The sequence below is a fragment of the Capricornis sumatraensis genome, chromosome 14 (genome assembly GCF_032405125.1).
Source record: "Capricornis sumatraensis isolate serow.1 chromosome 14, serow.2, whole genome shotgun sequence".
NCBI lineage: Eukaryota > Metazoa > Chordata > Mammalia > Artiodactyla > Bovidae > Capricornis > Capricornis sumatraensis.
In genome coordinates, this window is record NC_091082.1 from 62,250,626 (window position 1) to 62,378,134 (window position 127,509).

The 127,509-nt window shown below is 38.4% G+C and overlaps 3 protein-coding genes and 1 pseudogene across 3 annotated transcripts; 3 read left to right on the plus strand and 1 right to left on the minus strand.

Annotated features, from left to right (window-relative positions):
• Positions 1-2,495: 2,495 nt before the first annotated feature.
• ANKRD45 (ankyrin repeat domain 45) lies at positions 2,496-43,041 on the minus strand. Its single transcript, XM_068986629.1, has 5 exons — positions 42,681-43,041; positions 32,194-32,361; positions 18,304-18,398; positions 15,693-15,831; positions 2,496-2,607 (listed from the first exon to the last, which is right to left on the minus strand). The coding sequence occupies exons 1-5, from the start codon at positions 43,030-43,032 to the stop codon at positions 2,579-2,581; spliced, it is 783 nt and encodes a 260-aa protein (XP_068842730.1). The 5' UTR covers positions 43,033-43,041; the 3' UTR covers positions 2,496-2,578.
• LOC138090811 (putative large ribosomal subunit protein eL32') lies at positions 8,542-8,967 on the plus strand (annotated as a pseudogene).
• TEX50 (testis expressed 50) lies at positions 24,401-26,083 on the plus strand. Its single transcript, XM_068985617.1, has 2 exons — positions 24,401-24,724; positions 25,868-26,083. Exons 1-2 carry the CDS (start codon positions 24,401-24,403, stop codon positions 26,081-26,083), a joined length of 540 nt encoding a protein of 179 aa, XP_068841718.1.
• A 20,562-nt stretch (positions 43,042-63,603) lies between the features above and the next one.
• On the plus strand, positions 63,604-113,903 carry KLHL20 (kelch like family member 20). Its single transcript, XM_068986310.1, has 12 exons — positions 63,604-63,623; positions 64,192-64,255; positions 78,766-79,339; positions 94,699-94,857; positions 95,812-95,906; positions 98,427-98,542; positions 103,985-104,168; positions 104,991-105,134; positions 107,011-107,144; positions 107,756-107,964; positions 110,218-110,324; positions 112,482-113,903. Exons 2-12 carry the CDS (start codon positions 64,233-64,235, stop codon positions 112,564-112,566), a joined length of 1,830 nt encoding a protein of 609 aa, XP_068842411.1. The 5' UTR covers positions 63,604-63,623; positions 64,192-64,232; the 3' UTR covers positions 112,567-113,903.
• The last annotated feature ends 13,606 nt before the right edge of the window (positions 113,904-127,509 follow it).

Consider the following 127,509-nt stretch of genomic DNA (forward strand, 5'->3'; position numbering starts at 1 on the left):
CAGGCCTCAGAGCAACTAAGCTTGAGTGCCATAACTATTGAGTCTAAGCACAACTAGAGAGTCCATGTACCACAACAAAAGATTCCGCATGCTGCAACTAAAACCTGATACAGCCAAATAAACAATTAAATATGCTTTAAAAAAAAAGCTTATAGTTCATATGTGAACAATTACATAGAATATAGTACAGAGCTATTAATGTTATGGGTGCCCAAAGGGATTAGTTCTTACTAACATTAAGGATAGAGATCACGGAGTAGAGAATTACAGATTGCTTTCCCAAGGGTTGGGATTGACTTTTTTCAGCTCTATTGAGGTACAATTGACAAGTAAAATTGAAACATAGCATTGTCTTTCGAAAAGTTCCCCTATCTTGAAGCAGGATGAAGAAGAGGAGCTGGTGTCTCAGCCCATTCAGGCTGCTGTAACAAACCCATCATACGGTTTGTTGTAACTTATAAACAACAAACATTTACTTCTCATATTTCTGGAGGCTGGGAAGGCCAAGTTCATGACACCAGCAGACTCTCTTGAGTCTGCCTTCTAGATGGATATCTTCCTGCTGTAACCTCACATGGTGCAAGGAGCAAGGGAGCCATCTAGGGACTCTTATATAAAGGGCCTGATCAGCAGCCTCACTGACCTTATCACCTGCCAAGGCTTCACCTCCTAATACTCTCACAGAGGGCATCAAGTTTCAAAATAGTAATCTGGAGGGGAGACACAAACATATTCATAGCAGCTGCTGAAAAGAGAAAAGTAGTCTATAAGAAAGTAAAGGAACCATAATGACATAAAGGTGCCAATGTGAATTTCAAGAACAAGATATAAAGATAAAGGAGAGAGTTTATTTTCTACTCGGTCTTATCTAGGAATTTTTGAAGTGAGATTCAGAAATCCTTTCCTTGTCACTAGAACTACATGCCTAGAAAGTGGTGTCATATTCACGATCAAGGCTCAGAAAATGTAGAATCAGAGCAGAAAGGACAAAAATGGCATCTGACCTTTGCCCAAATTATCGCTGTGCTTAAAGGGAATAGACTTCTCACAATCTGATATTAAGAGAATGGAACAAACACTGGTCTCCTTTTTTGCACTACTCCATAAATACCCACTAGATCTATCAATCAGGGGGCTGAGAGGCAATGCTCTTCTGCTCAAGGCAACTAAACCTGAATAGCTCATACATTAAAAAAAAATCTCAAAACTTTTACATTTGTGATACAGCGTTATCTCAAAATTGTGCCTGAGAAAATGTTAATTGACAAGGAATTACTGAACTGCTCATTTCTTTTCCTTCCCTTCAACAATGAAAAAATAGCTTTTAGGATGAGACAAAGAAGAGAATAATTTTCTTCCTATAGAACTTTTCCAGAAAGACACAGAGTAGCAGAAGGTTCAGGGGCTCTTAGACAAACTAGAAAAATGACATTTCAAATCACTAATATGAAACCAACAATTATATTTAAAACCTAAGTAATATAAAACAGAAGGAAAATGACATGTAATACAGTTAGGGGACAACAGAGGATGAGATGGTTGGACGGCATCACCGACTCAATGGACATGAGTCTGAGCAAGCTCTGGGAGTTGGTGATGCACAGGGAAGCCTGGCATGCTGCAGTCCATGGGGTCACAAAGGGTCGGGCACGACTGAGCAACTGAACTGAACTGAACTGAACTGATTGCCAAACCTACAGATTAGGCGAAATCTAAATATAAAACTAAACAGATCTCTGTTTATCAATTTAAAGACAGAGGAGGTTAAAGAAACAAGAAGATTTACTAAGAGACCACGTGTATGCATGCGTGCTTAGTCACTTCAGTTGTGTCTGACTCTATGGGACCCTGTGAACTGTTGCCTGTCCATGGGATTCCCCAGGCAAGAGTGGGTAGCTATGTCCTCCTCCAGGAGATCTTCCTGACCCAGGGGTCGAACCCACACCTCTTACCATCTCCTGCATTGGCAAGCGGGTTCTTTACCGCTAGTACCACCTGGGAAGCCCACAAGGAGACCACATCCCACCTTAAAGGTGAATTTTATAATGGAGGTAAGAAAGTAATATTTGTATAAGCAGAGGACTCTCATCTGAACCATCCTTAATACATCCTGGCTCCAGAATGTCATCCCATAGCTTTCCTTTTGAGGAAGGGAGAACACATATTTCCTCTGGAAAGGGTCAATGTGTCTTTAAAAAAAAAATCCCTCAATTAAAGAGAAACTCCCTGCCTCAATTACACAGAAAACTGTCAGATTCTCTAAGCAGCTTTTATAATTCCCATCTGGTCTTTGTGAGTGACTCATACTCAAGTGTTCTCTGGAACTCACATTAGACTGACTTGCAAGGGCAGAGGCAAGGCCAGAAAGTCTGGACATAAGCATGCTGAATGGGATAAAACAAAACAAGCATGATTTATTTTCATATTTAAACATTTTTTAAAATCCCACATCTATTTTCTTAACTTCAGTGAGCACAGGTAGGTTTGCCTTTATAGACATAGAAGATGATGTGGCCTGTTATTAAAACACATACTCAACAGAAGGTATGATCTTGACTTCTTTTCTGACCGTGGCTTACTATACAGATTTGGCACTTTTCACTTGACCTGAAAGGAAGAAGATTTTAAAATTACATTTAATTAGCATGCTACAGAAAACAAAAATGAAGCCAGCTTTTAAAACACTAGGCATGAAATAAATCAGTATATCCAAGCCTGACGCAGTCATTAATGAAACCCTGATGTTGGTAGGTCAATTCTCCCCCAACCTTTTCCTTTTCCCCCAATATTTAAAGCTGTGAGGTCACACTTCTCATATAAACAGTATTACTGTTCCTAATTGAGCCATTTGAGTAAACTGCTTAACCTCACATGTCTGCACTTTCTTCATTGTAAAACAAAGGGGTCATTTCAGAGGTTCCATCAAGATCTAATATGAAGGTGTAAGATACTGAGGTGCTCGGAGGGGATACAGAGGACTTGGGTAAAGAGGCAATATTTAAAATTCAAATATAGTATATTTACAATGTTGTGTTAATTCTGCTATAGAGCAAAGCGGTTCAGTGTGTGTGTGTGTATAAACAACTTTTTCATATTCTTTCCCATTATGGTTTCTTACGGACTATAGTTCCCTCTGCTATATAATAGGACCTTGTTGTTTATCCATACTACGTATAATAGTTGACATCTAATTCCAAACTCTCAATTCATCCCTTCCCAAACCCCCTCCCCTGCCTTGACAAACACAAGTCTGTTCTCTATGTCTGTGAGTCTGTTTCTGTTCTGTAGATAAGTCCATCTGTGTCATATTTTAGATCCCACATATAAGTGGTATCATCATGGTGTTTCTCTTTCTCTTTCTTACTTCACTTAGTACGATAATCTCTTGGTCCATCCATGCTGCTATAAATGGCATTATTTCATTTCTTCTCATGGCTGAGTAGCATCCCATTGTGTGTGTGTATATATACACCACATCTTTATCCATTCATCTGTCAATAAACATTTAGGTTGTTTTCATATCTTGGCTATTGTAAATACACTGCTATGAAAATAGAGGTGCAAGTATCTTCTTGAATTATAATTTTTTCTGTATGTATGCCCAAAAGTGAAACTGCTGGATCATATGACAACTCTATTTTTAGTTTTTTGAGGAACCTACATGCTGTTTTCCATAGTGGCTGCACCAATTTACATTCCTACAACAGTACAGGAGGATTTCCTTTTCTCTGCTCCCTCTCTGGCATTTCTTTCTTTGTAGACCTCTTATGATGGCCACTCTAACCATTGTGAGGCGGTACCTCATAGTTTTGATTTGCATTTCTCTAATAATCAGTGATGATACACATCTTTTCATGTATCTATTAGCCATCCAAATGTCTTCATTGGAGAAATGTTTATTTAGGTCTTCTGCCTATATGTTGATTGGGTTGTTTGCTTTTCCTGGTGTATGATCTTTTTTATGTGTTGCTGGATTCAGTTTGCTAGTATTCAGTTGAGAATATTTGCATCTAATTAGTCAAAAACATTGGCCTATAATTTTCTTTTTTGGTGCTATCTTTGTCCGCTTTTGGTATCTGGGTAAGAGCAGCTTCATAAAATGTCTTTGGGAGTGTTCCTTTCTCTTCACTCTTTTGGAAGAGTTTGAGAAGGATTCATGTAAGTTCTTATTTGTATGTTTCATAGAATTTTCCTGTGAAGCCATCCAGTCCTAACTTTTGTTTGTAGAGAGCTTTTTATTACAAATTGTATTTCACTTTAGAGATTGGTCTGTTAAAATTACCTTTATCTTCTTGATTCAGTTTTGGTAGGCTATATGTTTCTAGAAATGTCTTTTTTTCTAAGTTGTCCCATTTGTTGGCATATAATTGTTTATAGTATTCTTTCATGGGTTTTTGTGTTTCTGCAGTATCAGTTGTGATTTCTCCTCTTTCATTTCTGATTTTGTTTTGTTTTTTTTTTTTTAAGATCATCTCTCTTTTCTTCTTGAGCACTGTCAATTTTGTTTACTTTTTCAAAGAATCACTCTTGACTTTATTGATTTTCTATTGCTTTGTAAATTTCTATCTTATTTCCTCTCTGATCTTTTTTATTTCCTTCCTTCTGCTGACTTTAGGTTTTGCTTGTTCTTCTTTTTCTAACTGTTTTAAGTGGTAGGTTAGTTTATTTATTTCAGATTTTTTTTGTTTCTTGAAGAAGGCCTGTATCACTATGAACTTCCCTCTAAGAACTGCTCATGCTGCATCCCACAGATTTTGTATGGTGGTGTTCTCACAGTCATTTGTCTCAAGGTAGTTTTTTTAATTTTCTATTTGATTTCATTGTTGACCCATTCATTGTTTAGTAGCATGTTACTTAGTCTCCATATAACTGATTTTTTTCTTTTCTTTTTCTATGGTTGATTTCTAGTTAATGAAATTGTGGTCAGAAAAGATGCTTGAAATAACTTGTATACTCTTAAATGTATTCAGGCTTGTCTTGTGCCCTAGTATGTGGTCAATCCTAGAGTATACTCCATGTGCACTTGAAAAGAATGTGCATTCTGGTTTTTTGTTTGTTTGTTTTTGGATATAATATCCTGAACAAAATCAATTGTCTGTTAGATTTTGGCCTCCCCAGTGGCTCAGCAGTAAAGATTCTACCTGAAATGCAGGAGACACCAGTTTGATCCCCGGATCAGGAAGATACTCTAGAAGGACAACCCACTCCAGTATTCTTGCCTGGAGAATCCCATGGACAGAGGAGCCTGGCGAGCTACAGTCCATAGAGTTGCAAAGAGTCAGACACGACTGAATTGACAGCACACATGCATGCACAGCATGTTGAACTGTATCATTTAGAATCTCGGTTGCCTTACTGATTTTCTTCCTGAAACATCTATTCATTGGTGTGAGTGAGGTGTTAAAGTCTCCTACTATTGATGTATTGCTATCAATCTCACCCTTTACAACTATTAGTATTTATTTTATGTACTTGGGTGTTTCTATATCAGGTAGATATAGCCTCTTCTTGTATTGTTCCTTTTATCATTATATAGTATCTTGATTTTTATCTTTCTTTATGATCTTTAAAGTCTATTTTGTCAGATATGAGCATTGCTACAACCACTTCCTTGTCATTTCCATTTGCATGAAATATCTTTTTCCATACCTTCACTCTCAATCTATGTGTGTCCTCTGCCCTACACTGGGTCTCTCATATGCAACATAGTCATTTCAGTTTAGTTTAGCCACTCAGTCGTGTCTGACTCTTTGCGACCCCAAGAAACACTGCACACCAGGCCTCCCTGTCCATCACCAACTCCCAGAGTACACCCAAATTCACATCCATTGAGTTGCTGGTGCCATCCAACCATCTCATCCTCTATCATCCCCTTCTCCTTCTGCCCTCAATCTTTCCCAGCATCAGGGTCTTTACAAATGAGTCAGCTCCTTGCATCAGGTGACCAAAGTATTCGGTTTTAGCTTCAACATTAGTCCTTCCAATGAACATCCATGACTGATCTCCTTTAGGATGGACTGGTTGGATCTCCTTGCAGTCCAAGGGACTCTCAAGAGCCTTCTCCAACACCACAGTTCAAAAGCATCAATTCTTCGGTGCTCAGCTTTCTTCACAGTCCAACTCTCACATCCATACACGACTACTAGAAAAACCATAGCCTTGACTAGACAGACCTTTGTTGACAAAGTAATGGCTCTGCTTTTGAATATGCTATTTAGGTTGGTCATAACTTTCCTTCCAAGGAGTAAGCGTCTTTTAATTTCATGGCTGCAGAAACCATCTGCAGGGATTTTGGAGCCCAAAAAAATAAAGTCTGACACTGTTTCCACTGTTTCCCCATCTATTTGCCATGAAGTGATGGGACCGGATGCCATGATCTTCATTTTCTGAATGTTGAGCTTTAAGCCAACTTTTTCACTCTCCTCTTTCACTTTCATCAAGAGGCTCTTTAGTTCTTCACTTTCTGCCATAAGGGCAGTGTCATCTGCATATCTGAGGTTATTGATATTTCTCCCGGCAATCTTGATTCCAGCTTGTATTTCTTCCAGTTCAGCGTTTCTCATGATGTACTCTGCATATAAGGTAAATAAGCAGGGTGACAATATACAGCCTTGACGTTCTCCTTTTCTTATTTGGAACCAGTCTGTTGTTCCATGTCCAGTTCTAACTCTTGCTTCCTGACCTGCATACAGGTTTCTCAAGAGGCAGGTCACGTGGTCTGGTATTCCCATCTCTTGAAGAATTTTCCATAGTTTATTGTGATCCACACAGTCAAAGGCTTTGGCATAGTCAATAAAGCAGAAGTAGTTGTTTTTCTGGAACTCTCTTGCTTTTTCCATGATCCAGCAGATGTTGGCAATTTGATCTCTGGTTCCTCCGTCTTTTCTAAAACCAGCTTGAACATCTGGAAGTTCATGGTTCACATATTGCTGAAGCCTGGCTTGGAGAATTTTGACCATTATTTTGCTAGCGTGTGAGAGGAGTGCAATTGTGTGGTACTTTCAGCATTCTTTGACATTGCCTTTCTTTGGGTTTGGAAAGAAAACTGACCTTTTCCAGTCCTGTGGCCACTGCTGAGTTTTCCAAATTTGCTGGCATATTGAGTGCAGCACTTTCACAGCATCATCTTTTAGGATTTGAAAGAGCTCAACTGGAATTCCATCACCTCCACTAGTTTTGTTCATAGTGATGCTTCCTAGGGCCCACTTGACGTCACATTCCTGGATGACTGGCTCTAGGTGACTGATCACACCATCGTGATTATCTGGGTCATGAAGCTCTTTTTTGTATAGTTCTTCTGTGTATTCTTGCCACCTCTTCTTAATATATTCTGCTTCTGTTAGGTCCATACCATTTCTGTCCTTTATCAAGCCCATCTTTGCATGAAATGTTCCCTTGGTATCTCTATTTTTCTTGAAGAGATCTCTAGTCTTTCCCATTCTATTGTTTTCCTCTATTTCTTTGCATTGATTGCTGAGGAAGGCTTTCTTTGGAACTCTGCATTCAGATGCTTACATCTTTCCCTTTCTCCTTTGCTTTTTGCTTCTCTTCTTTTCACAGCTATTTGTAAGGCCTCCTCAGACAGCCATTTTGCCTTTTTGCATTTCTTTTTCTTGGGGACGGTCTTGATTCCTGTCTCCTGTACAATGTCATGAACCTCCATCCATAGTTCATCAGGCACTCTGTCTATCAGATCTAGTCCCTTAGATCTATTTCTCACTTCCACTGTATAATCACAAGGGATTTGATTTAGGTCATACCTGAATGGCCTAGTGGTTTTCCCCACTTCCTCAATGCAACATATTGTAGGCTCTTATTTTTTTATTCAATCTACCACTGATGTGTTCGGATTGGAGAATTAGTCCATTGACATTTGAGGTAATTATTGATATATATATGTTTACTGCCACTTTAAACTTTGTTTTCTGGTGACTTTGTATTTGTTCTTTCTCTTTTAACTTTTCCTTTTGTGTCTTGATTTCTTCTGTATTATTCTTGTGCTCTCTTCTTTTTGGTTTTTGTGAATCTATTGTATGTTTTTGATTTGTGGTTACCCTGGTTTTCAGTATGTTAACCCCTTCCTATATCTACTTGCTTTAGTGAAAGTGACATCACTCAGTCGTGTTCGACTCTTTGTGACCCCATTGACTGTAGCCTACCAGGCTCCTCCATCCGTGGGATTTTCCAGGCAAGAGTACTTGTGTGGATTGCCAGGGGATCTTCCCGTCCCAGGGATCGAACCCAGGTCTTCTGCATTGCAGACAGATGCTTCACCCGCTGAGCCACCAGGGAAGTCCACTTGCTTTAGACTGGCAGTCAAACAGGTTCAAATACATTCTAAAAAAAGTATCATTTTCTTACTTTCCTCCCCCACATTTTATGATTTTGATGTTCTATTTTACATCTTCATGTTTATCCTTTTGCTGTTTATTGTGGTTATTACTTTCATAGAAAAAAAATTATTTCATTTTTAAAAATCTGTGTACTGCTCTCTTCCTCAGCTCTGCATACAGAAGTGGCAGCCATCTCCTACTTGGCATCATGGCTAACCCCAGACCCCTTGTGAAGTCCAAGATCTTAAAAAAGAGGCCAAGAAGTTCATCTGACACCAGCCATCTGACACCAGCCAAATAAATATGTAAAAATTAACTGGAACTGGCAGAAACCCAGAAACACTGACAACAGGGTGTATGGGAGATACAAGGGCCACATCTTGATGCCTAATACTGGTTACAGGAGCAACAAGAAACCAGAGCACATGATGCCTAGGGGACTCTGGAAGCTCCTAGTCACAACATCGAAGAGTTTGAAGTGCTGCTGATGTGCAACAAATCTTACTATGCTGAGATTGCTCACATCTCCTCCAAGAACTGAAAAGCCTGAAAAGCCATTGTGGAAAGAGCAGTCCAGCTGGTTATTAGAGTCAGCAATCCCGACATCAGGCTATGCAGCAAATAAAATGAATAGACAGCTCATGTACACATTGTGTTTGTGTTAATAAAACCATGAAACTCATGGGAAAAAAAAAATCTGTTACTGACTCATTTAATTTACTTCCACCTGTGATTTGCTCTTTCCTATAGATTCTTGCTTCTTTTCTGTTTAGAGACAATCTTTCAATATTTCCTTCAGAACAGGTTTGGTATTGCGCTATTGTTTTACCTTTTACTTGTCTGAGAAACTCTTGATCTCTCCTTCTATTTTAAATGATAATCTTGCTGGGTAGAGTATCCTAGATTGCAAATTTTTCCTTTCAGGACTTTCAGTATATCCTGCCACTCCCTTCTGGCCTGCAGCATTTCTGTAGAGAAATCAGCTAATAGCTTTATGGAGGTTCCCTTGTAATTAACTCAAGAGTTGGACATGACTTAGTGACTAAACCACCACTTTTCTCTTACTGCCTTTAGAACCCTCTCTTTATTTTTAACTTTTGCCATTTTAATTATGTTTTGGTGTAGGTCTGTTTGAATTCATCTTCTTTGGTACCCTCTGTGCTTCCTGTACCTGGATATCTGTTTCTTTCTTTAGATTTGCGAAGTTTTCAGCCATAACTTTTAAAAATACATTTTCATTCCCTTTTTTTTCTGCTTCTGGGACCCCTATTATGTGTAGGTTGGCACACTTTATCACTGACTCAATGGACAGGAATCTGAGCAAACTCTGGGAGATAGTAAAGGACAGGGAAGCCTGGCGTGCTGCAGTCTACAGGGTAACAAAGAGTCGGACACAACTTAGTGACTGAACAACAACAAAATAATATAAAGGTCTTTTTATATTGCTTTCTTTTTTTTTTTTAATTTTTCTTTCTGTCTGCTCTTCTGACTGGGTGAAAGTATTTAAGTCGCTCAGTCATGTGTGACTCTTTGTGACCCCATGGACTATACAGTTCATGGAATTCTAGGTCTCCTTTCCCTTCTCCAGGGAATCTTCCCAACTCATGAATCGAACCTAGGTCTCCTGCATTGCAGGTGGATTCCTTACGAGCTGAGCCACAAGGGAAGCCCAAGAATACTGGAGTGGGTAGCATATCCCTTCTCCAGCGGATATTCCCAACCCAGGAATCAAACTGGGAGATTTCTGACTGGGAGATTTCCATTATTTTAACTTGCAGATCACTTATTCATTCTTCTCCATTATCAATCTGCTACCTATTGCCTTACATTCAGTTTTTATCTCAGCAAATGAATTTTCTAATTTTTGTTGGTTCCTCTTTATAGTTTCCAGTTCTTTTTTTACAGTAATCTGCATTTCTAATGAAAGCCCTGTTTAATTCATTCAGCATTCTCATTATTTCCTTTTCTAACTTGGTGTCTATCAAGCTGAAGAGGTCTGTTTCATTGTTCTTTCAGGGGAATTCTCTTGATCTTTCAATCAAAGATTAAAAGTGGGAATGGTTCCTCTGAGTCTTCATTTTACTTGTATTTCTCTTACTCTATGAGTTTAGGAGAAACAATTATCTACTGTGGTCTTGAAGGGCTATTTTTATGTAAAAGTGTCCCTACATGGCTTGTGTCTGTTTAATATTTTTGGTACAAGGGCTGTTTTTTAGTATGGATGCCTGCAGCATCTTTCCTCAGTGTGTGCTGGCCATTATCCCATTGATAGAAGGTATGACTGATGATGTGGTGATCACAGCCTGCACTGGATGCTGAATGGGGCCTCTTCTTTGCTCTGTAGTTGTCACAGCGCTGTTAGAGTCAGGGTTTGCTCCCTAGTTGTTAGAAAAGAAGCCCCCAGATCCATTTCTAAGCTTCACTGTGTAGCAGGCAGGATTGAAGTGCTCCTACTGCAAGAGGAGCAACTGAGCATTCTTCCATTAGAGCTGTTCACCAGGGAGCACACTCTATGGTATCGCCTGTCACCCATTGTGGGGGCTCACAAAGTACACTATTGTGTACACTACCCTGGGCCCCACCTCCACTGTGGGAATACAGACAATCAGCCCTGTGTCCCTCACACACTATGTTCACAAAGCCACTAATGCAGATACACAGGCACCAATCCACTGAAGTCAAGTACCAGGACCACAGTAGTTGCACAACTGGGAGATATGGAAGCAGCCCAGACCCCAGCCCCACCTTCATGTGCATGCACACACAAAGCCCACAGCTGCTAAGGCCAGACCTATCCCAGCCACAGGAGCACCCACTATCCACTTGCATGTCCCAGAGGCACTGAGTTACAAAGCTAGCAACAGTGTTGTGGATCATATAGCCATTGGGGAGAGGGCTCTGCTTTCAACTCTGCCTCTGAGTGTGGGCATCCTTGCATACCCCCAGAGTTCACACAGGCAGCTCTGAGAAAGAAGCACCTATGGCAGACCCCACCACCTCCTTCACTCTTGCATTAACAATGGGATTTCAAGGGTGGTGCAGGCCAGCCATGAGACTGTCAAAAGTGAGGTTGATATGATGGGATCTGTCCTTCCTTTTGTGCACCTCTTAACAATGGCATTTCACTTCCATGGCAGGCTGGGCTTCTCCCACACACACCTCTGGTTTGGGTCCATACAACACTCTAGCCCCTTCAGGTTGTCTTTGCAAGGCTAACACCAGTTCTTTCCCCAAGTCTGTCCTCTGAAGCATGAGTTTCAGCACACAGCTTATGCACACACCAGCAGATGTGTATCTCTGGCTGGGGACTGCAGCAAGGTGGTACAGGCCCTCTGTGTTGGTTTCTGTTTGTTCTGCCTGCTACAAACTGACCGCTGTGTTCTTCTCCAAGCCTCTGAAGCTCCCTTTCCGTCCTGGGTGATCTCACCACCAGTGTGACGACTTCCTAGGGCATGGGAACCTTTCCTCTTTTGCAGCTCTCTTCCAGGGGCAGAGATCCTGTCCTGCTTCCTTCCTTCTTTTCCTTTTATCCTACCCAGTTACATGGAGATCTTCCCTGCACTTCTAGGTATCTGAGATTTTCTGTTCAATAGTGTTCAATAGTTATTCTGTGATAACTGTTCCACATGTAGGTGTATTTCTTATGTATCTGTGGGAAAAGGTGAGCTCCATGTCCTGATTGAAGCATCTGCAATTCTTTCCCAGAGGTGATAAGAGAAAGAGAAATGATTGTTGGGCCAGACTAACAATAGTGATAGCTCAGGGAAAGGTGGGAATTGACTATATAAGCATCTTGACCATCTCCTTCCTGGACTACACTGGTCTCACTCCCTCTGGTCTCTTCTCCCTCCAAACCATTTTGCAAGGAAAGCCAGATTATTTTCCACTACTTAATCCCTCATTTTTCCTACTCCAAACAAAGCCCTTAATGGCAACCCATGGCCCTGAAAGTAAAGCCCAAACATCTAAGCTTATAATCCAGTACTTTTAATGAAAGCTAATTTTCAACCTTATTTTCTATTCTTCCCCAATTCAGACTCAACTACAATCAGCCAGATGGATACTGACCACTTCCCTATTTCCATATTTCAATTTTTCATCATCATATTGTACTTTCATTTCATAATTTCCTATATACTCCACCCTGGCTACCTATCTTTCCAGGAAATTCCTCTTTCTTCATGATGCTTTCTCTTTATGTTTAGGCCTCCCTGAGTTACACAGCATTTAGCTTATCCGTTCAAGAATACTTGTTTACTCACAAACTGGGTGATGGACTCCTGAAAGACAAGAACAATGCAAAGGTATCTATTTCCCTTCAGGGACCTAAGATAGTGCAGTGGGTATGCTCATTCAATATCAGATACAGGTGGCAAGGGACAGTCTATCATACTACTGAGGATACATTCAGTACCTTCACCTTTGAAAAACCACAGTTCCTTTTGATAAACATAAATATCTTAAGTATTGGGTATTCACATTCAAAAGAATGAAGTTGGATTCCTACCTGACACCATAAACAAATAGTAACTTAAAATGAATCATAGACATATTTAGACATAAGGGTCAAAAAACTGTGAAAGTCTTCCAAAAAAAAAAAACATAAAAATAAATCTTGGAGACCTTAGACAAGGCAATGTTTCTCCGATACGACACTGAAAGCACAATCAACAAAAGGAAAGATAGATAAATTAGATTTCATCAAACTTAAAGCCTTTTGTGCTTCAAAGAACACAATTATGGAAATGAAAAGATAATTCACATAATGGGAGAAAACATTTGCAAGTTATATATCTGATAAGAGCCTTATACCCAACATATACAAAGAAGTTTTACAATTCAAAAATAAGAAGAAAAATACAAACATGCGGAGACTAAACAACATGCTGCTAAAAAAACCAATGAGCCAATGAGTCAGTTAAAGAGAAAAACAGAGAATACCTCAAAACAAATGAAAATGTAAACACAAAAGATTTTCCAAAATCTACAGGATGTAGAAAAGGAAGTTCTAAGAGGAAAGTTTATAGCAATACAGGAATACGTCAAGAAACAAAAAATATCTCAAATAAACAACCTAACTTACCTAACCTTCCTTTAATTTCATATAAAGGAATTAGAAAAAGAAAAACAAATAAGGTCCAAAGTCAGCAGAAGGAAGGAAAAAAAATCAGAGAAGAAATAAATACAATAGAGACCAAAAAACTGTAGAAAAGATCAATGAAATTAGTAGTTTTTTAAATAAATAAAATTGATAAACCTTTAGCCAGACAAATCAAGAAAAAAAGAGAACCCAAATAAACAAAATAAGAAATGAAAGAGGAGAAATAACTGATACCACAGAGATATAAAAAAGTCATAAGAGAATATTATGAACAGTTACATGCCAACAAACTAAACAGCCTAGAATAAATGGTCAAATTTCTAGAAACATAAATTTTCAAACACTAAATCAAAAAGAAACAATTTGAACAGATCAATCAGCAGTCATGCAATTGAATTTGTAATTTTCAAAACGTCTAGAAAGCAAAAGACAGGACTGAATGACTTCATTAAAATTTTACCCAACATACAAAAAAGAGTTAATTCCTTTCCTTCTCAAACTATTCCAAAAATTGAAGATGAGGGAATACTCCCAAATTCATTCTATGAGGCTATCATTATCCTGATACCAAAACCAGCCAAAAATAACTTCAAAAAAAAAGAAAATTAAAAGTCAATATCTCTGATAGACTATATCTCAGAAAGTCTTGTCAAATACTATATACAATTACTTACATGTGGAATCTAAAAATTTTTTGCAAAAAACAATGAATGTAATAAAACTAATAGACTCACAGATATACAGAAAAAACTAGTGGTTACCAGTAGGAGGGGAAAGACAGGAGGGGTAAAAGAGGAGTAGAATAGTAAGAGATATAAACTACTACACATAAAATAAACAAGCAACAGGGATATACTGAACAACAGAGGGAAGTACAGTCATTACTTTGCAGTAACTTTAAATTCTACTAACATACTGAATTACTATGTTATACACCTAAAACTAATATATTATAAATCAAGTATATAGTTCAATTAAAAAACAAGGAGACAACTCAACTTAAAAGGCAAAAGATTCAAAAAGACATTTCTCCAAAGAAAATATGCAAATGGCCAGTAAGCACATGAAAGAATGTTTAACATTATCAGTAATTAAGGAAATGCAAATGGGAACTACATTAAGATACTTCATACCCACTAGAAGAGCTAAAAAATATTTTTTAAGGTAATAACAAATGTTGATAACAATGTGGAGAAAATTGGAATCCTTATATATATTGCTTATGAAAACAGAAATTTGGAAACAGTTTGGTAATTCCTCCAAAGGTCAGAAATAGAGGTACCATGTGACCCAGCAATTCCCCCTCTAAATACAGACCCAGAGAAATGAAAACATGCAGCCACATAAAAATTTGTACACAAAGTTCACAGCAGCATTATTTATAACAGTCAAATGAACAGAAACTCAAATGTCTATTAATGAATAAATTTGAATCCACACAATGGACTATGATTTAACAATAAAAGGGAATACTGACATATATTACAACATGATGAACCTTAAAAACATTATGCAAAGTGAAAGAAGCCAGACACAAAAGGTGATAGACTGTATGATTCTATGAAATGTTCAGAACAGGCAATCCATAGAGATAAAAAGTAAATTAGTGGTTGCCAGGGACTTGTGGAAACAAGGAATGGGTATTGACTACTAACGGGTATGGTGTTTCTTTTGGGATAGTAAAATGGAGAAATTATGCAGTAAAATTAGACAGTGGTGATGCTTATATAACCAAAAATATACCAAAAACCACTGAATTGGACATTTTTAAATGGTGAATTTCATGGTATGAGAATTCTATCTCAGTAAAGCTGATAGCTTTAAAATCTTAGGTACACGTGCCACCAAGATTCTGATAGTGTACCTTCTCCAATGACAGGACAGTATTCCCACAACAGGCTTTTCAAACTATAGACTTTCATCACTGAAAAAAAAATTTTTTTTCAAATTCTGCTGCTCTGTCTCCTTGAAAGACATGCTTTCTGGTTGAAAATCATTAGTCAAAACCATAGCAAATTACATAAAATTAAATGATTAGTGATGGTAATAAGATTAGTACTAGACATTATAGAAATAATTCAGTCATTATTTTTAGCTATTATTAATACTGGAACTGAATGAAACTGAGTTATGGATTAGAGCTTATAATAAGGTTAATGGCTACTTCATGAAGATTGTTGAAATCTGATTATCTCAGAAATAACAACACTGAATCTAATTTTTACGCAACTTTCAAATCATTTTTATCCAAAACTTACGTGGTGTAGCCATTTTCGTGAAGATAGGAGTCACAATATCTTCCAATTGCTGTTTCTGCTCAAAGAGCTCATTAATGGAAGCTTCCAAATGGGTTTCCAACCATTCATTTTTTACACGGCATGCATTGAGGAGGATATTCTAGAGACAGAAACAAGGAATTTACTTTCCACTTGTTTATTTAAAAATGAAACTCTATGGTATCTCTAAATCAGCACTGTGCAACAGAACTTTCTGTGATGATGGAAATGGTCACAGAAATATCTGCACGGTCTAATACAGTCACCATTAGATGCATATAGCCAGTGAGCATTAGAAAAGTGGCTGGTGTGACTGAGCAGTTGAATTTTTAATTTTAATTAATTCTAATTTATAGTCACATGAAGCTAGGGGATACTATATCTGATAGTGCAGTACTAACACTAATGAAATGTGTGTATAATGAAACTCATTAATCTAGAGACATGATGCCTTGGGCCAGTCTACATCCTCTCCCTATTTCTTTATTTTCAGTGAGCTCTGCATGGCAATTAGATGGGGAAACAATGGAAACAGTGACAGACTTTATTTTCTTGGGCTCCAAAATCACTGCATATTGTGACTGCAGCCAAGAAATTAAAAGACACTTGCTCCTTGGAAGAAAAGTTATGACCAACCTAGACAGCATATTCAAAAGCAGAGATATTACTTTGCCAACAAAGGTCCGTCTAGTCAAGGCTATGGTTTTTCCAGTAGTCATGTATGGATGTGAGAGTTGGACTAAAAAGAAAGCTTGAGCAGGGAAGAATTGATGCTTTTGAACTGTGGTGTTGGAGAAGACTCTTGAGAGTCCCTTGGACTGCAAGGAGATCCAACCAGTCCATCCTAAACAAGATCAGTCCTGGGTGTTCATTGGAAGGGCTGATGTTGAAGCTGAAGCTCCAATACTTTGGCCACCTGATGCGAAGAACTGACTCATTTGAAAAGACCCTGATGCTGGGAAAGATTGAAGGCGGGAGGAAAAGGGGACAACAGAGGATGAGATGGTTGTATGGCATCACCAACTCAATGGACATGAGTTTGAGTAAACTCCGGGAGTTGGTGATAGACAGGGAAGCCTGGCGTGCTGCAGTCCTTGGGGTCGCAAAGAGTTGGACATGACTGAACAGGGTCGGACACAACTGAACAAAGAGTCAGACACGACTGAACTGAACTGAACTGTGATAAATGTTTGCAAAAGTTGGAAAAAGTAGGTGGATGGTGTGCACTTCATGCAACTCAACAGACAATGCCAATATTTATTCCTTCTTAGGTGATTCACAGGAGGAGGAAGTGTAAGAAATGAGCAAAACCTCACTGAAAACCTCTCAATTTGCATTTCAAAACCATCTCTTTGCACATGAGCAGCAAACTGCTGGTATCTGATTTAAGATGTTCATTATTCTATGATTTGTAATAATGAGGAGACATGAATAAATTTATTACATGTCCTGTCCATATTAATAAATAAGCAACATTATAGCAGAAGTATAAAGAATGAAGTGGATTTGTAATGTCCATAACATATTCTTTAAAGGAAAAGAGAAAATTAAAGAATAACTTGTATAGTATGATCCTATTTTTATAAAAGCAAAATCTCTTATATTAATAAAACTATATGTATGCATACATATATTTACATAAGTGAGGAAAAGTATACTGAGATTAGCACAAAATTGCTATTAGAATCACAGGGTAATAAGACTCAATAGGGTAAAAAGAAAATTATTAAGTCTGCTTTAGATGTTTTGCTTTTATTCTAACCATTAGTATAGGTACATAATATTTTCTAGCTCAAATAATCAAATATTTAAAAACTGAAATTAAAAAGGCTTTTATAGTAACTAGTTTGACAAAGCACTGTTTGTGCCAGGAAGATTGTTTTGCAAATCTAATAGATACACTAGCTCTTCTAATAGAATTCTATCTATACTTTGTTTCATAAGAGATTTTGTAAAATGTTTTACAAACAAGTGAAACGTGTGTCTTATCATGTTCTCAGACTTGCTGATGTCTTGCACTTTTAGCAGTAGCTAATTTTTTTCATCAGAATTAAAAGTCACAGAAAATTCATACAATGTCCTTCCCAGAAATGCAAGAAATAATTTAAAACCCAAACACATTTCTAATCTTTAGCATACCTTTTTTTTTAGTATACATCAAAAGAAATCAACTAGTTCACATGTAGTACATAATATATGACAAATGTGGCAAGCTGGCTTTACAATTAGCTATCTTTACACCTGTGTATTTTTCTATTATGCAAATTTTGATACATGAAAAAATAGGCAGTATATATAAGTATATACGTGAACATATAGACCAAAATATATGATGTATATGTAAGTTTTGAAGCAAACTAATGAAATGAGTATCAGTGGACCCCACTAATCAACAGAAGAACAAGAATGCTGCCAGTACTATTAATGCTGCTTCTATCAGCAGTTTAATAAGAAAGGAAAAAAAAGGAAGGAAGGGAAGGAGAACAGAGCAGTGAGGATCACCACCTACCTCTAGTGCTTTAGTGTAGCAGTTAGATACAAGGGGGAAAAATCTCAAAAGACTTCAGAACAAAATGTAAGCACAATGTTGTACCTTGTCTTCCTTATAAAGCTTCCCTGGTCCCTTTTCTGAATCTGTAACAGTTGCAGAGACCTTTGCAATATATTTTTTCAGTGCCAGCCTTGCTTCTGAAAGAACAGGACAGTAAAAATGCTTAAAAATTAGGCAAAGACCAAAAAAATTCGCTCAACAGTTTATAATGTAATTTTATAAATCCAGAGCTTTATAAAGACTGTGTAGGAGATTTCTTATAGTTTTCCTTGGAGAAATTCAAGAAAGATAACACTTAACTAACACAGTGATTTGGGGTACTCACTATATTCGTGTGTGTGCGTGCGTGCATGCTCAGTCACTCCGTCATGTCTGATTCTTTGCAATCCCATAGACTATTGCCATCAGACTTCTCTGTCCATGGAATTTTCCAGGCAAGAATACTGGAATGGGTTGCCATTTCCTACTCCAGTAGAACTTCAATTCCGCTAAAATTTTTAAAGAGCAAATAAATACAAAATATGACACCAAAGGAACTACAGTCTCTCAAAATATCTACTCTGGAAAGTGAAAGTCGCTCAGTCGTGTCTGACTCTGTGAACCCATGAACTATACAGTCCGTGGAATTCTCCAGGCCAGAATACTGGAGTGGGTAGCCTTTCCATTCTCCAGGAGATCTTCCCAACCCAGGGATCAAACCCATGTCTCCCGCACTGCAGGTGGATTCTTTACCAGCTGAGATAATCTGGAAAAAGGAACAAAAAGTATTTCCAATAGAAAAATTATTGGGACTTCCCTGGTGGTCCAGTGGCTAGAACCCCATGCTCCTGATGCCGGGGGCCCAGGTTCCATGCCTGGTCAGAAAACCAGATCCCACATGCCACAACTAAGAGTTTGCATGTCTGCATGCTGCAGTGAAAACTCAGTGTAGCCAAATAAGTAAATGTCATTTGTTTTACCCTTCAAAATAAATTTAAAATAGCTTCCCTCTTAAAAAAGTGTTTACAATAATTCCATTCTCTATAAACACCCATCACAAAATTTGCAAGGCTTGTTTAAACAAAATCACAACACTGAAAGAAATACAGAGACAGACAGATTGAATATAATAAACAGTAGGTTTGTTGTTGTTGTTTAATTGCTCAGTTGTGTCTGATTCTTTACAGTCTCATGGACTGTAGCCCGCCATGCTCTTCTATCCATAGAAACTCCCAGGCAAGAATACTAGAGTGGGTTACCATTTCCTTCTCCGGGGGATCTTCCCAGATCAGGGATCGAACCTGCATCTCCTGCATTGGCAGGACGGGTCTTTACAGCTGAGCCACATGGGGCTTCTACATGGCTCCAGCCCATGTAGAGTTGGAGAGGACTTAGCAACTGAACAACAAAACAGGATTAGCAAAGCATTAATAATACTTCAAATTAATTTAACAATTGATCACGTCCTGTGACTGCTATAACAAATTGCCACAAATCTGGTGGCTTAAAACAATGCAAGCTTATCCTGTAGTAAATTCTAGTAAATCCACATAAGTCTGGAATCAGTTTGCTGCTGCTAAGTCACTTCAGTCATGTCCAACTCTGTGCGACCCCATAGACAGCAGCCCACCAGGCTCCCCCATCCCTGGGATTCTCCAGGCAAGAACACTGGAGTGGGTTGCCATTTCCTTCTTCAATGCATGAAAGTGAAAAGTGAAAGTGAAGTCGCTCAGTCATGCCCAACTCTTAGCGACCCCATGGACTGCAGCCTACCAGGTTCCTCCATCCATGGGATTTTCCAGGCAAGAGTACTGGAGTGGGTTGCCATTGGAATCAGTTTAGCTGAGTGAAAATCAAGGTGTTGGTGGGGAAGATTCTTTTTATGCGAAGCAGAGTCTATTTCTTGCTGTTTTCCACCTCTAGCTGCAGCCTATACTCCTTGGCTGGTGGCTCCTTCTTCAACCAAAATACACCATTCCAATGTCTAGTTCCATCATCAAATCACCTCCTCTTCTGTGTCAAATCTCCTGCCTCTCACTTATAATAAAGACACTTGTGACTACATTTAGGTCTCAGCTGGATAATCCACGATGATCTCTCCATCTAAAGATCTTCAGTTTAAGGATCCACAAGATCCCATATGAGGTAACATGCTCAGGTTCTGAGGGTTAGAACCTAGATATCTTTGGTAGACATTTTTCAGCCTACCATAGCCTGCCCTCTGACCTCCCCAAACTCATATCTATCCCACATGCAAATACATTTACCCCATGCCAGCATCTAAGTTTCAATCCATTAACATCAACTCATGTTCAAATGTTCATCTAAAATATCATCAGCTCAAAAGTCTCATCTCCTCATACAAACAAGGTATGTGTGAGACATTGGTATGATCCATCTATCCTGGGGTAAAATTCCTCTCTATCTGCAGACCTGTGATACTAGAAAACAAGTTTTCTATCCCAAAATACACTGGTGGGACAGGCACAAAGCAACAGTTATAGATACTGCCATTCAAAACGTGAGAAATTAGAAGGAAAAAAGGAGTCACCTCAGTCTCAAGCAATTCTGAAATCCCACAGGGCAAATTCTATGAGGTATCATAGCCTCTTGGCCTGCAGCTCCAGCCTGAGTCATCCTTCCTTTTCATGAAAGATGAAAAGTTTTTGCAGCTGAACCATCTTGTCAATTACAGCTTCAAATCTATCATTCATGTTGCAAGCAGAATCAATTCTCTAAACTGGAATTTAAGGTTTAGGTTTTGGCTCCACTAGTTGATGACCTGGAGCCAGTGGTGGTTCCAGAATTTCAGTACAGGAGGAAGTTTAGTAGAGGAATTAGTTTGAAGAGGCGATTAAGGGACTTGTCATTAAACTGTATTTGTATAATAAGCATGCTGATTTTACTGAGTGCATATGTTTATTTTGGGTGGCCTGGTAGAGAAAGCAGCTTACTGCAAGCATCTTCTAATGCCACCAGACCTATCAGAGCATTCAGGCAGCAATATACCACAGACTGGGAAGTTTATGAACAACAGAAACTTGTTTTTCATAGTTCTGGAGGCTGGCAAGTCCAAGATCAAGCTGCAACATGGTTGCAGTCTAGTAAGACCCCTCTTCTTTCACTGCCAGCACCTTCTCAAGGTGCCTTCACATGGTAGAAGGGGCCAGGGAACTCTGTGGGGACACATTTTTAAAGACCACTAATCCTATTTGTGAGGGCCCCACCTTCATGTCCTAAGCATCTCCCAAAGGCCCCATGTCCTAACACCATCACATCAGGCATTAGAAATTCAACATATGCATTTGTGGGGGAACACAAAGATTCAGACCATAACAGTATCTTAACCCTTCTAACATCAGTTTCTCCATCTATAAAGTGGAAGTATTATAATATCACCCACATACGGTTGTTCTAAGAATTAAAACATAGTATAATACATGCAAATTTCTTGACATAGTGCCTGGCACACAGGAAAGTACTAAGTTTATTATTAGGTCACTCCTCTCCTCCAGACTTTGTAAGTAACTCCATACTGGCTACTGAATAAAATGCAGGGCCCTCCAAGACCTATCTAGCCACAAACAATTTTTCCAGCTTCATCCCTTGCTACATTCATTCAGAGACCCTATCATTCATTTACTTCCTGTTCCCTCTGCCTGCTGATATCAATAGGGCTCACTCCTTTAGTTCTTCAGGTCTGTCTTCAAACATCACCTTACCAGAGAGGCCTCTCCTGATGGCCCTCTGTAAGTGTAAGCACACACTCACTCATTCACTTGCTGGCAACGTCATAGGCCCCTTACCACTCTATTTTTCTTCATAGCACTTCACAGATAAATAGATTTAGATCATTTTATTTTCTGTATCTCCCTACTAGAAAGTAAACTCCATAAACATAGTTTTATGCCTAGGTGTGTAAGTATCCTCAGCTCCTAGAACAGTATTTAGCACATAGAAGGTGCTCAATAAATATTTATAAATGGAATGTTGCTGCTGCTGCTAAGTCGCTTCAGTTGTGTCCGACTCTGTGTGACCCCATAGACGGCAGCCCAACAGGCTCCCCCGTCCCTGGGATTCTCCAGGCAAGAACACTGGAGTGGGTTGCCATTTCCTTCTCCAATGCATGAAAGTGAAAAGTGAAAGTGAAGTCGCTCAGTCGTGTCCAACCCTCAGCGACCCCATGGACTGCAACCTTCCAGTCTCCTCTGTCCATGGGATTTTCCAGGCAAGAGTACTGGAGTGGGGTGCCATTGCCTTCTCCGAAATGGAATGTTACTCAGCCATAAAAAGGAATGCATTTGAGTCGATTCTAATGAGGTGGATGAACCTAGAGTCTATTATACAGAGTGAAGTAAGTCAGAAAGAGAAAGATAAATATTATATATTAATGCATATATATGGAATCTAGGAAAATTGTACTAATAAATTTATTTGCAAGGCAGCAATGGAGAAGCAGACATAGAGAACAGACTTATGGACATGGGGTAGAGGGGAGGAGAGAGTGAGATGAAAAACTGACTCATTAGAGGGTCAGCAAAAAACTGACTCTTCAGAAAAGACCCTGATGCTGGGAAAGATTGAAGGCAGGAAGAGAAAGGGATGACAGAGAATGAGATGGTTGGATGGCATCACTGACTTGACAGACATGAGTTTGAGCAAGCTCTGGGAGTTGGTGATGGACAGGGAAGTCTGGTGTGCTTCAGTCCATGGGGTCACAAAGAGCAGGACATGACTGAGTTCCACTGAGTGACTGAACTGAACTAAACTGAATGGTTTACACAGAATTTCTTTGCTTATTATGTTTCCTCAACCTAAAATGCCCTCTCTGCCATCCACCAAAATTCTACTCATTCTTCAAAGCTTACTCAAAATGCACTCCTGTGAAACCCCTAATTCCCCCTGGTAAAACTGAGTGCTCTATCATCCATTACATGATTATAATTTGATTTAGCCCTGAGTATAATCTGTGCAAAGACCCTGATGCTAGGAGGGATTGGGGGCAGGAGGAGTAGGGGGACGACAGAGCATGAGATGGTTGGATGGCATCACCGACTCGATGGACATGAGTTTGAGTAAACTCCGGGAGTTGGCAATGGACAGGGAGGCCTGGTGTGCTGCGATTTATGGGGTCGCAAAGAGTGACTGAACTGAACTGAACTGATAATCTGTCCTGTAATTTTTTATTTTCCTGTTTTCTGCTTCTACTCCTAGACTGTAAGTTCCTTAAAAGCAGTCTGTCTCACCTTATCATATACCACACTAATCCACCATCTCTTTTTCATACAATCATGCCAACCCCCAATCAACACACCCCTCACCCACTACCTGGTAGTTACTACATTGCCATCAAAAAGATATGTCAAAAGGGGGAGTCACTCAGTATTTCCTTGACTAAATGAAGAGAAGGACATTCCTCAATATAAAAACAGAAGCAGAAGCTAGGTTGTATGATATTACCATGATAATGATATTACCATGATATATGACTCTAGCTACTTGGTGTAGTGGTGAAGAATCTGCCTGCCAATGAGTGGGGAAGGAGACTCTAGAGCCACAGGTTAGATCCCTGGATTGGGAAGATCCCCTGAAGTAGGAAATGGCAATCCACTCCAGTATTCTTGCCTGGAAAATTCTATGGACAGAGGAGTCTGGCAGGCTACAGTCCACAGCATTGCAAAGAGTCGGACACAACTGAGTGCACACACATACACACACGCTTTTAAGTAGATGTTCTAAAGTACCATACTTCAAAAGGGTTGGAAAGGATACAGGTAAGTTGTTCCCATGAAATTCTGTTAATATAATGATGATCTAAATTTATTGGCTATCAAAATATTAGCAAAGTCTTCATTTTTCTTCAGAAAACTGAAGAGGCTCAAACCATTCTGGCAAAAAAAAAAAAAAAAAAGGCAAGAAAAAAGTATCCCTAAGAAACCCAAGGTGATTGGTTAGCCAACATCTTTTAGTCCCAGTGTGTTTCTTTATGACATCACTGAATGTATCCCTGAGTCACCATGGCTGATGATGTTATAATGATCATCAGTGTGTATTTTGCTGCCTAGTTATCCTAAGTGCCTTGACTGGAGTACCAAGGCATTTCTGCTCGGTCTCTAAAAAAATTTTTGGCTGTAATTTTTTTTCCATTTGAGAAAGAAAGATGTCTACTCAAGGACTATCCCTGATTTTTACTCTGTTGTTTATCTGCTTTTTCAGGGAGAGCTTCTGCATTTGTGATGGTACTACCTGGACAAAGGTTGGATGGGAGATTTTTCCAGAAGAAATGCATTATTTGAAAGTTAAGACAGCTCCATCTCACTGTCTACCTTACCCTCTGGACAAACTATGCTGCAATTTTGCTAATATGGATATATTTCATGGTTGTTTAAACCTTGTTTATATTTTAGTACAAGCTCTCTTTTTAATCCTGTCTGTTTTGTCTGCACATTACCTGTGGACGAAGTGGAAGAAACACACAAAAAAGGTGATGCTAATAGTTATAGAATATCAAAGCATTTAAAAGATAAGATTATCATCTTCTCTGGAGAGAGAACTGTGTCTTCTTCTTCATAACCTTCCCCACTCCCACCATTCACCTCAGCGTCTATCACACTTTCTTGCACATATCAGGTTTTCAACAAAGGTGTACTGAATTAGGAGGTCTTTAAAATAACGTATTATTTTAGATAGTTTAAAGTTACAAAATACATCAAGAAAGTAATGAGCTACAATGAGTAGAATGTATAGGAAATGCAGTTATCTGTCTGGGCTCTTAGGTAAATCACTGTATCTTTCTCTGCTGTCTGATCAATAAAATGAAGGATGTGGAACAAGAGATCTTGTTAGGTCCCTTCCTGATCTATCTAAGAAAGCTAAGTATACTAAAGTTGGTGTGTATATTTTTTAATGTACTATAAACTAATTTCTAATTTTAGGATAACTTTCTGGAAAATAACACTCAAACTGATTCCCCACTTTGCCAGTGTTACTATATTTAGAGGCAATCTTAAAAGCTCATTGACCTTCACAACAACTATATATTTATAAAATGTCTATGATTTTATGACATTACATCTTAAGGCAATTTAGTAAAGGAAAATAATATACTAATATTCAAATAATTTCTCCCAGCAGAATGCTCTAATAATCATAGAGAGCTTATTAAATGTTTACTGAATGGTGATCATGATCTCTACAACCTTACACAAGGACATATAAAAACGAGCATTTTTTCTGCATTTTTACCTCTCTTCTATAACAATTTTTTCTTTGTATAAATAAGTAAAGTGTGATATTTGGAGCTTAAGCATATATATCCAGAAAACAAATTTAATTTGAACTACAGTAAGGAAAAAATACCTCATGCGAAGAGTTGACTCATTGGAAAAGACCCTGATGCTGGGAAGGATTGGGGGCAGGAGGAGAAGGGGACAACAGAGGATGAGATGGCTGGATGGCATCACTGACTCGATGGACGTGAGTCTGAGTGAACTCCGGGAGTTGGTGATGGACAGGGAGGCCTGGCGTGCTGTGATTCATGGGGTTGCAAAGAGTCAGACACGACTGAACGACTGAACTGAACTGAACTGAAGGAAAACTGTAATATCATTTGTTTTTCTTCTTTTAGCTAAAGAAACAAGTCTCCTTGGATATACCTGGCAACGATCTAGAAACCCAGTCTGTCTATGACATTGACCAAATACTCTGCAGACTGGTGGCCACAACATCAATGATGACCAAGTACGTGAATCAGATGTCCCATTACCCTCAGGCTAAGAAAGCCAAGCACCGAAAACTAAAAATAAAGAAGACTGAAGGAGTAGAAGGAGGCAGAGTATATTAGACACATCCATATGCAAATATAACTCAGTCCACTATGGAGACTATGCAAGAAATCTATTGAGGGAAATCATAAAAGGACAAAAGTGATTCTTTGAGATGCTTTGTAATTTGGGGGCTAAATTCTTTACTGAAACTTTCCAACAAAGTCTGTACTGAAAAGTTATTTCTATTCAGCTAAAATAGCATCCATGCTTACTAAAAAGTACTAGGGGAAAGACCATATACAACCACCACTCCATGTTTAAGTGTTCTGTTCTTTTTAATGTGTTAGATTGCTAATCATTAAGCAAACTGTAGAAGAGAATCTTGATTTAGTGTTTCAATAAATCTCTGATTTAAGCAATTTTTGTGATTTCTCTTAGTTTCCTGAGCAAATTTTATGGCCACGTGGACATATTTAATTTCCCATCTCAAACTGTTAAAATAGTATGGAAATAATAAGGAACAGATTAATTTCTAAGTATAATTTGCTCCCCTTTTCAGTATAATAAATGAATTAAGTATCAATACTTTTTTAAAATTTCAAACTTCTATTGATAAGATGCATCAGTTTTTAAAATATTTCACTTTTATTGATCAGTCACCTCATTTCTTCAAGTATGGTTTCTACATTTTTCAAAAAAAAAAACTGAGAGACTGAGACGGACAGATTTTCTTAACAACATATAAAAGAATCCCAGAAAAACATGACAGATTTATAATATACCTCCCATCAATAAAAGGAAAAAAAAAACTAAAAAAAATCCTTTGTAAGTAGTAGATAATGCTATAGTCTTAACAAATAACAGAAGGGAATAAGTTTTGCCTTGCATTACTGTGGATTATTAAAAGTTTACTTATGGTTCCACTTTCCAGAATCTGCTCCTTACTTTCACTCTTCCTTGACAACATTACTCCCACATTTCCATGAATATTTGTTCCATACCTTCAGGGTTCTGAACAATCAACTAATTCTATATATATGTGTGTGTGTACATATATATACATGTATTTCTTTTAATATAGGACCCTTGAACAATTAAAAAGTCTATAAACCTTGAAAACCCAAAGAAATGGATCTCTAGTAGTCAAATTTTCAGTAGCATGGAGGAGTCTCTGGGGTAGGGAGTCCTCAATCCAGTAAACCTCTCCAGGTGACTCCTACTCTGATCATTAGAGCAAGAAATGGAAGTGGTTTATATTCTTGTTAAGTCTTAATTAAACAAATGTTTAACTTTATGTTGAGTAGTTAGCATTTCTGACACTCTACAGCTACATTACCATGAATCCTTACAATTCCACTGATCTGGAAACAGAACACTAGTTTATAGCATTATAGTCTTTTATCTTCATTACTAGGAAATGGTAGGCCTAATTCCTCCAAGACTGTAAGTTCAGTTCAGTTCAGTCACTCAGTCGTGTCCAACTCTTTATGACCCCATGAAGCGCAGCATGCCAGGCCTCCCTGTCCATCACCAACTCCTGGAGTCCACCCAAACCCATGTCCATTGTGTCGGTGATGCCATCCAACCATCTTATCCTCTGTCATCCCCTTCTCCTCCTGCCCTCAATCTTTCCCAGCATCAAGTAAGGACCCAAACTAAACAGATGGACATCAGGGAGAAGGAAATTGAAATTGAGTGGGGAGGGCACACAGTGGTCCTCAGGGCACAGTGTGCTATATGAGGCAGACTGCAGCCTCCTCCTTGGGGCCCTCCAGGCCCTCCAGGCCCTGCAACCTCAGGATCAGCTGGTGAGCTGGGGGGTCCAGGGACAGGCTGAGGGCTGCATCCTGCAGAGCTCCAGAGCCCTCCCCACAGCGCTCACTGGCCAGGCTCAGGCCTTGAAGCAGCTGCTGACCCATCCCTATTTCTCCAACCTAAGGGTGGTGGTCTCCACAGGTTGTAGTCCGTGGGACCTGGCCCCCATTTGGACAGACTGAGGGCCAGTTGGTCCTAGACACCTAGCTCCCACAGTGATGACAGCTGGGCGGGATCTGGGGACCTGGCCCTGAGGGTGCCACCAGCTGAGATCTGACTCCTCAGCTGGACCTGAGGACTGGCAGGAGGACCCAGACTGGGTGCTGGATGAATGCTCCTGGGTAGGGTTACTGGCCCATGCAGGGACCCCTCCTCTTAGCCAGGGCCTGGACCTTGGAGGTCAAAAGTTGAGGATCAGGACTTTGGCCTTTCTTGTAGAATAGAGAACAACATTTGCTTTGGTAGAGTTTCACCTAGCCGTGACCTGACCTCAAGAACAAAGGCTCTGACACCAAGAAGTCTGCAACAACTAACCACGGCCCCCTCCTTTGCCTTTCCTATAAAAAGGGCTTTGCTGAGAGCTTTCAGGGAGCTCCTGGGTTTTTTAAGGCATGAGCCACCCATCTACTTACACGGCCCTGCAATAAACCTTTCTCTGCTCCAGACTCACGGTTTGGTATTGTTTGGTCTCACTGCATGTTGGGCCCGTGGACTTCCACTCAGTGACAAAAACCAATGAAACTCTACGCTCAAAAGCCCCAACTTTCAGAAAAGTTACAGCAAAGTTTGTTCCTGGATTTATTTTTTTAAGTACCATGGGTCATTCTTCAAAACTGGATTTTAAATTATATAATGTGAATTTTGGTAGATCGTCAGTCCAGGCTTGATGCATGAGACAGGGTGCTTAGGGCTGGAGCACTGGGATGACTCTGAGGGATGGGATGGGGAGGGAAGTGGGAGGTAGGGTTCAGGATGGGGAACATATATATACACCCATGGCTGATTCATGTCAATGTATGGCAAAAACCACTACAATATTATAAAGTAATTAGCCTCCAAATAAAATAATTTTTTAATAAATAAATAAAAATTATATAATGTGAATTTGGGGCTTCCCAGGTGGTGCTAATGATAAAGAACCCACCCGCCAATTCAGAAGACATAAGAGACATGGGTTCAATCCCTGGGTCAGGAAGATCCCCTGGAGGAGGTCATGGCAACCCACTCCAGTATTCTTGCCTGGAGAATCACAATGACAGAGGAGCCTGACAGTTACAGTCCACAGGGTGGCAAAGAGTTGGAGATAAGTGAAGCAACTTAGCATGCATGAATGTGAATTTCACCTAGAACTAATTATTCATGAGGAGATCAATTAAATTTTTTGCTATTTTCTTTTTGCTTATGCATCTGATCATAAAATTGAAGGTAACTGACAGAAATATGGCCCCTCGATAATATTTAGTGTAAGTGGACAATTATATACCAAATAATCTACAAAGTATAACTCATCTTTTTCTCCCCAAATATGTTCAGTTCAGTTCAGTTGCTCAGTCGTGTCCGACTCTTTGCAACCCCATGAATCGTAGCACGCCAGGCCTCCCTGTCCATCACCAACTCCTGGAGTTCATTCAGACTCATGTCCATCGAGTCAGTGACGCCATCCAGCAATCTCATCCTCTGTCGTCCCCTTCTTCTCCTGCCCCCAATCCCTCCCAGCATCAGAGCCTTTTCCAATGAGTCAACACTTCACATGAGGTGGCCAAAGTACTGGAGTTTCAGCTTTAGCATCATTCCTTCCAAAGAAATCCCAGGGTTGATCTCCTTCAGAATGGACTGGCTGGATCTCCTTGCAGTCCAAGGGACTCTCAAGAGAATTCTCCAACACCACAGTTCAAAAGCATCAATTTTTCGGCGCTCAGCTTTCTTCACAGTCCAACTCTCACATCCATACATGACCACTGGAAAAACCATAGCCTTGACTAGATGGACCTTTGTTGGCAAAGTAATGTCTCTGCTTTTGAATATACTATCTAGGTTGGTCATAACTTTTCTTCCAAGGAGTAAGCATCTTTTAATTTCATGGCTGCAGAAACCATCTGCAGGGATTCTGGAGCCCAAAAAAATAAATTCTGACACTGTTTCCACTGTCTCCCCATCTATTTGCCATGAAGTGATGGGACCAGATGCCATGATCTTTGTTTTCTGAATGTTGAGCATTAAGCCAACTTTTTCACTCTCCTCTTTCACTTTCATTGAGAGGCTTTTTAGTTCCTCTTCACTTTCTGCCATAGGGTGATGTCATCTGCATATCTGAGGTTATTGACATTTCTCCCAGCAATCTTGATCCTAGCTTGTGCTTCTTCCAGCCGGGCGTTTCTCATGATGTACTCTGCATAGAAGTTAAATAAGCAGGGTGACAATATACAGCCTTGACATACTCCTTTTCCTATTTGGAACCAGTCTATTGTTCCATGTCCAGTTCTAACTGTTGCTTCCTGACCTGCATATAGCTTTCTCAAGAGGCAGATCAGATGGTCTGGTATTCCCATCTCTTTAAGAATTTTCCACAGTTTATTGTGATCCACACAGTCAAAGGCTTTGGCATAGTCAATAAAGCAGAAATAGATGTTTTTCTGGAACTCTCTTGCTTTTTCCATGATCCAGCGAATGTTGGCAATTTGATTTCTGGTTCCTCCTTACTTCTATTAATCCTCCCAGTTCCCTTTTTATTTTACTGATAAACAACTCGTTAAGGCTGCCATATGAATCTTCCTAAATATCACTTTAATCCACTTCCTCTTCTACATAAAATCTTCCAGTGGCTCCCAATGGCTAAAAAAATGAAATGTAAACACCTTAGCCTGAAATTTGGAGGTATGATCGGACTGGAATAATAGCAGCGTCATACTTCAAGTGTGATCACCCAACAGGCACTGTGCTAAGACATGGTTTATAGCATCTCATCTCATTCTCACAACTCCCCAAGAGATAAGGACTATTATGGGCCCTCTTTTCTGGAAATTAAGACTGAAGTATAAAGAATTTAAGTATCTTTCCCAAGGTCACATGGGTTTCAAGTAGAGACATCAGTATTTCAATTCAAGCAATTTGATTCAAGAGCCCATGTACTTACTTGTCTTTTATTAACCTGCCTGTGCTGTAGCCTGCTTGTATAAATTACATTGACTTGCTCTTCCAGTAAGGCAAGCTCATCACTGTTTCCCCAACACGTCACTTTCAGTCATAAGGTTTTGCTCACACCCTTTCTCCTCAGTCTGTGTATACAAATCCCATTTCTTCAAGGCCCATCTCAACTCCACCATACTCTGACTTCATGTTCTCTGACCACCCCATAGCATGAGCATCGGCATCTGCTCTGCCAATTTTAACTCTTAATTATAGTCTTTCTGATATTGTTATTTAACTGTAGGATGCATCAATAGTTTATCACCCCACATATAACAAATGTCCAGAGAGCAGGAACAATCTAGGTACCACACATAGCTATGTACAACAATGTTATGCTTGTAATCCTAGAAACACAAATGCAGAGAACTACACAAAATGAATGCCATGAATGTCCTTGGTACTAGTTTTATAACCAATGTTTGTCACATACATAATTACACAGGTGTATCTTCCTGAAATCTCTAAGCTCTATTCTACAGGTTAAGGAAATATTGTAAGAAAAACAGTAAAACTCAAAATAGTACATAGTTTTTTGACCTTTGATTAAAGCACAAAACACAAACAGAAAAGTACAAAATTTACAAGGGTAAACTCAATGAATTTTCACAAATGAGCACACCATGTTAACAGTTACCAAATTAAGAAAAAAAGAGTATTATGCCCCAGAAGTACCCTCCCTCATGCCATAATGAAAACTGCTATTCAGACTTCTAACACCATGGATTAACTTTGCATAGCAAAACATTTTAAATTATTACAACTGTTTCTACTTGGGGAATCAAACATATTCCTCAAGTATGCCATTCTTTTAAACATTTAAGGAATGCTCCACTCTGCCAAGGTCTCTCAGAAAATGGCCTTGAACCATGTATGTATATTATATATACATTATTATAGAAGATTATTGGAGAAATTGTTAGAAGGTGGTAAATCAACCAGCTTTGAATACAGTTTCTACTAAATACAATGTTTTAGATCAATAGCAAAAAAAAAAAAAAGGCAGATTTGATATGTTATCACCAACAGTGACTATGGTTATGTCTACAAACAAAAATCCTAATAGAAAGTGAAAATGTTAATCACCTCTTCGCTTTGTTAATGACACAGCCTGTAACTCTGTACTTACAGGAGGGAACCCCAGCAGTGAGTCAGTTTGCTACTACTACCTTGTAAGCTTCCTTACCTGCCCAATCCAGGAACTCAACACACTCAGTCTGGGAATATCGAACAGCAACATCTCGAGCTCTCTCCTTCCGGAAGTTCAGAGCCTCTATATCAACATCCAGTTCCACCAGTGCTTTCAAAGTTTCCAATCGACCCCAGGCTGCAGCACAGTGTAAGAGTGTGTAACCTAACAAATACAATGAGGATGGTCAGGTCAAAGAAACTACATTGTTTCAGGCTCTTCTACAGAGTAGAAGATAATAATGATAATCAGGTGTTGAACAATTACTACAGGCCAAGCAGATGGTGATGGCAGCCATGAAATTAGAAGATGCTTACTCCTTGGAAGAAAAGTTATGACCAACCTAGATAGTATATTCAAAAGCAGAGACATTACTTTGCCGACTAAGGTCCGTCTAGTCAAAGCTATGGTTTTTCCAGTGGTCATGTATAGATGTGAGAGTTGGACTGTGAAGAAAGCTGAGCACCGAAGAATTGATGCTTTTGAACTGTGGTGTTGGAGAAGACTCTTGAGAGTCCCCTGGACTGCAAGGAGATGGAACAAGTCCATTCTGAAGGAGATCAACCCTGGGATTTCTTTAGAAGGAATGATGCTAAAGCTGAAACTCCAGTACTTTGGCCACCTCATGAGAAGAGTTGACTCATTGGGAAAGACTCTGATGCTGGGAGGGATTGGGGGCAGGAGGAGAAGGGGACAACAGAGGATGAGATGGCTGGATGGCATCACGGACTCGATGGACATGAGTCTGAGTGAACTCCGGGAGATGGTGATGAACAGGGAGGCCTGGCGTGCTGCGATTCATGGGGTCGCAAAGAGTGGGACACGACTGAGCGACTGAACTGAACTGAAATATTATCCTCTGGCTTCCCTGGTGGCTCAAATGGTAGGGAATCTGCCTGCAACACAGGAGACCTGGGTTCAATACCTTGATCAGGAAGATCCCCTGGAGAAGGCAATGGCAACCCACTCCAGTATTCTTGACTGGAGAATTCCATGGACAGAGGAGCCTGGCAGGGTACAGTCCATGGGGTCACAAAGAGTTGGACACGACTGAGTAACTTGCACAGGTATTATCCTAAGTGCTTTACATATAATAAGTTCATTTAGTTGGTAAAAGAAAAACCCTATGAGGTCATAGCTATTATAATCTTCATTTTACAGATAAGGAAACAAAGGTCCAGAGAAGTTAAACTTGCCCAAGGCACACAGCCAGTAAATGATGGACACAAGGAATCAACACAGGCAATCTGAGCTCTTCAACATCTTATGAGGAAGATAGCAATCTCCCTAACAGTCATCTACTGGAACACAATTAGATATATGACTTTAGTCTAAGAAATTTTCATCAACCTCTAATTACTCTATTATTGTTAACACAACCATACAAATTACTACAACTGTGTACGTCTTTGATTTGGAAATTAATCATTTGAATTAAAATTGAAATTGTGAGCTATCAAATTAGAAAGTTATTTCTTAGATTTACCGAGGCAACTATCCCACAAAACTGGGAGCCAAAAAATACCCAGATATCACCTTTCCGAAGATATATTTCTTCAGCCAAATGGCCCACGGCCCCTGATTTGTTGGGAAAGGGGACACTATCTATGGAAAAGACACCACGATAGCATGAGCAGGAGGCCATTTCAAATGAGATATTCTTGGTCCTTACATTGCTTTTCTCAGGGCTGAAGTTACTACTAAACACAATGTTTTAGGCCAATAGCAAAAAAAAAAAAAAAAAAAGAGGCCAGAGGTAACATCTAAAATTTTTCCTATTTTTTAATATACATAGTTTAAAAATAAGAAAACATGATTTCTAAACAGAGAGAGCCTTTTGCCAAGGAATTTGAAATCTTTATATGTGGGGTTTTTTTTACCCCTTGTGGGAGATGGTGTGTTTTCTAGAAGGAAACACACAGATCTTTGTACTACATTAATTCCACAGCCTTCCCAGGAGAAGAACATTTAAATAAGATGATTTCGAAAGCATCCAGACAAGAGGGGGGATTTTCCTAAAGTTCTCCCATGATATTGGCAATGAATAGTTGAACCCAGAAGCGAGACATAGAAGGTTACATGTTAGAAATCTCAGCAGGAAGAAGGACCATAAATGGAATACTGAAAAATCAGAATTGGTTCCAAGGGAAAAATAATCTCTACATGGAAGACTGCGGCTGCTGCTGCTGCTGCTGCTGCTGCTAAGTCACTACAGTAGTGTCCGACTCTGTGCGACCCCAGAGACGGGGCAGCCCACCAGGCTCCCCCGTCCCTGGGATTCTCCAGGCAAGAATACTGGAGTGGGTTGCCATTTCCTTCTCCAATGCATGAAAGTGAAAAGTGAAAGTGAAGTTGCTCAGTCGTGTCCAACTCTTAATGACCCCATGGACTGCAGCCTACCAGGCTCTTTCGCCCATGGGATTTTCCAGGCAAGAGTACTGGAGTGGGTTGCCACTGCCTTCTCCAACATGAAAGACTGCTGCACTACTGGTTACTAAATAGAGAGAGTCAACTGAGCATGCAGTTCACAGTAAGGCAAAAGATTAGACAAGAGGTAAAGCAGTCTTCTCCTCTATACAGGCATTGTTCTATGTGCTCCACAAGTATCAACTCATTTAATCCTCTCTACAATCCTATGATGTACAAAGTAGTATTGTTCTCATTTATAGATAAGAAAAAAAAAGCACAGAGAGGATAAGAACTTTTCTCAAGGTTGCTTAAATTGAGGAAGGTCATTGATAAGGTCAAAATCCCAAAACTGAGATGATGATAGTCACAAACAAGTAATAGGCCTGGAGCAAAATACTCACTTACCTAGAATATTTTTCATAACCTGCCTACTACCAGCAGTACCAAACTCTTTGAATTCTCCAAATCATATTGCTTCATGCCTCTATAATTTTGCATATGCTGATTTTTTCTGCCTGAGAAACGTTTTTATGTATAAATTTTATATTTACTTAGCATTAATACCAGTATTTGTAATATTGAGTTCAGAATTCATTTTTTAAATTAGTGAAACTAATACCCATTTTATTTTTTTGTTCAATTTTTAAAATTAATTTATTTTTATTCTTGGCTGCCTTGGGTCTTTATTGCTTCGCATGAGCTTTCTCGAGTTGCAGTGAGCAGGGAGTACTCTTGCTATGTGCAGGCTTCTCATTGAAGGGCCTTTTCTTGTTGCGGAGCACATGCTTCAGGTGCACAGGTTTCAGCAGTTGTGGCTTGTAGGCTCTAGAATTCAGGCTCAGTAGTTGTGACCCACAGGCTTAGCTACTTCATGGCATGTGGAATCTTCCCAGACCAGGAATTGAACCATGTCCCCTGCACTGCAACGTGAATTCTTATCCACTGAGCTACCAAGGAAGTCCAAGACTAATACATTTTAAATACAAAAGTTATGTTTATAACATAAAATATCAGATAAAAGCATAACTACAAACAAATGTTAAGTATATACTGTCATTCTATTAGCAATATAAATTGTCAGATAAAACTAATAAAATTTAAAGATTAAAAAGCAAATACTATTAAAAATGAAAAAACTATAATCATGAAAATCACAAATAAAACATTATTTTATTTTTTAAGTGGGTCAATGATTTCAACAGGACATTTCTGTGCAAATTTTTTCAGCTATTAAAGTTTTTCTCACTCAACATTAGTTGGAAGTAGTTATAAACCAACACCAAATACTTTCCTTCAAATTATCTCATTTCTAATTTTAAAAGACAGAGATATGTCTGAACAGTTTTTTGCTTTTTTTAATAGAATTGCAATCTTTCTATTGAGAGTAGGCTGTAATCATTTTCTCCAAAGAAAACACTGAGGGTTCATATTTGTCCTTTTTAGTTTCCACATAAAAAGAGAGAGAGTCCATTCCAGTTTCCTTATCAATTTCAATTTCAAAGCTGTGAGATTCACATTCTACTTGTTTGGGAGCCTCGTGAACTCAAGAATTATTCTTACAATAGAATTTGCAATACCACAATATGGACCATCTACATTTGTAATCTTCAATTTGTCTTTTTATATACACAGCAATTAAATCATTGAAATTGTTCTCAATCCAAAAATGACTCTAATTTCATATGTTTAAAATACCAAATAAAACTATTACACCTAGAAAAAGGCCAGTATTTCATCACCTAAAATACTGGGTAAGTACACCAGGATAGCAAAAATATTTTAACACTAAAATCTGCTATTGCAGTTACTATCTGATACTGCAGTTACTGCCACCTGCCATGCCTTATCCTTCAACTTCCTTTGTCTGATAAACTCTTGGTCACTATTCAAGATTCTATATATAGACTTCCTTGGCGGTCCAGTGGTTAAGACTCCACACTTTCACTGCAGGGGACACATGTTCAATCTGTGGTAAGGGAATTAAGATCCCAAGTGCCACGTGGTGCAGCCAAAAAAAAAAAAAAAAACTCAACATATTGCCTCTTCTATAAAGCATTCCTTGACCATGTCCAACACTTTCAGGTAAATCTGACTGGTCTCTCCTCTGAGCTATCACTGTACTTTGTCTCATCATATATCATCTATTTAGACATCTGTTTTCTGCTAACTGTGAACTTGATCAAGTTTGCTGAATTCATTCATCTTTCTATCCCCAGTTCCCAGCTCAAGACCTGGCTATTCCTCCACCTTTAAAAAATATTTACTGATTGTAGGGAAAGGCAGAGTTTAAAATAGTATTTAGTTTCAATCATGTTTGTTTGAATGTGGCAAGGCTGAGAAACCAAAGCCTTACCAGAACCAAAGGTGGTTCCATCAATAACCTACAAACTGCACACAAATGTCCTTGGCTCAAACAGAAAACAAGGTACTTCCCAATAGACCAGAAGTCAGTAGTACAGAGAGCTCAGACTGTAAGAACTGCTTCATCCTCCTTCCTTCTGATCAAAGAGATGAGATTGTAAAAACTGTTTCATCATCCTTCCTTTGAATCAAAATTGTCCAATTCTCCAATATTTAAAAGGAAATGAAATCCTGAATACAAATGTGATCTCTGAGAATCATCCACAAATAAATGGCACACATCTTCTTAAAGAGATATCTACCACAATTCTTCACCCAGAAGTCCCTGAATTTTAGGCCAATGGCTTCTATGTTGCAAAAATCAATAGTGTTCACAGATCCTTAAAAAAAGAAAATTCTATCATTTGTAACAACATGGATGAACCTGAAGGGCATTATGCCAAGTGAAATAAGTCAGAGAGGAAAAGCCAAATACCGCTTCGTATCACTTCTGTGAGGAAATCTAAAATAAAAAATTAAATCCATAGAAACAGAGTGGAAAAGTGGTACCAGGGGCTTGAGGAGTGGGGGAAATACGGAGAGACTGGAGAAAAGGTACAAACTTCAGTTAGAAGAGGAAAAGATCCCAGGACCTAATATATAACACAATGACTATAGTTAATAACTGTATTATATAATTGAAATTTCCTGAGAGTAGAACTCAAATGTTTGGACAAAAAAAAAAAAAATCTTTGCACTGATCTGTTCTCCCATGTAAACAAGCTCATGATAACTGAATCAATACCAACCAAACAAGAAATTTACTGGTAAACTGTAATGTAATTCATTATTTACACTGGGCTGTAAGAAGCACAAGCTGGAATCAAGACTGCCGGGAGAAATATCAATAACCTCAGATATGCAGATGACACCACCCTTATGGCAGAAAGTGAAGAGGAACTAAAAAGCTCTTGATGAAAGTGAAACAGGAGAGTGAAAAAGTTGACTTAAAACTCAACATTCAGAAAACGAAAATCATGGCATCCAGTCCCATCACTTCATGGGAAATAGATGGGGAAACAGTGGAAACAGTGTCAGACTTTATTTTGGGGGGCTCCAAAATCACTGCAGATGGTGATTGCAGCTATGATATTAAAAGACGCTTACTCCTTATAAGGAAAGTTATGATCAACCTAGATAGCATATTCAAAAGCAGACACATTACTTTGCCAACAAAGGTCCATCTAGTCAAGACTATGGTTTTTCCAGTGGACATGTATGGATGTGAGAGTTGGACTGTGAAGAAAGCTGAGTGCCGAAGAATTGATGCTTTTGAACTGTGGTGTTGGAGAAGGCTCTTGAGAGTCCCTTGGACTGCAAGGGGATCCAACCACTCCATCCTAGAGGAGATCAGTCCTGGGTGTTCATTGGAAGGACTGATGCTAAAGCTGAAACTCCAATACTCTGGCCACCTCATGCGAAGAGTTGACTCATTGGAAAAGACCCTGATGCTAGGAGGGATTGGGGGCAGGAGGAAAAGGGGATGAAAGAGGATGAGATGGCTGGATGGCATCACTGACTCGATGGACATGAGTTTGAATGAACTCCGGGAGTTGATGATGGACAGGGAAGCCTGGCGTGCTGTGATTCATGGGGTCGCGAAGAGTCAGACACGACGAGTGACTGAACTGAACTGAACTGAAGTAATAGTTAGAACTGGACATGGAACAACAGACTGGTTCCAAATAGCAAAAGGAGTACATCAAGGCTGTATATTGTCACCCTGCTTATTTAATTTATATGCAGAGTACATCATGAGACACACTGGACTGGATGAAGCACAAGCTGGAATCAAGATTGCTGGAGGAAATATCAATAATCTCAGATATACATATGACACCAACCACCATTATGGCAGAAAGTGAAGAACTAAAGAGCATCTCAATGAAAGTGAAAGAGGAGAGTGAAAAAGTTGGCTTAAAACTCAACATTCAGAAAACGAAGGTCATGGCATCCAGTCCCATCACTTCATGGCAAATAGATGGGGAAACACTGGAAACAGTGGCTGACTTTATTTTGGGGGTCTCCAAAATCCCTGCAGATGGTGACTGCTGCCATGAAATTAAAAGACACTTACTCCTTGGAAGGAAAGTTATGACCAACCTAGATAGCATATTCAAAAGCAGACACATTACTTTGCCGATAAAGGCCCATCTAGTCAAGGCTATGGTCTTTCTAGTAGTCATGTATGGATGTGAGGGTTGGACTCCAAAGAAAGCTGAGAGCTGAAGAATTGATGCTTTTGAACTGTGGTGTTGGAGAAGACTCTTGAGAGTCCCTTGGACTGCAAGGAGATCCAACCAGTCCATCCTAAAGGAAATGAGTCCTGAATATTCGTTGGAAGGACTGATGCTGAAGCTGAAACTCCAATACTTTGGCCACCTGATGTGAAGAGCTGACTCATTTGAAAAGACTGTGATGCTGGAAAAGACTGAATGCAGGAGAAGGGGATGACAGAGGACAAGATGGTTGGATGGCATCACAGACTCAATGGACATGAGTTTGGGTAAACTCTGGGAGTTGATGATGGACAGGGAGCCCTGGCATGCTGTGGTCCATAGGGTCGCAAAGAGTCAGACACAACTGAGCGACTGAACTGAACTGAACTGAAGTAATAATCACCAAGTTGCCTGGTACAATTAGGTTAGCCAGTTCATGCAAAATTTCATTACAAAATCATCTTCATTAAAATGGCAAACAAGCTTACAATTTCCCAGAACATCATATATCATCTAAGTCCTGGTTCCTTTTAATTTAGCAATTCTTCTCTCAATTTCTCTGTCTCCTCTGTCATTTTACTATAAGCAGCAAGAAAAAAACAGGATGCACCTTCAACTTCTGCTAAATGAGAAGATTTCATGGTAAGCATGAAATCAGAATGAAGATATGGATTATCTTAGAGTACATCATCAAACTCAAAAGACTGTATAGCTATCTTCACACACTGGAAAATATCTAACAAGAGGATGGCAATACCCATATCAATTAGTCAGGGCACCCTCTCCCTGGAGTGCTGGAGGTACACTATCAGATATTTGATTTAAGGCTCTCATTTTCTTTTATGTAGTATGATTTTTAGACATTACTATTAGTCCTATTTTTATGGATGCAATATTAGATATTACTATTAGTCCCATTTTTATGGATGAAGAAACTGTAGCATGGAGAGGTTATATAACTTGCCCAAGTTAAATAGCTTAAAATTCAATATTAGATAAATTTTGCTACGAGTTTTCCACAGACTTAAGAAAAGCTTCTTCTGTTCCTATTTACCCAAAAGCTTTCATCATGAATGAATGCTACATTTTCTTCCAAAAGACTTTTCTATATCTATTGAGATGATCAGGTAGTTTTGTTTATATAATCTTTTAGTGTAGTGAATTATACTAACAATTTTTCTAATGTTAAAGCCATCCTTGAGGTCTCGCTGGTAGCCCAGTGGTTGAGAATCTGCCTGCCAATGCAGGGAACACAGGTTTGATCCCTACTCCAGGAAGATCCCACATGCTGTGGAGCAACTAAGCCCATGCACCACAACTTCTGAGCCTGCGCTCTAGAGCCCAGGAGCCACAACTACTGAAGCCAGAACACCTAGAGCCTGTGCTCCAAAACAAGAGAACTGCTGCATTGAGAAGCCTATGCACCACAATGAGAAGAGCCTCTGCTCTCCACAAGCACTCGAGCAGCAACAAAGACCCAGTGCAGCCAAAACTGATAGATAAATCTTTTTTTAAAAAGCAAATTTTTGCATAAATGGGATAAACCCAAGCTAGTCCAATAAATGTTTCAACATACATTAGATTCAATTTGTTAATATTTTAAGATGCTTGCATCTGTGTTATTAAATGATTGGCCTATAATTTTCCTTTCTAAAGCTTGTCCTTAACTAGTTTTGCTATAAAAGTTATCTCATAAAATAAGCAGCTGTCCAACTCTCTTTATATTCTATGGAAACTGTGTATAAGCTAGAGATTATTTCTTCCTTATAAGGGTAGTAAACCATATATTTTAAAACATTTGAGTTAGGAATTGGAAAGGGTGGGAGAATCAGGCAGATTCTGATTACTTATTCAATTTTTTAAAATAATCGTAGATCTAATCAAGTTTCTATTTTTTTTCTTGACTCAATTTTGATAATATATATTTTATTGAAGAAACTGTCCACTTCTTCCATGTTTTCAAATGTATTATCATGAAGTTGTTTGATATTTTCTAATAATTTTTTAAATCTTATTTTTTCCTGTGTGAATACTTCATTTTAAAATTCCAAATATTATTTACACTCTCTCCTTCTTATAATATCACGTATCAAAAATTATCAATATTATCAAATGTTTTTTCAACTTTTCACTAAACCAGATTTTGGTTTTGTTGATTCTCTTTATTGTTTGTTTGTTTGCTTGTTTGTTCTGGCTGCACTGTGCAGCTTACAGATCAGGAATCTCAGTCCACCAAGGATCAAACCTGGCACCCTGCAGTGGAAGGTAGACTCCAAACCACTGGACTGACAGAGAATTCCCTCTTTATTGTTTCTTTATTTTCAATGTCATTATTTTACTCTATTATTTATCTTCTTCTTTCTTTGGATTTTCAGTTGTTATTTTTCTAACTCCTTGAGTTAAATACTTTGCTAATTTTCAATATTTTTTATTCTAATATATGTATTAAACTAGAATTTTAATTTTAGTTTTATTTCACAGGGTCTGACATAGCAATCCTGTTGCCACCTAAATATTTCATAATTTCTATTATATTTTCTGTCACCAATGGATAATTGAAAGTGTGTTCCTGTTTCCAAAATTATAGGGATTTTCAGTTATCTTTTTGTCACTGTTTTCTAATTTTATTTTACTGTGGTCAGAGACCACAGACTGCATGCTATAGTTTATTTGATAATTGTTGGCACTTCCGTTATGGCCTAACACATTATCAGTTTTTTTAACTGTTCCATGTAAGCATGAACAAAATGTATATTTGCTATTTGCTAAAGACCACTGTTTCATTTTCTACAATGACCATGTCTTATAGTTCCAATCTGAAGAAAACAGTGACTTAATTTAAAGAGCTAACTGAATACTGACTATAAAAATTAATAAATCTTCCAAGGAAATAGGTAGTAAGATTATTGAGCACTTATTATATACCAACTTTATATTATCATACTTAATCCTCATAACCTACAAGGAAAACCCTATAAAGAAAATACAATCATCCTCATTTAGTAGATGAAACAGAGACACAAAATGATTAGGTAACTTGCCCAAGTCACCCAGTTAATAAATATCAAATTCTGTATTCTTAATTCCCTGGTGGCTCAGACAGTAAGTCTGTCTACAATGCGGGAGACCCGGGTTCGATCCCCGGGTTGGGAAGATCTCCTGGAGAAGGAAATGGCAATCCACTCCAGGACTATTGCCTGGAAAATCCCATGGACAGAGGAGCCTGGTAGGCTACAGTCCATGGGGTCGCAAAGAGTCGGACACAACTGAGCGACGTCACTTCACTTCAAGCTATACTATAATAACATGCATATACACACATTCATGTATATATATATACACTTAACATATGCAAAATATAAAGCAGGGACATCAAATTTATCCAAATTTAAAGGCAATACATGGTATCTTTAGGTAGTTATAAGTAATAGTGATGAGAGAAAAAAGACAAAATACCTCTGGTGGTTTTCTCATTCAGATTCACACCATATTTGGCCAAAGCTCTAATCACATCACTTTGCCCAGCCATGCAAGCTGCATACAACAAATTTCTCCCAACGATGTCTTCCTCCAAGAGTAGCTGCATGGCCTGCTCATGGTGAGAGTTCTCAGGATCCTCAAAAATCTTTTGCAAACCTTCTACATCCCCTGTGAGAGCAGGTGGTAAGAGGGGGTTAATGGTGGCAGTTTCCTCTGCTTCTTTGGATTCTTCTTCTTCTTCACTATCATCTTCTTCCTCTTCTTCTTGCAGTGAGGAAAATATTAATTTTTCTGAACTCTCTGACTCTGGGGGTACTTCTGACTCCATTAACTCCAAAAATACCTGAGATCAAAAAAGAGAAAAAGTAATAGAAACATACTCAAACAAATCAGCATTTGTTTATTTACTTGTTTGATCAGTCAACTGACAATATGAATGGAATGAAAATACTTAGTTGGTTCAAAATAATTATAAAATACTTCATTCATTCAATCAGTAAAGTTTATCATGCACCAATAGACTGCCTGAATATATACTAAAATGCTGAAAGTGTGATGCAAATAGTAAATTCAATAGGAACAGGAGAAAAAACATCAATGTGGGTGAGATACATTAGGAAAAGATTGAAAGAGAATGTTAAAGAGACTCATCTGTTTAAACAAGGATCCATGTTGGGGAGAAGTAATCAATACAGTTGGATCACTGAAGCCAGATTATTAAGACCTTAAAAATTAGGTCACTTTGCCAACAAAGGTCCATATAGTCAAAGCTACGGTTTTTCCAGGAGTCAAGTATGGATTAGAGAGATGGACCATAAAGAAGGCTGATGCTTTCCAACTATGGAACTGGAGAAGACTCTTGAGAGTCCCTTGGACAGCAAGGAGATCAAACCAGTTAATCCTAAAAGAAATCAATCCTGAATATACACTGGAAGGACTGATGCTGAAGCTGAAGCTCTAACACTTTGGTGACCCACTGCGAAGAGCCAACTCACTGGAAAAGGCCCTGAAGCTGGGAAAGACTGAAGGCAGGAGGAGAAAGAGCAACAGAGGATGAAATGGTTGAATGGCATCATGAACTCAATGCACATGAGTTTGAGCAACTCCAGGAGATAGTGAAGGACAGGGAAGCCTGGCATGTGGCAGTCCATGGGGTTGCAAAAAGTCGGATACAACTTGGCAACTGAACAACAAAAATGTGAAATGAGCAAAACTGTGTGGTAGTTTGAACATTCTTTGGCATTCTCTTTCTTAGGGATTGGATTGAAAACTGACCACTTCGGGCCCTGTGGCCACTACTGAGTTTTCCAAATTTGCTGGCCTATTGAGTGCAGCACTTTCACACCATCATCTTTTAGGATTTGAAACAGCTCAGCTGGAATTCCATCACCTCCACTAGCTTTGTTCATAGTGAAACTTCCTAAGAGCCACCTGACTTCATGCTCCAGGATGTCTGGCTCTAGGTGAGTGAACACACCATTGTAGTTCTCTGGGTCATGAAGATCTTTTTTGATCACAGATAGTTCTTCTGTGTATTCTTGCCACCTCTTATTAATATCTTCTGCTTCAGTTCAGTTCAGTTCAGTGACTCAGTCATGTCCGACTCTTTGTGACCCCATGGATCGCAGCATGCCAGGCCTCCCTGTCCATCACCAACTCCCGGAGTTCACTCAAACTCATGTCCATCGAGTTGGTGATGCTATCCAGCCATCTCATCCTCTGTAGTCCCCCTCTCCTCCTGCCCCCAATTCCCTCCCAGCATCAGAGTCTTTTCCAATGAGTCAACTCTTCGCATGAGGTGGCCAAAGTATTGGAGTTTCAGCTTTAGCATCAGTCCTTCCAATGAATACCCAGGATTGATCTCCTTTAGAATGGACTGATTGACACCCATGGCGGATTCATGTTGATGTATGGCAAAAACAATACAATATTGTAGCAAAAAAAAATAAATAAAATCTGAAAATAAAAAAATGATGCACTGGTTGGATCTCCTTGCAATCCAAGGGACTCTCAAGAGTCTTCTAAAATGGACTGGTTGAATCTCCTTGCAGTCCAAGAGACTCTCAAGAGTCTTCTCCAACACCACAGTTCAAAAGCATCAATTCTTCGGTGCTCAGTTTTCTTCACAGTCTGACTCTCACATCCATACATGACCACTAGAAAAACCATAGCCTTGGCTAGATGGACCTTAGTCGGCAAAATAATGTCTCTGCTTTTGAATATGCTATCTAGGTTGGTCATAACTATCCTTCCAAGGAGTAAGCGTCTTTTAATTTCATGGCTGCAGTCACCATCTGCAGGGATTTTGGAGCCCAAAAAAATAAAGTCTGACACTGTTTCCACTGTTTCCCCATCTATTTCCCATGAAGTGATGGGACCAGATGCCATGATCTTCGTTTTCTAAATGTTGAGTTTTAAGCCAACTTTTTCACTCTCCTCTTTCACTTTCATCGAGAGGCTCTTTAGTTCTTCTTCGCTTTCTGCCATAAGGTGGTGTCATCTGCATATCTGAGGTTATTGATATTTCTCCCGGCAATCTTGATTCCAGCTTGTGCTTCTTCCAGCCCGGTGTTTCTCATAATGTACTCTGCATAGAAGTTAAATAAGCAGAGTGACAATATACAGCCTTGACGTACTCCTTTTCCTATTTGGAACCAGTCTGTTGTTCCATGTCCAGTTCTAACTGCTGCTTCCTGACCTGCATACAGGTTTCTCAAGAGGCAGGTCAGGTGGTCTGGTATTCCCATCTCTTGAAGAATTTTCCAGTTTATTCTGATCCACACAATTAAAGGCTTTGGCATAGTCAATAAAGCAGAAATGGATGTTTTTCTGGAACTCTCTTGCTTTTTCCATGATCCAGTGGATGTTGGCAATTTGATCTCTGGTTCCTCTGCCTTTTCTAAAACCAGCTTGAACATCTGGAAGTTCATGGTTCACATACTGCTGAAGCCTGGCTTGGAGAATCTTAAGCATTACTTTACTAGCGTGTGAGATGAGTGCAATTGTGCAGTAGTTTGAGCATTCTTTGGCATTGGAATGAAAATTGACCTTTTCCAGTCCTGTGGCCACTGCTGAGTTTTCCAAATTTGCTGACATAGTGAGTACAGTGCTTCCACACCATCAATCTTTTAGGGTTTGAAATAGCTCAACTGGAATTCCATCACCTCCACTAGCTTTGTTTGTAGTGATGCTTCCTAAAGCACATTTGACTTACCATTCCAGGATGTCTGGCTTTAGGTGAGTGATCACACCATCATGATTATCTGGGTCATGAAGATCTTTTTTGTATAGTTCTTCTGTGTATTCTTGCCACCTCTTCTTAATATCTTTTGCTTCAGCTAGGTCCATACCATTTCTATCCTTTACTGAGCCCATCTTTGCATAAGATGTTCCCGTGGTATCTCTATTTTTCCTGAAGAGATTTCTAGTCTTTCCCATTCTATTGTTTTCCTCTATTTCTTTGCATTGCTCACTTAAGAAGATTTTCTTATCTCTCCTTGCTATTCTCTGGAGCTCTGCATTCAGTTGGATATATCTTTCCCTTTCTCCTTTGCCTTTCACTTCTCTTCTTTCCTCGGCTATTTGTAAAGTCTCCTCAGACAACTTCTTAGATATTGAAAAAACTAATATGTTTGTTTTAGACAATAGTTTTTCCTGTAAGAAATATGTAACTTATGTTCACTATGCAGTGGGTTTACGCTATTGTTAAAATAATTAATAAACCTTTTTTTAATTGTTTTTAGTTCTAGTTCTTACTAGATTTGTAATAGTTACTGTATGAATAGATATTTTCTTGGCCCAGAAAAGTTCTAACATGAATCAAAACTGCAACCCCACCACATATAACCAACAGTTCATACAGAACATGACCATGGAGAGGAAAGGAGGTCTGGAACTCTGAAGGCAGAATCGCAGAGCAGACTATGAGTCAGAAGACCCATGCTTTAGTCCTGGTTTATTAATAATGCAACTTTTCTGAACTCATTCTCAACAATGAATTAAGAATAGCTCTGCCTTACTAAATTAGTGTGAATTTTAACTATAAAAGTTGCATTCTCTGGAGGCTACTAAGGCCCTCGTGGGGCCTCCTGGGTGGCTCGGTGGTAAAGAATCCACCTGCCAATGCAGGAGATGTGGGTTCCATCCCTGGGTCAGGAAGATCCGCTGGAGAAGGAAATGACAATCCACTCTAGTATTCTTGCCTGGGAAATCCCATGGACAGAAAAGCCTGGTGGGCTATAGTATATAGGGCCTCAAAGACTCCGACGCCACTTAGAAACTAAACAACAACAACAACGCACTCCTAATATAAAATCACATAGGTCTCTGGTTCACAGACATCAGAGTCTGGTGGGAAAGACACACAAATCAGCAATGACGCAGTGGGATGAAGGACGTGATAAGCAAAGGGTGCTTGGAAAGGAAAGAGACTGGACCTCTAAATGAGACTTAGAGTGGGGAGGTCCCGGGAAGGCTTCCCAGAAGAGGTGACACTTGGTATTGAAGAGCAGGAGACTTAAAAGAAGGTAATGGGATAAGCAAAAACAAAGGACCAGGAAGGCAGACAAGGCTGTATGAAGTTGTGGTAGAGGGATAAATCTCAAGGGCCTTTTAAACCAACTGATTTTTTTCTTCGAAAAATGTAGTCCCTTGAGGATTGTAAGTGCCAGCTCAAGAAGGCCTCAAAGGGCTCCTAGGGTTAAACAAAGGGAATGCCGGAGGATGAGGATGCGGAAAGTGGCAGCCTCAGTGGAGAGCTGGGGGTGTGCCGGAGGGGACACCTAAAGCACAGGGTCGGCCCTCGGGGCGCGACCCGCGACGCAGCGCTAGGTTCTGAGGCAAAGCCTGAAGACGCCGCGGTGGCGCCCACTCTCCTCTAGCCAAACCGAACAAAGTGGCGGGGACATGCCAGTTCTCCTCAACACCCACGCGGTGCGCCGACCCTCGCCCCTCTGACCCCGGACCGAGACCCAGGACCTTTGGATTCAGACTCACCGTTCCCGAGGCCCCAGGATTGCGTGGTTACCATGGCGACGGCGCACCCGGCGCGCCGCAGCACCACCCCAAGCGCTGCGACTGCGGCGCGCAAACGTCAAGATTGCAAGGTGCAGGAAGCGAGAGGCGAGAGACGCGGGAGATTTCGTCAAAACTATTTAATTTGCTGTGTTTGGACGGTGGAGTGCGGGGTTTTTCTGCATTTTGTAAGTTTACAGTTATATGGTTCATATTTATTTTACAACTTAAAAAATAAAAATTTAAAATGAGATACGTCGTGTTGGTTGCCAGCCAGTCTTAGTCTGACCTTTGGCCTTTAAACGGAGGAATTTTCTGGAAATATGAGGATGCAGTCTAAACTATGAAAGGTTCTAATTATAACGGGCAACTTGCTTAATTTTCTGGTTTACTGAGGCTCTTTCTCCTATGGTTTAAGGTCATTGTCACCAACAAGAAACGTTACAAGAGAGCTCACAAGTGCCAACCATGGCAGGAGCGGAAGCACCTTGGAAAAAATTTCTCTTTCGATTCAGGAATTTAAGATACAAAACAGTTGACTTTTTAAAAAGGGGAGAATGATGGAGGTGGGATAGGAGTATCGAAAGAAACCAGCAGAGAAAGGCAAAGCTTGCCCAGAAATTGTGTAAATATTCACATCGATCACGGAGTGAAAACCGGCAAGTTTTTGTACTGAAGAGGAAAACATTCATTTCTTTACTGTTTCTACAAGGAAATCATTAAGGAGGAGGTAATATTTTAGAGGAACTCTAAACATTTTAGCTGGAGGCTAAATAGCCTAGTGTTAAGGCGAATATTTGGCTGTCACTATCATAGTTCTGAACTTCTGGAATACAAGAGTAATTTTGAAAAAAAAAATTTTGAAGTATAATACTAAAATTTCTTATTCAAATGAGTTGTGGTAATCAGAATTGTAGAGTTGACATTGTAGTGGGAAACAATAGTCTAGAAGCTTTGTCAGCTCTTGGCTTGCTCCTGCCATCACTGATAAAGCACATTTGCTTTACTAAACACTCATTTCCTACTGAAGTTGGTGGAAGAGCAAGACATGTTAGGTGTTTCACTTTTAATATGTTCCTTTTAATAGTCTTTAGTTTCAGGAGAGTCTTTTAGTGTCTGGATGCAAGATGACTTATGATGCATGATTGTGAATTATTCTGTTTTTAATTAATCTTCTTTGGATATATTTGTGTATTCCCAAATACAAGTGTTTCTTGAAAGTCTAAAATCGAATTAAATAAAAAATAAAATTGAATTAAATTAAATTAACTAAAAAACAAATAGAGTGCTTAAATATTATTTGTAGTACTCTGAAAGCTAGGAAGAATAGGAACACATTGAATAAGTCTGAGAATACTAGAAACAGAGTAGCCTTGTTCTATTCTTAACTCCATCTCAGAAACAGCTGCATGATTCATTCGGGCAGGCTAGGTTTGAAACTGGCCTTAGGAAAGAGATTCCTGCCTCTAGCATGGACCAGGTGCAGCAGATAGACTCCTACCATCACTTCTAACTCCCATGCCCCTCACCCAAAGCTTAGGATGAGAGTATTGAAGAGAGAGCATTGAATCTGAAGGAGACAAGTTAATGTACCAGAGGCATATCAGCAACAACCTGTGAGTGCTAACAATGGGGGCCAAGGAATACAGTGAAGGCCTGTTGTACCGAAGACATAAGGAACAGAGAATATAGCACTCTTCAAGCCCCCCTGAAATTATGTCAGCTTCAAGAAATTACAGTAGAAAGCTTTCCAAATTGATTGAATTTAAATTTACTCTAATTTACACATGCACACCCGTGGTGGATTCATGTCAATGTATGGCAAAACCAATACAGTATTGTAAAATAAAGGAAAAATAAAAATTTAAAAAAGAAAAAAAAATACTCTAAGAGAATGAGTCCTCAGAGTAGAATTTAAATTAGTTTAATTATTATATTTCTTGAATTCCATACTTTTATACTAAGAATTGCATTCTTTTTAAAATATTTTTTTTTATTAAAAAAAAATTTTGGCCACACCACATGACGTATGGGATTTTAGTTCCCTGAGAAGGGATTGAATCCACATCCCGTATGTTGGAAGCTTGGAGATTAACCACTGGACTTCCAAGGAAGTCCCAGAATTATACTCTTTATACAGTTTTATTTCTGATAAAATAATAGGATAAGTTAACTAGTGGAGAAAGTTACTCTAAGGTAACTCAATGTACTGTGTTGTTATTTAGTTGCTTAGTTGTGTTCTACTCATTGTGACCCCATGGTCTGTAGTCTGCCAGGCTCCTCTGTCTATGGGATTCTCCAGGCACGAATACTGGAGTGGGTTGCCATGTCCTCCTCCAGGGGATCTTCCCACCCATGGATCAAACCCACATCTCCTGCATTGGTAGGTGGATTCTTTACCACTGAGCCACCAAGGAAGCCTCTTAATGTGCTATATTAATATTTATATTTCTTTTACTGAAGTCCTATCATGTGCTGAATACTGTGCTAAGTGATTCATATAAATAGTATCCAATCCTCAGAGCAGCTCAATGAATGTGGTATTTTATTCTTCAAACTAAGCAAACTCAGCAAAGTTGAGTCACCTACCTAAGACCACACAGCAAGGAAAGGGCTGAACCAGAATTTGAACCTAGGTCAGTCTGGGTTTAAATTACCACAGGATTGCCACCAGTTAGCTATAGACTAATTACGTGTTAGAGTATGCCTTTCCAAACCGATAAGTTAATTTTAGAATATCTTGAGCCATTATTTTGGCAGTGATTAGATAATAGTGACACTCCTGGTGTATGACAAAAAGACTGTTTCTGCATATAGTTAATCTCCACAGCTGAAACTTGAGGAAGGAGGTACTGAACATCCATTGTTTGTGCCTGCCCATCCTTCCTCTTCTGGTAACAGCACACAGTTTTCTAGTACAGAATCCCTTTCACATACTCTCAGCCTGTGTTGTTTGGATGGGGCTGATCCCACTCCAGATCAAGTCCTGGCCAAGCAGTGTTTTCTTCACCCCTGGCCACGGTGATTAGATCAGGAAAAAACTTGAAACACAGATCAGTGTAATCAAAGCTAGTCCTGAATTTTTGCCAGAGCAGTAAGTAAATAGGCATGCTTTTTTCAGCAAGATTTGATGAAAGGGGTCAGGCTGAGTTGCCAGTACCATCTTGCCACCATGTGGAGAGAGCTTGACAGAGCAACGGAAGAGCCAAGAAGTGAATCCTGAGGATGCCACTTGAGCTCTGGAGCTAGAATACCCAATGCCATTTTTTACCTTCTTTTTTCAATTGTGTAAGTCAGTAAATTACTTTTTTCTAATTAATCCAAAAAAGATTGGATTTTTGTTACTTGTAACATCATTGCCCCATAATATGAAGGGGGAAGGAGGGGGAATATATAGGATGGTTTTATTTTAGAAACATGCTATCCTTAGGGATGCTAAGTCACTTCAGTCATGTCCCGCTCTGTGCGACCCCATAGACGGCAGCCCACCAGGCTCCGCCGTCCCTGGGATTTTCCAGGCAAGAACACTGGAGTGGGTTGCCATTTCCTTCTCCAATGCAGAAAAGTGAAAGTGAAGTCACTCAGTTGTGTCCGACTCTTCACGACCCCATGGACTGCAGCCTACCAGGCTCCTCCATCCATGGGATTTTCCAGGCAAGAGTACTGGAGTGGGGTGCCATTGCTTTCTCCGATCCTTAGGGGTACATACCTGAAATTTGGAATGGATAATATTGTAGTTATGTGTTTCACTTACAGATGAACAGCTGTGCTTGATATTATAGGTTAGTTGATCAATGTTAACCTGGAGGCAGGTTTCTAGTAAAATGCCCTAATATTCTGTCACCCTCTTGATTTCAACATCTTTGAGTTAGTGACTTAAGTGTAAATATATAAGACATACTTATCAGATAACCAAAGGCTTGTAATAATGAATAATATGATAGTGGATGGCAGAGTGAAAATCCAAATTCAAAAGATAACTAGAAATTCAACAGGCAGAGGAGTGGGAAAAGGCAATCCAAAAGAAATGTAAAATTCACGGAGGCACAAAATAAACAGCAAAGTGCATTAGTGAAACCTAAGTGGGTTGTAACTGCAAGAGAGTATGTGTTTGGGAGAGAGGTAAGAGATGTAGTTAGAGACATTGGAAGAGATCAGACAGCAATGGGGAGAATGGTTTGGAGAGGACAAGATTGTAGACAAAGAGGAGCCTAAGCTGTTCCTGGGTTTCTGTCTCTTGTGACCAGGTGGCTTGTGGTTTCCTAAATAGGGATTTTGAAAAAGGACAGGGTAGAACCAGGATAATGAGTTCAGCCTTAAAAAAATAAAGGTAGCTATATCAGTCTGCCTGATATCAGCAAACATATTATTTGAAACCAAAGTTTAGTAGACACGACTTATTTGTTTTTTAATCACTAAGTCATGTCTGACTCTTTTGTGACTCCCATGGACTGTAGCCCACCAAGCTCTTCTGTCCATGGGATTTCCCAGGCAAGAATACTGGAGTGGGTTGCAATGTCCTCCAGGGGATCTCCCCAACCCAGTGATGGAACCCACTTCTCCTGCATTAGCAGGTAGATTCTCTACCACTGAGCCACCAGGCAAGCCCTAGTAGACAAGTGAAGAGTTGCTCAGTCACATCCAACTCTTTGTGACCCCATGGAGTGCAGCCCACCAGGCTCCTCTGTCCATTGGGATTCTCCAGGCAAGAATACTGGAGTGGGTTGCCATGCCCTCTTCTAGGGGATCTTCCTAACCCAGGGATCAAACCCAGATCTCCCGCATTGCAGGCAGATTCTTTATCATCTAAGCCACCAGGGAAGCCCCTGTTAGATAAGACTAGGATATAAATATAGATTTGGGAGTTACAGATTTATAAGTGTTATCAAAAACCTACAAAGAAAATGCAGTCATCCAAGGAGAGTGAATTAAAGAACAGAGGGCTGAGGACAGATCCCTGGAGAACAATTATTAATACATCTAAGAAGTAGACAAGGTAAGATAGGGAAAAAACTATCAGAGAATGAACAAAACCAAGTGAGTGTGGCAACATAGAAGCCAAGGAAGTAATTTCAAAAGAAACTGAGAAAATAGCAGTGGAATTTAGCATTTAAAAGTACTTTTGTGAAGAGTAGCAGGCAAAATCAAGATTTCAGTGGACTGAGGCATGAAAGAGAGGTCAGAAAGTAGAACCTCTAAGTTTAAGAAAAAATCTTTTTTTAGGCTCTAAATGCAGAAAGTACCTATATTTTAACTGTAAGATAATTTTGGCCTTTGTCAGATATAACATCAGGGTCATTGATTTAGCAACTATAATTGGAAATGAGGAAGTAGGGGCTGTAAATATACACTATTCTTTTGAGAAGTTTGACTAAGATGTGGAGGGAGGAAATTGCTCAGAAGTTAAAGGAAGACAAGTATTAAGGGAGATGTCTTGGCAGAAAAAGGACCACAGAAGCCTGAATGTATCTGTAAGATGATAACAAGGAACTAGTAGGAAGAGAAGATTAAGAAAGGAGATGACAGGCTTCCCTGGTTGGTTAGTGGTCAAGTATCCCCCTGTCAGTGCAGGAAACAGGGGTTCAATCCCTGGTCTGGGAAAATCCCACAGGCTGCGGAGAAACAAAGCCCATGGGCCACAACTATTGAGCCTGTGCTCCAGAGTCCAGGAACCATAACTACTAATCCCTCAAGCCACAACTACTGAAGTCCCTGTGCCCTAGAGCCCATGCTTCAGAATAAGAGAAGCCACCACAATAAGAAGCCTGACCACTGCAAATGGAGAGTAGCCCCTACTTGATGCTACTAGAGAAAAACCCATGCAGCAACAAAGACCCAGCACACAACCAAAAATAAGTAAATAAATAAAATGTTTTGAAAAGGAGATGACTGATAAAGTAAGATCCTGAAGGAAATTGGAGGGGAAAGGGTTAAGGTATAGATGGGAAGGTTGGCCTCAAACAGAAGGAACTTAGCTTGGTCCTCTAATTCTGAAGTGGAAAAGGTATCAGTGATGTGGATACAGGTACTTTTCCTGGACTGTGGAATTGTAAATTAAAGAAACAAACAAAAAAGAAACCAAGCTTGATGGCCTTAAATTGAGTATGCTTAAACTGAGAGAGGAAGGGATGACTGAGGGGCTTGAAGACTTGGCAAAGCAAAGTTTTAAAATGTTGATGGCGTTGAAAAGGTGACAGGTTGAACACCGTGAATTTCAGTGACCCCCAACCTGCAGAATCAAGTGATTTTCTCCTGCAATGCTCAGTCACCCAGCTTGATTTGAAGTGGGTGTGAAAGAAGGGTAAAGGTACGTGGGAATGAAAAGCTTTGCTGAGAAAATGAACAGTAAAGGATTAGCCTCGTGTAAAGCAAAGTTGGCCCTTCCCCCCAGCTTCTTGGCAATAACCTCCAAACCCTTGGTATGTCCTGCCTGTCTGTTTATCTAGGGACCTTGGACCATGCTACATACTCTGTGCTAATAATGTGCTTTATGGCAGGGCCATGATCCATGCAGTATCAGCTCAGCATCTGGAGTCATCTCTAACATCCCCAGTACAATCAATAAGCCCAGTTTTTTATTGGCATCTCCTACCATCAGTCTGGGCTACGGTGGAGAGCCACTACTGAACTTACTAGTGATTCTGGGTACCCTTCTCTCTAGCACCTTCCTTTTTGGTAAATGGTGTCTCCTCTAGTCTGACCCATGGATATTATTGCCTGGTGAGTCTTCCAGGCTTATGTCCATTTTAGCATGCTTACTTCTTTGAACTTCAAATCCCTTGTTCTACTGTCTTGCATGGTAGTTCAAGCATCTTCATTTAGTATGAGTCATCATACTTTCCATATGTATGAAGCTATTCTGACAGCATGTTTACCCCATTTCCTGAGATCCTTGCCAGGTTGTTAAATCCTGTAACCCAAGAGAGTTGCTTCCAAATTATTAATTAAACTCCCTTAGAAACTCTATATTCTATCCACATTGATCCAGCACTGTCAGAATTCAGTCCCATGTGTACTCACCAAAACATCCTGAACTCCTAGGATATAGTCCCTTTTACTCCATCATCATGTATACCCTCCTGGACTATGCCTTGAGGTATAGACCCTTTCCTTCACTTTCAAGTCCACTACATCCCCAGCCAGGTTAGTTAGTGACTTAATTCTCTTGGCTCAAAGGATTCATGGATCTTTGGGAATTAAATATTTCTAGGTACATGAACCCAGATATCCCCATTCCATGTGTCAATGTCCCACTTTTTCCTAATTAGCGCTATGTCCTTGGCATACTGGGGACTTCCCTGGTGGTCTAGTGGTTGAGAGAGTCTGCCTTGCAATTCAGAGGATGAGGGTTCAATCCCTGGTCAGGGAACTAAAATCCCACTAAGATCCAACATGCTGTGGAGCAACTTAAACCTGCACACCACAACTAGAGCGCCTGCAATTAAGACCCAATGCCCACACCATCTTACCTGTCTCCTGAGAAACCTGTATACGGATCAAGAAGCAACAGTTAGAATCCTGTATGGAACAACTGATTGGTTCAGGATTGAGAAAGGAGTACAACAGGGCTGTCTGCTGTTACCCTGTTTGTTTAACCTATACGCTGAGACATCGTGAGAAATGATAGGCTGGTTGAGTAACAAGCTGGAATCAAGATAGGTGGGAGAAACAACAACCTCAAGTATGCAGATGATACCACTCTAATGGCAGAAGGTGAAGAGGAACTAAAGAACCTTGATGAGAGTGAAGGAGGAGAGTGAGAGTCAACTTAAAACTAAATATTGAAAAAACATCCAGCCCCATTACTTCACGGCAAATAGAAGGGGAAAAGATGGAATTTTTTTCAGATTTCCTTTTCCTGTGCTCTAAAATCACTATGTATTACAGGATTCACTATATGCCAATTTGTCATTCAGTTAGGCCCAATTGTTTTTCAGTATTCAGGTATTGCTTTTTTCTCTTTTGATTAAATTTTATTTAAAAATTATTAAAGATGTTTAAATAAAATGTTTAATTTTATTGATATAAAAAATGTTATAATAAGATAATAAGTAATTTTAAGTAAAAATATAGCTTCCTTAAATGAATTTTTAGTTATTAAGAACATTTAATAAATAAAAATATAAAATTGAATACTTTCAGAGATATCTGACTTCCATCCCTGATTTCTCTGTTCCTTCCTTTCCCCTCTAGCTAACCATTTTTATTCTAAGTTTATCTTTCTATTTAAAAAAATAAGTACATACAGTATTTACATCACACATATTTCTACACCCTTTTAAAATCAAAGTTAACATATTATAAACACTGTTCACTTAGGTTTTATTTCTTAACAATATATCCTAAAGATTGCACTGTGCAAGTATACAGAGATTGTCCTCATTTCTTTTTTTAGCTGAATAATCCTATTATGCGGATATCCTATTGCTTATTCAATCAGTCCCCTATTGAGAACCCTTAGAGTTGTTTCCATTCGTTTTCTTCCAAAAAGAATCCTGCAGTTAATAACCTGGTGTATAATTTTTTTTTCCTTTTTGCAAGTATTTCCTTGGGATAGTGAGATTGCTGGGTCAGACGGTAAATGCAAATATAATTTTGCTAAATATTACCAAAACCCTGCCCAGAGAAGTTCAATCATTTTCCACACACACCAGCAATTAATGAGAATGCCTCCTTCCCCACAGTCATGCCAACAAAACAGATTGTCCAGTTCTGGACTTTTGCCTACTGGTAGTTCTTAGTGTAGCTATAATTTTCAATTTATCATATTGTGAGCAAGACTGAATATATTTGCAAAAGTTTAAGGATCATTTCTATTTCTGTGAACTGCCTGTCCGTATGTTTGCCAGGCTATCTGTATTATTTCTTCTTATTCCATTTTTAGAGCCATAGATGTAGTACATTATGAATCCTATATTGCAAATATGTTTTTCCTAATTGTCATTTTCTTATTTCATTTGTGATATTTTTTCCATGGAAATTTCTTTTGCATTCAAATTTGTCAATCTTTTTGCCTCTAGATTTTGATTTATAGTCAGGGAAGTTTTCCTGCATATTTAATTTAAAAAAATCAATCCTTGTTTTCTTGTACTACTTTTAGACTTTCATTACTTGCATTTAAACTTCTGATACATCTGGTTGTTGTGGGGTAGAAAAACTCAGCTCCTTTATTCCAACTTGTAACAACTCTGAAGGGCCATCCCTGCTTCTGATCTTCCCATAGTGTCTTCATAGGCCCTCATAGAGGTCTTTGTTGAGAATACAGTGGGGTCCAGCTCCTTATGCAGGATACATTCAATGTTACCTTTTTCCATAGTTGCATTGTATCATTTATGAAACAGTACATATATTCCTGACTGATGTGAGATAACAGCTTTATCACATGCTAAATTTTCATGTGTTCTTTGGTTTATTTCTGGATTTTTCTACCCTGCTTTATTGATCTGTCTGTTCATACACCAAAATCACAGTTTAAACTATAGAGGTTTTAGAACATGTTTAACTAATATCTTTTAGGGTGAGCCCTCCCATTTCCTGCTTCCATTTTTAGTCTATTTCTGGATATTTTCATTTGTCTGTTCTTCCATATGAATGTTATAATCAACTTAGCTAACTCTGTCAAAACTCTAATATTTATTAACTTGGATTGCATTAAATTTATAAATGTATTTATGGAGCACCATCATCTCTATAAAGCTGAGTCGTCTTCTCCAGTAACAAGAATGTCTTTCTCCTGCATTACAGATGGATTCTTTACCACTGAGTCACTGGGAAAACCCAGTATCTGAATAGAACTCATCTAAGAGAATTTGGGTATGACCTAAATCAAATCCCTTCTGATTATACAGTGAAAGTGAGAAATCTATTTAAGGGACTAGATCTGATAGAGATTGCCTGATGAACTATGGACTGAGGTTTGTGACATTGTACAGGAGACAGGAATCAAGACCATCCCCATGGAAAAGAAATGCAAAAAAGCAAAATGGCTGTCTGGGGACAAATAGCTGTGAAAAGAAGAGAAGCAAAAAGCAAAGGAGAAGAGGAAAGATATAAGCATCTGAATGCAGAGTTCCAAAGAACAGCAAAAAGAGATAAGAAAGCCTTACTCAGTGATCAATGAAAAAAAAAAATAGAGGAAAACAACAGAATGGGAAAGACTAGAGATCTCTTCAAGAAAATTAGAGATACCAAGGGAACATTTCATGCACAGATAGGCACAATAAAGGACAGAAATGGTATGGACCTAACTGAAGCAGAAGATATTAAGAAGAGGTGGCAAGAATACACAGAAGAACTGTACAAAAAAGATCTTCATGACCCAGATAATCATGATGGTGTGATCACTCACCTAGAGCCAGACATCCTGGAATATGAAGTCAAGTGGGCCTTAGAAAGCATCACTACGAACAAAGCTAGTGGAGGTGATGGAATTCCAGTTGAGCTATTTCAAATCCTAAAAGATGATGCTGTGAAAGTGCTGCATTCAACATGTCAGCAAATTTGGAAAACTCAGCAGTGGCCACAGGACTGGAAAAGGTCAGTTTTCACTCCAATCCCAAAGAAAGGCAGTGTCAAAGACTGCTCAAACTACTGCATAATTGCACTCATCTCACACTCTAGTAAAGTAATGTTCAAAATTCTCCAAGACAGGCTTCAGCAATACATGATCTGTGAACTTCCAGATGTTCAAGCTGGTTTTAGAAAAGGCAGAGGAACCAGAGATCAAATTGCCAACATCCGCTGAATCATGGAAAAAGCAAGAGCGTTCCAGAAAAACATCTATTTCTGCTTGATTGACTATGCCAACGTCTTTGACTGTGTGGATCACAATAAATTGTGGAAAATTCTGAGAGAGATGGGAATACCAGACCACGTGACCTTCCTCTCGAGAAACCTATGTGCAGGTCAGGAAGCAACACTTAGAACTAGACATGAAACAACAGACTAGTTCCAAATAAGAAAAGGAGTACGTCAAGGCTGTATATTGTCACCCTGCTTATTTAACTTCTGTGCAGAGTACATCATGAGAAACGCTGGGCTGGAAGAAGCACAAGCTGGAATCAAGATTGCCAGGAGAAATATCAATAACCTCAGATATGCAGATGACACCACCCTTATGGCAGATAGTGAAGAGGAACTAAAAAGCCTCTTGATGAAAGTGAAAGAGGAGAGTGAAAAAGCTGGCTTAAAGCTCAACATTCAGAAAACAAAGATCATGGCATCTGGTCCCATCACTTCATGGGAAATAGATGGGGAAACAGTAGAAACAGTGTCAGACTTTATTTTTGGGGGCTCCAAAATCACTGCAGATGGTGACTGCAGCCATGAAATTAAAAGATGCTCACTCCTTGGAAGGAAAGTTATGACCAACCTAGATAGCATATTCAAAAGCAGAGACATTACTTTGCCAACAAAAGTTTATCTAGTCAAGGCTATGGTGTTTCTAGTGGTCATGTATGGATGTGAGAGTTGGACTGTGAAGAAAGCTGAGCACCGAAGAATTGATGCGTTTGAACTGTGGTGTTGGAGAAGACTCTTGAGAGTCCCTTGGACTGCAAGGAGATCCAACCAGTCCATTCTGAAGGAGATCAGCCCTGGGATTTCTTTGGAAGGACTGATGTTGAAGCTGAAACTCCAGTACTTTGGCCACCTCACGCGAAGAGTTGACTCATTGGAAAAGACTGATGCTGGGAGGGATTGGGGGCAGGAGGAGAAGGGGACGACAGAGGATGAGATGGCTGGATGGCATCACTGACTCTATGGATGTGAGTCTGAGTGAATTCTGGGAGTTGGTGATGGACAGGGAGGCCTGGCATGCTGCGATTCATGGGGTCGCAAAGAGTCGGACATGACTGAGTGACTGAACTGAACTGAACACCAACCATATAGCAATTCAAAGATCCTAAAAATCCCTAGGGTATCCTATCCCCCCTCTCAAAATTCTTCGCTTTCTGGCTTAGTCTTATTACTTTGCACTCGAAGTCTACCTCAAATTCCCAGATGAGAAGTAAAAACTGAGAGCATCTTAGTGTCTACATTTGATTCCTTTGTAGGTCATTCACACACTCTAGGCCTAATGATTAGCTATGAAAGGCAGCTATTTTGTATTATAGCCATTAATTAATTATATGATTGATTCATACAAAGGAAAAATATCTTTATTAAAGTCCCCAAATTTAAATAAAATCAGCCTTTATTTACTATCAATCATAGAAGAACATTTCTGGAAATATTCGCCCATATTCTTTCCCACATGTGATTGTCCCTGTAGTTAATAATGGAACATCCACATTTTCCTCTTCTAATTTTCAAGGTTTTGAATTTAGGATCAATTGTTAAACCTAAATTGAACTGAAATATCTCCACATATTTTTCCAGATAATTTAAAATAAAATCATAATTTCTTACAATAGCCTAGAAGACAGTATATGATCTTGTTCTTGCCTGTTTCTCTTTGTTGTTGCTGTTCAGTCACCCAGTCATGTCCAACTCTTTGCAACCCCATGAACTGTAGCACCCTAGGCCTCCCTGTTCCTCACCATCTCCCAGAGTTTGCCTAAGTTCATGTTCATTGCATCAGTGATGCCATCCAGCTATCTCATCCTCTGACCCCTCTTCTCCTTCTCCCTGCAGTCTTTCCCAGCATCAGGGACTTTTCCAGTGAGTCGTCTGTTCGCATCAGATGACCAAATACCTATTTCTCTTACCTCATATCTAATATTCGGAGAAGGTGATGGCACCCCACTCCAGTACTCTTGCGTGGAAAACCCCATGGACGGAGGAGCCTGGTAGGCTGCAGTCCATGGGATCACAAAGAGTCAGACATGACTGAGCGACTTCACTTTCACTTTTCACTTTCATGCATTGGAGAAGGAAATGGCAACCCACTCCAGTATTCTTGCCTGGAGAATCCCAGGGACGGGGGAGCCTGGTGGGCTGCCGTCTAGGGGGTCGCACAGAGTTGGACACAACTGAAGCAACTTAGCAGCAGCACCATGTCTAATATTATTTCTAGTCAAACTGGCCTTTTCTATGTTCATTAAACAGGAAGAGCTCATTTATGCTTCAGGTCCTTTCCCTTTGCTATTCACTCTACTTGAAACACTCTTCTCCCAGCTTTCCACCTGGATGCTTCTCCCTAACCTTTCAGATCTCAACCTACCTCTTCAGAGAGTGCTTCCCTGACCATGTTATTTAAAGTAGTCTCAAAATACTCACTCTCCATACCAGCACCTGTTTGGCTCCTTCCTAGATAGCATTTGCCAGTGGCTGAAATTATTTTACTTACTTATTTACTTGATTATTGTCTATATCCTTTTACACACATTAGTATGCTTCTGGCTGCTAGTAATAGAAACCCCCATTTAAAAATATATTTATTATCTCATATAACTACAGTCCAGCAACAAGAAAGTCTGTGGGCAAGGGAGAATGAGTAGTTTAAAAATTATATTGAAGGACCCAAATTCTTTTAGTCTCTCTGTTCTATCTCCCTTACTGTCTAGCTTCTTTCTCCTCTGCCTTACCTCATGGTTACAAAATGGTTTTGGTGCTTCCAGGTGTCTCATCCAGGCATAACAGTGGCCAAAGGGAAAAGATGCTATCTCTTCCTGTATCTCTTCTAAAAATGCTAGGGAATCTTATCCCACAGTCCCCATTAGATTTCTTCTGATTTCTTATTAGTCTGTATTGTTCATTTGTGTGGAGATGGTTTAGACCAAATACTCACAATGAAAAACATGTTGGAAAATCAACTATCATAAATGTTGTGGTCCATGCACAGATTGGAAAAGAATTTCCAAACACGAAGCAGAAGGAAAGGAGAATAGAGTTTATTAGAGTGGGGGACGAGGAGGGCACTGCCAGTACAATGGGCCAGCTTCCTGAGAGTCAGGGAGAGCTGACTCTGTTTTTGGTCTGTTTTTATAGTCAGGGGACAAGGAACAGGGTAGGGGTCTTGTGAGTCATTTGCTGATTGAATGAGGTATGTATACATTCCCTATACAGGCCTGGGAGAAGAGTAAAACAAATACTTTTCCTTACATGGGGTAAGAGGGGGACAGGCCATGCTACTCAAGAGGGCTCAAAAATTCCACAACAGTTGCAACATGGTGGGAAGGGTGATAAGGGTCTGGTTTTTTCTGCTCCTACATTCCAACACCTTTCTTGTTCATCTTGTTCTTTTGTCCTCAGGGCACCACAATAACCACATAAATGAGCACTAGAACTTTAGGATGTTGTCTATCTTGTTCACGACCATTTCCAAAGCCTAGCATAGTACTTGACATGCAATAAGTGCTCAATTAATGAGTCCATTTAAGGGAAGAGGAGAGAAAACTGACATTTGTTGAGTGCCTACTAAGTGCCAGACACAGAACATGAGCTTCATTATAAGTTACCCCTCTCAAAAATTGTGTAAAAAAGGGTATTGTTTCTCTTTGACACAAAAGAAACTAATACTTAAGAGATTACGAAACTTGACTAAGACCACCGATCTAGTGAGTCGCAGGGCTAGGATTTGAAACTATGGGTGTCTGGATCTAAAGACCATGCGTCTCCCACTACAAGCTAATTAACAAAAGATATTCTTTCCCTTTCAGAAACAACTGCAAAAATCTGTGTAGATTCCATTATGAAGAACAGCTAAAGAAAATGTGGTTAAGTTCATGCTTAGCCTACAATAGTTATCAGGAAACCAGCAGCAGCCTTTCATTAATATTACTGACATTGTATCCTCCACCCTATCACTTGTTTTCTAAACATAGTGAAAATTAGGTGGCTATGTGCTGTGGGAAATTCAGTCAAATTGAAAAAAAAAATTTTATTTTCCTCCCTAATGCTAAAGTGAATTCAGAGCAGTGTTTGGTGAAGTGTTTGTTATAGAATACTAAGTGAAAGGGCAATCTGACATAACCTTAAAATCCTGAATAAAACCCTGGTGTCTTGAAAGCTAACCTGGGAAATCTGGAAAATCAGGTCTATTTCTGATTTGTCTGAGGATCCTCAGCAGCTTGCACACAGGAGTGGCCTCATAGATATATGTCAAGCACATGTAGACGTGTCAATCATTCAACCCACAATTAGGGAAAAAATCGTGCCAACAGAAGACGTACCAGCTACAAATAAATCATTCCTGGCTTTCTGTTACTCCTCCCATCTTCCTATTGACTTCTGCTGAGGAAAACAAAGGAGAAAGGAGAAGCCTTCAGTAGTCAAATACTGCCAGTTCAGCAATGAATTCGCACATCCTCGGGATACAAGGAACTGCGTACAAGGACAGGCAGTCTGAGGGGACCCAAGCCCCCAACAAAGAGCGCAGCTACTTCCTGACTTGGACCGGAACCGCTTGGTAAAGTATGTGGGTTCCAGAGGGAACGATTTAGGAACAGGACTACTTCCTGCGGCTGAAGTGGGGCGAGGGGTGGGGAGGAAATAGCTGGAGGAGCGGTATCCTCCTTGCTCTAGCTGAGGCAGAGAAGGAGCCAGAGAGGAGGCGGCGGGCGGAGGAGGCAGAGGAGGCTAAGGCAGAGAAGAAAGTGTCGGAGCCGGTAGGTTAGCAGTCTTAGAGCAGAGGACAGTGGACAGCGCCCAGGACTCGCTTTGCAAATCTGTGGTCCCAAGTTGCGGGGCTGCCCATTGGGTAGGGGCCGTGCTTCGCCCGCCACCTGTCAGTGGGCACCGAGAAGGGACTGTTGGGGCACTGGGGCTGGGCCTTGCGGGGCACCAGACGGCGTTCAAGCGGGCTGCAGCCCTGCCCCGGAGCCACGGAAGGTGCTGGGCTGTTCTGCCTGAGGGCGTGAGGTTCCGCACCCTGGACAGCTTCCCTAGACAGAGGTTGGAATCTGGGAGGAAGGAAGTGGATACTGTGCGTCCCACCTAACCTGGGGACCAGCGAGATCTTGCCAGGTGGGTGGTGGACATCGTTTCGGAAACTGAGGGAAGGGCTGGTAAAGATAATGTTAGTATTGGAGCCATAGTTTCTCTGCTCTGTTCTGTCTGGGCTGTCGGAAACGGAGTTGTTTATTTTTAAAGGCAAGTACCTGCTCCTTCTATCGCTTCGGGACAAGTCACCAGCTTTCAGATCCGTTGTTAAGCCAGCGTGTTCCCTACCCGATCCATCATGCTAGTATTGCTGTGGGTATCTGGTGAATACTCTGTAGGGAATCGTTGATAGTGCGGTCAGAGTTAAATGTCTCCGGAATACTTTTCGGAGAGAGACAAGAGTAGTCTAGCAATTGGGACTGTTTGGCGCACTTTCCCTCAACTTTACGTATAATCGTTTTAGCATTCACAGTAAAGATGGTCATCTTAAAGGAACTAGGTAAGGGTTATGAGTGTGCATCTGCAAAAGGCCTGTCATGTAATATAATAGGATATAAAATCCTTTATCACTGAACGAAATCATTGTATAGAGATTGTTACTGGAAAGATCAGAAATAGTTTTTATTAAGTTACTGCTTTTCTGTTGTCTTAGGTTCGGCTTTAGAGTGTGGTGAAGGGTACTTTTCATGGTGCATGGAAGGAAAGCCAATGCGCAGGTAGGCATTTAGGAAGAAATCCTTCAGTTTCACTAAGTGAAATTCACATAATAATCCAGGGTTTCATTTTTAAAAAAATTTAAAGCTTTTCAAATCTTACCAAATTCTGCTTAGAACTAATGATTCTTGTTCTAAAATAAATCAAAAGTAATGTCAGAAATTAATAGTTTTTAAATAGAGTAAAATATAAAAGTTAAATTTCTAAAGAGTGCTAGGAGGTTTATGTAGTTAACATTTCAACTTTCCTTTTTACATGGTAATTCTTTGTGGTAATCATTAAATGTACTATAATACTATATGAGTTGATTATGGTCTTCAATTCCCATAGAATGTAGAGGTTTCTTTTGCCATATAAGACTAATGATTACTTATAATACACTGTATTGAATGTGTAATTATGGTTTTGGTTATTTTATTGATGTCCAATCTACATTTGTTCTATTAATTAAAATAGCTGCATTGCAGGGAAGATTGAGGACTAAAAAAGGTATTGGACGTAATAACTTAGTCCATAGAAAAATAGAACAATGTATGGGAAAATATAGACAATTTTAGGCCTTCCTAACCCTAGAATTTAGTAATGCTTTTTCTCAATCTGATCTAACAAATAGGACTCAAATCCTTATTGAAAATCACCCCAGTTCTAGTCCTTCATTTTTAAAACTCATTTTACACGTATTTAACTGTATTTAATCTTTTTTGTTTAACATCAAAGATAAATATATCTAGCAGACCCTTATAAGAGAAGAAACATGTTATGAAAGGAGTATGACTTAGAACCAGGAGGAAGAACTAGAATATAAGTATTTTTTCCAAATCTGTTAATGGTTTATTGATTCACCTTGACCTAGTCACCTTCGTTGTGTCACTTTTGCTAGAAGTCACCTTCGCTAGAAGTCACCCCAGTTTATTTCTCTAATGTACCTGACCAGGATATTGGGAATTAATGAATGCTTGCAAATGATTTGAGATCTCCAGATGTAAAGATGCTATGGATATAAAATCATAGTACACTTAATCTTATTTGTATCTTACTCTAAAGTAGAAATAATATTTGACTGCAAGTACATGAAGACATTAACAACATGTATATTAAATGCTTCGTCACTTCAGCTTCTAACATGGTTGCAAATACCACTGATGGATGGCTTCTCGTCCTCAGCTGCCATAAATGTCATATGTAATTATTAATATAGGAACTTATTTTTTTTAAAAAGAGAAGGCAGCATGGGGATGTTTTTAGTTTTTCTGTAATTCCTGTATAAAATATTTACTTAATCACTCATACCTACTCTTTTTTCTGTCTTGCTTTATTATGAAATATTGCCAGTTGTTTAAAATCATGTTGGAGAATTCTGGTGTCATTAATTGTTAAGTTACTGTTCTTTTTTCATCACCATCACTTGGCCAGAGCCTCGCCTATCATTGCTCCCAGGTTTTACTTTTACCTGCTACCTGCATTAAGTCGTGGTCACACTTCCCTACCCTTTCCTTACTGGGCTGTGATTCTTGCTGCCAGCGACCCAGACAGCAGTCTCTGAAAAGTAAGGTTGGGTTTATGCTTACAAGCTATTGGAGAAGCTTTGAATGAGAAATAACTCTTTATATTGAATAAATGTTCATTCTCTCTGCTACAGTGGAAGCTCTTTGAGTCTCATATGTCTTCTGTATCTTTGTATCCCTGGCACCTGGTGATCACTGAATAATTGTTTGAATGACTGAATAGCTGAAGTACCTACAGACTGTTCCCATGAGCAGAGAAAAAGCTACGAACAGGAAAAGGTTGCAAAAACATTGTTAGGGTATTCTGATGCTTAATCATAAAGTTTTATGAAACCAATTAGCATTTTGTCAGCAAAACTTCATTGCATTCATTTATTTAACTAGCTATTATGTGCAAATGTTACAGAATTTCCAAGATAAAATAGGATATTCAGTGAAACTTAAGTCTCCCAGTGCTGACTGTAGCTCCCAATTTTCCTCTCCAAAGGAACCACTTGAAAGCAATTTCTTATGTATTCTTTCACAGTATTGTAATGCATATATAGAATATCTCCTCTTTTTCAAAAACACTGATATTTGCAATTATTCACATTTTTCCCTATTCTTTTTTTCACTTCGCATATTATCTTGTTCAGTTCAGTCACTCAGTCATGTCCGACTCTTTGCAACCCCATGAACCACAGCATGCCAGGCCTCCCTGTCCATCACCAACTCCCAGAATCTACCCAAACCCATGTCCATTGAGCCGGTGATGCCATCCAACCATCTTATCCTATGTCGTCCCCTTCTCCTCCTGCCCTCAATCTTTCCCAGCATCAGGGTCTTTTCAAATGAGTCAGCTCTTTGCATCAGGTGGCTAAAGTATTGGAGTTTCAGCTTCAACATCAGTCCTTCCAATGAACACCCAGGACTGATCTCCTTTAGGATGGACTGGTTGGATCTCCTTGCAGTCCAAGGGACTCTCAAGAGTCTTCTCCAACACCACAGTTCAAAAGCATCAATTCTTCGGCGCTCAGCTTTCTTTATAGTCCAACCCTCACATCCATACATGACTACTGGAAAAACCATAGCCTTGACTAGATGGACCTTAGTCGGCAAAGTAATGTCTCTGCTTTTTAATATGCTGTCTAGGTTGGTCATAACTTTCCTTCCAAGGAGTAAGTGTCTTTTAATATGGCTGCAGTCACCATCTGCAGGGATTTTGGAGCCCAGAAAAATAAAATCAGCCAGTGTTTCCACTGTTTCCCCATCTATTTCCCATGAAGTGATGGGACCGGATGCCATGATCTTCGTTTTCTGAATGTTGAGCTTTAAGCCAACTTTTTCACCTCCTCTTTCACTTTCATCAGAGGCTCTTTAGTTCTTCTTCACTTTCTGCCATAAGGGTGGTGTCATCTGCATATCTGAGGTTATTGATATTTCTCCTTGCAATCTTGATTACAGCTTGTGCTTCTTCCAGCCCAGCGTTTTTCATGATGTACTCTGCATAGAAGTTAACTCAACAGTAAATTATGACAAATACACTTAGACCCACCTGTTACTTGTAGGTACTGTTAACTAGTCCCTTCGAGAGACATTTATTTTATGGTTTGCTGTTACAACCAGTTCTTCTATGAATATCCTTGTATGTGGTTTTTGACCAATTGTGTAAGTATAAAATAAATTCTTAGATATAAAATTCCCCAAAGAGTATGTGCATTTTAAAACTTTGAATTACAAATTCCCATCCTTAGAGATTATACCTGTCTGTAGTCTCACCAACAGTGTGACTGGTTCCCAAGATATTATTTTTTAATCATTGGTATAATTTAGAGACACTAAAATATTTTGCAGTGTAATTCTTCCATCTTAAATATAGGAAACTGGACCCGATTTTATTATGAATTGGTTTATTCACTCATCAAACATTTATATCGTACTTGTTTTATATTTGTATACTGTATATATACAGGTAGAGTGATGGAAAGACGTAACAGATACTATAATGCATCATGAAGGATTTTAATAGAGATGTACACGTCTGCTTTGTAGAGATGAAGAAAGCTTCACAGAGGTGGTGATATTTGAGCTGGATCTTCTAGAAAGGATAAGAATTTGTATTAAAATAAAGAATATACTTGAAAAGATAAGAATTAAAGAAGGGAGATAGTGAAATATGCCATAAACAGAAAGAACGGCTGTTCTGCCCAAAAAACGAAAAGACTCCAAGATCTGAAAGTGTATGACATGTATAGAATGGTAAGTATATCTGGAGTGTAGAGTATAGGAGGGAGGAAGAAGGGAAAGGAAGGTAGGGGAAAGAGCCTGAAAAGTGAGGCTACAACCACTAGAAAGAGTCTATACCCTTTAGGTATTTAAGAACCAATGGATGTTGTTATACAATTGAGATTTGTTCTTTGGGTTGATATTTAAGAAGATAGGATGTGGACTAGAAAGAAGGAAGAAAGGATAGTAAAAAGTACTAATTTAAAGGAGTTTGTGGGGAATTCTCTTGTGGTCCAGAAGTTAGGGCTCTGCGCTTTCTCTGCTGAGGGCCTGGGTTTGATCCCTGCTTGGGGAGCTAATCCCACAAGCTGTGCAGCAATGAAGAAAAAAGCTGTGGCAGTTAAAGCCGATGAGAGCCTGAAGTAGATCTGTGGCAGTAGGATTGAGAGAAGAGTTTGGAATTGAGAGTTTGTTTAATAGTGAAATCAAGAGGGTTTGGTGGATACAGAGTGAGGAAGAGGTAATGGTACAAGCACCTCCAAAGATCTCAGGTTAGTGCCGCCATAATGAAATGAAAGTACAGGAAGAGGACAGGTTTCACCAAGCCAAGAACAGATTCTCTCTTACGTTCTTTAGATTATTATGTCTAGGAAACAGCCAGGCAGAGATAGCCAGCGTATAATTGGAATATGGGTCTATAGCAGAAGAATGGTTTGAAAATTGTGAATCACTAGTATGCAGAAGATTCTTGAAGTTGTATGTGTGAATGAGAGTAGAGCAGAAAAGGAGGATGCCAAAAACAGAATCCTAGGGAGTACCAGGGGTGTTTCAGGTGGGGCCTAAGATGAAAACCCAGTGAAGGTTCCTAAGTGGGTAAGAAGGTTTAGATTCTTTGGGTCTTATTTTATTTAATTGTATCTAGAGTTTTTACTGACAGTGTTCACTCATGGTGAACATCAGATGGGCTCCTTGAGTTCAACATCAAAAGGCAAATCCCGTTCAGATCTCATGTCTTTAGAATTACTGATTTATTCTAGTCAGTCTAAAATGTATGCCTCAAAATAAATTATAAGATACACCAGCTTGATTTGGCTCTTTCTTGATGTGGCATGCCCTGTAGGTTGGCTTGCTCAATACATCTCCCTTTCCTCCTTCTTCTATTTAGACACAAGAAAAATAAAGTTATACTTTATATCTTTAATATTATTTTCATTTGGGGATGGCTTATGTAACACGTATGGGACTTCTCTGTTGGCTCACTGATAAAGTAACCACTGCCAATGCAGAAGACACAGGTTCAGTCCCTGGATTGGGAAGATCCGCTGGAGAAGGAAATTCCAGCCCATGTCAGTATTCTTGCCTAGAAAATCACATGGACAGAAGAACCCGGCAGGCTATAGTCCATGGGGTTGCAAAAGAGTTGGACACGACTTAGCAACTAAATAAGAAAAACTTTTAACACAGTGCTGCCATTGAGATGTCAGTGGAAGTTGCTGAGAGGTATCCTAGGAAGATTTGTTTTTCTGACATAAAAGGAGAAACCAGCTTGTTTGCATGACCTTCCTCCATCTTGCCTTGATTGCTGGGCCAAGGCACCTAGTGTTGACCCTTGTTTCATCCAGTAAACAGTGATGAGATGTCTTAGAATTGAAGTATTCATGACCTATTTTCAGATTAAGGAATTAACAGCCTGGCTTTCTGGTATGGAATCAGGTCTGGAATGTAGTGCCTAGTGGATGCTCTTCTAATAAGCAACACTGGAGTCTTGAGATGTTATTTCTGTTTTAAGGATTTGTATGCACAAATCTCTAGCTCTCCCTATCCAGGCGTGCTTAGTACTTTATATGAAGGTCACCTCAGCTGAATCTTTTAAGAGCAGTGTTAGTCACTCAGTTGAGTCCAACTCTCTGCAACCCCCATTGTAGCCCACCAGGTTCCTCTGTCCATAGAATTCTCCAGGCAAGAATACTGGAGTGAGTTGCCATTCCCTTCTCCAGAGGATCTTCCTGACCCAGGGATCGAACCTGAGTCTCCTGCATTGCAAGCAAATTCTTTACCATTTGAGTCACTGGGGAGGCCCCAAGAAAGTTAATCTGTGTCCAAATTAAGACAAATTTTTGAAGTATAAAAGGAGAGATGGTTGTTTAGTAGATAGAGAGCACAATTCCAAGCTAAAGAAAGAGAAAATGACTCTTTCCTCAATTAAGACTTACTTTTGAGGTAGATCTGAGGAAGTGCCATGATAGCTTTGCAATTTAAGTTGACTCACACGTTTTGGGTATGTGGAAAGGCTTTTTTTGAATGTACTTTTTGTTTAGTCTCTCAGTCATGTCCAACTCTGGCCCTGTGGACTATAGCCCACCAGGCTTCTCTGCCTATGGAATTTTCCAGGGAAGAATACTGGAGCAGGTTGCCATTTCCTTCCTCCTCCAGGTTATCTTCCCTTCCAGGGATTGAACCTATGTCTCTTGTGTCTCCTACATTGGCAGGCAGATTCTTTACCACTAGTGCTACCTGGGAAGTGGTATAGAGAGGTACTAAAACTGTAATATTCCCTTAGTAAAAATGAAGAATATTTAAAATATTTTACTTGTTTGGTTTATGTTTTCTACATGCACATTACTTGATTCTTCTATCATTTAAGGAGATTTTTATATTCATGGGAATGACCCATCCATTTACCTAGCCTGCATTTCCTTAACCTCCTAAAAAGTCATGAGAATTTCACCTTCATTCACTTCAAAAATTCATTCCTACCTTCACTCAGAAAGGCTCTCTCTGAAATCGTTAAGTCATAATAACTTGTTTTCTGACTGTAACCTCTTGAATGCTCACTCCATCTGTTCTTTGACCTAGTCATAATCAACATGGCTTTTGTCTCTTGTGTTTTTACACAGTTTACTCCTACAACCACTTCAACCATTTTCTGGCCGCTACTCACTCAACTCTTGAGTATGTCCCTGGCATTTCTCAATTCTAGATTAATGCAGGCATTTATATTCTCTAATTTGGGCTATAGATTATTGCTAGATAAAACCAGTCACAGGGAATTCATGCTACTGTAGTCAGAGTCTTTAATATCATTGAGCCAACAGTGTTATCCAAAATCAATGCTTACTCATTCCCCACAGTAGCTATTTCACATCCTCACCCATTCTTCTCATGACCCTCTTAGCACTCCTTTCAGTAGCAGCAAGTGATCTGTTCCCCCAACTCCTACTTCACAAAAAAAGATAGAGGCCATCAGGTATGAACTTCCTCCAGCTTCTGACACATCCTTAGCCAGAAATATCTATCCATTTCCACACTGTGTTTCCTCCCACTCCTTTCCCCTGATCGCTTATGGGGAGCCCTTCATTCTTTTATCTATGATCCATCCTTCTGTATTTTTTTATATTCCACTGTTCAAGAATTTTGCTCCATCATTTATTCTCTCCCTCTTTACATATATTTTAAAACTTCACCCTCCTGCTTCATTGCTTCAATATATAATCGTTTTCCTGCTATTACTCTCTTAAAGTAGATGTAGAACTTTATGTCTCTTTTCACAGCCAAGCTTCTTTCTAGAAATACTGCATACTCATTGTTGCTTTCTTTGCCTTCATTGAGAACTGCCATCAAATACATCAGATTTTTACTGAATGTTTAGGAATAATGAAAGAAGCCATAAAAGTTCTTAGCCATTCAACATTTTTTCACTGGCTGTTTCTGTCCTTAAATCACAACCTGCCACCGTTTTTAACCAGTCTTCATTTCTTTTGCTTTCTGGGTTTTTTTTTTTTAATTAATTAATTTGTTTTAGTTGGGGGCTAATTACTTAACAATATTGTAGTGGTTTTTGCCATACATTGATATGAATCAGCCATGGGTGTACATGTGTTCCCCATCCTGAACCACCCCCCTCCCTCCGCATCCCATCCCTCAGGGTCATCCCAATGCACCGGCCCTGAGCACCCTGTCTCATGCATTGAACCTGGACTGGCGATCTGTTTCACATAAGATAATATACATGTTCCAATGTTTTTCTCCCAAATCATCCAACTCTCACCTTCTCCCATAGAGTCCAAAAGTCTGTTCTTTACATCTGTGTCTCTTTTGCTGTCTCACATATAGGGTCATTGTTACCATCTTTCTAAATTCCATGTATATGTGTTAATATACTATATTGGTGTTTTTCTTTCTGGCTTACTTCACTCTGTATAATAGACTCCAGTTTCATCCACCGCATTAGAACTGATTCAAATGCATTCTTTTTAATAGCTGAGTAATATTCCATTGTGTATATGTACCACAGCTTTCTTATCCATTCATCTGCCAATGGACATCTAGGTTGCTTCCATGTCCTGGCTATTGTAAACAGTGCCATGATGAACATTGGGGTACACGTTTCATTCTGGTTTCCTTGGTGTGTATGCCCAGCAGTGGGATTGCTAGGTCGTATGGCAGTTCTTTCTGTTTTAATTCTCTCTTTCTCCCCTTAAAACTTTCTCCCTTTGAAATTACCATTACTTTATTATACTGAGTAGCTTGGGTCTCTCTGTTCCAATCTTGATATCTCTAGTGCTCTGTGCTCAGTCACTTCAGTCATGTCTGACTCTTTGTGACTCCACGGTCTGTAGCCTTCCAGGCTCCTCCGTCCATGGGATTTTCCTGGCAAGAATAAAAACAGAGACTAAAAAACAAAGTCCTCATATGCTTTTTAGATAGTTCATGTAAGTGCATGGCATAACTTCATGTAAGACAGAGAGTGGTGGGGACTGTGTGAACTAATATTCCGAGCCCTCCTAATGATATTTAAATTCAATTTAAATTTCAAAACGTAAGAAACCAAAAAGTACTGCAAATGAAGGACATCTAATAATCATCCCAAGGGCTGTCACCTTGCATTTTATAATTAAAAGGCTTAAACAGATATTTCTTTAAAAACACCATCTGTCTCTGAAGTAAATGTTGCCCATTCCCACAGAATGTGAAAGAATAATTTTTAAAAAATTAATAACAGCTTTTTTGTTCCCATTATATAGAGAAATTCAAGTGTAGGAATCATTTCTTAAAATTACTTCATATATAATGTCTGATGCCTGTTTACAGAATTTTTTAGATTTACTGACATTTTGGTACATCCAAATCCTTATTGTTTTATTTTATATGTTTGACAGTGACTTTGTTGTTACATTTTTTTCTCTTTATAGCTGCATTTTGAATCATTACTTTTTTCACATTGTTTTTTCCTTTCATCTTAGGTCAACATTCTTTTTGTAAAAACTGACAGCTTCCACTGAGAAATTTTATTTATTAGTCAAATTCATTAGTCAGTAATTAATTAAACTTTAATTTGTGTTAAAATAACCACTTGGCTAAATGCAGACTGTGGAACCATACCCTCAGAGATTTTGATTCTCTATCCCCTCTTAAGAATCTGTGTTTTTACCAAGCACCCTCACATAGCTGGTATTAGAGAAATAGTATTTTAAAATTGAGTGTAACAGCCCAATAGGAATTGGGCTAGCCACTGTGAAGAAAGAGTATCTAGTCTTCTTCCAACATTTTACTTCATTTGAAAGAAAAGATACAAATTCAAACCATACTTCTAAATTTACCAATACCATTTTTAGAAAATTGGATAATAATGGAGCAAGAGTCTCTATAATATACAGAATTAGTTGGCCAGTCAAAGCAAGGGTTATTTTCTATATTCAAGTTGGTTAGTAAATTTAGATATGTGGCTAATTTCACATATTAACTACTTGTTTTTGGTATCAGAAAGTTTGGGGTTGGAATTAACAGTTTCTTGACTCAAACTGGCTTGATCAATATAGCAGTCTTTTATTTACATAACAAGAAGGCCAGAAGTAAGGTGGGCTCCAGGGTTGTTCAATGCATGAGTTGATAGTACCATCCTAGACCCAAGTTTTCTCTGTGTCTCCAGTGTAACCTCTTCAATATTAGCTTCATCCTAACCTAAAATTGCAAGAGAATTCAGGCTTCATCCTTATAGCTGGGTACATGATCAGCTTCCCTTGAAGTACATGGCTGGTAAAGAACAAACTAAGGTTATGTTAAAGTTTGAGAGAGTTGATGGTAAATATTCCATTTACAGACTTTATCTTGAAGTTCTGCTTTTCAGAAGTGTTTAGTGAATACAAAGTCTGCTAAACTTATTGGCACATTTTATACCCTTTTGGTTTTAGAAAGACTAACTCTTCCCTAGAATTGGCAGTCCTTTTGTGGGAGAAGGCAAAAGCTCTGTTTGGTCTCCATAGTTTGTTAACTGTGGATAAAATCCAGAAAAATCCTTCCACCTAGCTTCTTCAACCTTACGACACATGTAGATTAGTCTTGCAAATTAAGTTAATAAAAATACTATTTGAGTTCAGTTTCTTTATTTAATATATTATACATATATTTACTGTAATATCCTTCATTCACTATTGGGATAGAAATCCACAGATTGAGAAATTAAATAGTTTGAGATCCTCTGGTTTCTCTAGATGAATTTTCACTTGGACAGTCAGGCTTGCTCCCCCACACCTTTAATTAAAAGCTTTCCTAATTAGAAAAAAAAGATACATATGAATTTACTTATAAAACAGAAACTGACTCACAGATATAGAAAACAAATTTATGGTTACCAAAGAGGATAACCGGGGGCAGGGGGTTGGGGGAGAGGTACAAATTAGAAGTTTAGAAGATAAACATATACACTTAATTGTATTTAAAATAAGCACCAAGGACCTACTGTATAGCACATGGAAATATATTCACTATCTTGTAATAAACTATAATGGAAAATAATCTTAAAAAGAACATATAAGTATGTAAATCTGCAAATACATATGCATGAGTGTGTATGTAGAGTGTGTGTACAACTGAATCACCTTGCTATGTGTGTGTTAGTCACTCAGTCCTCTATGACTCTCTGCGAGCCCATGGACTGTAGCCACCAGGCTCCTCTGTCCATATTATTCAAGTCAAGAATACTGGAGTGGGTTGCCATTTCCTTCTCCAGGGGATCTTCCCTACCCAGGGATTGAATCCTGGTCTCCTGTCTGAGCCACCAGGGAAGCCCACTTTTCTCTATACCTGAAACTAACACAACATTGTAAATTAACTATACTTAAATTTTTAAAAAAAGCTTTCCAAGGGCACTTTTCTCTTTGGGGGAGCAGTTCACACTTCAGTTTATCACCCACCCCTCAAATCATTAGAATACTTAATCCATCAGAATCCAAACAAAGGTATGAATATAGATGTGACAAGGTGTGAATGCAATCTATATTTCTAGGATGCTTATTATAAATTCCCTTCAAAGTTGCCCAGAAAAATGTACTGGTATGTATGGTGAGTGTTGAGGGTGGGGAGCATTTTTGCCAGTAGAACTTTTTGGAGGTGATGAGAATGATGCAGGATGCGGGCTGAGCAGTTGTTGTTTTTTTTTTAAGTAAACATTTACAAAAACAAATAGCAGAACCACAGAAGAAATAACAATGTATAGAATTAATTATAACTTATAGAATTAAATATAACTTCTCAGAAGATTTACAGTGAGGTGCCTCTTACAGTCTTTGATCCCTGTTCTTGCTCCTAAAAGAGCAGTGTACTCTAGCATGTGGATGCTTCATGTGGCAGCATGCTTGCTTTTTCTCCCCTCTAAGAACAACAGTCATGCAAACCAGATTGCCAAGATCATTTCCATTTCAAATGCTCCATCCAATTGACCAAAACTGTTCAGGATAAAGCACTGACTTTGGAGTCAGTGAAAGTAAAAGTCACTCAATCGTGTCCGACTCTTTGTGACCCCATGGACTATGCAGTCCATGGAATTCTGTAGGCCAGGATACTGGAGTGGGTAGCCTTTCCCTTCTCCAGGGGATCTTCCCAACCCAGGGATCAAACCCAGGTCTCCCGCATTGCAGGCACATTCTTTACCACCTGAGCCACAAGGGAAGCCCTTGGAGTCAGAGTACCTAGTACCTATTAATACATTTAGACAAATTCCAACACTGTCACTTTCCTTGTGAAGTAAGTGTAATTATTCCCACATTACAAATGATGAACTTGAGGATCAGAGAAGTTAAACCATTTGCCCAAGATTATACCTTGTAAATGATGGAACTAACATTTGAGTCTATGTTTGCCTGGCTACAGACTAGGCATTCTTTCAAGAGAACTAGACAAGAAAGTTTGGAGGGTATAGGAAGAAAAGTTTAATTCATTTGACAACTATTTAATGAGCACTAAATCCAGGTGTTGAGGTATAGCATTGAGCAAAACAGAACGAAGACTTTGTTTTCATGGAGCTTATGCTCTGTTTGGGAGAGAAAGCCAATACATTTTATCAGGAAATAATTATTAAAGAAGAAAAATTGAGCACAGTAAAGGGTACAGGATAGTATAAGTAAGAGATGCTTTCTCATGTAAGGTGGTCTGATAAGTTGACATGTGAACAGAGATCTGAAAGAAATGAGGGAATGAGTTCTGCAGATATTTGGGGAGGAACCTTTCAGAAAGAAGGATTAAGGCTCTGAAGCAAGAAAGGCCTTGGCATGTCCCATAAGCAGCAAGGAAGTCTGTGTGACTAGAGAACCATGAGCAAGGGAAGAGTGGAAGATGAATTCAGAGAGTTAGCTTGGGGAGGACTCATATAGAAGTTCGTAAGCTCTACAGGCTTTGTTTTTTACTCTGAGTGTTTAAAAGATTTTGAGCAGAGAAATGGTACAATATGAATTTTCTAAAGGATCGTTTTGGTTGTTTAGAAAAGGAGACTATAAATCAGCAAAGGTGAAAGCAGGCAGATTACTTAGGCAGCTGTTATCATATAAAGAAGAGTGAAGATAGCCTGAATTAGGGCGTGTGTTCAGTTGCTCTTTTGTGTCCGGCTTTTTGCAACCCCATGGACTGTAGCCCACTAGGCTCCTCTGTCTATGGGATTTCCCAGGCAAGAATACTAGAGTATGTTGCTGTTTCCTTCTCCAGAGGATCTTCCCAACCCAGGGATTAGGAATTAGAATGAGACTAGTGGAAAATGAAGAGAAATAGTTGGATTCTAGGAATTTGGGTGTCAGAATTGGCTGATGGCTTGCTTGCATTTGAAGGTATGTGGAAGGAAAAGGGCTCCAAAATGTTTGACCTGAGCAACTAGAACAATGAAATTATCTTTAATTGATCTGGGAAGACTAGAAGGGAGACTTGTACTTGGGTGAAAGTAGTCAAGGAGTCAAGGAATCAGTTTTAGTATTTGAGATATATTGAGTTTGAGTGATTTGGGGACATCCATATGGATCTGAATTCAGAACTTACCCAGGTAGGAGTTAAGAATCCTTTAGTCATTTATATACGGGCGATGGAAAATATGAGATTAAATGTACTTCTCAAGAATGTGTATAGAGAGCATAGAAAACAGAACTTAAGTAGATATGTAGAAATTAGCTTCCATGTTGTACTTGCGTGAAATAAAAAATTGTTTATATCTGAGTTCAACAGTACCATCTTTGTGTACATAATTAAGACTGCAACAAAAACTCTTTAATTTCAACATACAATGTCAGCGTTATAATGGGAATTTTTGAATTGGTCTTGTCTTTAATGGTGGTTCTTTTTTAAAGCTGGAGTACACCACTGTTAACCTCGTGATTTATTCTTTCAGCATCTACTACAAATGACACCAATAAAGTACTGTGGCTAAAGGCTCTTTTGGTTGTTTATGTGGGTGGTAAAAATTGTTTTTTAACTGCTCAGCTTTCAGTTTCAGTTTTAAATTGTCAGGCATAAATGGTGCTGTTTCTACCAGATGTCAGGTATTATGAATAGTTTGTACTGTAGAAAACATTTACCTGTAGGCTCAGGCCAAGCATAGATTAAATTTATAAGTGCTTTGGAAAAACAGATGGCAAAGAACTGAATGTAGTTTCTTCTTCCTAAAATGTTCTTTTAGAGTCTCCTCTCCTTTCCAGGGGATTCTCTCAACACACTAGTGTTTTATTATATTGTATGTCGTGTTGGTGCTATAGTTTTAGAGGTAGTAAACTAATACTGTCCCTTGTGGACCAGCTATTAAACTATCTCAGTACAGTCATAGATGATTAGTTTCTGAGACTAACTTTAGGCTGACCTAAAACCCAGTGATCAGGACACTGAAGTCACCTACCTCCCTTTTTAATAACATGATACCTTTGAAAGAATTGTACATCAGAAGACTGCCTAGCAAGTATAGAATCAGAAACAGAAGTATAGTGATGTGTGCTTACATATTTCACCTAAACTATGGAAAAACCCAGTGTAATATTTCCACTTCACACACACACACACACAAATACATACCCTTGTAATAACTGAGAGCATATGCCAATCAGGTATATGTTCCAGGATAAACAAATATTTCATAGATTTTGCCTTTCTGAATCATATTTTTTATCCTGGTTACCCTCTTTCTGGCTATTCATGTATATCTCCTTGTTCTAGATAATTAGGTTTCCTGATTGCCTCTTTATATTCCTTTGAATTTTCCTTAGTCCATAGCTAAATGCTTTGTAAACTATAAAAAATAGTAAATATTTGTCAAAAACATAGTTACCGTCTTCACTGAGGGGCACAGATTCTCTCTTTTCCTCCATGTTGATACAGTGTGATGGTTATGAAAATCCAAATATTTTAGTTCTAATTATTTATCAATAATTTGTTTGTGGCATTTACTTAGTAAATTAACACCTGAATCTCTACATATAAAATACAAATGAAATGCTGGAATGAGCTTCTAAAAATATTGCCATCTTCTTTTCTCTCTCCTACCCCCATTCCTGTAGGTGTACCAACATTCGGCCAGGAGAGACTGGAATGGATGTAACAAGCCGCTGCACCCTTGGAGACCCCAACAAACTGCCAGAAGGGGTTCCCCAACCTGCCCGCATGCCCTATATCTCAGACAAGCACCCTCGACAAACCTTGGAAGTGATTAACCTTCTGAGAAAACACCGGGAGCTATGCGATGTGGTGCTAGTTGTGGGCGCTAAGAAGATATATGCCCATCGAGTCATTTTGTCAGCCTGTAGTCCCTACTTCCGAGCTATGTTTACAGGAGAATTGGCAGAGAGCCGTCAGACGGAAGTAGTGATCCGAGACATAGATGAGAGGGCTATGGAACTACTGATAGACTTTGCATATACCTCCCAGATAACTGTGGAAGAGGGCAATGTTCAGACCCTCTTGCCAGCTGCTTGCCTCCTGCAGCTGGCAGAAATACAAGAAGCCTGTTGTGAATTCTTGAAGAGACAATTAGATCCTTCAAACTGCCTGGGCATTCGGGCTTTTGCTGACACACATTCATGTCGTGAGTTGCTAAGGATAGCAGACAAGTTCACTCAACATAATTTTCAAGAGGTGAGTTGTACTTGGTGGTTTGAATGCATCCACAATGTATTTGTTAGGAGAACGATATAGTGTATCAGATTATTTGGTAAGCTAATAATCAGAAAAATGAAATTAGATGTTATCAAAGAATTTATTAAACCTATTATTTTTCATTTATTCATTCATTTAATAAATATCTGTGAAGCTGCTATACTTCCACCTCTGTGCTTGGGAACAGAAGCTACAGTAGTGAACAAGATGCCTAGAGTGTTTGTTCTAGTGGAGACTTATAATCTGGCACAGAAGACAGCTACTGAATTCATAATTACATAAATAATTAATTAGAGTAAATGAGTGCTACAAAGAAGCCCTGGATAATTTAACAATGTATTACAGAGAGATTTAACTTTGGTTCTGGAACAGTTCATCCAAGATTCTGAGACATGAAAAAGCATAACAAGTTTGAGGAACTAAAAGAAACCCAATGAGATCCAGAGAGCAATAAAGAATGTTACATAATGATTTTACAGAAGAAACAGGGCCAGATCACATTGGAGTTAATAGACCATGTTAAGAATTTGAAATTTGATCTTAAGACCAGTAGAAAACCATTAAAGGATTTTAAGCAAAGGAATGGCATGTCCATTTTATTCTTTAGTATCACTTGTCTGTCCAACAGGATAATGTCCGGTGAATGGATCCAAAATTTAAAAAATACAAAGTGAAACCATGAAAATAGTAGAAGATGACACAAAACAATTCCTTTTGAAGAGGTCTTTCTAATTGACTAACCCAGAAAGCATAGAAGAAAATATTGATAGATTTGACTATATAAATATTTTAAAATTTTGCATGGTAAAACAATAATGAGAGAAAAAATTAAAGACAAACTAAGGGAAAACATTTGCAACTCATATTACAGATGATATCTCCTTAATATATCAAGAGCTCCTTATTGGTCAATAACCTAGGCCAGTGACCTAAAAATGGGTAGTAAACAAGAAGTTCAGATTGCCCTTAAACATGAAAATCTGCTCAGGTTTGTTCACAATAACTGAAACATGAATTAAAACTACACCAAAGTACTATTTTTTATCTACCAGATTACAAATATCCAGAAGTTTGGTTACACACCCTGTTAACAAGGGTGAAATAGCTAATTGCTGCTGCTGCTGCTAAGTCACTTCAGTCGTGTCCAACTCTGTGTGACCCCATAGACGGCAGCCCACCAGGCTCCCTCGTCCCTGGGATTCTCCAGGCAAGAACACTGGAGTGGGTTACCATTTCCTTCTCCAATGCACCAAAGTGAAAAATGAAAGTGAAGTCACTCAGTCCTGTCAGACTCTTAGCGACCCTGTGGATTGCAGCCTACCAGGCTCCTCCATCCATAGGGTTTTCCAGGCAAGAGTACTGGAGTGGGGTGCCATTACCTTCTCCAAGCTAATTGCTAGCATAAGTATAAACTGATATAACCCCTCTGAAAGGAAATTGGGCAGTATATCAAAATTACACACATTTTGCTCATGCTCTTTGTCTTGGCAATCCCATTTCTGGGAATCTACTACAGATGTAATGGAGAGAGGAACAGCTTGAGGAGGAAAAACCATCGGTTCCATTTTAGATATATTCAGTTTGATATGCCTGTGAAATATCTATAGAGATATTGAGCAACTCACTGTTTATATGAGTCTGTATCTCTGCAAAGAGGTTAGGCTGAGATTAAAATTCCGTAGTTATCAACATAGTAATGCCTGCAGTGCAGAAGAACTGGGTTCAATTCCTGAGTTGGGAAGATCCCCTGGAGAAGGAAATGGCAACCCACTCCATTATTCTTGCCTGGAGAATCCCATGGACAGAGGAGCCTCGCAGGCTACAATCTGTGGGGTCACAAGAGTCAGACATGATTGAGCAACTAAGCACAACAACACAGTAATGAAGTTATAATAATTAAAATGTGTCATAGCCCTTTTTAGGCAGGATATAACCCTGAAGCCATAAAAGACTGATAAGATTAATTGTATATAAATTTAAAACTTTTATGACAAAAAGCATCATAAGCAAGGTTAAAAAAATCATTGCCAATGTGATTACCTAGTAGGAGGAGAGAAAAGCCCTCAAGTTTTTCCAGTATTGAAGGATGATTAGTGAAAAAGCAATTGGCAAATAAAACTGAGAATAACTAGAATAGAGAGAGGAGAAAAACCAGCATGGGCATCATGAAATGCAAAGGCAGGGACTGTATAGAAAGGAAGATATACACACACACACGCACATACACACATACGTACATACACACACACGGTTGGCCTTCCATATTTGCTGGTTCTGCATTCACAGATTGAACCAACCGTGGATCAAAAATATGAAAAAAAAATTTAATAAAGTTCCCAAGGGTAACATTTGAATTTGTCAGGTGCTGGCAACTATTTACATATCATTTACATTGTATTAGGTATTATAATTAATCTAGAGTTCTTAAAGTATATGGGAGGATGTGTGTAAGTTACATGTAAATACTATGCCATTTTATATGAGTCTTGAGCATCTAGGAATTTTGGTATCCTGGGGACATGGAGGAGGTGGAGTGCGGAACAGTCCTGGGACCAATCTTCCTTAGATACCAAGGGAAAGCTATGCTAGAACATCCAGGAAGTTTCTAAAATTTAATATTAGAGTCATTGTCTTTAAGAAATATGAAAACATTTTGAAACTAAAGACAGAGCAAATCAGTGTAGCTCTGAGTCCAAAAATAGATGTTTCAAATCAGTGGTTCAATTCAGTCGCTCAGTCATGTCTCTCTAACTTGGCAACCCCATGGACTGCAGCATGCCAGGCTTCTCTGACTGCAGCACGCCTCGAGCTTGCTCAAACTCATGTCCATCAAGTCGGTGATGCCATCCAGCCACCTTATCTTCTGTCGTCCCCTTCTCCTGCCTTCAATTGTTCCCAGCATCAGGGTCTTTTCCAAGGAGTCAGTTATTTGCATCAGGTGGCCAAAGAACTGGAGCTTCAGCTTCAGCATTAGTCCTTCCAGTGAATATTCAGGACTGATTTCATTTAGGATTGACTGGTTTGATCAAGTCAGTGGAGGAAGGTAAATTTGTTTAATATATGTCATTAGTAAAACTGGTTATTTGGGGGTGGCAGGAAATAAACTCTTTAAACAGATGGAATTCTCAATGGATAAATAAACCCAAATATTTAAATTCTAAAAGTACTAGAAGAAAGCATTACTAGGCTTAGGGTAAAAATGGCCTTTCTAGGCAGGATATAACCCAGAAGCCTGATAAATTTGACTGCATAAAAATTAAATGTTATTGTTCATAACAACAGTAACAAGCAAAAAGCACCTTAAACTAAATTAAATAATGCCAAACTCTGAAAACCTATTTGGAGCATACATGACAGAAGAAATACTAATTCTTATAAGACTCATACAAATTGAATGAGAAAAACCATTAAAAAAAAATACAGCAGAAAAATAGGCAAAAGATATGAATAAGCAACGTATAAAAATATTAAATGTAAATTAAACATGAAAAGATACCATTACACATAACTTAAAAAAATACATTAAAACAACATTTCTTAACCTATCAGATTGGAAAAAACAACTTTTTTAAACTTTATTTGAAAAAACTATCAAAAATATATATATATAAATAACTGTAGGAAAAAGAAGAAACTTTCACATACCCTTTACTGAGATTCATCACTTGTTACCATTTTGCTACTTTTTCTTTATAATTTTGTCCTTATTATATATTTTTCTTTCAGCAGTTTGAGGGTATGTTGCATACATCATATTCCTTTACTCATGAACTTTTCAGTGTGTATCATCCCTTATCAGTTGTGTCATCTGCAAATATCTTTCTATTCAGTAGGTTGTTCTTTTGTTTTGTCAGTGGTTTCCTTTGCTGTGCAAAAGCTTTTAAGTGTAATTAGGTCCCATGTGTCTATTTTTGCTTTTATTTCCTTTACTTTAGGAGATGCATCCAAAAATATATTGCTGTGATTATGTCAAAGAGTGTTCTATTGATGTTTCCTTCTAGGAGTTTCATAGTATGTGGTCTTATGTTTAGGTCTTTAATCCATTTTGAAGGGCTTTTTTCTATTTTTTTTCAAAAACAGTTTAATTCATAGTGTTATTCATAGAACTTTTGGTGGAGGGGTGTTTATTTTTTTAATTTTTATTGAAATGTAATTGATTTACAATGTTGTGTTAGTTTTAGATGTACAATAAAGTGATCATTATGATTCTTTTTACATTGTCTTCCATTATAAATTATAAGGTATTGAATATAGTGGTTGACAATAGGTCCTTGTTGGTTATCTATTTTATATATAGTGCATGCTTAGTCACTTCAGTCATGTCTGACTCTCTGTGACCCCATGGACCATGGCCTACCATGCTCCTCTGTCCATGGGATTCTCCAGGCAAGAATACAGGAGTGGGTTGCCATTTCCTTCTCCATTTATATATAATATTATATGTATTTGAATCCCTACCTCCTAATTCATTTTGAGTTTACTTTTCAATATGATGTTAGAGAATGTTCTAATTTCATTCTTTTATGTAGCTGTCCAGTTTTTTCCAGCACAACTTATTAAAGAGACTGTCTTTTCTCCATTGTATATTCTTGCCTCCTTCAGTTTCAGTTCAGTTCAGTTGCTCAGTTGTGTCTGACTCTTTGCGACCCCATGAACCACAGCACAGCAGTCCTTCCTGTCCATCATCAACTCCCGGAGTTTACCCAAACTCATGTCCATTGAGTCGGTGATGCCATCCAACCATCTCATCCTCTGTCGTCCCCTTCTCCTCCTGCCCTCAATCTTTCCCAGCATCAGGATCTTTTCCAGTGAGTCAGCTCTTCACATCAGGTGGCCAAAGTATTGGAGTTTCACCTTCAACATCAGTCCCTCCAATGAACAACCAGGACTGATCTCCTTTAGGATGGACTGGTTGGATCTCCTTGCAGTCCAAGGGACTCTCAAGAGTCTTCTCCAACACCACAGTTCAAAAGCATCAATTCTTCTGCACTCAGCTTTCTTTATAGTCCAACTCTCACATCCATACATGACTACTGGAAAAACCATAGCCTTGACTAGATGGACCTTTGTTGACAAAGTAATGTCTCTGCTTTTTAATATGCTGTCTAGGTTGGTCATAATGTTCCTTCCAAGGAGTAAGTGTCTTTTAATTTCATGGCCACAATCACCCTCTGCAGGGATTTTGGAGCCCCAAAAAATAAATTCACCCACTGTTTCCCCATCTATTTGCCATGAAGTGATGGGACCAGATGCCATGATCTTCGTTTTTTGAATGTGGAGCTTTAAGCCAACTATTTCACTCTCCTCTTTCACTTTCATTAAGAGGCTCTTTACTTCTTCTTCACTTTCTGCCATAAGGGTGGTGTCATCTGCATATCTCAGGTTCTTGATATTTCTTCCGGCAATCTTGATTCCAGCTTGTGCTTTCAGCCCAGCATTTCTCATGATGTACTCTGCATAGAAGTTAAATAAGCAGAGTGACAATATACAGCCTTGACGTACTCCTTTTCCTATTTGGAACCAGTCTGTTGTTCCATGTTCAGTTCTAACTGTTGCTTCCTGACCTGCATATAGGTTTCTAAAGAAGCAGGTCAGGTGGTCTGGTATTCCCATGTTTTGAAGAATTTTCCATAGTTTATTGTGATCCACACAGTCAAAGGCTTTGGCATAGTCAATCTAGCAGAAATGGACGTTTTTCTGGAACTCTCTTGCTTTTTCCATGATCCAGCGGATGTTGGCAATTTGATCTCTGGTTCCTCTGCCTTTTCTAAAACTAGCTTGGACATCTGGAGGGTCACAGTTCACGTATTGCTGAAGGCTGGCTTGGAGAATTTTGAGCATTACTTTACTAGCGTGTGAGATGAGTACAATTGTACAGCAGTTTGAGCATTCTTTGGCATTGTCTTTCTTTGGGATTGGAGTGAAAACCGACCTTTTCCAGTCCTGTGGCCACTGCTGAGTTTTCCAAATTTGCTGACACAGTGGGTACAGTGCTTTCAGAGCACCATCTTTCAGGATTTGAAATAGCTCAACTGAAATTCCATCACCTCCGCTAGCTTTCTTTATAGTGATGCTTTCTAAAGCCCACTTGACTTCCGATTCCAGGATATCTGGCTTTAGGTGAGTGATCACACCATCATGATTATCTGGGTCATGAAAATCTTTTTTGTACAGGTCTTCTGTGTATTCTTGCCATCTCTTCTTAATGTCTTCTGTTAGGTCCATACCGTTTCTGTCCTTTATTGAGCCCATCTTTGCATGAAATGTTCCCTTGGTATCTCTAATTTTCTTGCCTCCTTAGTTATAGCTTATTTGACCATAAATGTGTCGGTGTGTTTCTGGGCTTTCTGTCCTGTTCCATTAACCTATTCGTCTGTTTTGTGTCAGTGCCATACTGTTTTGATTGGGCTTCCCAGGTGGCTCAGTGGTAAGGAATCTTCCTGCTGACAGAGAAGATATGGGTTCAATCCCTGGATCAGGAACATCCCCTGGAGAAGGAAATGACAACCTGCTCCAGTTTCTTGCCTGGAGAATCCCATGGACAGAAGAGCCTGACTTGCTATAGTGCATTGGTTCACAAAGAGTTGGACATGACTGAGCAACTGAGCATACACACAAGACACACACACCATACTGTTTTGATTACTATAGCTCTGTAGTATAATTTGAAGTCAGGGAACATGATTCCTCCAGCTCTGTTCTTTCTCCAGATTGTTTTGGCTATTGGAGGTCTTTTATGTTTCCATACACATTTTTAAATGTTTGTTTAGTTCTGTGAAAAATGTCATTGGTCATTTGATAGGAATTGCATTGAATCTATAGGTTGATTTGGGGACTAGAGTCATTTTAACAATATTGATTCTTCTCATCCAAGAACACAATCTTTCAATCTATTTATGTTGTCTTCAGTTTCTTTCATCAGTATCTTATAGTTTTCGGAGCACAGGTCTTTTGCTTCTCAGGCAAGCTTATTCCTAGGTATTTTATTCTTTTTGATGTGATGATAAGTGAGACTGTTTCCTTAATTTCTCCTTCTGATACTTGACTGTTAGTTTATAGAAATGCAACAGATTTCTGTGTATTAATTTTGTATTCTGCAACTATACTGAATTCATTGGTGAGCTCTAGTAGTTTTCTGACGGAGAAGGCAATGGCACCCCACTCCAGTACTCTTGCCTGGAAAATCCCATGGATGGAGGAGCCTGGTAGACTGCAGTCCATGGGATCGCGAAGAGTCGGACACGACTGAGCGACTTCACTTTCACTTTTCACTTTTCACTTTCATGCATTGGAGAAGGAAATGGCAACCCACTCCAGTGTTCTTGCCTGGAGAATCCCGGGGACAGGGGAGCCTGGTTGCCTTCCATCTATGGGGTCACACAGAGTCGGACACGACTGAAGCGACTTAGCAGCAGCAGCAGCAGTAGTTTTCTGAAGGCATCATTAGGATTTTCTATGTATAGTATCTCATCTGCAAACAATGACAGTTTTATGTCTTCCTTTCCCATTTGGATTTCTTTTATTTTTCTTCTCTGCTTGGTGTGGCAAGGACTTCCAAAACTATGTTGAATAAAAATGGTGAGAGTGGTCATGCTTGTCTTATTCTTGATCTTACAGGAAATGCAAGTATATTCTCTGTATGCCTGCCTTTGGGAGAATTTTTATCATAAATGGACACTGAATTTTATCAGAAGCTTTTTCTGCATCCACTGAGATGATCATATAGTTTTTGTTCTTCAGTTTGTTACTATAGTGTATCCCATTGATTGATTTGCAGATATTTGAAAATTCTTGCATCCCTAGGATAAATCTCACTTAATCATGGTGGGTGATCCTTCTAATGCATTGTTGGATTCAGTCTGCCAGTATTATTTTGTTGAGGATTTTTGCATCTTTGTTCATTGATGATAGTGACATGTGCTTTTCTTTTTTGTATGTGATATCTTTGTCTGGTTTCATGTCATAGTGATGATGGCTTCATAGGAGATTGCAGAAGTGTTCCTTCCTCTGCAGTTTTTGGGAATAGTATAGGTGTTAAGTCATCTCTAAATGTTTGGTAGAATGTTTGAAGCTATCTGGTCCTAGACTTTTGTTTGTTGGGAATTTTTAAATTACTGATTCAATTTCAGTACTGGTAATTGGTCTGTTCATATTTTCTGTTTCTTCCTGGTTCAGTCTTGGGAAACTGTACCTTTGTAAGAGATTGTCCATTTCTTCTAGGTTATACCCTTTATTGGCATAGAGCTGTTCATCACAGTCTCTGTGATCCTTTGTATTTCTGTGGTATTGGTTTTAACTTCTTCTTTTTCATTTCTGATTTTATTGATTTGGGCCCTTTCCCTTGTTTTATTTTTTTTACTTTTTTTATTGAAATGTAGTTCATATACAATTTTGTGTTATTTTATGGTGTATAACAAAGTGATTCAGTTTATATAGATAAAATGTATGATATAGCATATGTTTACATACATATATATGAGAGTCAGTTTTATATATCTACATATTTGGCTATTTTTAAGATTCTCTTCCATTTTGTTTATTAAAAAATTCTGAATGTAGTTCCCTGTGCTATACTGTAGGACCTTATTGTTTGTTGTTTATCTGTTTTATATATAGTAGGATATAGCTGTTAATCCTAAACTCCTAATTTATCCTTCTTTTGCCCTTTCCACTTTAACTAACCATAAATTTGCTTTCTATGTCTGTGAGGTGAGTCTGATTGGTAAATTAATTCATTTGTGTCATTTTTTTTAGATTCCACATGTAAGTGGTATCATATAATATTTATCTGTCTGACTTATTTAGCTGAGTATGATAATCTCTAGGTCCACCCATGTTGCTGCAAATGGTATTATGTCATTTTTTATGGCTGAGTAATAGTCCAATGTGTTTGCATACACACACACACACACACACACACACATCTTCTTTATCCATTCATCTGTTGATGGATCCTTAGGTTGCTTCCATGTCTTGGTTATTGTAAATAGTGTTGCTGTGAACCCTGTGCTGCCTGTATCTTTCTGAATTAAAGTTTTCATCTTTTCTGGATATATGCCAAGAACTGGTATTGCTTGATCATGTGATAGCTCTATCTTTAGTTTTTTAAGGAACCTCCACACTCTCCATGGTGGCCACATCAATTTACATACCCACCAACAGTGTAGGCTGCTGCTGCTGCTGCTGCTGCTAAGTCGCTTCAGTTGTGTCCAACTCTGTGTGACCCTACAGACGGCAGCCCACCAGGTTCCTCCGTTCCTGGGATTCTCCAGGCAAAAACACTGGAGTGGGTTGCCATCTCCTTCTCCAGTGCACAAAAGTGAAAAGTGAAAGGGAAGTCGCTCAGTCACGTCAGACCCTTAGCAACCCCATGGACTACAGCCTACCAGGCTCCTCCATCCATGGGATTCTCCAGGCAAGAGTACTGGAGTGGGTTGCCATTGCCTTCTCCAAACAGTGTAGGAGGATTCCTTTTTCTCCACACTCTCTCCAGCATTTATTATTTGTAGAACTTTTGATGAGGTCCATTCTGACTGTTGTGAGGTAATATCCCATTGCAGTTTTGGTTTGCATTTCTCTAATAACTAACAGTGTAGAATATCTTTTCTTATACCTGTTGGCCATCTGTATGTCTTCTCTGAAGAAATGTCTATTTAGATCTTCTGCCCATTTTTTGATGTGATTGCTTGTTTTTTTAATATATTGACCTATATGCGCCATTTTTGTATTTTGGAAATTAAGCCTTTGCCAACTGCATCATTTGCAGATATATTCTCCCATTCTGTAGATTGTCTTTCTGTTTTGTTTATGGTGTTCTGCTGTGGAAAAGTTTATAACTTTAATTAGGTTCTACTTACTTATTTTTGCTTTTGCCTTAGTAGACTGACCTAAGGCACCTTTGGTGCCTTATTGATTTTCTGTGTAGATGATCTGTCCATTGATGTCATCGGGATGTTAAAGTCTCCTATTATTGTATTCCTTGCGATTTCTCCCTTTATGTCTGTTAGTATTAATTAAGGTATTTAGGAGCTCCTATATTGTGGGCTTATATTTTAACAAGTATAATATCCTTTTCTTATATTGATCTTTTTAGCAATGTCTTTTTATGATGTCTTCTTTATCTTTCTCTGTGGTCTTTGTTTTAAAGTCTATCTTGTCTGATATGAGTACTGCTACTCCTGCTTTCTTATCCTTTCCACTTGCCTGAAGTATCTTCTTTCTATCCCCTCACTTTCAGTCTGTGTGTATCTTTCATCCTAAAGTGCATCATTTGTAGGCAGCATATTTTAGGCTTTTATTATCCAATCTGCCACTCTATGTCATTTGACTGGAGCATTTAGTCTATTGACATTTGAGGTAATTATTGACATATATTTATTTACTTCCATTTTAAACCTTATTTTCCAGTTGATTTTGTATTACTTTATTCTTTTCTTTTTATTTTTCCTTTTGCGTTTGATGGTTTTCTTTTGTATTATGCTTGAGTTCTCTTTTTGCTTTTTGTGAATCTATTGTATGTTTTTGATTTGTGGTTACCTTTGTTTTCAAGTATGTTAACCCATTACTGTATCTACTTTAAACTGGTAATTATATCATCTCAAATACATTTTTAAAATTTTTACATTTTCTTACTTCCTTCCCCTATATTTTATCATTTCGATGTCCTGTTTTACATATTCATGTTAATGCTTTTGCTGTTGTATTTATAATCAATTTCATAAATTTTTTTTACTTAAAAAGAAACCTCTGTACTGGTTTATTTAAGTGATCTATAATCCCTTTATATATTTGCTTTTCGTATTATGATTTTCTCTTTCCTATAGATTCTCTTTTTTAAAGATGTATTTGTTTTATTTTTGGCTGTGCTGGGTCTTCATTGCTGCCCATGGGCTTTCTCTAGTTGTAGCAAGTGGGGGCTACTCTTCATTGCAGTGCTTGGGCTTCTCATTGTAGTGGCTTCTCTTGTTGCAGAGCCATGGGCTCTGGGCATGTGAGTTTCAGTAATTGCTGCTCATGGGCTCAGCAGTTGTAGCTGCTGGGTTCTAGAGCATGGGCTCAGTAGTTGTGATACACAGACATAGTGGCCCTATGGCATGTGGGATCTTCTGGACCAGGGACTGAACCCATGTCCCCTGCACTGGCAGGCAAATTCCCCACCAGTGGACCACCAGGGAAGTCCTTAATTTTTTTAGTATATACGAAGGTTTGTATTTTTGTTCTGATGGTTACTTTTGTAAACTAGAAAAAGAAGAGCAAATTAAACCCAAAATAGAAGGAACAAAGAATAAAGGATAGAGCAAAAATCAATGTTACTTTGAAAAAAACTGATGAACCTCTAGCTGTTCTTACCAAGAAAAAAAGGAAAGAAGATACAGATTACCAGTATCAGAAATAAAAAAGAAGATATCACTATAAATCCCTCAGACATTAAAGAGGATAAAACAGAATATCATGAGCAACATTTTGCTAAGTTCAACACTAAGATGAAATTGACAAATTTTTTGAAAAACACAAATTATAAAAACTTAAGAAACAGAAAACCAGAATAACTCTCTATATCTGTGAAAGAAATTGAATTAATAATTTTAAAACCTTCCCACAAAAAAGCAATCCCAGATGGTGAATTCTGTCAAACATTTCAGAAAGAAATAATGTAACCCTATATAAAATCTTCCAGAAAAACGTGCAGGAGGTTGCCAAATAAGGTCAAAATTACCCTAATGTGCAAACCACAAACACTAGAGGAAAACTGCAGATCAGTACCTCTCATGAATTTATATGGGAGAATCCTTAACATAATATTGATTCCAACAAAATATTAAAGAGGAATAATCATGACTAAATGGAGTTTATACTTCATAAAAATTAACTGCATCAGTATTTTATAGTCAAACTTAATTTTTCATTCAGAGTAAACTTCCTACAACTTCTTTAACAGATTTGACTTTTAACTTTGTTCCACTATTTTTAAAAATCAAATCCACTCTGCAAAAAATAAAGATTTGCCATCATTGAGAATTTCCAAAATAATTTGCCAAAGTCATTGGACCCCAGATTAAGAAATCCCTGCTTTAGACTCTTTGGGGATGATGGTAATGTTCTATATCTTGATTTTGGTAATGGTTACATGCATGTGTACATTTATCAAAATTTATTGAACTGTATGTTTTAAATAAAGTTGATTTTTTTTATTTCTTGCTTTAAACATAGCTTGAGTTTTAGTTCTAAGATAGTTACAAATATCTGAAGAATATTCTTAATAGTACAGAAGGTTTTAGAATCCCTTGCAGTTCTAACCCTGCCTCCAAAGTGAACCTGATATAACGAAATCTCAGTGAAGAAAACCTTACTTTGTTCATGGACTAGAATGGTTCTGTGTAGATGCAAAATAAGTCACCATTTAGGGCTTACCACTTGTGATTCATTTAAATTATTTTCAGACTTAAATCTCTATTTAATTTCCTTCTATTTTCTTATGCCTAACTTCATTCATCCTGAAGGAGGAAATGGCAACCTACTCCAGTATTCTTGCCTGGGAAATCCCATAGGCAGAGGAGTCTGGTGGGCTACAGTCCCTGGGGTCACAAAGAGTCAGACATGACTTAGCAACTAAACAACAACAAATTTAATTCACACAGTGTTATACTTGCTCATAAACATAATTTTTTTCTTTCAACTCAATGCCACTGAGTTCACCATTCATTTCTGTTACAACTCTAGAATATTTTCCTTATTCATTCTTGTTTTCAGCTTTATTCATTCTTCAAACTGCATCTACATTTATCTGAAGAAACTAAAAGTAAGCTTTTACCATAATAGTGTGGGACTTAAAATTTAGATTTCCTGGAAACTCTTATTTAAAAAGCAGTTATTTGGGGGCTTCCCTGGTGGCCCAATGGTTATGACTTCACCTTACAATGTAGGGGATGCAGGTTTGATCCTACATGCATCAGAGAGCTAAAAATCCCACATGCCTCAGCCCCCCCAAAACAAAACATAAAACAGAAGCAATAGTGTAACAAATTCAATAAAGACTTTTTAAATGATCCACATTAAAAAAAAAAAACTTCAAAAATAAAAGGCGAGTATTTTAAAGCAGTATTTTCTTAACCTGGTTGTTTGGTTTGAGGATAGAATTTAGTGCTAGATTTGCCCTAATGGTAGATCATTAATATCTTTGTTCATCAAAAGTATTCTTTTTACTCTTAGTGCCAAAAAATATTTTCTCATACAGATGTTTTTGTCTTCTTGTCCTCTAAGGTTTCCATTAAGTGACTTGTTAATATCAGAGTGATTTATTCATAAACTTCAAACTTGGTGATCCTTGATATTTATATAATATTTGTTTTATAATCACTAAATTGAGGGAAATTTTTATACTCTGACAAGATCCTAAAACAATGTTAAGGAACTTCACAAAGATATATGATATGACTTGTCTTTAGTAAAGAAATCAAATTGAAGAAAAATTAAGAAGAAAGAAACATACAGCCTTGCTAAAGTTTTGCATGCTGAAGGTCAGCATACTTCATCTAGAACTTGGCCCCAAATCTGGCCCTTAACTTTACACCCCCCAACATAAGTGTGCCAGACAAAATACAGTGTGTCCAGTTGAATTTATTCCAGATGAACAAGTAGTTTTTAGGATAATCATGCCATATATTATTTGCTAAATCCAACAATGCTGCTGCAGAGGATACAGTGCAGGCATTCTAACTACTAAGTGACCTGGCTGAGCAACCTCACATAAAATTTAAAGGTTTCCAATTTCATTTCCTGAGCCCCAGAGGGTTTCTCAGTCAGATGATATGAAGACTTGTGGCATAAAAATTGAAGTGCTCTTTAGTATTTTCTGCTATAAGTACAGCTGACTTTATATGGCCCTTAATTGTTTTGAGATTTGTATTTTTTTTCTGATGTGCTTGGGAAAAGTTCTTAACCAAGTAGTCAACTTGTTATGGCTTATCTCAAATCCTGCTAAATATTCTGATTTTTTTGATGAGCATAAAAATAGCCCTGTCCTGAGAGAATATAGCATATGCATCAGAGGTTGCATGGTGGGAATTTGAGCTCTTAAACTATATCCTTCCTACACTAATAGACGTCACAGGCAGAACAATGTTCTGAATGAGACAGAAGCCACATGAAGTATAACAGTGACTGTTTGCTTTGCACCCTGTCCCTTTTACTCCACATACAGTCTTGACAAGATTTACAAGATTTTGAGATTTGTGGCTGAACTGCACAATCAGATAACATCCTTGTTGCCATTTCATCTGCATTCTGACAATTCCTCAAACCTTGGATACAGATAAATTATATGTTTATAGTTTCGTATATACGTATGAGAATATGAATATATCTGAGTGGTGTGGCCCTCAGAGGGGTTTTCTTGGGTCTAATGGCTTATATCATTATGTTATTCTTGCTTACAGAAATGCTGACACCCTCATTCTTTGTTCAAACTGGCCTCTTGGTGTTTCTGTCCTAGACATTGCCCTTTCAGCAACTAACCTTCCTCTGAAAGCTTTTCCTGATTTTTTTTATATGCCTCTTAATTTCTGGAGTTATAATTTGGTATAGTTTATATTTTGAATATAAATTTTTATCTTGATACTTCATACTGAGGGAAGAAAGCATCAATTTTTTCTTAAATTGTCTAAATCACAAATTACTATTTTTCCTAAATTTGAATTGTTCCATCTGTATTCTCCTATGTTCCCTTTTTTAAAAATTAATAAACTTTATTTTTTTAGAGTAGTTTTAGGGTCACAGGAAAATTGATTAGAAAGTACAGTTCCCATATACCCTTTTCTCCACACACACATGTTGTCCAGTCGCTAAGCATGTCTGACTCTTTGTGACCCCATGGACTGTAGCACACCAGGCTTTCCTGTCCTTCACTATCTCCCGGAGTTTGCTCAAATTCATGTCCATTTAGTAAGCAACACACATAACCTCTCCCAATATCAACATCCTGTACCAGAGAAATACGTTTGTTACAACTAATGAACCTGCATTGACATGTTAGCATCCAAAGTCCATCACTTACATTATGATTCACTCTTGGTATTGTACATTCTATGAGTTTTGACAAATGTATAATGACATGTGTCCACCACTGTAGTATCATACAGGATAGTCTCATCGTTCTAAAAACCTTCTGTGCTCTACCTATCTTTTTTTCTTTTTAAACTTTTCTTGTCCTCTGGTACTATATTGAACTTCAGCTCCATTGTGAAATAAAGCTTTGCCCTACAACCCTGAAGGAAAATATTGCAACAGTCAAATCTGATCACAAAATGTTTTCCCTTTTATTCTTACCTAACTTCAAACAGGTGATGGAAAGTGAAGAGTTCATGTTGCTTCCAGCCAATCAGCTCATTGATATAATATCTAGTGATGAACTAAATGTTCGCAGTGAAGAACAGGTGTTCAATGCGGTGATGGCCTGGGTTAAATACAGTATTCAAGAAAGACGTCCTCAGTTACCCCAGGTATGCAGGGAAATGCTTCTTTAAGGAACTGTTTTGTACAAGATAAAACAAAACATATTTGATTTGCAAAAAAAAAAAAAACAGTTATCACTGTCATTCGTATTAGACAGTAAGGAAGACCATCTCTTTCCAAATAACCAAGGAGATTAAGTGTTAAGCATTTTAAGTGTTTATCATTATGAACTTTTTGCTCCTTTGTTTCCTCTGTTTCGCATTAACTCTAGGTTTGGGCTATAGCATAAATCAGAACCTAAATGGTACATAATGAACAAAAGAAAGCAAGGATGGCAGTTATCATGTCTCCCTTCTCTATGATTTGGAAATCCCACCACAGTTTGAAGAGTAAAGGAATGATATGGGTCATGAGTGGTCACTAAATGACATGTTTGATGTTCTTGTTATTATGATTACTGCTGCTACTGCTAAGTTGCTTCAGTCGTGTCCGACTCTGTGCAACCCCATAGACGGCAGCCCGCCAGGCTCCCCTGTCCCTGGGATTCTCCAGGCAAGAACACTGGAGTGGGTTGCCATTTCCTTCTCCAATGCATGAAAGTGAAAAGTGAAAGTGAAGTCGCTCAGTCGTGTCCGACTCTTAGCGACCCCATGGACTGCAGCCCACCAGGCTCCTCCATCCATGGGATTTTCCAGGCAAGATTACAGTCCTTAGCAATTTGATAGTATATTCTTCTAGATTGTTATTAGAAGAGCTTATACTACTGAAAGCATAAAGAAGCATGCTAAAGTGATACTGATTATTCTAATTAGTGAACTGGTGGTTGGAATAAATTTAGTTTTGTATTTATGCCTTCCACCCTCATTATTTATTAGATCAATTAATTAACCCAGTTAGATCTCAAGACAATTGGAAACACAATCGGGGAGCATGAGTTATGTATTCTCTTAAATACCTTACAGATGGCGTTTGTGCCTTTAATAGTGTTTATTATCTCATAGGTGCTACAGCATGTGCGGTTGCCTTTGCTTAGTCCCAAGTTCCTGGTGGGCACTGTAGGCTCTGATCCCCTCATCAAAAGTGATGAAGAATGCAGGTATGAATGGTCCTGGATGGGAAAAATCAACAACTAAACATTCCTGTTCTCTCCTAATTTCCTTATTTGTATTGCTTCTTAAATATTATATTTTTTAGTGCTGTAATCAAGGCAGTATTTAACAGATTTTTCTTCTGGGCTAGTCAAGAGGAGATGGAAGAAGAGAAGACTGAATTTCCAGTATTCCATTCCATTAGTTTTTTTTTTAAACACATGGTATTTATTGGTGTAGAAGTGGCAATAAAGAGGTAGATTTCTAAGATTTAATGCAAGCTTGAGTTTGAAGAGACAGTTCTCTGCCAGTATATCTTTTCTTGAGATAAGTTAAATAATGTTGTTGACTCCATCATAAAAGTGTGTCAGAAGCACTTTTTCATTCCATCACATATGCCTTGTTAGGAAATAGGACCAGCTCTCTCTCTGAGTTTGTAGACAGAGTTAAAGGTCTGCTACACCCTTAAAGCAGCTGTGGAAAGATTTCCACTAGAGTTTGATGACACAGTTTCATAAATTTTTTTTGATTGAAAGAAATTGTAAATGTTTTTACAAGACAAAACATTTAAGTTATTGGGCTATCTCTGAACTACAGTATATATAAAATTTAATAAACTACGTTTCCACTTGACAGATTTTATGGTTTAGTTTCAAATATGAAACCTCCTGGTGTTTTTAACCATTTCTTCCCAGCATGTTACATTTATAAAAATGAAACAGTGAGTCAGCATTCTCTTTAAACTACACAAACCTTTGGATCTCCCTTAGTGACTAAAGAAACTTGTTCCAGAATCAGGTATCTCTAGGGCAGAGATAGAACCTAATAGATTCATTTGCATTTCTTCAATAATTTGAAGCCTGTTCCCTTAACAGGAGGTGTTAAAGAGGGTTTTTATGTGTTTACCTTTTAAACTTAAAGACAAATGGTAATTAATTCCCCTAAATACTCACAAAGTTACTTTTAAAAGAAGCCTGTTCCTACTTAAACAAACTTACGGTTGTTGGGGTGGGGGGAGGGGAAGATATGGGGGTTTGGGATGGACATGTATACCCTGCTATATTTAAAATGGATAACCAACAGGACCTACTGTATAGCTGAGTCCCTTTGCTATTCACCTGAAATTATCACAACATTGTTAACTGGCTACACCCCAATACAAAATAAAAAGTTTAAAAAAAGGAAGCAGCCTGTTCCTTTTATCGTGACCTTATTATTTACTAGCTGTGTGACCTTATTCAAGTTACTTGAACCTCTTTCTGGTACAGTTCCTTTATTTATAAAATAAGGATAATAACAGTACCTATTCCATAGGGCTGTAGTGGAGAATCAATGAGTTAATATGTATTAAGCCCCTGTTATTCTTGTTACTGTTAATTTTGTGTTTGCCCCTAAATATTAGCTCTGTAATATTCTTTCTAGGAACACTTGAACAACTTAATTAAAAACCAGCAAGAAGGAAATCACAGTCTTTGTTTTTTGCTGGGGAAGCTAGAAAAAGTTCTTGATCATCAGCTTGGGATTTTGAGGGGTTTTGTTTTTATTTTTAGCATAAATTCAGAAGAGGCCTTAGCAAATCATATACTGGAAGTACATCATTGGGTCACGCCTTGCACTGGTCCAGCAGGAATAAATTACTTGTTGTAATATAAATAGAGAAATGGAAATATAGTGTAATTTAGGAAGCACTTTCAGAGTTGAGAAAGAACAGAGTAACAGATTGAATTTGTACTAGTCAGATACTGAATCACTCAAAGGACTCAAGTGAAGTAAGTACATAAATAGTTTAAGTTAGGATACTTTATTTAACAAGTGTAATTACTAGGTTCTTCTCATAAAGTATCTTCATAGAAAAAGACAAAACTGTTCCTCCTCCGTAGATTTATTGAGAGTGAACTATTCATACAGTCCCAAATAGAAAATTAATATTAAATGATAGTACGGTGTTTCTTTTTAGCAATCCAAATTTTGACCTAGTTTTATTACTTAAATTAATCTAGCAAATATCTAGTGTTGTGGCTGATGTGCTCCTTTGCCAATATCCTGCAAAAGCTAATCAAGTTCACTAGAAGGCAGTAACTATGCAGACTGGTAATTAAGTTGTAATTTTTAGTTTCCCAAAAGTCATTCTTAGTCTCAAGTATGTTGAGTTTTAGACTAATTTGCAGTAAGATATGAAGTCATGATGGAAATACCAGTCAACTCACAACTCATAGTGTGACTGGCATCATTGCTGTCATGTTCGTGACCTTTATAATACTGGCTGGCGGGATTTCCCTGGCAGTCCAGTGGTTAACACTCCAAGCTTCCAGTGCAGGGTACACGGGTTCAATCTCTGAGATCCCACATGCCATGTGCCCCAAAAAATAAATAACTAGCCTAAATTAATAAAAATGCTGGCTGGCATTCATGATTTGGTTTGATTTATGCTGCTCCCCTTTGCCATCTTACATATACCTTAACCATATTGAGATTTGACTAACAATATTATTTAAACATTTGGAATAAAGGCAGAATTTTTTTCACAGAGACTTGGTAGATGAGGCTAAAAACTATCTCCTATTGCCTCAAGAACGACCATTAATGCAAGGACCAAGAACAAGACCGCGGAAACCTATTCGATGTGGAGAAGTACTCTTTGCAGGTTTGGATCTTAATATACTGTGGCTAAACTGAATATTTTCCACATGAGAAATTGTCATTTGAGCAGTCCTTTGGATAGTTGTGATATCCACTGTCATAAGAAATACATAATGACTTACCACGGGGACTTCCCTGGTGGTCCAGGGGTTAAGACTCCACACTTACACTGCAGGAGGCACAGGTTCAATCCAGAGAATTAAGCTTCTGCATGCCACACAGTGCGTGGCCAAAAAATAAATAAATAAAATATTTTTAATGTTAAAAAAAATGTACACACCTTTTGAAAACAAAAAATAATTTATGTATCTTGCCTCTTAACTCATGATCCAACACTGGTACTTTTGAAAGAATGCTGTATTTTTATATAACCTAAAAATGTCATGCACTGGATGTTTTGTTATAATAAGTCATATGCATGAATTTATATTCCAGTATGCAAGTCACCTCATAAGTACATGGAACTGTCAAAAAACATTATCTTACATCAAACAATTACACTATTTTGTAGCTCTCCTGAGCTAGATTGAGCCCGAGACATCGTGTTGTATCATTCTGCTGCCACCGTCTGCCCCTAAATATCTGAGAACTTTCAATCTTAGATGTTTTACTTCTATCCACATAAATTCAGCTCCCTTAGTCACTTGAATAACAACTTTCACAGCGTTTGGTAAAACATTTTCTCACTAGTTCTGTCTTAGTCTGCTCAGACTGCTATAATAGAAAAGCATATACTGGGTGGCTTACAAACAGTAGAAATTTATTAATTTCTTATAGTTCTGGAGGCTGGGAAGTATTTTGGTGTCTGCTGAGGGCCCACTTCATTCTTCTTCATAGACTCCATCTTTTCATCTTTTGCTCTGTCCTCAGGTAGAGAAAGGGGCTCAGGATCTCTGTGAAGTCTCTTTTATAAGAGCACTAATTCCATTCATGACAGAGCACGTCCCTAAAGCCTCACTACCTGATACTGTCACACTGAGGATTAGATTTCAATATATAAATTTCGGAGGGACACAGTCAGTCTATAGCAAATTCTTTCTCTTCAGTTTTTCTTTTCAAATCCTGATTCATGGAGAAAGATGGAACCTATGGTAATCTTTTTATTTATGTTCCCACATTTCAGAATTCCATTACTCTTAAATATAGGCTTCCTGGGATTCTGTTTGATGTGTGAAGTTTTCTATCACTTTTCATCAGGAAATCCCATAGAATCACTGGGTCATAGTATCCTTTCCCATCAACCTAACCAGCTGCCTATCTTTTTCCCTTCAGTTTTATTTTCTCTTGGCAAGTGGGAATATATTTTCCCTTACATTTTTAGAAGAAAAGTTTGACAATTTATGTTTGATTTCTCCTTTTTAAATTCTTTCATCTCAATTTCTTCACATAGAGTATTGCTGCATTTCTTCAAGAAGAAAATGGATGCCAAGTTTTCTTTTTCTCTCTAATCCTCATAAGGCTTTTTTTCTCTCTTTTGAAAGCATTCCTTCATTCTTGTTTTAGATTTCAAACTCAATTATTAATTTATCATGTTCTGAATTCTCCTATACTCCTAGTATCCTAATGCCTCTGTTCATTGTTATTAGCAAATTTATTTCTATTATCATTCTTATTTATTCCTATGACTTTCATTCCTATATATGCATGCTCAGGTACATATTCACATACTCATTTAGGTTTACACAGACACTTGCTTGCATGCTCACACCTATATACATCTGCCTCTTCACTCCCACATAGCATCTATAGTTGCCATCAGTTGGTGAATAAATTTATTGCCAGATCTGGTTAAGTTCCCAGGGAAATCTTTATAACATTAGTTTAGCTTTGTTGGTTAAACTAGATAAATTATATTGTTAAAGTTCTTTTATTTATAAAAGCAGTTTGTTGTGCCAGCTCCCTGTACATATAAGAATGCTATAAACATCAGAGTTTCTCTTTACCCAATTTTGAAAGTTGGTTATCTTTTTTTTTTAATTAGAAGGATGCAAAATCTAATTATTTGATACCTGTGGTTTATTTTCATGATATCAGGTTGGTTTCAGGAATTCTAGTAGTAGGGCCATCTTTGTGGAGGTATATACATTGTTATCAAGATCTATTAAATATTTTACTTGGCTGTTATAGTACCTGAAGTAGGGATACTACTGCTTCATGAGCCTCAGAACATTCTGGCAGAGATTAACAACTAGATTAAGGAAGAGGGGAGGATAATGGAAACTCAGGGGAAAGTGGAACAGAAGAGAACCCCTATATGATCAAAAGCTAGAGACTAAACCAAATAGGTGTATGGGAAGTATATTTCACATCTAGGGTTCTTTCTGGATTCAGTGGTGGGAAGATACCAATCCAGTGGAACTAGACAAGGTACACCTTTGGGGATGCTGAGAGAAAATAATGTAGCTCTATTAAACAGAAATTTAAACTTGACTTCACCCTGGTAGGCTACAGTCCATGGGGTCACAAAGAGTCAGACATGACTGAGCAACTTAATTTTCTTTCTTTCTTTCACTTGGATTATTCAACAACTGCCATCTCTATCCTGCTGGTTCCCACCATTTTCTTCCAATGTGACATGATTATAAATTGTCAGGTGCCGTGTTTTCAGTCTGTAACCATCTTCAATAAAATCTCATTCATTTTGGTTGTATAACGGTATTAATGAATCACACTTTGCCTTCTTTAGAAGCCATTTAAAGCCATTTAAATTGGATCAATTTCATGATCTCAAACTCTTGCTAGTAATCTCATAATTTCATATTGCTGATGGGTATCTGATCCCTCTACTATATTGTTATTACTTCAGAGCAAGGACCAGTTCTGATTTATCTTTGTAGTTTCTAGATTGTATTGCAATCTTGTCAGAACAGGCACTAAAGATTAACTGCATGCTGTTGATCCTGCTGAACACTAGTGAGAAATTAGCATTGACCCATCATAATGAATAGAAAAGTAAAATTTGGAAAGAATAATGTATTGTTAATGTCACTTTGTAAGTGAAAGATTTATTTTTGAGTAACATTTTCTTTTTCTGAACATAGAAGTGAATACACGTGTAATATGGTGGCTCAGCTGCTAAAGAATCTGCCTGCCGTGCAGGAGACCTAGGTTCAATCCCTGGATTGGGAAGATCCCATGGAGAAGGGAATGGTTACCCACTCCAGTATTCTGGCCTGGAGAATACCATGGACTGTATAGTCCACGGGGTCACAAAGAGTCAGACATGACTGAGCAACTTTCACTCACTCACACATGCAATATAGAAATTGATATAACAGAAAAATATAAAGAATAAAATTTAAAACATCTATCACTTCTTTTATACTATCAAGGTTTCCATTTTCATTTGTAGAGAAAAGCCATTAGGTCTCTTCTAATGGCTGGTCTTTTCTAATGGCTTTTCTCTACAACTGGTATTGGTTTTCCCTGCTTTCTTAGTCTCTTTATGCCAGATCTGACCTTTATTCTTGAGTCATACTATTACACTGATATTTTAGATCTTGACTCATCTGTCTCTACTTAAAACTTAATCCTTAATTTTCTTTATTATTGCAATTTTGTTTACATTATCTTTGGAATGCAAATTACCAGTTCTCACTTAACTTTGGAAATTTAGTCTTCCTTTCTTCATCCTGGAAGCCTAAGATCAAATCTATAACCTCAGTAGTTTTTTTACTCAGAAGCATTTACTCCTGTTGATGTATTCTGGCTTTTCCTCTTGCTTTCCATTAGGTTTCTGGATGCTTCTCAATTCTGTGTTTTTTGGTTTTTTTTTAGTGTCTACAGTTCTTTGATCTTTATCACAGATACTTTATGAAAGTTGCCTACTTTAAGGTAACACTTTTTGACCAAATCTGTCTTTGAAGTAATTTTTTTTTAGAGTCAACATCTCACACATATAAAACCCCATGTCCCCTTTTCAGCAATATTTTTCCTCAAGTACATCACTTAACACAAGTTGGTAATTCTCACAGCAGAAACTGTGCATACACTTTATCTTACTAAATACCATGTGCATGTATGTGTGCTCACTCACTCAGTCATGTCCAACTCTGTGCAACCTTATGGATGGTAGCCCATCAGGCTCCTCTGTCCTTGGAATTTCCCAGGCAAGAATACTGGAGTGGGTTGCCGTTTCCTCCAACAGATCTTCCATACCCAGGGATCGAACCCCACATCTCCTACATTGGCAGGCAGATTCTTTACCACTGAGCCACCTGGGATGCCCCAAGTACAGTGTGCTTGACTTCTAATAATAACTTAATTCAGTCCCAGTTATTGCAATCACCTGCTTCTTTGGAAATTATAGTTCACATAAAATTGCCATGAAGCAGTGGAATTGAACAGCTCTTTCCTTTTCTTGTTTCCCTGGGTCACAAGAAATGTTTAAATTTGATTTCTTAATGGCCTATCTTTTTTTCCCTTTAGTATCAAAAAACACAGTTTATGAAGTGATATTAACTTCATTTGCAGCCATGAAATCCAATAAAAAGCTGGTTTCAGTGGCTTTCATTATAAAATTGTGCCTGAGTTTTAATAATTAGGCTGTTTGATTTGTCTCAGGTGTTTATAACCCTCACATTTACAGCCAAATTTTATGTTAGAAGTGAAGGTGCTTTCTCTGATATTGAAACTCCAGGCATATATCCCAGAACAGAATTCAAATTGAAGCAAATTGATATATACAAAACTTACTGTGACTTAGTTGAATACTTAGTATTAGTTGAATATCCTAATTTAAATGAAACCATAATAAAATGTATACAGCATATTGAGATTTGAAATAAGGAAGTGAGTTTTCAAGTCCAGCAGAAGACGGTTAGAGACATTCTCATTTTATTCTGGCTCAGGAAGTTATTGAGACCTCCTTGAAACCATTAGTTTTCAGATGTTTTGAGGTTAAATTATCTTTAAACCTCACCCTCTATGCTCCAGAATCTAGCTCTTATTTTAGATTGAATTAGAGATGATTTTGAAGAATAACAAATTAAAACTTTCTGCTATAATTAGTTTTCTTTTTTTTCAGGGAGCACTCAGAGCTTTACTGAACTCTGTTTAAACCTTTTATTCTGAGTGTTACTTTTGAAAAATGTAATTTATTCAAAATGTTTTCTGATCTTAAATGTCATGTTAGATATTATAAAATTCAATACAGACCAGATAAACAGAAAGCAAAACATTTTGAAATATGTCATAAGAGTTTCTGTATTATTTTTAGTCACAAGACAGTCTATAAAGAGATCATGAGTAGATGAGCCAAAAATCCCTCCCCCAAAAAGAATAAGATTATGGTAATCCCAGTGGAATAAGCAAAAATCATAATTTATGTTTTAACTTGCTTCTAGAGGCATCTGGCAAGTCCAAGCATTAGGGCTATTTAATGGTTAGCAGTGAGTGATATGCTTTAGGACAGATATTCTCCTGACCGTTTCTGTTACTTCCCCAGTTGGTGGCTGGTGCAGTGGAGATGCCATTTCTAGTGTTGAACGATATGATCCACAGACTAATGAATGGAGAATGGTAGCTTCAATGAGCAAAAGGCGGTGTGGAGTTGGAGTCAGTGTTCTTGATGACCTGTTATATGCAGTAGGAGGCCATGATGGATCCTCTTATCTCAACAGTGTTGAAAGGTAAGGTGCATTTGAATCTTTTTCTGTACTATCCATATTGTTTTGTTTGAGATACTAATTAGAAACTGATGTAACTGGTTGCTTTAGTTTTGTGTTTGTGGCACTAGTTGGCAGCCTAGACCACTTACTGTGACACATAAGTCCTTTATGATCTGACCTCCACCTATTTTTCCAGTCTGTCTTCCTCAGCACACCACTATTTCTTAAACACTCTAGTGCAGACCCACCAAGTTGCTTGCAGTTCCTGGACATGCTATCCCCCTTTGTCCTTTTTGCCTATATGTTTGCATGCCGTTCTCTCTTCCCTGGAATATCTCTTAAAGATTCAAAGGTTACTTATTATATAAAGCCTTGTCTGGCACAATGCAGACTAGTTAATTACTCAGTCCTCTGATCTTTCACAAGTATTTTGAATATACTTGTTCATGTCACATTGGCTATAATTGCTAAAATATCTTCTCCCATATCTATCACAATGCCTGGCACACTGGAAACATGCAATTGATTTTTTAATAACTTCTAGCTTCTTGTCACCTACCCTTTTTCATTCAGCCATGTTCTTGATACTTATGAAATACATCTATGAAACCTTTCAGTGTATCAAGGTCTAGAGATACAAATTCTGTAGTTGAAAAGAAAAATAACGTGAACATCAGAAGAATCAGTGCCATAGAAGTTTAAAAAAACACACACTTAAAAACAAATTGAATTAAATAGGGTGGAAATGATTAAATATTAACTATATCATATGTCACTGTGTTTATAAGCCTAGCCAAATTTTCTTTGTGTAATACAGACCCTGTCTTGATGTGTTCTCTGCAGGTACGACCCCAAAACAAACCAGTGGAGCAGTGATGTGGCTCCTACAAGCACCTGTAGGACAAGTGTTGGTGTGGCTGTGCTTGGAGGCTTTCTCTATGCTGTGGGTGGCCAGGATGGTGTGTCTTGCCTCAACATTGTTGAAAGGTGATTTTTTTAAACTCATTTTCAGTTTTTTTTAAAAAGAATACAGAGGGCTTTTTAAAAGGAATAATTTAGAACACTAGAAAATCACTATCCAGTAGATTTCCCATTAGCTGTAAGGAAAAGGTTTTCAGTAAACCTTATAGTCTAGGAAGATGAAAGATAAAACCCAGTTTTTAAAGTTATATGTTATACAGGCTGAGCCTAACATTGAAATGTTGGAATCATATTTTAAATTACATTTTATGTATGATATCAAGCATACCAACTTCTGAAATCTGTTCTGATTTTTCCCCCCAGTATTTAGAATGACTTTTCTCAGAATTCCTTCAGAAAAATGATTAATTCTTGGTACAGTATATATCTTATAAGGACTGTAAAGTATTTTATATATGGATTCTCATTAATTCTTAAAGTATTCTTAGGGAAATATTAGTGGGCTGCTTTGATTTATTTTATACTTTTACAGATCAGTGAATTTTGGTGAAGTAGATTCTATTCTTAATTTCTTGCTCCATCATTTTTTTGTCATTCTATCTTAGAGATTAGGTCTTGGAATCTCATGTACTTAATTACTGGCAAGAGCATGCTATACTTCATCCTCTCTTCTTCTTCTTTATTTATTTATTTATTTTAGTTGGAGGCTAATTACAGTATTGTAGTGGTTTTTGCCATACATTGACATGAATCCGCCATGGGTGTACATGTGTTCCCCACCCTGAACCCCCTTCCCACCTCCCTCCCCATCCCATCCCTCAGGGTCATCCCAGTGCACCAGAGCACCCTGTCTCATGCATCAAACCTGGACTGGCAATCTGTTTCACATAAGATAATATACATGGTTTCAATGCTATTCTCTTGAATCATCCCACCCTTGCCTTCTCCCACAGAGTCCAAAAGTCTGTTCTTTACATCTGTGTCTCTTTTGCTGTCTTGCATATAGGGTCATCGTTACCACCTTTCCAAATTCCATATATATGCGTTAATATACTGTACTGGTGTTTTTCTTTCTGGCTTACTTCACTCTGTATAATAGGCTCCAGTTTCTTCCACCTCATTAGAACTGATTCAAATGTATTCTTTTTAATGGCTGAGTAATATTCTATCGTGTATATGTACCAAAGCTTTCTTATCCATTCGTCTGTTGATGGACATCTAGGTTGCTTCCATGTCCTGGCTATTATAAACAGTGCTGCGATGAACACTGGGGTACCTGTGTCTCTTTCAGTTCTGGTTTCCTCGGTGTGTATGCCCAGCAGTGGGGTTGCTGGGTCATGTGGCAGTTCTATTTCCAGTTTTTTAAGGAATCTCCACACTATTCTCCATAGTGGCTGTACTATGTGTGTACTTCTTGTGAAGCCCTTCCTAAATTCTTGATTCATGGAAACATATGATTAGTGTGTAAAGTCACTGAGTTTGAGGTGGTTTGTTACACAGTGGTAGATAACTGGAACACTGGTACTGTTATCTCAGGAACTCAGGAGCTGCTTCTCAGAGCTATGACTAAAACTTCCAACAAGGCTTAGCTTTGGAAGTGCCAGAAAAAGTCTAGAATCTGAAATTAACTGTGACAGCCAGAATGAAGGGCCATTGCTGAGACAATATTGACAGGGTTGGCAAACAAACAGAAAGTGTCTAGTCTTTACTTTTGGCAAAATCTAGTAGAGAGCCACCTTAGCAAAGGAGAAATGTAGTTTTCAGATTTCTAGCATCATAAGTCAGAATACTAATAACAATGGAAAATATGTTAGATAATCACTGTACACTGGACCATAGCAAATCTATATATCTAATATATCTTTGGCATGATTTCATATCTTATGGAAACAGCTTCACTTAACAAAAACATGCATGCAGTCTTTGGTTTCTCTTACTGCAGGTATGATCCAAAGGAGAACAAGTGGACTCGGGTGGCTTCTATGAGTACCAGAAGACTAGGCGTAGCTGTGGCTGTGTTAGGAGGGTTCTTATATGCTGTAGGTGGCTCTGATGGGACATCTCCACTCAACACAGGTTAGTCCCTTCCCAAGTCAGTCTGGTTCCCCCCAATCAACACATCTTTCTTAGGAGAGTCCCCTCACAAAAAGTATAAGACGTCCATGTTATCCTATAATTTATTAAGAAAATCATTTTTCCACTAGGAGAGTGCAACTCATAGCTCTTCATCAGGTCTTCTGCAGCCATAGTCTACTGGTGTATTTCCAAAGTATTTCATTCTCCCTTCATTTCACAAGTTACTAGGAATTTATAGCATTTATATAATGCTATATAAATTAACATTATATAAATGCTAGAGAGAGAAACTTATTACTATAAACCATTTTATAGCTATCCTCTCATTTAAACATACAAAGAGATGCCACAAGTCACCTAGCTTAGAATAGGTACTTTGACACCAATGCATGTCCTTTCCACCAACCATACCTAAAAGAAATCAGTCCCTGTTGAGAGTATAGTAGTATTGTCCAGAGGTAGATGAGTCTTTCTCAAAAGCAAAAATCAGACTGCTTATTTAAAAAAAAAAAAAAAAAACATGTTATCAAAAAGCAGAATAGCTATGAAGAAAACTAGAGGTGGGAGGAAATGATTGAACAGTCACTTACTGGTTTTTCTTTTCCCTGCAGTGGAGCGTTATAATCCTCAGGAAAACAGATGGCACACCATAGCCCCTATGGGGACCCGGAGGAAACACCTAGGCTGTGCAGTGTATCAGGATATGATCTATGCCGTAGGAGGCAGAGATGACACTACAGAGCTTAGCAGTGCTGAGAGATACAACCCCAGAACTAACCAGTGGTCTCCAGTGGTGGCTATGACATCCCGCCGTAGTGGAGTAAGTGCCTGGCTACTGGAAACTGAAAAGCAAGCACCAAAAGAGGGAGGGCTATGCAGAAGTCTGATCTGTAAAATATAATACAATGGGACACAGAGGGGATGCACTCTGTATGCAGAACAACCCCTATTACTTTTGTACTGGAAAAAAAAAAAGTTAATTTCTTTTAATTACTGTTATCACAAGAAGATACATAACTTATATCCAATCATATCTTTACTTAGAGAATTTCTTTTTATGATTTATTTTTATTGAATTATAGTTGATTTACATTGTTTATTTCTGCTGTATAACAAAGTGTATAGTTATATTCTTAATACTCTTCTCCATTATGGTTTATCCCAGACTACTGAATATAGTATACCCTGTGCTATACAGTAGGACCTTGTAGTTTATCCATTCTATGTAATAATTTGCATCTTATGTTTTATCTTATAATCAGTTGCTTCTTTGAAAGGCATCTCCCTGTCTTATCTACTACATTACCTAATTTTACTCATGTTCATTGATATCTATCAGATATATGGGTTCATCTATACCTAATGAAGCTAAATATTCCTACCTAGTGTTTCTAGGTGGTATTCTAAGTAGTTGACATATCAATTAAATGTTTAGGCAGAAACACATCTGGCCCCACCACCATTCTACACAGACTGGTTTGAGTCTATCCCATCTATAGTATAGATGACCTGTGTCCTGGTCTACACCATGAACAATGAACTGTGACTACAAAAAACTTCCAGGGTGGAGTGTAGAAGTTATCCATTCTAGGAGATTTGACTCAGGGTGAAATTTAACTAATAAACCATTGATCCCATCAGGAGCCCATCAATGCAGGATAACAGGTGGGATAACCCAGCTTTAGCTAAAATTTCACAATCTAAAGGGATAAAAGGGAGTGAATTCTGGTTTGCAGAGATCTGAGACCACCACCAGTGGGCATTAGCTAGTCAAAGCAGTCACATGCCCGTGGCTCTTTATTAGTGTCAACAGCAGCTTCTTTGTCATGTTCCTATTGTTTTCACTGGTACATTGTGTTGATTATATATCCACTCATTTAGCCAATACTTATCATGCAGAGTTGACTCATTGGAAAAGACTCTGATGCTGGGAGGGATTGGGGGCAGGAGGAGAAGGGGACGACAGAGGATGAGATGGCTGGATGGCATCACTGACTCGATGGACGTGGGTCTGAGTGAACTCCAGGAGTTGGTGGTGGACAGGGAGGCCTGACGTGCTGCAATTCATGGGGTCGCAAAGAGTCGGAGCGACTGAACTGATGTTCTGGGAAAGCAAAAATGAGTATGACTTGATTCCTATCCTCAAAGAGCTCCCAATTTAGTAAAGGAAATTGAAGTGTTTATAGCTAACTAGGGTTTCCCTGGTGGCTCAGCGGTAAAGAATCTGTCTGCAGTGCAGGAGACATAGGTTTGATCCCTGGGTTGGGAAGATCCCCTGGGTAGGAAATGGCAACCCACTCCAGTATTCTTGGCTGGGAAATCCCAAGGAGAGAGGAGCCTGGAGGGCCACAGTCCATAACGTCACAAGAGTCAGACACAACTTACTGACTAAACAACACAGAAGACAAACCCTCTAATAGCAGCATGTGCATTATAGGAGAACATGGGAGAGTATGCTTCACTTTAGGAACAGTGAAGAGACTTAACCAGAGTAAGTTACATGTAAAGTACCGTGAAAGAAGAGTAAGACTTTCTAGAAGAGGGAAAGAAAATATCAGGGAACAACACATGCAAAAGTATGGAGGCATTTTAAAAGTATGTTATTTTCTGGGACTAGCAACTAATCTGATATTAATGCAACATAGATTACATTAGAAAAAGGTTAAAAGGAAGCAAAGTATCGATTTCTGAAGGTCCTGACATAATAAGAACTTTAAACTTATCTTTTAAAAGAGAATTTTATTGACAACTTAGGTAGTGGCTCAGAACAGGCAAATACTAAAAGAACTGAGAGCAGTTTGGAGGTTCTTGCTCACTCCCAGTGAACATTTTACCTAACATTTACAAGAAATAAATGTTTTCAACTCTGTGTAAATATTCTAGTTGGGTCTATGGTTTTATAGTTCTCATAATTAAATAACTTTTGTGAATACTTTTTTCCTTCTGTGTTCAAGTAAACCAGAATGTAAGGCCATAAAGACTTTTCTTTTATTAGAGATTTATCTAGAAACCAGTCTAAATTTCATAGTGATTCTCTAGTTTCTTCAGCAACCACTATATTTTGGTCCCGTAGGTTGGCCTGGCAGTAGTGAATGGACAGCTTATGGCTGTAGGAGGTTTTGATGGCACAACGTACTTGAAGACCATTGAAGTTTTTGATCCTGATGCCAATACATGGAGGTAACTTTTAAGCTATGTTCAAATAATCTCACTGCTGACCTGAAAATCATGGGCTTGAGATAATAGTCTATGACCATCAAAATCAGGATGGTCAGTACATTGAATCACCTCTGGCAATATGTTGAAAAGGACTCAAAGTTACCCATATTCGATGGCTTATTTTGACCTCATTGCTCTAAAGGGGCTGATATCATACAAAATCCCTCTCTTTGGTAACTGTCCAGTTTTAAAATTAGAGATAGCAAAGACAGAAAAAACAATCTCTCTGCTAGCCACACCATATTCACTTCAGGAAAATAAGGCACTGAGAAATAAAATGACCTGCCTAAGCAAGTTAGTGAGCATTAGAATTAGAACCTGGACCTTTGTCTCCCAGTCTGTCATTGCAGTTTTTATGCCCAGGAAAAACAAATCGCAGTTACTTTTTAAAAAATATTTCATTTTAAAACTGATATTTTTCTTTGAGTTTTAAAAACACTTAAATATGTTATTATTCTATTTTAAAATCTGCAAATTTTAACAGTCACTTTTAGAGAAGAGGCTACATCTTAGGAGAGTTTAACTAAGCTAAACTGTATTTATAGGTCTGACTTGACTTTGCTTTTAAATCGTCAGTTGTCTTAACAAATCCTTCCCAACTATTTAAGTAGTTCTTACAAATTCACATCATCAGGTGACTCTTGAATTTATTTAAAATATTCAAAAATGTTTACAAATTTAGCAAAATTCTCTTAAACCTTTCAACTTAAAATCTGAAGTCTAAATCTTTGCTCAGTCATGCAGTTTTTTCTTCATCACAAAGCTAATTGGATAGATGCTCTAATATTCCAAAGTCTCTTAAAACACTGCAAGAACTTAAAAGGTCTAATATATAGTTAATTCTCAAATTTAATATAAAACATTAGGAGTATGGGTTTGAGGTACTTTATACTAATATTCTTCATGCTAGCTATTCTTCATACTAGCTTTTCTAAGAAAATAGTTTTACCTTTAAAGCATTTGCAGGTTTCTTTCTCAGTAAGTGGGACTTATTTGCCTAAACAAGTCTGTGTAACCATCTCAGCAGTTGAGGTTGCACATTAACGACAGATAACAGTCTGGACATGAGATCTGAGGCAGCAGAGGTTCTGAAAGACTTTTCTCATGACCATGCAAGATAAGCTGACGTCCTCTATAGTCACTATTCCAGAAGGGGCAGTCTTGAAAGCCCATTCCTGCTGCATTCTAAGTATTTCTAATTGTGAACCTGTAACTGCCCACCCAGGTCTTTTCCATTAGTTTATAAGATTTAACTCATAGGTTTACTGGGTTCTTTCATCCCTGGGAAAACCACTTTGACAGATACCTGAATGACATTCTTTGGATTCTGCATCTCTCTCATGCTCCGCAAGGCTCAGTGGTCACAATACTAGTCAGACTTATACACTGTCGCACTCTTTGCTTCTACCTCCCATTTTCACAACCTCCTTCATGAAGTAAAGGTTTACTGATTGTTCTAGACCCTAGGGATACAAAGGTGAACAAAACAGTAAGCATAATTTGGAAAAAGAGCCAAATTTCTTTCTCATTTTCTGACCATGATCCTATGAAGGACTTGTTTCTCAGCAACTATTACTAATATATGTTTGTAGTATTTGACCAAGTAATATTCATGAAATTCTTAAGGACCAACTGTTGAGGGATTATAAAGTTTTATTTATAATCATATCCAGTTTTCTTCCATAAAGCTTTGAGACTTCTAAGAGTCCATACAGAACAAAAGGATAAAAATAACTAACCGAAGCTTAGGCAAAAGGAAAATGTAGGTGGGGAAATGTTATAGCTAGGGTAAAAATTAGCCACAAAAATGTAGAATATGTGATTCTGCATAATTGTTATTAAGTCAGTCTAGATGTAGAGTTATAAAGTTATAAGGCAAAAAGTGTATATGGCACTTCTCTTAAAATAGTATTCTGTAAGTCAGAGAATTTAGTCAGTGTCTGAAATAATTCTGCTACTTTCCAGTGCTCAGTTCCAGGTCCTCATCTTTGGAAGAGACGAACAAAGCTAAAAATATTAGTTGTGATAGACAAAGAAATGTGTTTTATTAACATTTATGTTATGGAAGAAACAATGCTTTTTTCAATTGGAAATCTGATTGTGTTTCTTTCTTTGCAGGTTGTACGGGGGGATGAATTACCGTCGGCTCGGGGGTGGTGTAGGAGTTATAAAAATGACACATTGTGAATCCCATATATGGTGAACACATAGAAGACGGTCATGTATATCTTCCTCTGTATTCTGGAGCGCTTTGACTTTGGAGCTTTGTACAGCTCTAGAAAACACTAAACAAATCTTATTCTTTGCCGGTGCCTCAACATGTGGAAATACAAATACAGTGAAAGTACTTCACCTGCAAGATGCCACCTTTGCACAATAATTTTCAGTTGTGTGCAGAAAAATATTTATTTTTGGTTTTAATTTATCATGGGATTTTTGTTGTTGGGGGTGGTTTTTTGTTTCTGTTTTTGGATTTAGACTTCCTCCCATCAAAAGAAAAAAATACAAAAAAAAAAAAAAAGATTTCAAGCAGTAAAACCTTATTTTTAAGATACTAAGTTTGAAACCACCAATAAGGGAAGAGGGCTATATGTGATCTAGTTGTCAGTTCTAAGCACTCCATCCACAAGACTCCACTACTTACAGAGACGTACCAGTGACAAAGATAGGAATACAAAGTGTATTAGTTAGCCATCATTCTTGCACTAAGCACCAGAAGACTTGAAATATCTAAAAAACAAAAGAAACATCTCATTTAACTAGGATAATTCAAAAGGAATATTAAATCAATAAAACCAGGACTCAGATGCCAAAGTTCTCATCAGTGGAAGCTCACATCTTGTTTCCTTCCATCTAAAACTTGTTTGCCACTGTATTTAATGTCTTTTTTTCAAATATATTCATTGAGTTTCTGCTAGATCTAGAGCTCTGCTCAGTGCCTCTACAAAACAGTGTACAATTCTCTTATACTGTCTTGAGAATCCCCCGGTAGAATCATGTGCAACTCTGCAAGAGTTTTTGGTCAAAAACATTACTGACTGAAGCAACTTTACTTTCTACTTCTTATTGCTACTAAGGACCAGCAGGGAGAAATGTCCTCTCCCCAGCAGTGAATACTGTTATGCAATTTACATTTGATGCTCAGGCCTGCTGAAGCTGAGGCTTACCTGTAATCATAGCCTTCAAGGGGATGAATTCTTCAGTTTGTCTAACAGTATGCTAACGAGTGTAAAGTCACTTGAGGCATTTTATTAACAAAATCTTGGTTCTTTTATAAAAACTATGTATCATTATCCTCATACTATAAAGCCACTGTTACTACTACTCTCAAATTGCACTTTCTGGTAAAAAGCTAACATTTTTAAGGAAAAAAGGATACATATTACAGTGGTTTTAAGTTTTTTTGTTATTGTGTTCATAGATCAGTTTTTTTCAATGTATTTTGCAGGAAAATCTTTGAATAAGACTTTAACCACAACCAAAAGGAATAATCTTTTTCTCCCTCCCCTCACTACAGAAATGTTTGGCAACATTTGTGTTTACATTTAAAGATCATTTGCACCTTTACAAGGAAAAATATAAGTATTTGGTAAATAATTGTTTACATGTATCATTTATGCTTTTTTCTAGCATGTATAACTTTTTAAAATAAAGGTAGTACTTACCATAAAAATTTCTGGTTAATGCTTTTTTAATGCCTGTATCTTTATTAGTTAATTTAGATTTTTCTTTTTCTATATCATTTATATTTTCTATATGTAAAGTTATAAGTACTTTCAACCTGAAGGAATAAATGGATTGACAGCTAGAATTATTAATTTTTATTATATATTTTATCAATAACCTCACATATGCAGATGACACCACCCTTATGGCAGAAAGTGAAGAGGAACTAAAAAGCCTCTTGATGAAAGTGAAAGAGGAGAGTGAAAAAGTTGGCTTAAAGCTCAACATTCAGAAAACTAAGATCATGGCATCTGGCCCCATCACTTCATGGCAAATAGATGGGGAAACCACTGCTGGACCCGAAACATGGTCTGGAATTAAATATACTAATAGACCTAAAATTAATCCTAGTATGCAACATTGAAAAAGTATAAAAACTTTTATGAGATCCTTATGGTACTGCATCATTAATAGTCTTCAAGACAAAAATCACATTTCCTGACTCTATTTCATTTATTTGAAGGAAAGAAGAGGAATGATAACAGGAACAAAAAATTCTAAGAATTAGACTCTCCATAAGCAGGGAAGTCCCCAGTAAGAGCAATTCACATGGCAGTGATTCATGAGTAGAGACCTATGAGTAAACACCCAGAGTGTTTGTTGGAGCCTAAAGGGTATTTTCTTCCTTCCTGAAGGTGCTACAGTTTTATTAAGTGAAATGTACTTATTCTACAGAAGACATTGGTATAAAATAGAATATTATTTGCATAGTGATTTCCATCATTTCATGGCAAATAGATGGGGAAACAGTGGAAACAGTGGCCTACTTTATTTTGGGGGGCTCCAAAATCACTGCAGATGGTGACTGCAGACATGAAATTAAAAGACGCTTACTCCTTGGAAAGAAAGTCGTGACCAACCTAGATAGCATATTAAAAAGCAGAGACAGTACTTTGACAACAAAGGTCCGTCTAGTCAAGGCTATGGTTTTTCCAGTAGTCATGTATGGATGTGAGAGTTGGACTATAAAGAAAGCTGAGTGCAGAAGAATTGATGCTTTTGAACTGTGGTGTTGAACTTGAGAGTCCCTTGGACTGCAAGGAGACCCAACCAGTCTATCCTAAAGGAGATCAGTTCTGGGTGTTCACTGGATGGACTGATGTTGAAGCTGAAACTCTAATACTTTGGCCACCTGATGCAAAGAGCTGACTCATTTGAAAAGACCCTGATGCTGGGAAAGATTGAGGGCAGGAGGAGGAGGGGACGACAGAGGATGAGATGGTTGGATGGCATCACCGACTCAATGGACATGGGTTTGGGAGACTCCAGCAGTTGGTGATAGACAGGGTGGCCTGGCGTACTGCGGTCACAGAGTCAGACATGACTGAGCAACTGAACCAAACTGAATTTCACAACTCTTAAGAGTAAACTTGGAATTGAGTTGGGTTGGTGGTTATCTTCATTTTATAAGTAAAATGACATGGTAGAAGCTGAACCTCAAATGCACATTCCCTGATTCCAAATCAATTCTTCTTTATACTATTCTCCACATTTCTGATATCTGATGTCACTGTTCCCCAGTTTTGTTCTCCAATATCTTACCTGCAAATATCTACACTGCAGAGACTAGTTCTTCACAACTGTGAAGTAGAAAAGGTCCTTCCTGAACAATATCTGAGTGAAAGTAAGGAAAAAGCATTTTGAATTTTATATTAATTTAGGAAACAGATAGAGGGGATTGGATAAGGAAAGAAATACAGGAGAGAAGAGAAGATGGAAGAAGCAAAAATAGCCTGCTGCTGCTAAGTTGTTTCAGTCGTATCCGACTCTGTGCAATCCCATAGACGGCAGCCCACCACGCTCCTCCGTCCCTGGGATTCTCCAGGCAAGAATACTGGAGTGGGTTGCCATTTTAGTAAGCCCAAATATCACTGACTCATTGTCTTAAGTAGTTTATGACTTTGGCTCTGTAAATTGCTCTGAAGTCTCTGTACTGGGAGTGATTCATAAGAATCGTTCCTAGAAATAACAAAACTTCAACTGTAGTTGTCTCAAGGGTCCTCAACAATCATAATCTTTAAGTTATTTTGTCACTTTGGGTTAGTAACATATTCTTATAAATGTAGAAGATGGATGGTATTAAAAAAATGAAACTGTTAGTCGTTCAGTCATGCCCAACTCTTGGTGAACCCATGGACTGCAGCCCACCAGACTCCTCTCTGTCCATGGGATTCTCAAGGCAAGAATACTGGAGAGGGTTGCCTTTTCCTTCTCCAGGGGATCAGCCTGACCCAGGGATCGAACCTGGGTCTCCTGCATTTTAGGTGGATTCTTTACCATTTGAGTATTATAACAACATCAAATATTCAGTGTACCAATAACTGTCAGTAACCTATTAATATCCTAGAAAGTTAGAATATTTGCTAAAGGTACCCCAAACTCCTAGGAAAAGAGGACAGATATCTCTGGTGTGAATTTAGATCAATGTGCATTTGGACTCCTACTGAAGAGGTACAGTCCTTGCCTTCAAAAAGCTTAGCTTCACACTTTTGAGTTTCATCAGTGGTTCTCAAAGTGAACCCTGAAGTCCTCAGGATTCTTTCAGAATATCCATGTCAAAGCTTTTTCTTTAGTAATTCTAGGAAGTTTTTTTTACTTTTTTTCTTCCTGTGATGACATTTGCACTGACGCAGAAACAATGGTAGATAAAACTGCTGAGATATTAGCATAATTCAAAGGCTACTACTCATTATTCACCACCATTCAGTTAGAGTTCAAGAGAGAGAAAGTCAATTTCATCTAAGAAATTTCAACCTTTGGATATATGAAATATTTCTGCTAATACCAAAACACAGTGATTGTCACAAGAAAAATCTTGTGTGACTGTCTTGAGTTACAAGCTTAACAAGCCACTTCTTTTTGAAAGGATGACAAGGTTATTCAGATGTGAGTGTTGGTAGACATTTTCTGGAAAATGAACAAAGTGAGGCTGTTACTTCAAGGAAAACAACTGACAGCATTTATCATCAATAGTAAAATTCAAGTTTTCAAGAGAAATTTTGGGGACAGTTGTATGGACCCACTGTGGTGGTTAATTTTGTGTCAAATTTGACTTGGATAAGGGATGCCCAGAGAGCTGGAAAAACGTTTTTTCTTGTTGTCTGTGAAGATGTTTCTAGATTAGCATTTGATTCAGTTAACTGAGTAGACTTCCACACTCACCAAGGTGGGTGGGTATCATGCAATCCATTTCAGGCCATACTGAACAAAAGAGCAAAAGAGGGCAGAATTCTCTCTTGCTTGAGCTGGGATGTCCATCTTTTCCTGCCCTTGAACATCAGAGCTACTAGTTCTCAGGCCCTTGGACTTGGACTCCTTACACTGCTGGCTTTTCTTGGTTCTTCAGCTTTCAGAGGCAGACTTTGGGACTGCTTAGCCTCCAGGACTGCATGCACCAGTGACAGATATCAATCCTGGCAGTCCTATTTCTCTGGAGAACCCTGAATGATACAATTACGATAAGCCCGGATTCAACAAAACTCAACAGTATAATGCTTAGTCTTTACTACTGAAAAATATCTACATATAATTGAAAGTGTGAAAGTGTTAAGTCGCTCAGTTATGTCCAACTCAGGTTCAACAAATCCGTGAACGTCCACGTACCCACCATTCAGTTTCAAAAATTAATACTTGGCTGATCTTGTTTTACCTATTCCCTCCCAATCTCACTTCTCCCACCACCACTCAGTTCAGTTCAGTTGCTCAGTTGTGTCCGACTCTTTGTGACCCCATGAATCTCAGCACTCCAGGCCTCCCTGTCCATCACCAACTCCCGGAGTTCACTCAAACTCATGTCCATCGAGTTGGTGATGCCATCCAGCCATCTCATCCTCTGTCGTCCCCTTTTCCTCCTGCCCACAATCCCTCCCAGCATCAGAGTCTTTTCCAATGAGTCAACTCTTTGCATGAGGTGGCCAAAGTACTGGAGTTTCAGTTTTAGCATCATTCCTTCCAAAGAAATCCCAGGACTGATCTCCTTTAGAATGGACTGGTTGGCTCTCCTTGCAGTCCAAGGGACTCTCAAGAGTCTTCTCCAACACCACAGGTCAAAAGCATCAATTCTTCGGCACTCAGCTTTCTTCACAGTCCAACTCTCGCATCCATACGTGACCACTGGAAAAACCATAGCCTTGATTAGACGGACCTTTGTTGGCAAAGTAATGTCTCTGCTTTTGAATATGCTATCAAGGTTGGTCATAACTTTCCTTCCAAGGAGTAAGCGTCTTTTAATTTCATGGCTGCAGTCACCATCTGCAGTGATTTTGGAGCCCCAAAAAATAAAAGTCTGACACTGTTTCCACTGTTTCCCCATCTATTTCCCATGAAGTGATGGGACCAGATGCCATGATCTTCATTTTCTGAATTTTGAGCCTTAAGCCAACATTTTCACTCTCCTCTTTCACTTTCATCAAGAGGCTTTTTAGTTCCTTTTCACTTTCTGCCAAAAGGGTGGTGTCATCTGCGTATCTGAGGTTATTGATATTTCTCCTGGCAATCTTGATTCCAGCTTGTGCTTCATCCAGCCCAGCAATTCTCATGATGTACTCTGCATATAAGTTAAATAAGCAGGGTGACAATAAAAAGCCTTGACGTACTCCTTTTCCTATTTGGAACTAGTCTGTTGTTCCATGTCCAGTTCTAACTGCTGCTTCCTGACCTGCATATAGGTTTCTCAAGAGGCAGGTCACGTGGTCTGGTATTCTATCTCTTGAAGAATTTTCCAGTTTATTGTGATCCACACAGTCAAATGCTTTGGCATAGTCAATCAAGCAGAAATAGATGTTTTTCTGGAACTCTCTTGCTTTGTTGATCATCCAGCAGACGTTGGCAATTTGATCTCTGGTTCCTCTGTCTTTTCTAAAACCAGCTTGAACATCTGGAAGTTCATGGTTCATGTATTGCTGAAGCCTGGCTTGAAGCATTTTGAGCATTACTTTACTAGCATGTGAGATGAATACAATTGTGCGGTGGTTTGAGCATTCTTTGGCATTGCCTTTCTTTGGGATTGGAATGAAAACTGACCTTTTCCAGTCCTGTGGCCACTGCTGAGTTTTCCAAATTTGCTGACATGTTGAGTGCAGCACTTTCACAGCATCATCTTTCAGGATTTGAAATAGCTCCACTGGAATCCCATCACCTCCACTAGCTTTGTTCATAGTGATGCTTTCTAAGGCCCACTTGACTTCACATTCCAGGATGTCTGGCTCTAGGTGAGTGATCATACCATTGTGATTATCTTGGTCATGAAGACCTTTTTTGTACAGTTATTCTGTGTATTTTTGCCATCTCTTCTTAATATCTTCTGCTTCAGTTAGGTCCATACCATTTCTGTCCTTTATCGAGCCCATCTTTGCATGAAATGTTCCCGTGGTATCTCTAATTTTCCTGAAGAGATCTCTAGTCTTTCCCATTCTGTTGTTTTCCTCTATTTCTTTGCATTGATGGCTGAGGAAGGCTTTCTTATCTCTCCTTGCTATTCTTTGGAACTCTGCATTCAGATGCTTATATCCTTCCTTTTCTCCTTTGCTTTTTGCTTCTATTCTTTTCACAGCTATTTGTAAGGCCTCCCCAGACAACCATTTTGCTTTTTTGCATTTCTTTTCCATGGGGATGGTCTTGATACCTGTCTCCTGTACAATGTCATGAACTTCAGTCCACAGTTCATCAGGCACTCTATCTATCAGATCTAGTCCCTTAAATCTATTTCTCACTTCCACTAGGACACACTAGGACCACTGCATTGCCTAACTCAATGAAACTAAGCCATGCCCGTGGGGCCACCCAAGACAGGCGGGTTATGGTAGAAAGGTCTGACAGAATGTGGTCCACTGGAGAAGTGGCAAACCACTTCAGTATTCTTGCCTTGAGAACCCCATGAACAGTATGAAAAGGTAAAATGATAGGATACTGAAAGAGGAACTTCCTATGTCTGTAGGTGCCCAATATGCTACTGGAGATCAGTGGAGAAATAACTCCAGAAAGAATGAAGGGATGGAGCCAAAGCAAAAACAATACCCATTGTTGATGTGACTGGTGATAGAAGCAAGGTCCGATGCTGTAAAGAGCAATATTGCATAGGAACCTGGAATGTTCGGTCCATGAATCAAGGCAAATTGGAAGTAGTCAAACAGGAGATAGCAAGGGTGAACATCAGCGAACTAAAATGGACTAGAATGGGTGATATAACTCAGATGACCATTATATCTACTACTGTGGGCAGGAATTCCTTAGAAGAAATGGAGTAGCCATTATGGTCAACAAGGGTCTGAAATGCAGTACTTGGATGCAGTCTCAAAAACAACAGAATGATCTCTGTTCATTTCCAAGAGAAACCATTCAGTATGACAATAATCCAAGTCTTGCCCCAACCAATAACGCTGAAGAAGCTGAATTTGAACAGTTCTATGAAGACCTATAAGACCTTCTAGAACTAACACCCCAAAAAGATGTCCTTTTCATTATAGGGGACTGGAATGCAAAAGTAGGAAGTCAAGAAACACCTGGAATAACAGGCAAATTTGGCCTTGGAATACAGAAGAAGCAGGGCAAAGGGTAATAGAATTTTGCTAAGAGAATGCACTGGTCATAGCAAACACCCTCTTCCAACAACACGAGAAGACTCTACACATGGACATCACCAGATGGTCAACACCGACATCAGATTGATTATATTCTTTGCAGCCGAAGATGGAGACGCTCTATACAGTCAGCAAAAACAAGACCAGGAGCTGACTGTGGCTCAGATCATGAGCTCCTTATTGCCAAATTCAGACTGAAATTGAAGAAAGTAGGGAAAACCACTAGACCATTCAGGTATGACCTAAATCAAATCCCACCACCACTGGAGAATTTTAAAACAAATTCCAGGCATCATAATATTTCCCTCATACTTGAATATTTAGCAGGTAAGGTCTACTTACAATAATACTATCACATCTGATACAATTAACAATTCCTTAACATCCCTAATACCCAGTCCATATTAAAATTTCCCTAATTACCATTTTATTTATGTCTACAATTATACCTTGGAGTTTTCTTCTTTCCTGTCCTTCCATTTACTCATCTGGTTAAATTGCTCTTTTGTTTCCTTGCTCAATCATTTTTGGAAATTCTTCTTTAGCCTCTGTAGTCTCTATTCTATGTATATGTGTGTATCCCCCATTGTCAAAGTAGTAGTCAAACCTGTATTTCTCTATAAAAATATCTAAATATTTATAAATACTTCATAAGCTTTCTATTGCATCAATCAGGACATATGTAATATCTAAACAGCCCACTATGTCCCTTGTATCATTGCTGTCACCCACTTATATATAGACCTCCACAAATAAATGTTTATATGTATATATGCATATATATATATAACACATTTATATTACATATATTACATAGACACATAATCAAATATATTGTTGCATTATTATTTTGAATACACTGTCATATCAATTCAGAAATAAGAAAAATAAACTATTTTGCCTTCACTTATTCCTTCTTTGATGCTCTTTCTTACTTTACACAGATCCAAGTTTTTATCTATATTATTTTCCTTCTCTCTGAAGAACTTCTTTTAACATTTCTTACAAGGAAGTTCTGCTGATGACAAATTTCAACTTTTATTTGTCCAGAAAAATATTTGCATCTCCTTCACTTTTGAAGATAATTTCACAGAATTCTAGGTTGGTGGTTTTTTTCTTTAAACATTCCAGTCTTCTTGTTTGCATGGTTTATGAGAATTCAGATGTAATTCTTATCTTTGTTCCTCTATGGGAAAGGTGTTTTCTTCCCTTTAGCTTCTTTCAGGATTTTATCTTTGATTTTTCTGTAGTTCAAATATTATATGCCTCAATACAGTTGTGCTGTTTTTTGTTTGTTTTTTAATCCTGTTTGGTGTCCTCTGGGCTTCCTCTATCTGTGGTTTGGTGTCTGGCATTAATTTGAGGAAATCCTCAGTCATTATTGTTTCCCATATTTCTTCTTTCTCTCTCCTGGTATTCTCATTGTATGTTAACAGTTGACCCTTTAACAACACAGGGGGTTAGGGACACCAATCCTCTGCACAGTTGAAAACTGGCCAGCTTATAGTTGGCTCTCCATAGACACAATTCCTCCATATCCATGGTTCCTCTGTATTTGCCGTTCCACATCTGCAGATTCAACCAACCTTGTATCATGTAGTACTACAATATTTACTACTGAAAAAAATCTGTGCATAAGTGAACCACTGTAGTTCACACCCATGCTGTTCAGTCAACTGCATGTTAGACCTTTAACAATTGTCCCACGGACCTTGAATGTTGGTTGGTTGGTTTTTTCAATCTTTGTTCTCTTTGCTTTTCAAGGATTCTACTGATATATTCCTTAGCTCAGAGATTCTTTCCTCAGCTGTGTCATCTACTAATAAGCTCACCAAAGGCATTCTTCATTTCTGCTGCAGTCTTTTCTATCTTTAGCACTGCTTCTTGGTTCTTAGGATTTCCATTTCTCTGCTTACACTGCCCATCTGTTCTTGCATGGAAATACTTTATGCACTGGATCCCTTAACATATTAATCATGATTGTGTTAAACTCTGTCTGATAATCCTAACGTCTACCATGTCTGTTCCTTCAAATTGCTGTGTTTGTTTTTTATGTTTTTCATTTTTGCCTTTTGGCATGCCTGGTAATTTTTTTCTTGACAGCCAGACATGATGAACCAGGTAAATGAAACGGCTATTAATAAAAGGCTTTTAGTAATGTGGTAGTGAGGTACTGAGAGAAGGGAAGGGCTCTACAGTCCTGTGATTAGATCTCAGCCTTGTAGCAAGCCTATGCTTATGGACTGTGAACTTCACACAAGTTTCTCAGTTTTTTCTGCCCCCTGTGGTGGGAGAAGATGGCTAGAGTGGGCCCGTGTTAGATATTTCCCTTTCCCCAGGTCAGCTGGGCTCTGCATAACTATCTCCCCTGAGGGCACACTTTGTTAAGAAAAAACAAGTACTCTGATATATTTCAAAATGTTCTTTTTCCCTCCCCTCTACCAGAAACATAAGAGAATTTTTCTCCGATATTTACTGTGGAAACCTGGTTGAGCTCCTGGAGGTAAATCTCACAATACTGTGAGGGTTCCCCTATGACCAAGTCCCCCCTGGAGTTTTTCTGAGGTTTACCCACACTGAGGCTCCAGCAATTCCATTACAATTCAGGTTTTCTGACCCAGGCACTGGTTCCACACTGGTTTCTGCTCATGAGTTGCTGCTCCTGCATTGCTGCTCCTGCAAGCCATGACTCTCTGTATTGGCCTGTGTGTCTCCCCAAACTTGGGGCAGCTGTTTGTTCTGCCCTCCTACTTCTAACAGATCCAAGAATAGTTCATTTTTCCATCTGTTGATCTAATGACTTGTTAGGACAGAGTGGCAACTTTCAGAAATGGAAGCAACCTAGATGCCCATCAGCAGATGAATGGATAAGAAAGCTATGGTACATATACACAATGGAGTGTTACTCAGCCATTAAAAAGAATACATTTGAATCCGTTCTAATGAGGTGGATGAAACTGGAGCCAATTATACAGAGTGAAGTATGCCAGAAAGAAAAACACCAATACAGTATACTAACGCATATATATGGAATTTAGAAAGATGGTAACGATAACCCTGTATGCGAGACAGCAAAAGAGACACAGATGTATAGAACAGTCTTTCGGACTCTGTGGGAGAGGGAGAGGGAGAGGGTGGGATGATTTGGGAGAATGGCATTGAAACATGTATAATATCATATAAGAAACAAATCGCCAGTCCAGGTTTGATGCAGGGTACAGGATGCTTGGGGCTGGTACACTAGGATGACCCAGAGGGATGGTACGGGGAGGGAGGTGGGAGGGGGGGTTCAGGATGGGGAACATGTGTACAGCTGTGGCAGATTCATGTTGATGTATGGCAAAACCAATACAATATTGTAATTAGCCTCCAATTAAAATAAATAAATTTAAATTTAAAAAAATAAGTCATGAATCATCTCAATAGATGCAGAAAAATAATCTGACAAGATCCAACATCCATTCATAACTTAAAAAAAAAAAAACAAGAAACCTTCAGGAGGAATTCCCTGGTGGTACAGTGGCTAAGACTCCAAGTTTTCATTGCTGAAGGAACAGATTCAATCCCTCATTAGGGAACTAAGATCCCACAAGCCATGCAGCAAGGCCAAGAAAGAAAAAGAAAAAAAAAACATAAACAAAGTAGGAATAGAAAAGGACTTCTTTAACCTGATAAAGGGGATCTATGAAAAACCGAGGAAGCAACCTAGACGTCCACCTACAGATGAACAGATAAAGAATACGTGGTACATGTATCAGTGGACTATTACTCAACCATAAAAAATAATAAATTTTGAGTCAGTTTTAGTGAGGTGGATGAACCTACAGCCTGTTATATAGAGTGAAGTCAGAAAGAGGAAAACAAGTATCATACATTAGTGCATATATATGGAATCTAGAAAAATGGTATTGATGAACTTATTTACAGGGGACAAATGGAGATGCAGACGTAGAGAATGGACTTGCAGACACAGTGGGAGGAGAGAGTGGGATGAATGGAGAAAGTAGTATCAACATATATACACTATCATGTGTAAAACAGATAGATGAGAAGTTCCCATATAACACAAGGAGCCCAGCCTGGTACTCTCTTATGACCTAGAGGGGTAAGAATAGGGCGAGGGGAGGGAGGTTCAAGAGGGAGGGTATATATGTATAATTATGACTGATTTGCATTGTTGTATGGCAGAAAATAACACAACATTGTAAAGCAATTTTCCTCCAATTTAAAAACATGTATTAAAAAAAGATGCAATGTCCACTGGTCAAATACAGCTATTCACTTAAATTTTAAAAAGAGAGAAACCTACAGCTAACATCATATGTAATGGTGAAATATGCTTTCTCACTAAGATCAGGTACAAGATAAGACTGTGGGCTTCCCTGGTGGTACCTGGATAAGAATCCACTTGCCAATGCAGGTGACACAGGTTCAGGTCTGTAGAGCAGCTAAGCCCATGCAACACAAGAGCCCGCACTCTAGAGCCCTTAAGGTGTAACTACTAAAACCTGCAGCCTAGAGCCTGTGCTCCACAACGAGAGACACCACTGCGATGAGAAGCGTGCACACCACAACTGGAACGTAGCCCCTGCTCTCCACAACTAGACAAAGCCCACGCACAACAACAGAGACCCAGTGTAGCCAAAAATAAATAAATAAAAATAAAATTTTAAAAAGATAAGACCGTACATTCTCATTCCTTCTATTTGCCATTGAACTGGAAATTCTATCCACAGCAATTTGGCAAGAAAAAGAACTAAAAGGCATCCAGATTGAATTAAGAAGTAAAACCGTCATTATTCACAAAAGACGTACTCATATATAGAAAATCTGAGGAAATTCACCTAAAAAACAACTAGAATAAACAAGTTCAGCAAGATCACAGGATACAACAACAAGACACTAAATCAACTACATTTCTACACATTGGCAACAAACAATTCAAAGTTGAAATTAAGAAAACAATTCCATTCTCAATAGCACAAAGAAACAATTTAGAAATAAATTTAACAAAAAAGTGCAATACTTGGACACTGAAAATGATAAAACACTGTAGAATAAAATCTTGAAAGGTTTAAATATATGGAAAGGTAGCCCATGTTCATAGATTAGAAAACTTAGTACCATTATGATGGCAATGCTCTCCAATTTAATCTACAGATTCAAAGCTATTATATCAAAATCCCAGCTTTTTTACAATGATTGACCAGCTGATCCTAAAATTCTTATGACAATGTAAAACAACAAGAACCAAAACAATCTTGGAAAAAGGACAAAGCTAGAAGACTCACCTTCTTGATTTCAACAGACTACAAAGCTACAGTAATCAAGACAGTGTGGTACTGGCATAGGGATTATTTACATCAATGAATTAAGTTTGAAAGTCCAGAAATAAACCCAAACGTTTACGGTCAATTGATTTTTAAGAAAGGTAACAGACAATTCAATAGGAAAACAACAGTCTTTTCAGTAAATGGTACTGGAACAAATGAATATTCATATGCAAAATGATTAATTTGAAATGCTTACCTCACACCATACATAAAAACTCAAAATGTATTATAGATCTAAATTTAAGAGCCAAAGTTATAAAATTCTTATAAGAAAACATAAGAATAAATCTTTGGGACCTTGAACTAAGCAATGATTTCTTAGATACCACACCTAAAGCACAAAATACAAAAGGAAAAAGAATTGACAAACTGAGATTCATCAAAATTTAAAACTTCTCCACTTCAAAAATAAATGAGTCCTGTTATTTCCAATTCAAATTTAACACTATAGAGTTTCTACTTATAACTGTGTTACACACTTGTACACTGAAAATCTTGGTTTCTAACACTGTTATAATTACATATATTTTATTATGAATAGTGATATAATAACAATGTTGTTGTTGTTTAGTTGCTAAGTTATGTCCAACCGTGTGACCCCATGGATTGTAGCCTGCCAGGCTCTTCTGTCCATGGGATTTTCTGGTCAGGGATACTGGAGAGGGTTGCCATTCATTCTCCAGGAGATCTTCCCAACCCAGGGATTGAACACGTCACCTGCATTGCAGGGGGATTCTTTACTGAGCCACCTGTGAATATTGGTATAACAATACTGATATTACTAATAAAAAGGTAACTGAATGCAATTTAAAATTCCTTTGCTAGGAATCTTTTCCTAGGATATAGCCCACTCACAATGTATAGTCAAAATATAAGGATTTAGAGATACTGAAAATAATTTTTTGTATGTTTATGGCCTAAACATCATACAGTTAGGTTCATTTTCAAATTTTAAGGATTCTTTTTCATTTTGATCTAATTTTGTTTTGTAATTATATAAAACACTTCAGTCAGTTCAGTCGCTCAGTCATGTCTGGCTATTTGCGATCCCATGAATCGCAGCACACCAGGCCTCCCTGTCCATCATCAACTCCCGGAGTTCACTCAGACTCACGTCCCTCGAGTCAGTGATGCCATCCAGCCATCTCATCCTCTGTCGTCCCCTTCTCCTCCTGCCCCCAATCCCTCCCAGCATCAGAGTCTTTTCCAATGAGTCAACTCTTCGCATGAGGTAGCCAAAGTACTGGAGTTTCAGCTTTAGCATCATTCCTTCCAAAGAAATCCCAGGGCTGATCTCCTTCAGAATGGACTGGTTGGATCTCCCTGCAGTCCAGGGGACTCTTAAAGAGTCTTCTCCAGCACCACAGTTCAAAAGCATCAATTCTTCGGCACTCAGCTTTCTTCACAGTCCAATTCTCACATCCATACATGACCACTGGGAAAACGATAGCCTTGACTAGAGGACTTTTGTTGGCAAAGTGATGTCTCTGCTTTTCCATATGCTATCTA

Excerpts from the sequence above, each read along its gene's own strand:
- TEX50 (XM_068985617.1), top strand. The coding sequence starts at position 24,401 with ATGTCTACTCAAGGACTATCCCTGATTTTTACTCTGTTGTTTATCTGC. Across the intron at positions 24,725-25,867 it reads GGAAGAAACACACAAAAAAG|CTAAAGAAACAAGTCTCCTT; the intron begins GTGATGCTAATA and ends TTCTTCTTTTAG.
- KLHL20 (XM_068986310.1), top strand. The coding sequence starts at position 64,233 with ATGGAAGGAAAGCCAATGCGCAG. Across the intron at positions 64,256-78,765 it reads GAAGGAAAGCCAATGCGCAG|GTGTACCAACATTCGGCCAG; the intron begins GTAGGCATTTAG and ends CCATTCCTGTAG. Across the intron at positions 95,907-98,426 it reads AAAAGTGATGAAGAATGCAG|AGACTTGGTAGATGAGGCTA; the intron begins GTATGAATGGTC and ends TTTTTTTCACAG.
- ANKRD45 (XM_068986629.1), bottom strand. The coding sequence starts at position 43,032 with ATGGAGTCAGAAGTACCCCCAGAGTCAGAGAGTTCAGAAAAATTAATA. Across the intron at positions 18,399-32,193 it reads TGAGTTCCTGGATTGGGCAG|AAGCAAGGCTGGCACTGAAA; the intron begins GTAAGGAAGCTT and ends CTGTTCTTTCAG. Across the intron at positions 15,832-18,303 it reads AGCTTTATAAGGAAGACAAG|AATATCCTCCTCAATGCATG; the intron begins GTACAACATTGT and ends TTCTGTCTCTAG.